Source organism: Hemiscyllium ocellatum, chromosome 31, assembly GCF_020745735.1.
Source record: "Hemiscyllium ocellatum isolate sHemOce1 chromosome 31, sHemOce1.pat.X.cur, whole genome shotgun sequence".
NCBI classification, from domain to species: domain Eukaryota; kingdom Metazoa; phylum Chordata; class Chondrichthyes; order Orectolobiformes; family Hemiscylliidae; genus Hemiscyllium; species Hemiscyllium ocellatum.
Window position 1 is genome coordinate 38,970,067 of NC_083431.1, and position 144,179 is coordinate 39,114,245.

General features: G+C 39.4%; 1 protein-coding gene across 1 annotated transcript; it reads left to right on the forward strand.

The window, feature by feature from the left end:
• Positions 1 to 3,843: 3,843 nt before the first annotated feature.
• baz1b (bromodomain adjacent to zinc finger domain, 1B) lies at positions 3,844 to 101,370 on the forward strand. Its single transcript, XM_060847897.1, has 18 exons — positions 3,844 to 4,201; positions 8,497 to 8,613; positions 14,714 to 14,858; positions 15,512 to 15,716; positions 17,678 to 17,799; positions 21,144 to 21,341; positions 43,351 to 45,293; positions 47,681 to 47,808; positions 52,352 to 52,469; positions 53,470 to 53,568; positions 55,759 to 55,936; positions 59,121 to 59,297; positions 63,456 to 63,603; positions 72,996 to 73,143; positions 74,379 to 74,503; positions 75,349 to 75,503; positions 93,601 to 93,707; positions 96,638 to 101,370. Exons 1-18 carry the CDS (start codon positions 4,086 to 4,088, stop codon positions 97,098 to 97,100), a joined length of 4,692 nt encoding a protein of 1,563 aa, XP_060703880.1. The 5' UTR covers positions 3,844 to 4,085; the 3' UTR covers positions 97,101 to 101,370.
• Positions 101,371 to 144,179: the final 42,809 nt, after the last annotated feature.

A 144,179-nucleotide genomic window follows, 5' to 3' on the forward strand; every position in this document is an offset into this window, starting at 1 on the left:
GAGAGGCTGAATAGGCTGGGGCTATTTTCCCTGGAACTTAGGAGGTTGGGGGGAAACCTTATAAATATTTTTTAAATCATTGAGGGGTCATGGACAGAGTGATTAGACAAGGTGTTTTCCATGGTGTGGGGAGCTCAACACTAGAGGGCATAGATTTAAGGATGTTTTGGATCTGGAATTGAGTGGGTCAGCTGATAGTCTGGGAAGTGTTGCTGATCTGCAGGTGTTTTGAGTGTGGGGTTAAGGATGGGGTCAGTTGAATGGTCACTCGGGAGTTAAGATGATGTAATTTAGTACTTTAACATTGAGTTATTATTTATTAAGTTTCACCAGAGACCTCTGAATTTTAAAATTTAAATGAAGACTTTCAGAGAGTTCCAAGCACAATGTAATTGCCCCTTGAAATCTTCAATTTTCTTGGCAATTCCTCTGACGTCTGCCGGGATCGGAATCTACAGAGCCCATAACACAACTCCCATCTATGTTGACATAACAACTTTCTGGTCATCAGAAAATCAAGGCCATTCTTTTACTTTATATTTGTTCTGTGTGTTTTTGGAGGGTCTGAAGTTTGTTGTTACATGAATTTTTAATGAGGGTTCACTATCTTGGAGTAAAGCTTGAAGTGAACAGCTCAGTCCATTAGGAAAAAGCAGTAGAAGAGATTTTTTAAAAAGTCATTGCCTAGCCCTTCCTGAAGAAGGGCTCATGCCCAAAACGTCAATTCTCCTGCTCCTTGGATGCTGCCTGACCTGCTGTGCTTTTCCAGCAACACATTTTCAGCTCTGATCTCCAGCATCTGCAGTCCTCACTTTCTCCTACCCACTAAGGTCCCAGGAAGTCAAAGCAGGCAGAGGGCAGAAATTCCCTATGAGTGAAAAGGTGCTGCACATTTGGCAGTCTTCAAAAAGTCAGAGCAGGATAAAGAAATTCTGAGTGACTCAAGAGAAAAAAACTATCCAGAAGCATGAAACTGTTCAAAGATTAGTGTATGGAAAACATGTGTTTGCTCTGAAACTATTTGCGAGTCACAAGAAAATTCCAGAAGCCAATTACAGCTGAGCTGACTGAAGAAGAAACCTAAGCGGAAACAAGGTGACCCTTCACTAAGTCTAGTTTAGAGTTGTGCTGGAAAAGCACAGCAGGTCAGGCAGCATCGAAGGAGCAGAAAAATCAGGCAAAATATCTTAATCAGGATTGAGGCAGGGAGCCTCCAGTGTAGAGAGATAAATGGGAGAGGGGTGGGGCTGGGGAGAAGGTATCCAAGAGTACAAAAGGAGGATGGAGGTGGGGATAAGGTGATATGTTGGAGAGGAACAGATGGGTGGGAAGGAAGATTTGCAGATAGGATAGGTCATGAGGATGGTGCTGAGCTGGCAGGTTGGAACTGGAATAAAGGTGCAGGGAGGGGAAATGAGGAAACTGGTGAAGTCCACATTGATGTCGTGGGGTTGAAGTGTTACAAGGCGGAAGATGAGGCATTCTTCCTCCAGGTGTCAGGTGGTGAAGGAGTGGTAGTGGAGGAGGCCCAGGACCTGCATGTCCTCGGCAGAGTGGGAGCGGGAGTTGAAGTGTTCAGCTACAGGGTGGTGGGGTTGATTGGTACGGGTGTCCCGGAGATGTTCCCTAAAGCACTCTGCGAGAAGGAGAAGGACCCTTCACTAAGGTTGAGCATCTGTCAGTTTTTAGTTGAGGGTAAATATGATAGTGTCATAGTGCTGAACAGTATGGAAACTGATCCTTCACTCCATCCATGCTACCCAGATATTGTAAATAAATCTAGTCCCATTTATCAGCATTTGGCCCGTACCCCTCTAAACCTTTTCTATTCATATGCCCATCTAGTTGCTTTTAAAGGTTGTAATTTTATCTATGAGCCTGCACCACTTCCTCTGGCAGCTTTCCATACATGCACCACCCTCTGTGTGAAAACTTTGTCCCTTAGGACTCTTCTGAATTTTTCCCATCTCACCTTAGACCTTTGCTCTCTAGTTTTGAGCTCCCCGCCTTGTGGAAAACACCTTGTCTATTCACTCTGTCCATGACCCCTCAATAATTTAAAAAATATCTATAAGGTTCCCCCCTCACCCTCCAGGGACAATAAGCCCCAGCCTATTCAGCCTCTCTCTATAGCTCAAACCTTCCAACCCTGGCACCATCCTTGTAAATCTCCTCTGAACCTTTTCAGGTTTCACAACATCCTATAGCAGGGACTCCAAAATTGCATGTAGTATTCCAAAAGTCCTGTACAGCTGCAACATGACCTCCCAACTCCTATTCTTAATGCACTGACCAATAAAGACAAACAGACCAAACATCATCTTCATTATCCTGTCCACCTGTGACTCCAGTTTCAAGGCACTATGAACTACACTCCAAAGTCTCTTTGTTCAGCAACTCTCCCTAGGACCTTACCCTTAAGTGTACAAGTTTGCCTTTCCAAAAAGCAGTACCTCACATTTGTCTGAATTACATCTGCCACTCGTGTCAGCTTATTGGCCCACCTGATCTGATATTTGTAATAAAACTGTTAAATAATTCTATTGTGGAAAATAGTGTACTTTTTGTGTGAAACAAAATTTGTGCATTTAATAAAAGTATACTATGAACACACCTGAACTGCAAAAATATCAAAATAAAACAAACATCTGTGAGTTCTGCAAATCTTAAACTGCTAAGTAAAACTCAGCAGGTCTGGCAGCATCTGTGGGGACAACGCAGTTGTGAATGTTTCGGGTTTAGGGTGTCAATGACTAGGCTGCAAAACTGTAAGTCTAGATTAGAGTGATGCTGGAAAAGCACAGCAGGTCAGGCAGCATCCGAGGAGCAGGAAAATCAACACTTCGGGCAAAAGCATCAGGAATAGATCTATTCCTAATGAAGGGCTTTTGCCCGAAACGTTGATTTTCCTGCTCCTCGGAAGCTGCCTGACCTGCTGTGCTTTTCCAGCACCACTCTAATCTAGAACCTGGTTTCCAGCATCTGCAGTCCTTGTTTTAACCCTGCAAAAATGTAATGCTAAGTTTCACTCTGGGAATAATCCACTATCATAATATACATCAAAAACCTGTAACTTTACGTCCAATTACCTTCGATAAGACTTGTATTAACGTGATTTTTATACTGTAATAATTACTCAACAGTTTTTAGGAAGGTGAGAAGCTGTCAATCATTATTATGATCCCCTTCTGACAGAATCCAAAAAAATCACTGGACTCGGAAACGTTAGCTCTGATTTGCCTCCACAGATGCAGCTGGATCTGCTGAGGTTCTACACCGAGTACAGGCCTGGGATTGAGGTGAATGGTGGGCCTACTCCAATCAATGACTGACAGATGCCTTAGAGCCGCACACTCGAGTCATTTACCCGCTTTATCTACCAACCACCCCCACCTCAACCACACTTGCTGGCTGCGCGGGCTCTGATTGACGGCTGACTGCACCAATCACCTTCCAGAACCCGCCATCAATCATCACCAAATCCCGCCCTCTTCTTCTTTCCTCCAATCCGTGAACCAACAAGTTAGATTTTGCCGCTTTACTTTGTGCGTATGTTTTCATTTTTAAAAATAAGACTCGTCCTTTTTCTTAGTGAAACGCCCGATCTTGACACGCGCCGGCACTGCTTCTCCCTCACACTCAACTCGACGGACTTGCTCGGCCGAAGCGGAAAAATATTTTCCTCCATCGCCAGTTTAACCGACGGCCGTAACCTTTCACCTTCGAAATCTCGAACCCGCGCACCGGATGGCGCTGATGGACAGCGGCGCTGAGCCAATCGGAGGGCGGCGGTGCCGTGGTGCCGGCCAATGAGCGTGCCGGAGGGGCGGGTGTTTCCGGCGGGCCGTTCGGGGGTTGCGCGGTGGCGGGAGGTGTCGATCGGCCGCCGGTCGGGAGCCGAGCCGCGGAGCACTCCCGCCATTTTTGAACTCTGCCGCTGGAGCCGGGGCGCGAGGATCGCGCCTCCTCCTTCTCTTTGGGCGATCGGAGCGGCGGAGGAGCGGACAGTGCTTCAGGCGTCCATCAGCACCGGCAGGAGCTCCCTGTGAGAGCCGAGCCGAGCCGGCCGGCCGGCCAGCTGGACCATGGCGCCGCTGCTGGGCAGGAAGCCATTCCCGCTGGTGAAGCCGCTTACAGATCTGTCGGCAGAGGAGACCATCTACGTGATCGAGCACAGCGGGGAAGGGTTCCGGAGCAACGAGTATCCTTTAGAGCCGAGCCAGGGAGCTGAGGCGATCGGAGCCTGTCCTGGGCCGAGAGACAACGTCTCCCAGGGACAGGGGCCTAGGTTGGGGGCAGGAGCCGGTGCTTTTCCTGCTGCCGGGAAGGAGATGTTGTGGGAAGAGAGCGCCCTGCTGTCACTATCTGTCAGCGCTGGCCTGATCTGCGGCAATATCCTCCTGAGTGAATTCACTGAGATCGTATCCAACTCCACAAGTTAGTCATTGTCAGGAAGCCCGATGCTGCCAGGCTGGGCCTACTCTCAGGCAGCTTTACGGTGCAGCCCTGGAGGCGAATGAGTAAAGGGGCCGCACGGGAACAAGCTTCTACCCAGCTCACAAATTAAACATATGGCTGGCCTGTGGTCCCATGTTTAACTACTTTCACGACAGGACTGATTGCAGCTGTCAAAAGACTGACCCAGCGCTTTCCCAGGTTAATGCTGATGCTTCCGCAGCATCAACCGTTTTCATGAGTGAATGACTTATCCTTACAACTTTGTGCAATTTGTGACTCAAATTGCTCGTCACTCTGGATCTGTATTAAATCGATTAGCTTCATGCAGAAATGAAAATTGATTGTGCTGAAGACTTGAACAAATAGTTGAAAATGCTAGAAGCATAAAGCAGGCTAGTCAGCATCTGAAAACCCAGAGGGGTGTGATAACGGATTCTGATCTTGAGTGTTAGCGATCTGTACCCTTTGTAAAATGCTGTTCCCTCCGTGCTTAGTTGTTATCTCGAGCTAAGCATTCTATATATTTCTGATATGGACAGGACAGTCTTCTGTGGAGCTTTGGGAACATTTAAAAAAAAATTGAAGCCTTTTCATATATTAAAATGATTTGAGGAAAGCATGATTCAAGAATACAGTGGAATGATTAAAAAGATGTCAGAGTTTTTTTTAGAAAAGTTTAGATTTTTTTTCTTTGAGTTTGTGAGTATCCTGAACTTATTTTTACTTCTGATCATTCTACAGAAGTGCTGTCTTTTTTTAACATAAGTTCACGTATTTTGTTTGCTGAAGGCACAGTTCATGCATTTCATTCTAAAGCACATTTAAAAATCCTACAAGGTTTTGCATGCAAGTTTTGAGAAATGTAAATGAAAGGAAGTGGAATCCCTGTGAAAGCAGAATGTGTGTAAATTGGAGCAAAAAGCTTCACTGATTTATTATAGTCCCTTAGCTGTAGCTTCCAACTTAGTCTTTCTAATAGCTTATATAGATTTGTGTGGAAGGTTTTTAAATTGCACGTAAGTTATCTATGTAGTCTACATGAGCAAAATAACTTGTGTCACTAGCTCAGTTGTTTAAATGTGTTGGTAAGGATTTTTTGAGAAAGGAAATATTTATTTAAAATAAATGTTAAACTTTTGAGTTATTGCAGTGTGTGTAAAGTTTCCAGTTTTCTTTTATCTTGTTTTGGGATCTGTGAACTTGAGAACACAGTGTGCTTTGATCAATAACATCCTGCTTTCTTTGAGGTCTGTAAGGGCAGTACTGCAGTTCTACTGTCAACTGGATAAAGTTTGCAACTGAGATTTGCCATGCCTTCCTGGTCATTGAGATGTTTTGGGTACAGCGTTTCATGTTGACAAGCCTTTTTTTAAATGAAGAAAGAAACTGGTTGCTTTTTAAAAAAAGGTTTTAAAACATCTACAGGATAGTTATTTTCTTTGGCCAATGCTTGTTTAGAAATGATACTAGGATGTCAGTGTCTCTGAATATATTCTTCAGACTTGCGGTTGTAGGTGACTGGAGTGCAGAAACAAAATCAATGTATGTTCTTGTGGAAGACCATTTTATTGATGATTGACAAGAACTTAGAACACACCTGGAAGAAGAGCTTTGTTTGATTAGTTGTCATTACCTGTCTGCAGATATTTACTTGCAGCTCTATAACACTTCCTGAAGGACATGAAAAGTGAGAAAACTTTAGTTTGTGTTCCTAAAACAGGGCTGAACTTAATGATTATGACTTTTTGCCATTGAAATTTGACACTGTGACTGAAGAAGTTATTTTTTCCTGAACCTGTGTACAGATGAGGTGAGATTTATTATGCCTTTATACAAATATATTTTGTGACATTTTAGAATTAGCCAAGTCACAGGAATAAATCCACATTTTTGAAAGTATTGATCATCTCCCGATATCATGGATAGCTGTGATGCTAGATTAGGTTTTAGGTAGAATTCCCGATTGTTATGCACTACTAACTTTAGTATTGGCAGCAGCCTCTGATCGGCAGGGACAAATAACTTTTCCAATACTAGGTGTGTAAAAAGTGATCTCCAGTGGAAAAGCAAAACTGTATCATGGTGTAACTGGTTGCGGAAATTGGTGTTGATTTGCATTATTACTGACAAGTAATGAATGCAAAATTTCAGAATGATGCTTGTGAGTGATGAAGTTACCTTGATCCTGTCTTTTCAATGATGGTAAAGGCTAAATGCAGGTAACTGTAGTGTTTTGAGGAGATGATTTACTGAGCAGTTTCTGAACAGACACACCCTGTGCAATGTTTGATCTTGATGGATAAGCTGCCAGATAGACGAAAGGGTTTCCATAGATCGTTTAGCTTCATCTGGAGGTTGTGGCAGAATTGGTAATTGTTTTTTAACCATCCCCCATCCAAAAGTTGCAATACGTTTTCATTGTGACTTTCACTGCCATGTTGTTGACAAATGCAAATTGGTCTCTTGCTTGGACACCTTCTGTCTAGGAATAATGCTCGAAGTTTACAAAGATTTCCTCTTTGATAATGATCATCTTGAGGACGGTCTCCTGATGAAGATACAATGTTGCGTTGTCTCAATACTTACATAATATATTAGTACCAGTAAATTATAGCAAGAATTATATGTAAACAAATGTCTTTGAGTTGTCACTACATGAAACTTTGTTTCATTCTCATCAAACTTTCCTTTCTCTCTCTCCCCATTGTTTCTAAAGACAGCAATAATTTGAGCATCATTTGCTCTGTTGCACGGCTGTGACCTGGGGGTAATGCAAGAGCATCTGAACATTGTCCAAATATTTTCATTGGAGTTGTTGCAAAATAATCACAACTGGAAATTGATAATGCAATCAAAAGAATTCTATTTGATGCAGTAATGTGAGATTGCCATCTTAAGAGTAATGATCTTAATTCATCACTTCTGGCTGGTTGCTTTGCTGAACAGTTTCTTGCTGTCATGCATGCTGTCATATTAATGAAGTCACATGGGATAAATAGTTTACTGTACCACATTAGGATACTGTATGTAGTCCTGACATCACTGCATAGAGTTATTGCACAATGTAGATCATCTCCATGTAAAAATAGTTCAGCAATATGAAAGGTTTAATTAATCTTTATTGCAGAGTATGCTCATAGGAATTGCAAGCTTTGAGCTACAAGTGGTCTGGCAAGGTACAACATACTAATGGGAACTTATGGGCAGAGTACATAATTATTTTTCTGTGAAATGTTGTGTTTAGCAGTGATAGGAATCCACAGGGAGTACAGTCACACTATAGTTACTGGGCTTAGACCAGTATTTTCAGTACCTGATTTACTACTGACTGTAAGTTGCACTGACATCAGTGCTAAAGAGATGTGTGTCTGTGCTTGCAAACTTTCACAAGCAGCTCTGACAGGCAATGCAAAGATCTGAGATAAGTTGCGCTCCTAAACTTCTTTTCCCAATATTTTTACAAATTGAAACTGCTGGCTAATTTACCAGAGTACTGATTTGTTGTGATAGTTTGTTTCCTTGGCTTGAATTGTTCCTCCTGTGAAGGGAGTTCATTATCTTCTAATTCTGATGCAATGGTCACAGTAAAATTGCTAATCTGTAACTTCAAATGGACCACCTGTTCAAAGTGCCTGCTTTAAACTCTAGTTTTTATATTTCTCTATGTCATTAGTTTGTGTGGGTGCTGGGCAAGAACATGATCAAGCGCCACTTTGTACTAACACCGTTAAATGTTCTGCAGAAGCATACTTGAATGAAAAGCTAGAAGTATATGGGACTACTGCATTCCATAGCAGCTGGTTTCTTCAGACCAGCACGCATTGGGGAAGATTGAAGAAAAATATGAAACAATAGTTTTCATTTTGATTCAGGCATGAAGTGAATTGGAATGGGGCAAATGGATTCAACGACTTGAGAATAGGGAACAGAAGGTCAAGGGTATGAAAGCGTTTGATGTGACATTGTGATGTTTACGTTTCAAACTTTTTTTGTGCAAGTCTTGAATTTCATTCCTTATTTTCCTGAGCTGATATTCAGAGAATATGAATCCCGATTGTCTAGATATGCAGAGCGAATCTGGACATGTAAAAGCACAGGCAGCAACCAACTCACACACAAAGAGGCCTGGGAAGAGGAGCAAGAAGTAACTGAACTGTAAGTAAATTACATTGTAAATTGCAAAGTACATTTAATAAGTTGGGAGCAATTTATTGCTAGAGAGAATTCCATAAAACTCAAAAAGTAGAGAGTATCTGATGTAACATCATCTCAGGAACTGTGGCTTCAAATTAGCGCTGGGATTGTGGCCCATATTGAGCCAAGCAGGTGCGCTGGTTTCAGCTTAGAATATAGTCCTCAAATATAGATTCTATTTGTTGAATAATGACAGCATTTTCTGAACTATAAAAATGCATGGTTGTGTATGAAGTAAATTTTGTTCCATCTGTTGAGCAATTAAGCAAGCTTTAAGGCAGAAAGACTGGAGAGCTTCAAATGCATCTCCTGACCTATCCATTAGAACCTACAGGATCTAATGAGTCTCATTTGGGGGAGTGATGACAGGGTGGTATATGGAAGCTCATTCTGAGATGCGGCATTAATTAACTTATCTGAGAATAATTGGTTGGAAATGGTGTTAATTGAAATTATACCCTGTGTAATACATTTATTAAAACTATTACTTAAGTGATTAAGGAAAGAGCGAAACAAAGGAAAGTTTGCACATGCACACTTTTTTTGTGGCTGGAAGTATATTCTCCACACTTTGCTTAGCATAATTTTTTACTATAAGTTTGTATATCTTGGACATCTTTGAATGTAGATCATAGTTTATTGAAAACAAGGGATCATGACCTGTTTCCTTCACCATCAATTCTTATTATGACATTTTCTAGCTTGATATTGAGAGTTGAGGGGAAGGAATGCTATGTAAAACATCGCAGTTATCATTTAAGTACATTGTTCACATGAACTGTATCTGTAGGAAATAATATGCCTGTTATTATGAAATCAAATGCCATTTATTAGTCAATCTTATTATGAAATCTGATCTCAAACTAAAAGATCAGGAGGGAATAATACTTGTGTTGATAGCAGGCTTATTTAACACGCTGGTATCAATGCTCTAAAGCAGTGCAGTTTAATTTGTCAGTCTAATATGTGTGGAATATTTTTTAATCCATCATTCAAACTTGCTTTTGTTGTTGGCATGCAGCTAGTAATCAGTACTTCATCCGATTGTATGACTTAAAATACACTTCTCAGATGTATAACCAGTTTAGAAGGGTGATCCCTCTGTAGTTCCTTTTTTTCCTAGTTTGAGTCAACACATTAAGACTTTGAACCTCCTTTCACCATAGCATCCTTACTGGTTTTGACTTACTGAATTGTGCCCTCTCCTCTAGTTTGGTCACCAACCAATCCAACCGCCCCGTGGCTGAACACTTTTTAACTCCCCCTCCCACTCTGCCAAGGACATACAGGTCCTTGGCCTCCTCCATTGCTAGACCATGGCAACACGACACCTGGAGGAAGAGTGCCTCATCTTCCACCTAGGAATCCTCCAACCACAAGGAATGAATGCAGATTTCTCCAGCTTTCTCATTTCCCCTCCCCCACCTTTTCTCAGTCCCAACCCTCAGACTTAGCACCACCTTCTTGACCTGCAATTTTCTCCCCGATCTCTTCGGCCTATCACCCTCACCTTAACCTCCTTCCACCTATTGTATTCCCAACGCCCCTCCCCCAAGTCCCTCCTCCCTACCTTTTATCTTAGCCTGCTTGGCACACCCTCCTCATTCCTGAAGAAGGAAACGTCGATTCTCCTGTTCCTTTTATGCTGCCTGACCTGCTGCACTTTTCCAGCACCACATTTTTAAGCTCTGATCTCCAGCATCTGCAGTCTTCACTTTCTCCTACTTGGAATACTAGCAGATTCTGTTCTTGTCTGTTAAAACTATCTGTCAACCTGAACTACAGAGATATCCTCCAGCTTTTCTTGACTGAAAGCTGTTTTCGACTCCTCTATCCCTGACCCTTCAATCTAACCTTCAGTAGCTCACAGCCTGAACACATCCCAGCCTTGTGCAGTGGCATAGTAGTAATGTCACTGTACCAGTAACCTTGGCTCAGGGCTAATATTCTGGGGATTCGATATAGGCCATGATAGAAAGTGAAATTTGAATTCAGTAGAAACCTGGAATAAAAATCAAGTCTGCTGGTGACTATGTAACCATGGTCAATTGATGTAGAACCTATCTAATTCATTAATATCCTTTAGTGAAGGAAGTGTCTCATCCTTTCTGGTCTGGCCTATATGTGACTTCGGACACACACAATATAGTTGACTCTTAACTGTCCTCTGGCCATTTAGGAATGAACAATAAAAGCAGACTTATTTAGTGATGTTCACACCCCAGGAAAAAATTTAAAAGAAGCCCGCCTAGCCAAATTTAATGCTTCTCTTTGTCCAATCCCTGAAGTTCCATTGTTATCTAATTTCTCTTGACTCATTCCATTTTTTTTTCATGGCATCTTATCTCTTGTTCTCCATACTCTATTTCCACTGTACTAGCTCAATTTTCCTTTCTGAACCCTATGCTAGTTTATATTATAAATGTATCTTTCCTCAAGTGTTGTCCCATACTCCTTTCACCCATTCCTTAAAAATAATCCCTTGAAGCCTTGCGACCTACTGTCCCATTTTTAACATCCTGCTCCTCCAAAATCCGTGTAATGTTTTCCTACTTTTCTTAGAATGCTTGAATTTCGCCCCCCCCCGCCAAATTGGTTTACCACCCATGCCAGTACAACGGAACCTTGATTATCCAAATTTCAGATGATCCGAACAAGATCACAAAGTCCTGATGCTTGGCTAAACAATGTTATCCTGCATTTCATTATCTGGCATTTGATTAACCGAATGAAAAATCCCCCTCCTGTGTCCTTCGGATAATCAAATTTCCTCTGAGCTTTTATAAATAACATCTTGTTTGATTGACAAAGATAAACTTCCCCTCCTTGACGTTGACTGCACCGTCATCTTCCATTGCTGTCCATTATCATTCAGCAAGACAGATCTGTTCTCACCTGTTTCATCCTCATGTAATTGTAGCTATAGAAGCATTTGCCATAGCTTCGCTTCCTATTCCAGCACAACTATTGTAGATGAGCCCAAAAATCAACTCCTGGACCCTTTCAGTTTCTCATTTACCTGTTGCCCTTTTACTACATCATCCAAGTTATGCTAATTTTTGCACAGAAGCTAGAGACTACAAGCTCTGCCTTATAACTACTTGAACCTCAACTCCTCCACTGTTGCCCTCCCCATCACATCCAACAGTGCTCCTGCGCCTGCCCCCAAACCCCATCCAACACTGTCCCCACTGGCCCTCCAACACCGCTCCCCAACCCTGTCCAACACTTCCCACCTGCCCCTCCATAAACATGAGATCATCCAAAATCCTCTTGGCAATGTTTCAGCAAGCAACATGTATCATTTTCTTCTTGTCATTCTACTGACTTGCCAATATTGGATCCTGGTCAAAAATTACAATAATTTTAAACTCGGCTTGCCTTTATTCCTGATGAAGGGCTTTTGCCCGAAACGTCGATTTCGCTGCTCCTTGGATGCTGCCTGAACTGCTGTGCTCTTCCAGCACCACTAATCCAGAATCTGGTTTCCAGTATCTGCAGTCTTTGTATTTATCTTGTTTTAAAACCATCTATTACCTTGTCCTTCTCTATTGCTGTAATTTCCTCTCGCCCCACCACCCTCTTCAGATATTTACATTTGACTCATTCAAGCCTATTGTGTATCCCTAATCATAACTCCACAAATGTTGGCTGGTCTTCAGTTACTCAGGTTACAAGCTCTGGCATTCACGTCTATGCTTATCTAGCTCACTTGACTCCTTTAAGATAGTTTTTAAAACTTTCCTCTTTGACCAATGTTTGATCATCTGACATGATATCCCCTGATGTGGCTATACCTTTAACTTAGTTTTGTAGTGCTCATTTGCAACATATTAAGAACTTTCATTACTTTAAAGGTGCTGTATAAATACAAAGATGTCACTACATGTGTCTTCCTTTTCATCTAACCCATAATTACAACTCTGAGCTGGACTGTCATATATTACCATTGTTAATGGTAGTTAACCAGAATCAGGCAATATTTTTGATGCTGTCAAATTGTGAAAGTGACTTGGTTAGTAAAAAAAAAAGAGGGTATGAGTTAAAACATGGTTTATACATTTGATTTCATAGCAGTTTGAAGTTTTGTTGCAGCTGAGAATAATGCAGGAATCAGATGAAATGTGCAATAATATGATAACTACCAAGGCACCCGGACCCTTGAATTTGTAGAACATTTCAGTCATGGCTACTGCTCATGATTCTTGTTCATGGTCCACATTTGGAGAGTGTGATTATATGATGGATCAGAATTGATGAGTAAGGATCAGATCAGGCTTTGTTTGGATTCCTTTCTTTCATAATCATATATTAGAGTGAAATTGCTTACAAGCAAATAGATTTCCGGGATGCCAGAGGCCTTGGTTGATTGTCAGTAGGCCTGTGTGCTTTAAAGAAAGGAGAGTGGGTGGGCAAACAAGGGCTGGTTAATTTTATAAGCGAGACTTTTATAAAAGATATTTTCATTAAGAGTGTAAAATGATGTACAGGTACTGGAGTTTGCCACCATCTACTGGCTGAGTATTGAATGGACTTCACAGTCACTGAGAAATCTTGCATAAATAACAAAATGTTAAAGTAGATGGGGGAATGTGAGGATGTTGTGTTAGTAAGTTTAGGGAAAAGAGGAATTCTTGTTCTCAAATCTCTTTTGGGAAAAGGAGCTTTACCTTTCCTGTTGCATCCAGATTAAATAGGGCTTTGCTGTGTGAATCCTTAATGTGTTGTCGGTCAGTTGGCTGCTCAGTTTTTATTCAATATTTTTTTCCTCATCCTTTCTTCCTTATGTTGAAATTAAGATACTTTGGTCTACTCATCCCCCAATTCCTTAAAATGGAATTCCTCATCACCATTTTTTCCATAATTGACAGGCTTTTATATTGAAGGCCCAGTTATTACCTAATCATTACTTTCTTTTGATAAGTTTTTGATTCTGTCTAAATTTCTGCTGAGGGTTAATTGTTCAAAAGTAATGTGAAAGAATTTTTGTTTTGAATTAGAAGGGAAAGTGAGGATCTGAAGTGAGGGTCCTAGATCTGAGCAAAGGAAACTGGGAGTGCACAGGTTGTGAGTTGGCTGCAACAGATTGAGTAACTTCATGAAAAAGCATGCTTGTGGATAGGAATTTAAGGAACAGGTGCACGTATTACAATAGTTGTGGAGTTTACCTGCCATACTCCAACCATGTAAAAGAAGTTAAGGATATTATTGATTTAAAGAAAAAAATATGCAATTGCTTGAGATTTAGCAGGCCTGATAAATGGCAGGAATTTAGAATTCAGCAAAGGAGGGCCAAGGTGCAGCAACCAGTTACGAAGAGAAATGTTACATTGGCCTTCACTTCGAGGAAATTTGAATACAGGAGCAAGAATATCCTGCTGCAGGTGTTCAGTACGTTGGTGAAACCACACCTGGAGTATTATAAGAACAGATGCTAGCCAGAGAGGGAAATCTGCAATGGTTCACAGGCTGATTCCTGTCAGATGAAGAGAGACTGGCTCAGCAAGCCTAATATTCACTCCAGCTTAGAAAAATATGAAGGGATTCGATTGAAATGTCGAATTCTGGTGGAGACATTGGAAACAGGAATGGTGTTACCCTTGGCTATAAATGTAGAACAAAGAGTCACAATCTCAGGATGCAGCGCAAACCATTTCGGACTGAGATGGCAGTGGCGTAAACCTGTGCAATTCTCTATCACTTAAGGTTGTGGAAGGCAAGTCACTGGATATATTTAAGAAAGAAATAGATTTCCAGAGACAAAAGGTGTCTGTATGTTGAATTGGAGTTTAATTAGCAGAGATCTGTGAGAGCAAAAGAAATTATCAATACTCCAAATTGAAAATACTGCAGTAGTGTGGCTGAAACTTGTTAAATGTACCCCACAATACCACATGTGGGTATGGGAAGAGAGCAGGAGAATGATGTTAAGATAGATCAGCCAATATCCTATTGAATGATAGAGCAGATTCAGTGGGCCAAATGGCCGAATCCTGTTTTGTATTCTTTTATAATGATATAGTCTTTTTATTGTCTTGTTCTGCTTTGCTGTTCTTTGCAGACTAAAGGAAGAATATCCAGTGTGGTTTGAAAAGCCTGTTTTAGAACTAGTCCATCACAATACATTGTCTTTAGACAAATTAGTTGACAAAACGTGGATGGAGATCATGACCAAGTTTGCTATTGGAGAACACTGCGAACTCCAGGTCAGTGTTGGTAGACCATTTGTATGAACTTAAAAAATACTTCCATGAAGGCTTCGTGTCTAACGATGTTCCCAAATTTCAGCCATAAATTCCGAGTTTAACTATAAGCTTTGATGGTTTAGCTGATTTCCCAGATGTTCCCTGGGCAAATGAAAGAAAAATTGAGCATAATTTAAGGTCCTGATTACTCTCTGCTTTCTCGTTGAAAATGTCACTTTATTGACACCAGAGGTCATCACGATTTTGCTGGGCATGTCAGCATTGACTGGATACATCTGTGAAGAACAGACACATTGATATAGTGAAGGTGCATCTTACCATGAGTCACTACCTCCTTTACTGTGTGCGGAAGAATATCAGAATTGAGCAAATCAAGCCGTGAAATAATGCAAAAATCTTTGGGATAGTAACTAATACTAAATATTTGATAATTTGATGAAAGAAATTATCTGGGTGACAAATGTGTTTTGCTCTTTCATCCCTGAAGCTTGGGTTCAAATGCCATGAGATCATCCTATATCTAAAACAAATTAGTTATATTTGCATTTGACAATGGTTCTGCTGCAATAAAGGAACATTTCCCTTATTGATGTTTGTAAATATTGTAAATTCAAAAGTTATGCCAAATAAATAAAACATTTCTTTCCTATTAGGTTGGGGAAAATAAAATTCTTCCTGTAGTAGTGTTAAAAGTCCATCCTCTGGAGCCAAAGGAAGAATTACCTTCTCAGAAGAAAACTGATGGATCTTGCGATTCACCTTCCAGTGACAAGGAGAATTCCAACCAGGTGGCACAAGAGAGCCTTGGTATAGAAGTCTGCAACAAAGTTGAGGACAGCAAGAGGGAAAACAATACAAGTATGTACTTAGCAATGTCATGTATATATTAGAATAAGACAGACATAGTAGGGGGAGATTTGACAATATTTTTCCGTTAGCTTCCAGAGTGCCAAGAAGTCTAGTTAGCCCTCTTTCCCTAAGCACGCACACCTTTTTTTTAATGTAAGTGATCTCTGGCAATTCATAAACTCTACCTCGTTTTGGAAATTATTCAATTTTAGCTTTGTGAATTTTTGTCAAACTGCAAAACCCTCAATGTATAGTTTTCTGTTAATGCAATGGCTTAATCAGTACAACTCTAAGTTTTCCTCCCATTGTCAATTGGGAAAAAACATGTTCCATTGTTCAAAAATATGGTTACTTCAACTCTGTTGTGAGTCTTTCCTCATTCCTGAAGAAGGGCTCATGCCCGAAACGTCAATTCTCCTGCTCCTTGGATGCTGTCTGACCTGCTGTGCTTTTCCAGCAACACATTTTCAGCTCTGTTGTGAGTCTAATCCTATTGACATTTGGCTACAGTCTCTGTTTAATTTTCAACTACTTTCTTGGCCTTGCTGTCTCTTTTGATCTCTTGCTGAACTCCCACATTTCTATTCAGAAAGCAGCTGTGAAAAAGTTATTTCATGCCAAGCCTCCCATTTTCCTCAACAACCCTGAAGCAAGCAGAGTTTTGAAATTTATCAATTTCCAGAACTTTGGAGGTGTCACAATCTGTGGAATAAGACGTATTTATAAGGAAAGAAATCTCATGTTTTATAACGATCGGTGTGAAGTATTAAAGCAGAGATAGTGCTGGCCTCTTGCAAATTGTTATTATGTAGATAAACTGTTATATCCAGTTTTGATTCCTTTTAGGAAGGATGGAGATGGTGCGAAAGAGATTTGCTGCAATCATACTGAAAAAGAGGAGCCTTTGCTATGAGAACAGACTAGAGAAACTACATCGTTTTAAGTTGATCAAGGAATTTAATTCCAGTTCTAAAACAAACTGGCTTTCATAAAGTAAATCAGGAGAAGTATTATTACGAGCCAAGATTCTGTAAATTGGAAGGCAAAAGTTTGAGATCAAAAGGATTGAAAGAATACTTTATACAGATAGATATTAGGGCTTAAAATATCCTACCAGGATATGTAGTAGTGAGAGTAATCCACAATTGCTTTTAAAAAAGAAGTGGAATAAATGTTTGAAAAGAAATAAAAGGGTGTTGGGAAAGTGCAGAGGATTGGAAAATAGTTTGACAGATCGTTTTGAAACCTAGCAGCGATAGGATTTGCCTTTGGTATTGAAAAATGCAATAAAAGGCATAGATACAGCATTTGGGGGTTGGGCTAGTTGTGGGATCAGTCGGGCAAATACTGAATTTTTTTGTTTTTTTATATATATAAAATTGTTACATTCAGTTGTTTCAGTATAGTAGTCCCTGATCTGAGAACCATTGCGATTTGAATACTGTTTTTCAATGTTGTAGGTTTAAGACCTGCAAATAAGACTGGCTGCCTTAGGGAGATGGAACATTTTCCAATTCTACCAAAGTGTGTGCTAAATTTAAACTTAAGACTCAGCTAACAACTGAAAATTGATCTTTTCCAGATTAAGCTAAAATATAAACCTTTTGAGTTGACTTTTAAAGCTTTAAAATTTTGCTGACCTATACTACTTCCTTGTAACACACTTGCTTTACAAAATCTGGAATGTTCACTTTGTACGTTTAGGCAGCAAGCAATAAATTGATAAAATGCATGTGTAAATGAAAATTATCATTCTTATTCCATTCTAGACACATGATAGTGTCATTTATAGGATTCTGTGTGATGCCTTAAAGCTACTGGACCTGCTCCCCTTTTATTTCAGTTTGGTTTGGCTCGTTACATACAGTAATGCAAGTGGCTGTGTAATGTCCGATATCTCAAATGGTAATGTAACAACTGAATGGACAAGGTTGCACAATAAATAATAGTGGCTATGTTATACTTATTAGGTGACCGAGCTCGTCGATCACCACGGAAGCTGCCTACAAGCCTCAAGAAAGAAGAAAAGAAATGGGTTCATCCAAAATTTTTGCCCTACAAGTATGATGTGAAGCTGCAGGAAGAGGACAAAGTGAGAAATAAAATAGACTTCAGTTTTATTTTCTTGATCACAGATCTTTGGTCAATCTGTTAAAATTTTATCTATATGTAGGCTGCCTGATTCATAACCAACAGTGTCATTATGGGCAGTTTCAGGAGATGAAGTGGCATCTAGCAGGTAGAAAGTTTCCTGATGTGATGCAAAGAGTTTTACAACTGTATGGGATAGGCTAGAAGGACCAGTGGATCTTTTCTTGTCATGATGTTTTCATATCTTATTAAAATCAGTTTATTTTGGTTAATAGCAACTTGTAATCAACATATAGTGACACTCACTTTGAAGGATATCGACATCCATTCTGTAGCTTCTCCAAGTGGCACCGTTTATGTGTTGGTTTAAATTACAGGGTGTTCTAGTATAACACGATGGTTGCATTCCTCTGCATCTTTATGCTGTAGAAAATAGCGCTTATGGAAAATCACACTGTAGAAGGTTGTTATACCCGTTCAGTAGGAAGTTTGCGTTATCCAAACAGTGTCCAAGATTTGTCAATTGCGTTAGAGCCAATTCGTGTTGACAAAACGAGTATTATTATACCAAAACGACATGTACCTATTTTAGAATGAGTGGTCAGAGAAAATGAGGGGTAAGTTATGCTCATCAAGATCTAAGGGGTTTCTTCCACCCTCCCTTCCATTTATCTCTCCATTGCCGAGGCTCCAAGCCTCATTCCTGGTGAAGGGCTTTTACCCGAAACGTCGATTTTCCTGCTCCTTGGATGCTGCCTGACCTGCTCTGCTTTTCTAGCACCACACTCTTGACTTCACTTACATTGCTGGTTACATTCTATAGGGAGTTGGCTGGACAGCCAGTTAGTGATTCAGAGGTTTGCCAACAGCATGGGTTCGGTTCCCACACTGGCTGAGATGACCACAAAGAACTCTGTTTCTCATCTTCTCCCCTCATCTGAGGCATGGTGACGCCCAGATTAAACCATCTGTTGTCTTTTGTAAGAGAGCAGCCTATGGTCCAGTAGGGCTATGGTTATTTTTTACATTCGATGAGAATGTACCCACTGACATTTTCACTGGTCTTAATCTTTCTTTATTGCTGTATCATTAATGAACCGGCTAAATGTGAAATGCAAAACAACCATTTAGACAATGTTATAACTGAGTTGGAGGAGGGTATCATTACTTGAGTCCCACTATTCCATAGATTTCAACGTAAACTAAAAATACTTTGTCCAGTTATCAAACTGACCAGTTCGATAACCTTGTTTATTTCAGCTTTTCAACCATAAGTACCTGTTAACCAAGTTTTTTAATAAACGTAATAGTAGGTTTATTGTCCACAAAAAAAGTACAAAATGAAATGCCATATTTGCTTAACATATACAGCTAATAATATAAAAGCAAAAATGCTCATCTCTAAAGATTCCCAAAGTACACTCAAACACATACTCTTCAGGGATAGAGACAAAAAATGCAGCGATTGATCTTTGAAAAAACAATCATTGATCAGTGGATTCTTGAATGTGCAGGATGTTCTGGAGCCCGTTGCTCTAATGTTCTCGCATCTGTAAAGTTACTAATCAGATATGGCTGTCTCTGAAGTATTGTAGACAAAATTTGCACAGGAAAAAGAAATCTTGAGATGTCTGTCTGTTTTCTCTTTAAAGAAACAAATGCGTTTCACCCTGAACTGATGTAGGAGAGTTTTCTTTTCTTTTGAAAAACAGCTGAGCTGTTTTTTTATAACAGGGTTCCCACCAACCCAGATGGTTCTCAACTGGCTTCTCTCCAACTCCGCTGGATAAAAGAATAAGTCCAAGCCAGTCACTATTCAATAAAAGCCCAGCCGATTCAATGACGGAGCAAGTCATTAACACTAGTAATGTGATCTCTCGAAAGACTTTATTCTAAACTCAATTTAATCGCCTTTTAAAGAAACCACTCCAGGTCTGTTTACAAAACTTGAAATAAACTGAGAAGAAAAATTTTAAAAGGACTGAATGGCAACTTTTTCACACAGGGTGGTTTGTATGTGGACTGAACTGCCAGAGAAAGTAGTTGATGCAGGTACAGTTAGAACATTTAAAAGAAACTTGAACAGGTACATGGACAGGAAAGGTTTGGAGGGATATGAGTGAAACACAGGCAAATGGGACTAGGTTTAGTTTGGGAAATTTGGTTAGCATGGACGGGTTGGAACGAAGGGTCTGTTTCTGTGCTGTATGACTATAAATCAATTTTTCACAAGCCTTCAAATCCCAAGTTCTCCCAGCAATGAGTCTTAGCAACACCACTCATCAGATTGTTTGCTGAAATGAAGCAAAATTTAAATTAACATTATTTTCTCACTGAAAAGCTCAGTGTCATTGTGTGAATTTACACAATGGTCAACAGTCTTCCAAACCTTTTCTACATGACTACTCTGCCAGTACGATCTAGAAATATTAACAGATCATATGCTAACCATGATCTTGATACCAAAACTAACTTGTTTTCTTTTAAATGAGGAGTCAGTGCATTGCTTTCAGCAGTTGGCCCTGGGTAACTGCTTCCTGCACCACCCCTACTCATTACTACCATTACCTATCAAGGGCTCTCGGTGGTGTTGTATTATTCACATTGCTGAATTAACAGATTAGTTTTGGCCTGGCCCCAAACTTAATTCTTCTTCTTTATAATGTAGTATTGATCATTGCACTGATGTTTTTGCCAGCATCTTATGTTTTACGCTACATCTTCGTTAACTGGAAAACATAAAAAAATCTAACTTGCACAAAGTTCAGTTCAGCTCTGCTGCCCTACAGTGGCTCCATGTCAGTAAAGATTCTGTTTTAAACATTCATCCTTACTTGCTAAAACTTTTCAGGAATATAACTGTCCCTATCTCTACTTCAGCCCTCTGGGATCTTTAGGGTTATCTAATTCTGACATATTGTGGATTCCTGATTTTAATTGCTTCACCATAAACTGACAGGATCTTGAATTCTGGAATTCCTGAAACTATTTGGCTTCTCTGCTCCATTCTCCTTTTAAAACACTTCTCAGAATCTTCCATTTTATGTTTTTTTCAGTGCTTTGCCTGGTATCTTCTTGTAAGGAATTATCAAATTTTGCTTGATAAACTCTTGTGAAGTGCCTTAGGTTAGGTTAGCATTAAAGGTACACTGTAAGTGTACTATTGCACAGTTTGGCTGATTTGATTAAGTAACTTGATTTGATTGGTTAGTTCATTTTACTGATTCCAGTATTGTTTTGATGTGTATACTCTGCAAGATCATCTTGGTGTGGGGTTTGAGGAAAATGTGGACCTTAATTAAATTTTAATTTTAGTAAAGGGAGTCCTTTTTCTTGTTACTATAGATAATTAGTAATGTACCAGTCGAAAGTCTCATCCGATCAGAAAGGCCACCAAACAAGGAAATCTTGCGCTATTTCATCAGACACAATTCCATGCGAATGGGGATGGGAGAAAACGCACCCTGGGTGGTGGAAGATGTACTCGTGCAGAAATATGCGCTACCCAGTAAATTCAGTGACTTCCTGCTGTCTCCGTATAAGGTAATTTTATTGTATTTCTTGAAACATTTTCTGCTTGAACTAATGTTATCTTTAGCCTGTGGTACTGAGACTGTGTGTAGTGCCGTACTTTTCATTGTGACTAAAAGGAATTCTGCATAGCCTAGGAATCAAAGAAGAAAGGTTCTGGTTTGTATGATTTTTATTTAATGCTGGTCAAACCATTTGAATAGCATTTAAGTAATAGGTGGGAGTGGACTGAGTGGACAGGCAAGATGAAAGTTTTTTTTTGCTTGGACTGATGTTTTATAATTTTGCAATCAATAATTTCTCAGACTGATCCCAGTAAAGCAGAGGTTGGGATGTTAATGTGAATTTCTTGATAATTAATGCAGCTTCCTAAATGGACTGAAGATGATGAGGTAAGGTGCCTACGTCATCTTGATCTGCATGACTCATTGTGCTATTAGTGATGGCTGTGTGTCTGTTTGGAGTATGGCTGTCCCTTCAAATGTTTACTTGTAATATTTGCTGCTGTCCTGTCATGGGTTTGCAAGAATAAAGATTCTTTAAAGTGTTAATGAAATGTTTCATTGTGAGTTAACATCATTTTTGTGGGGGGGGGGGAGGGGTGAAGATGAGGCATTTTAACAAGCTCGCCCACCAATGTTCTGGACTCAAAGAAAGTCCATATGTGAGCTTAATGAATTAGTGCATTTGCTTATTCTCTATATTTTCCATCCAAGCATTTATCAATTGAGATTTTTTTTCTGAACAATTGAGAATTTTTTTTATATCCTGCACTCTGTTATTTCCATTAATTGAAGGATGGATTCGTCTAGAAATGGAGTTTAATCCAACCTCCAAAAACAGGCAAAACTGAAAGTTCTTTTCGAGGCTAATTAATTAATTTTTCCACAGTTATACAGGGCCTGTAGAGTGCAGAGGCAGTATATTCCTGTTAGGGTGAAAGGAAAGGCCGGTAGGTATAGAGAATGCTAGATGACTAAAGAAATTGAGGGTTTGGTTAAGAAAAAGGAGGAAATATATGTAAGTTATAGACAAGGTAGATCAAGTGAATCCTCAGAAGAATACAAAGGCAGTCGGTGTACACTTAAAAGGGAAATCAGGAGGGCAAAAAGGGGACATGAAGTAGCTTTGGCAAATAGAGTTAAGGAGAATCCAAAGGGTTTTTACAAATACATTAAGGACAAAAGGGTAACTAGGGAGAGAATAGGGCCCCTCAAAGATCGCAAGGTGTCCTTTGTGTGGAGCCCAGGAGATGGGGGAGATACTAAACAAGTATTTGCATCAGTGTTTACTGTGGCGAACAACATGGAAGGTATGGAATGTAGGGAAATAGATGGTGACATCTTGAAAATGTACATATTACAGAGGAGGAAGTGCTGGATGTCTTGAAACACATAAAAGTGGATAAATCCCTAGGACCTGATCAGGTGTACTCTAGAACTCTGTGGGAAGCTAGGGAAGTGATTGTTGGGCCCCTTGCTGAGATGTTTGTAAAATCAATAGTCACAGGTGAGGTGCCAGAAGACTGGAGGATGGCTAATTTGGTGCTACTATTTAAGAAAAGTGGTAAGGACAAGCCAGGCAACTATAGACCAGTGACTTCGGTGGTGGGCATGTTGTTGGAGGAAGTCCTGAGGGACAGGATGTACATGTATTTGGAAAGGCAAGGAGTGATTGAGGATAGTCAACATCTCACAAACTTGATTGCGTTTTTTTGAAGTAACAAAGAAGATTGATGAGGGCAGAGTGGTATACGTGATCTATATGGATTTCAGTAAGGCGATCCCCTTTGGGAGACAGATTAGCTAGGTTGGATCTCCTGGAATATAGGGAGAACTAACCATTTGGATGCAGAACCAGCTCAGAGGTAGAAGACAGAGGGTAGTGTTGGACAATTGTTTTTTGGATTGGAAACCTGTGACCAGTGGAGTGCCACAAGGATCTGTGCTGAGTCCACTACTTTTCATCATTTATATAAATTATTTGTATGTGAGCCTAAGAGGTATAGTTAGTAAGTTTGCAGATGATACCAAAATTGGAGGTGTAGTGGACAGCAAAGAATGTTACCTCAGATTACAAAATTGGATCTTGATCAGATGGGTCAGTGGGCTGAGGAGTGGTAGATGGAATTTAATTTAGATAAATGTGAGGTGCTGCATTTTGGGAAAGCTAATCTTAGCAGGACTTATACACTTAATGGCAAGGTCCTAGGGAGTGTTGCTGAACAAAGTGACCTTAGAGTGCAGGTTCATAGCTTCTTGAAAGTAGAGTTGCAGGTAGATAGGATAGTGAAGGTGACATTTGGTATACTTTATTTTATTGGTCAGAGTATTGAGTATAAGAGTTGGGAGGTCATGTTGCGGCTGTACAGGACATTGGTTAGGTCACTGTTGGAATATTGCATGTAATTCTGATCTCCTATCTGAAAGATGTTGTGAAAGTTGAAAAGGTTCAGAAAATATTAAAAAGGATATTGCCAGTGTTGGAGGATTTGAGCTTTACTGAGAGGTTGAATAGTCTAGGGCTGTTTCCCCTGGAGTGTCGGAGTCTGAGGGGTGACCTTGTGGCGAATTATAAAACCATGAGGGGCATGGATAGGGTAAATATACAAGCTCTTTTCCCTGGGGTGGGGGAGTCCAGAACTAGAGGGCATAGGTTTAGGGTGAGAGGGGAAAGTTATAAAAGAAACCTAAGGGGCAACTTTTTAATGTAGAGAGTGGTGTGTGTGGAATGAGCTGCCAGAAGAAGTGGTGGAGACTAGTACAATTGCGGCATCTGAATGGGTATGTGAATAGGAAGAGTTTAGGGCGATATGGGCCAGGTGCTGGCAGATGGGACTGAATTGGGTTGGGATATCTGGTCAACATGGATGAGTTTGACCGAAGAGTCTGTTTCCGTGCTGTACATCTCTGTGACTCTGGTCATGGGTAAATTTGGTTCCCTCAAATATGCTTTGATCTGGCTATATTTATTTGTTTTTTTCATCCTTGTTCCCTATCCATCATCAAAATAAGGAAATAAACTGACATTCCTTTTTGTTGATGGTTTGATATGTTGGAATTGCTGACCTATTAGCATTGAAATGGTTCAAGGAAAAGGCCCATTGTCTCTTGAGAGACTTGCCAATTTTCATCTGCCCCATTCAACGATTGTAGGTTATAACTGGCACTTCTGGTCACCACATGATGGGGAGGATGTGCTTGCAGTGGATGTGGTGTAGAGGAAATGCAGGATGTATTCTGGCATTGTGCGCTTTACCAGTGAGGACAGGCTGGATAAACTCAGATGGATCTTCGGAGCAGAGAAGGTTGAGGGATGACCTGATAAATTATGAGAGACATTGACAGGGCGCTGCTGTTCCCCTTAGTTGAAGGATCAGTAATACATTTTAAATGTGGAATGTAGGAAGCTTAGAGGGGTTTTGAGGAAGTGCACAGTTTGGGAGAGTAGTTGAGCCGTGTACCTCACAACCTTTGAGAAGTACTGAGATGTAAACTTGAAATGTCATAACGTTCAAGGTTGTGGCCAAATTTCTGGAAAGTGGGATGACTGTAGAGGATCTCTTCGATACTATATGATTCTTCACTTCTCTAAAGCTATTTTCATTCTGTACCAGTCGCTTGAATGTTATGCATACACCTCCTTTTTGATCTGGATGTCTAGATATTTTCAGGCCTTTTTAGTTATGTGCATTGTACTTCAACAATTACAAGCATCCTTTCAGTGTAAGTAGGATACAGACCATCTACCACAGAAACGTAGAGAATAAGAACTCCTTCTAGAAATCCTACAATGTTTTGGCCTCCATTACTTTCTGTGGGAGTGAATTCTACAGGAACACCCTTGTGAAGAAATTTCTCCTCATCTCAGTCTTAAATGATTTACCCCTTATCCTTAAACCATGATCCATGGTTCTGGACTCACTCCATCACTGGAAACTTTCTTCCTTCATCTGCATTGTCTAGACCTATTAGAACTTTATAGGCTTCAGTGCAATCACCCCTCAGGTGAGGCCTAACTGAGTCATCCTCTCCACATACATCAGTCCTTACATTGCAGGAATTAGTCTGGTAAATCTTCCCTGCACTCTCTCTGTACAAAGAATGACCTTCCTCAGATAAGGAGATCAAAACTGAATGCAATATTCTGGGTGTGGACTCACCAGTGTCCCGTATAAGCAAGATGTCCCAACTCTGGTTCTCTAATCTCCTCACTCTGAAGGCCAACATAGCGTTGTTGCCTTGACTGCACTAGTGACTGTATATAAGGACACCCAAGCCTTGTTGCACATTCCCTTCTCTCAATTTATAGCCATTCAGATGATTTCCCTTCCTGTTTTTGCTTTGAGTGGATAACCTCCGATTTATCCATGTTATAATGCATCTGCCTTGCATTTGCCCACTCGCTCAGCATGTCCAAATCACACTGAAGCATCCCTGCATCCTTCTCACAGCTCACCCTCCCATCCAGTTTTGTGTATTTGCAAATTTAAAGATATTATATTTCATTCTTTCATATGAATTATTAATATATATTATGAATAGACTGCCAGTCAGGAAAAAAGTCCTTTATTCTTTATTTTTTATCTACGAACCAATTTTTTTATAGATTTGGTATATTACTCCCAATCCCATGTGCTTTAATTGTACACAATTTAATCTCAGCTTTCTGAAAGTCCAAATAAACCACAGCGTTAGATTCCCCTCATCAACTGTGAATTATATCCTCAATGAACACCAGTCAATTTGTCAAACATGATCTTCTTTCGTAAATCCATGCTGATTCTGACTGCTGCCACTGATTTCCAAATGCTCAGCTTTTAAATCTTCCACAGTGGACTCTAGTATTTTCCCCATTACTGACGTCAGGCTGACTGGTCTATAATTCCCTCTTTTCTCTTTGTTTCCCTTTTAAATAGGGGGATCATTAGCAACCCTCCAATCTGTAGGAACTGTTCCACAATGGCTCGTAGAGGATGACTATTTCAGCAACCACTGTGTCTACAGCCACTTCCGTATATACTTTTGTGATTATCAGACCCTGGGAATTTATCGGCCTTCAATCCCACTAACTTCACTATTCATACTGATTTCCTTCAGTTTCTCCCTCTCACTAAACCCTGTGTTACCCAACATTTCTGATATGTTATTTATATCTTCATTTGTGTATACAGAATAACTTTGGTTATCCAAACATCAATTATACGAATTTCGGGTTATTTGAACAAGATCTCAAGGTCCTGAAGTTTGAGATCGGACTATGTCACTACCTTCAGAAACTTTTTTTCCAAGACACTGTGTCCACCAGTAAACTCAGCATATTCTCTTCCACTCTGCCTCTGTCTTTTATTTATTTTCATTCATTTGTTGTTTCTCATCCAATAAGAATGATAATGAACTATAAAATCATTTGTTGACATGCATTTATTTAACCAAAGTATTTGGTTTAGAAATTACCCACTACCAGAGCCGCTAAGAAATTGTCCTTGATCTGAAAATAATCTGCTGTACCTAGATTTATTGAAAATATAACCATATACTTTCCATTGCGCCGAAAGTGATTTTGCAGTAACGTTTTTACCGAGTGGTTTTCATTTCGTAATGCATTAAAATGCTGATAAACTGTGCAGTGTAAATACCCTCTAGCAGGAAAGGATTTTACAAATGGATTGTAGCTCTGCACACTTGGAATTAGTTCTGCTGGTGAAATATTTTCACTTTTTCTTTTTGGGGACATCTAATTTCCGTTGTCATTGAGCAGTAGCACACTTATTTGTGTTCAAAATGGGAAGCTAATTTCCAACGATTCAATGTAGCATCTCTGTACTGCTTATAAAAATGTAATTAAAACTCTTTCAGAAAGTTTACTGTAACACACATAGAGACCTTATGCTCATGTTGTAGTACCTCAGACTATGCCTTAGTGTTAAAGGGATGGAGCTGCGTTTGTAAATATTCAAAGTTATCTGGAAAACTCCGATTCACTTTAACCTTTCTTTAAAATGGTTCCATTTAACTCATGGAGCAATTCGATCTATTTTAACCATTTTCAAAATTATCTGCCATCATAAATGCCCTTGTTTTGATTTGATCAAGCTGACTGGTGCAACACATGAGTTGGTGCTTCTGGCTGAGACTTTGTGTCACAGGATTCCATTTACACTTGAGAATGCTTCCTTTGTTTACGATCAGATCAGTTATCTGAACAATCAGTTATCAGAACAAAATACTTGCCGCCCATCTCATTCAAATAATCGCGTTGTTCTGTACAGAGCTAAAGTATGTATTTAATCAGGAAGCCATTTCTTTGTTTCCTCATTTCCCCACAAAATCAGCAACTTATGAAAACTCATAAACTGGTTCATAGAGATGTACAGCATGGAAACGGACCCTTTGGTCCAACCCATCCAGGCCGACCAGATATCCCAACCCAATCTAGTCCCACCTGTCAGCACCCGGCCCATGTCCCTCCAAACCCTTCCTATTCATATACCTATCCAAATGTCTCTTAAATGTTGCAATTGTACCAACCTCCACCACTTCCTCTGGCAGCTCATTCCATACACGTACCACCCTCTGCATGAAAAAGTTTCCCCTTAGGTCTCTTTTATGTCTTTCCCTTCTCACCCTAAACCTATGCCCTTGGTTGAAACCATCCATGCTGCAGCTTACCACTTCAAAAACAGAATGTAATCAACCTATATGATCATGCTGTGACTACTCCACAAGAGGTAGGGTTTTAACCTAGACCTTCTGGCCCAGATGAAGGGACATGCCACTGGGTCACGAGACTTTTTACTTACCACTTCATAATCACATGTTCAGTCCACCTACTGTCCGCCCTTCATTTTGGCACCCCAAACAGAGAAACCTTCTTAAGCAAAATGAGTATGCTGTGACATCCTTTGCATCATGACATGAAAAGTATGAGAAAAATTTCTAATAAGTTATTTGTGACAAACCCAGAATGTTAAATGAAAAACTTTGAACTACATGGCAAGCATGATCCTTTGGAAAGAGTTTCAGGAAAATCCAGGGCCTTTACACAGTAAGCCACCCCTCCAATGCTAGGATCTTAGCATGATCCCCTTCTGCACTTGTGCAGAGCTGAACTATGCTGCACATTACCAAGAAACATCCGCTGTACAGGTTAAGTGGCAGACTAATCACATTAAACTCAGTAAATCTGGAGACATTTCCTTGGTTGCAGAGATTTACATGCGCAAAATAAAAAAAAAATCTGATGCACCTCAAGGGGGGTAAATTAAAAGTTCAACTGGGGAACGTCAGGATAAAATATATCAACAAACATAAAACAAAAACAGTTTGGGAAGGATGAATTGCTGATGTTTTAGTGAAATTTATTACTGACAATAATTAACATCTGCTGAGGTTGTTTTCCACCTTCCATTAATTCTCTCTCCCATTCTTTCATTCTTTGCCCTTTGTTCTTTAAGTTCAGACTCTTCTCTTTTCCTCTGTGTGCCTTCCATATACTTTTAAGTTGGACTTGTGCTGTCTTTCTTTCTCCATGCGTTTTCTCATTTCTCCAGGCTCCTTCCAAGATGATTCAGAGCCATATTGCTCGAATAGTTTCCATTACATACCTTGTAGCCACCTCTATTTCTGCCATCCCCTCCCCAGTCAGATTTGAAGTTCTACTCTCAGGCATTGATACAATTCTGTGGCCCTTTTGAAACAATATGACCAACATTTGACCCCCCCCCCCAGTTAGATCCCAAAATGGGTCCCTTGACACCTATTAATCCATCTTTGGGTCATTCACTTCATGTATTATCTTGGTAACTTTCCGTTGTGGAGAGGAGCCAAACTCCAGCATTGAAGGTTCCTTGACTAAAAGTTCTGAAGAAACTTGGACCAAATATGGTAAAAGGTTGCATAACATCTCCAGTAAAGATTAAAAGTCTCAATATGCTGAAGGTGATATAATGCCTCATTTACTCACCACAGTATTTGTCGATGAGAGTGGTTGGAGGCTGGTGTCCAGTGGTGTACCAAATTGATCAGTACTGGGTCCCTTATTGATCACAGTTGATATAGATCAGAAAATGGGGGAATGCTAAAGAAATTTGTGAATAAAACAAACATTGGCCAAGTGGTTAACAGTGAGGAGGAAGTTTTAGGTTACAGGAAAATATAAACAGATTGGTCAGACAGGCAGATCAGCGGTAGGACAGGGAACTTGGTATGCTTGTCCACAGATGCCTGAAGGCTGCAAGATAAGTTAATAGGGAGTTAAGAAGGCGAAGGGCAGCACTTGCCTTCATCAGTTATGGCACAGATTATAAGAGCAGGGAGTTTATATTGGAGCTGTTCAAAACTTTGGTTAGGCCAAGCTGGGGTACTGTGTGCAGTTCTGCTTAGTTTACCATAGGAAAGGTGCGATTGCAATTGGGGGAATTCAGAGAACACAAAACACAGAACATTACAGCGCAGTACAGGCCTTTCAGCTCTCGATATTGCGCCGACCTGTGAAGCTATTTTGAAGCCCATCTAACCTACACTATTCAGTTTTCTTTCATATGTTTATCCAATGACCATGTAAATGCCCTTAAAGTTGGCGAGTCTATGACTGTTGCAGGCATGAATCAGAATGTTGCCTGAAATGAAGCATTTCAGCTATGAAGTGAAGCTGGATTGACTCGGGTTGTTTTCTTTAAAGCGGGGAAAACGAGGGAATACCTGATTGAGGTGGATAAGATAAGGTGGATAAGAGACATTCTCTGGGCTTAGTTTAGAATCAGCAATACAAAAAAGACTTATCCTGTGTGGTAAGCTATGAAAATTCGATAGGACAAGAACTTTACTTTTTAATTGAAAAGGAAGTGGCCACTGATATGATTGATACATTGGTTTTAATTTTCAAATTCCCTTGATTCAGGGATGGTCCTACTAGATTGGAAGATGGCAAATATATTCAAAACGGAAGACAGAAAGCAGGAAACTATGGATAGCTAACTTAACATCTATCAGGAAAAATGTTCAAAGTTATTATTAAAGAAGATATAGCTGAATACTTAGATAAATAGAAGGTAATCAGGTTGAAGTAATGTGGTTTTGTGAAAGGGAAATTATGTTTGAACAATTAGAGTTCTTTGAGGAGGTAACGTGCTATGAATATTCAGCAGTTAGATTTCCAGAATACATTTGATTAGGTGCCAGGTGTAAAAGCAAAAGGTGAAGGGGTAACATATTGGCATGGATAGGAGATTGGCTAGCAATTAAGCAGCAGAGAATAAATTGATCTGTTCCAGGATGGCAAGATCTATAAAGAATGGTATCACAAGAATTGGTTTACAATTGTTAACTGTTTACAATTTGTAAATAACTCAGCTGAAATAATGAAAGGTATGGTTACAGAATTTACTGATGACAGAAAAATTGGTAGAAAATAAGTTGTGAAGAAGACAAGGAGACTACAAAAAGTTATAGATAGATTTTGTCAGTGAGCAATCATGTGGTAAGTGACGTTAAAGACTATAATCTGTCTGTACAGGTTTCTTAAAATATTTAGGAAATGGTTTCAAGCATATTGTATGTTAATAATTGGTTCTAGATGATTGGAGCAGCTGTAATGTGTTTATTGGACCATAAGGCCATAAAACAGGTACAAGAGTAGGTTGTACAGCCCGTTAAGCTCACTCTGCCATTCAGTAGAATCGTAGCTGGTCCAACATTCCTCACCTTTCCTGCCCTTTCATTGTAATGCTTGATTCTTCAACTGATCAAGAATCTATCTATCTCAGCATTAAATATACACACCCTATCCCTTGACTCTCTGTGGAAAAGAGTTCCAAAGACACTCAAGCCTCTGAGAAAAGAAATGTCTCCTCATTTCAGTCTTAAATTGGCATCCCTCTATTGTGAGACTGTCCTTTAGTCCTAGACTTTCCCATTAGGGGAAATGTTCTCTCAGCATTAATGCTGTTAAGCCATTAAGAATCCTATGAGTATTAATGCGATGGATCACCTCTCATTCCTTGAAGCACCAATTGTTATGGACCTGACCAGAACCTTCCAAAAGTACATCAAGAATCTAGCTTAGACCCTAACTTTTATACTTATTTAAAGGCAAGTGTAAGGTGCTGTGTTCCAGATGTGATTCAATTTGTCCACCACTAGGCTTTAGGCAAAACACACTTTATTCTTATGTCACAGTTAAAATACAAAAAAAAGTTGACATAATTTAATTCTATTGAACTCAACAAAATAATGTATTGTTTCAAATTAGACAGCATCCCGTAAACATATCCTTGCCAAGGCAACTTAGTGAAACAGTTAAGGTTCTCATGTGCTGCCCCTCTCCAGTCCAGCAGAATGAAATACTGAAGTAAATAGTCTGCTTCTTTTTCTTTCTAAAAAGAAGCCTCTTGTCCAAGGCTGTAGCATCAGCGAACGCAGGCTGTTAGCTTAGCAGCAATAGAAACGTTCTCACTAACTGAAAGAAAAACTAAATTTTTTTTGGGTCTGTATGAGCCCTGACCTTGGCCACCCATGCTTCTTTTGTCTAAATGAGAAAACAATACCAGGGAGAATTCACACGCTGTTTACCAACTAACTGCCCATCTGAAGCAGACTCCCAATGTTACATTGGCAACACCTCTGTGCAAGAGAATTAGCACAGAACACATCTCGCTTAAAGGCACAGTATTGTCATATCAATGAGTAGAGTCCCAGCCTGTTTAACCTTCGGTCATAGGTAAGTCTCCCCTTCCCCCCTCACACCTCCCCAAACAAAAACTGGAGATCACCTGAATGTACCGTTTCTGAACTGTCTCCAATGAAATACTTTCTTTCCTTAGGTTTGAGCAGTAGAGTGTGTTGACTAGGCTGGGGCTGTTTTCCTTGGAGTGTTGGAGGCTGAGGGGTGACATTAAAGAAGTTTATAAAATCATGAAGGGCATGGATAGGGTAAATAGACATGGTCTTTTCCCTGGGGTGGGGGAGTCCAGAATTAGAGGGCATAGGTTTAGGATGAGAGGGGAAATTTTAAAGGGACCTAAGGGGAAACTTTTTAGCACAGAGGGTCGTGCATGTATGGCATGAGCTACCAGAGGAAGTGGTGGAGGCTGGTTAATTGCAACATTTGAAAGACATCTGAATGAGTAGGTGGATAGGAAGGGTTTAGAGGGGTATGGTCCAAGTGCTAGCAAATGGGACACGATTCATTTAGGATATCTGGTCAATATGGATAAGTTGTACCAAAGGGTCTGTTTCCATGCAGTATATCTCCATGACTCTAAATAAAAGGAGCAAATCTGCTCACAATACTCCAGACATGGTCTCACCACCACCTTGTAAAATTGCAGTAAGACCTGCCTACTCTTATACTCCAACCCCCTTGAAGTAAGGGCCAGTATTTCATTGGCTTTCCTGAGTACCTGCTGCACATGTGTGTATACAATTTGATAGTAATAAAGTAAGTGTAGGCCATTTGGCCCTTTGAGACTACGCCACCATTCATTAAGATCATGGCTGATCTACCCATTGTCTCAGCTCCTACCTGCATTATCCTCATAACCCTTAATTCTCCTACTGTGCAAAATCCAAACCAACTGTGCCTTGAAAATATTAAATGAAGCTGCTTCTGTTGCTTCATTGTGCAGAGAATTCCATTGATTCACTACTTTCTGGGAAAAGCAGTTCCTCCTCATCTCTGTCCTAAATCTACTCCCCCTAAACTTGAGACTGTGTACCCTAGTCCTCATCTCACCCACCAGCAGAAACTTGCCTGCCTTTATCTTATCTATCACCTTCGTAATTTTAAGTTTGTAGAAGATCTCCCCTCATTCTTCTAAATTGTAGCAAGTAAAATCCCAGGCGACTCAACCTCTCCTCATAGGGTAACCTTCTCATCTCTGGAATCAACCTGGTGAAACTCCTGTGCACTGTCTCCAAAGCCAGTATTATTCCTCAAGTAAGGAGGTCATAACTGAGCACATTACTCCAGGTGCGGCCTGACCAACACCTTTAACAATTTCAGCAGAACCTCCCTGCTCCAAATTCAATCCCTGTAACAATGAAAGCCAATATTCCGTTTGCCTACTTGATACCTGTTGCACCCGCAAATTAATGTTTCGCGATTCATATATGAGCACTTCTAAATCCCTCTGCACAATAGTATGCTGCAATCTTTCACCATTTAAATAAATTTCTGACCCACTATTTTTATTTCCAAAGTGGATAACCTCACATATACCAACATTGTACTCCATCTGCCAGACCTTTGCCCACTTAATCTATCTAAATCTCTCTGCATATCCCACATCCTCTGCATCGTTTGCCTTTCCACTCAATTTAGTGTCATCAACAAGCTTGTAAACGTTGCACTTGGTCTCCTCTTCCAAATCATTTATATAAATCATGAATAGCTATGGGCCCAAACCAACCCCTGCAGCATCCTGCTCACCAGTGATCTCAACCAGAGAAACACTCATTTATGCCAACTCCCTGCTTTCTAGTGGTTAACCAGTCCTCTATCCATGCTAGTACATTCCCCATAACTGCATGCATTCTTATCTTATGGATGAGTATTTTATGCAACACCTTATCAAATGTTTTCTGGAAATCCAAATATATAACATCCACCTGTTCTCTCCATCCGCCACACTTGTTACCTCTTCAAAAAAAGTTTGTCAAATACAACCTTCCCTTCCTGAGTCCATGCTGTGTTTGCCCAATGGAATTGTTTCCATCCTGATGTCTCACTATTTCTTCTTTAATGATAGCCTCCAGCATTTTCTTGAATACACATGTTAAGCTAACTAGTTTATGGTTAGCTGCCTTTTGCCTACACCCTTTTTTAAACAGTGGTGTGACATTTGCTGCCTTCCAGTCCGCCAGGACCTGCTCGGAGTCCAGTGAAGTTTCATAAATTGCCACTAATACATCTTCATTAACTTCTGCCATTTCTTTCAGCATGTTGGAATGCATTCCATCAGCACCAGGGACTTATCTACCTTTAGACCCTCAAGCTTGCTTTCTCTGTTTCATGTATAAGTACTCCCAAGTCTTTTTGTATTGCAGCTTTCTGCAGTTTTTTTCTCCATTTAAATAATATTGTGTTTTTTTTTTAGTTTTCCCTTCAAAAATGAACAATAATACTCCATTTGCCAACTCTTTGCCCACTTACTGAACCTATCAGTATCCCTATAAACTTTATATTCCTCTTGCAGCTTGCTTCTCCACCTGTTTTAGTTTACCTGCAAATTTGGAAACGGTACTTGCTTTCTTCCTCCAAGTCATTAATGTGTATTGTAAACAGTTTTGGTCCCAGCATCTGATCCCTGTAGAAACCCTGTCAACCTGAAAAAGAACCGAAAGGTGAAATTGTCCATTTTGATTAGAATTTTTAAAAAATCTAAATGGTGAGAAATTGTGGTTCTTTGAGATACAGAGAGATCTGCATATCATTGTGCATGAATTCAAAGTTTGGGAGAAGATTTGTAGCTTGGGTGCTCATTGTTGTGGTTCTGTTCGCCGAACAGGGAATTTGTGTTGCAGACATTTCATCCCCTGTCTAGGTGACATCCTCAGTGTTTGGGAGCCTCCTGTGAAGCACTTCTGTGATGTTTCCTCCGGCATTTATAGTGATTTGTATCTGCCGCTTCCAGTTGTCAGTTCCAGCTGTCCACTGCAGTGGCCGGTATAGTGGGTCCAGGTCGATGTGCTTATTGATTGAATCTGTGGATGAGTGCCATGCCTCTAGGAATTCCCTGGCTGTTCTCTGTTTGGCTTGTCCTATAATAGTAGTGTTGTCCCAGTCGAACTCATGTTGCTTGATCTGAGTGTGTGGCCACTAAGGATAACTGGTCATGTCGTTTCGTGGCTAGTTGGTGTTCATGGATGCGGACCGTTAGCTGTCTTCCTGTTTGTCCTATGTAGTATTTTGTGCAGTCCTTGCATGGGATTTTGTACACTACAGTGGTTTTGCTCATGCTGGGTATCGGGTCCTTCTTCCTGGTGAGTTGTTGTCTGAGAGTGGCTGTTGGTTTGTGTGCTGTTGAGTCCTAATGCTCACAGTAGTCTGGCTGTCAGTTCAGAAATGTTTTTGATGTATGGTAGTGTGGCTAGTCCTTTGGGTTGTGGCATGTCCTCTTTCCGTTGTCTTTCCTTTAGGCATCTGTTGATGAAATTGTGGGGGTATCCATTTTTGGCGAATACATTGTATAGGTGTTCTTCTTCCTCTTTTTGCAGTTCTGGTGTACTCATCCATGCCAACGAGCTTTCTTAAACTGAACTAGTCCCATCTGTCTACATTTGGTCCAAATCCTTCTGAACCTTTCCTATTCATCTACCTGTCCAAGTGCCTTTTAAATACCTGCCTCTACCTCTTCCTGTAGCAGCTTGTTCCATACACATACCACTCTTTGCATGAAATGTTACCCCTCAGGTCCCTTTTAAATTTTTTTTCCCCTCTCACCTTAAACTTATGCTATTTAGTTTTGGACTCCTCCACCCTGGGGAAAAGAGCTTGGCTATTCACCCTATGATTTTATAAACTTCTATGAGGTCACCCCACAGCCTCCTATGCTCAAGAAAAAAAAAAGTCCCAGCCTATCCAGCCTCTCCTTCTAATTCAAGCCTTCCAGTCTCAGTAAAAAAGCTTGTGAATTTTTTTGCAATCTTTCCTGTAGCAGAGTGACCTGAATTGTATACAGTACTCCAAATGTGGCCTTACTAATGTCTTGTTTGGCTGTAACATGACATAACACCTGCACTCCGTGCTCTGACAAGCATGCAAAGTGCCTTCTTCACCACCCTGCCTGTGACACCATTTTCAACCCCAACTCTCTGTTCAACAGCACTCCCCAAGGCCTTACCATTAGCTATGTAAGTCCTGCCCTGGTTTGTCGTACCAAAATGCAACACCCTGCATTTATCTGCATTAAAGTCCATTTGCCAATCCTTGTCCTAAGCAGTTCAGAGGTTTGTTAAACTAATATATGGTAGGGCAAGATAGATGTTATCTTATAAAAAAAGCTGGACAGATTAGGTTTTTACCTGCTTGAGAGGATCTAGAACTGGGATCACAATTTTTAAAATCAGGGATCATATGTTTAAATCCGAGATGAGGTGAATTTTTTCTCATTAGTCTTTGGAACTCTCTTCCTGAAAAGGTGGAGTAAGCAGTGCCCTTGAGTATTTTTAAAGCTGAGATAAATAGATTCTTGTTAGGTAAGAGTATGAAAAGGTCATCAGGAATAGGTGGGAATGTAGATTTAGGTTATGATCAGATCAACCATGATCTTGTTGAATGGTAGAGCAGACTCGAGGCTGAATTGTCTACTCTTTTTATCCTACTGTGTGTATTTGTATATATGGAAGGCATATAAAATTATATAATATGATAGAATATCAGTGTGAGGGGAAATTATGTACATTTATTTTTCTAAAAAGGCTTACCTTATACATTTGCATTTCTGAAAAAGATTCTGATATTCCAACGTACCCGAAATAGTTCTCTGTGCAAGCAATGACGTTATCAGTCTGTGATGACATCATTATCATCTGATTGTGGCCGGGACTGTATAACGGACTCCCACACACACATCCTTCCTCCAGTTGCTATCCTGTCAACAAATTCATGGAGTATCCTAGCTTTTCTCCTGTAAACCAATTTCTGACTGTCATAAAGAGAGTGGGGGTAAGGATTTTAAATGAGAGATTTTAATGGAGGATGTCAAAATTATAAGACATTGGAGTATATGTGCTTAGCTGAGAACAGTCAAGAGTTAATTGAGGCTGGAGATTCTGCTGCTGAAGAGATGTTTGAGAATGCGTGTTTCTCTACTTAAATGAGGAGAATATTTTGGCCTTGGCTTTGTAGTAGCAATAAAATGTGGCGTCTTTGGTCTGTGGGAGAACTGTGCTTTCTAGTGGCGTATGTTGTAGCTGCTTGTTTTTCATATAAATCCCAATGTCTGAATTTAGATCACTTGGTATTTTAATCTTGTAGAAATGAGTCTTATGAGCAGGGGAGAATATCATGGTTCTGATTTTCTCTGCAGATCAAATGTTCTGTGTGAGAGGACTGCATTTATTTATTGGTTACCTACATCCCACCTACACTTTCTTTTACTCATAGACGGTTGTCATTTTAAGTGAAAATTTATAATTCTTGACTTTTGATTCAACTTTATTCACGAAGCTTTTTTTGGCCAAGCTTTCGTTTGGCCCTCAACAAATTGTCGTCCAGATAGCTGTTCACATGCGACCAGAGGCAGTGGATTTCAGACAGTTACTGTAGCATAAACAACATTTTAGACAAACTTCACATAACTCTATATCAGATCTTGCATGATGTTATTAGGAGTGAGTGGAATTCATTTCAATGAGCAATTGTGAACAATGACCAAAACCATTAACAGTCTTAGACATAACTACATAATAACATAATATAATACATGCAACTTAATCTTGAAATATTTTTAATCAGCCTGTTCTGATATGTTATGACACTCCTCTGTGGCACATGGGACTTCAACCCAGACCTTCTGGCATTGGGGTAGGGACATTACCACTGCAGTACAAAACCACTCCTCTTAATTTGGATGTTCACTGATCTACTGATAAAACTCCAAAATATGATTGATGATCAAATATTCATGTACATATGTTCTGACAGTGTGGATTAATATGTTTATTCATCAGGAGCAACTAATTCTGTGCTTGTGGACCATGTCTGATATTGCTAATGGAACTTTGTTAATCTGAATACAAATGTGTCTTTGGCTGGAAAATTGGCTTTTAAAAGTGACTGAGTCATTGTAGATCAGTTTTCAGGAAGAGGAATGCTCCTTGTATGAATTCCGTGCATGTTGAAGGGAACTCAGAAAGGCAGGAAGTAAACAGCTAAAGTATTTACAAAGCAACAAAATGCAGTTTAAAAGGAAACAAGTAATTAGGAAGGCAAATGGAATGTTGGCATTTGTTTCAAAGACAATGGAGTTCAAAAATAGGGAGGTCTTGCTAAACTATACAAGGTACTTCTCAGACAACATCCTAAAATGCTGTGAACCATTTTGGTTCCATTATCTAAGGAAAATTCTACTGGCCTTGGAGACAGTGCAGAGAAGATTCACTAGGTAGATTCTGGATATGGAGAGACTGTCTTATAAGAGGAGGTTAAGTAGGTTGGGTTTGTATTCACAACAATGAGAAGTGACTTTACTGAAACAAATTATTGGAGGGCGGGGGTTTGACAGAGCAGATGTGAAGAGGTTGCTTTCCCATGTGGGAGAGTCTACTCCAGAGGGCATAATCTCGAAACAAGGGGTTCCCCATTTAAGATAGAGATGAGGGGGATTTTTCTTCCAGTGTAGTGAATCTGTGGAATTCTTTTCCAAAGAGGGTTATCAAGTCTGGATCACTAATTATGTTCAAGGCTGAAGTAGGGAGATTTCTAATCATTAAGGGAATTGGAGTTTATGGAGTTGGGGCTGATCAATGATTTAATAATCCTCAAGTCCAGCAATGGTATCACCGAATGACAGCAGAATTGATGGACTGACCGGGACTTCTGTTTCCGTGTCTTATGGTTTTATAGTGAAAAAAAAATGATGGGGTGGTACTGGATGGAGCAGAAAGCATGAAATTTATTTAGAATCATGTTTAAGAAAAATATTTTTACAGATCATCTGCCTAAATGGCTTTTCGTTGCACCCTTCTTTCTCATTAATAAGCCTCATCTTGATGTTGAACAGTTGTAATGCTAGTGATTTGAAAATGCCAAAAAGATGATTTCTCTTCTTGCACTTACTGGCAGTCTAATAGTTAAATTATCTGTTCGTATTGCTAGACAGTTCAGTCTCCATAGTGACTGCTTAGTCACTGCCAGCATTCTTGTTTACTGAGCCTTGGCCTTAAGTTTCTTTGTTTATTGCTATTTCTTAATAAATTTATTAAGAGTATTTAGCTTTTTTTGAATTGCAAAATTAAGTTGGGGTCAGTGATTTGATTTTAAAGATTTCAACATTGTTCTATAACTCTACAAAAGTATTCCTCTGCAAGCACCTGCCTGTCCCCCTGACATTGGGAAATAATAGCAAAAGATTACATTTTGAGATGCCTTTTAATACAAAAGAAAATGCTTTAAGTGTCTGATAGAGAGGGGGAATGTAGCACTAAGACAAAGGGGCGACAGCAAGTTGGTAGTTTTTAAAGAAGGGACTGCAAGTCTTTCAGGAGGAGAGGGAGGGATGATGGAGCTTGTAGAGAGAAGTATCTGCCATCGGAGAAAGGAATAAGGAAGTTCTATTGGCAATATAGACTTTGCAAAAGAGGAGTGTGAACGTTGAAGTGTTTACTGTTAGGTAACCAATGTTCAAAGTTCATGTTTGAGATCTTGAGGAACTAGGAGACTAATTTACTCTATAAAGATATGGACTGGGTCTATGATTTGAAGCAGAATATGATCTTCCATTTGAGATAATGAGGAGAAATTTCTTCTTAGAGGGTCTTTAATCTGTTATTCTATACCACAGACTTCTGTGAAAGTAAGGTCAATGAATTTTTAAGCCTTTAAGTTCTTGAATGATCAGGTATTAAAGAGTGGACAGGAAAGTGAAATTGAGATCAGTTCAACCATAATCTAACCTAATGGCGCAATGGCAAGGGATGAAATGTTATGTATTTTTCCATGAATTGGAGAGCTTTACATGAGTTGAAGTTTTGAAATTTCATTTATCTGTTATGATTTCAATTGAAGTGGTTCGGTTTAGCCAAATACACCCAATTAAAGGGAATCTGTGGCAAGTCTTGTGCATGTACTTTTTGTGCACAGGTGACACTAACTGAAGACAATTGTGGGTTATACAAAACTAGTTAGGTAAAAGTTTGATTGCTGTTAACCAATCCACTGTCTACATAATGGTGAAATGATAACAGTTGGAATGTAGTCATCTCGCACTTGGTAAAACTGAGCCATATGTCTTTGCATCCTATGGCAACAACACCTATATAGTTCAGGAAGAAGTGGATGAGGCAAGTAGTTATTCACAAAGGTACAATGGCTGAAGAATAGGTGGCTAAGAATATGATCAGTAGATAGTCATTCAGTATGCTTGTAGACCAGACATATTTCACCATGATGGCAAAGTCAACTGTGTCACCGACTGCAGTCAGATCATTAAGGAATACCATTGTGCTCACAGCCTCAAGGATGTCATTTGTGATTGGTTAATGTTATTTTTGATTTTCAAAGGAAAAACTGAAACAGTTGCAGGAAAAGTGGGCATTGACGTGGATATTTTTGGAGTAATGCAACTTTCAAGATTAATGAATATACAATTTTATGATTTATATGTTATGAAAATTTGAATTTAGGAATTAAAATTTTAAAATGCAAGTTTAATAAAAACTGCTGGTTTGAGAAGCTAGTAAATAAATCTGGAGTAATTGTATTCCAAGGGTCTACTTAAGGTGAAGAGTTGGAAATGGGAAAACACTGACTAAAGGATGACTTCTCTCTGAAGGTCTTGGTAACGAAATGTCTGCACTTGCCTCAGACGGAGTTAAATTAATAATATTGCTTTTCCAGACAAAAGCAGAGGTTTGAGAATTGCAGATATCCAACTTAAATATCTATCAGGGACATCCAGCTGTGCCGTGATTTGTGGGGATAGGGTATCTGTAAATTTGTGAGGGTCCTCTTGTGGCATAATGGTAGTGTCCTTATCCCTGAACCGGGTAGGCCTGGGTTCAAGTCCCACCTGCTCCACAGGTTTGTAGTAACGTCTCTGAAAAGGTTGATTAGGAAAATAGATTATTTATTGATTTTGCGGCTTGCTTATGGTGCAGTGGTTATGTCCCTATCTCTGGACCGGGAGGCACATATTCAAGTGCACCTGCTTCAGGAGTGTGTAATAATGCTGAACAGGTTGGTTAGAAAAATATGTTAAATATAAAAACATAGAGGAGGGCTGTTGTTTTTCAGTGGTTGTGTCCTTGCCCCCAAATTCAGAGACTTGGCTTCACATTCCACTTCCTTCAGAGCTGTGTAATAACATCTGAGCAGGTTGATCAGAAAAACATGTTATCTATAGATTCAGTGCCCTTGTGGCACAGTGATGGTTCCCTACCGTTACCCTAGGAGACCTGGATTCAAGTCTCATCTGCTGCGGCAATGTATAATAATGTCTCTGAGTAAGTTGATTTGAACATATCATTATTTTTATATGTCGGGTACTTGTGCGAAGTTGTTCTGTCCCTACCACAAAACCAAGAGGCCCAGGTTCAGGTTCCACCTCTCCAGGCAAATTAAGGGTTTTTTCTGTTTGTTCAGGTTAGGGATGGCCCAAACAACACACAATGATGGAGACTTGCTAGGTCTGACTGCATCTGAGGAGAGAAAAACCACATTAACATTTATAATACAGTATTACTGTTTCATAACTGAAAGGGGTTGGGAAATGTATTTTTGTATACTTTCCCACAGGCGGAGGAAGGGCAAAGGCACTGCTTGTTTACATGTTCACTGCAAAAAAAGTGGTGAAAGAGAAAAAAAGGTGTAAAGTGGGTCAGAATTAAAGTGTGAAAGGAAGAGAATAGATCCTCTACTAAAAGCCAAGTAAAGAAGACAAGGCTATGTGTGTTGGGAGGATGGGAAGGAGAGAGCGAATGTAAGAAAAATGAAAAACAGATATCATGGGGTCAGGCTGTAAAGATGTGGAATTCAATATTTAGTCCTCAAGGCTGTAAAATGTCTAAGCAAATGAGATGTGGTTCAAGCTTATGTGTTGTGCATTATTGGAATATTACAGCAGGCCTACAACACTAATATTAGTATGAGAGCAAAGTGATTTATTGAAATGGCAAGCATCTGAAGATTGTGGTCAGTCCGATGGGCATTGCAGGTGTGTTCTCAAAGTAGTTGTTCAGACTGCAATTGGTCATGCTACTGTAAAGGAAGGTGCATTGTAAGCAGCAATCGCAGTAGAGTAGGTTGAAGGAAGTACTAGTAAATATGCTGCTTCACGTTTGGCACCTTTAGACAGTGAGGAGGTGAATGGGCAAGTGTTACACCTTCAGCGATTGCATGGCAACGAGCCGTGGGGAGTGATGAAGCATAGTGTTTGATAGTGGATAGACCAGGGTGCTACAGAGGAACGGGCCATGCAGAATGCTGCTAGGAGGGGAAAATGCGTTTGTATTGGTGATGGTGCCATTCTAAAAGGTGGATAGACAGTAGACAAAGCCATTTTCAGTTGTAACTAGGCCTAGAACGTGGTAAAGAAGTTGGTGGCTAGCAGCTGAAAGGCATTGGATTTAAATGATTAGCATGGCATGGTCTCTTGGGGAAGAATGCTTTTGGAAAGGGGTTTTGTGTAAGGGGAAATGGGAAAGGAATTAAGATGGAAGGTCGGAGTGGCAAAAGTGCTTGAGAGAAGTTTGGCTAATTTGAAATGCAAACAGTAACAGGCTTCAGTCTTTGTGACAAAGAAGCCCATGACTTCCCATCCTTATAGCGAAAGCAGAGTACTTCAGATGCTAAAGGTCTGAAATGTAAAGAGAAATTATTAGGCAAACTCAGCAGGTTTAGCAGCACCTTTGGTGAGGGTAACAGAGTTAACATTTCAAGCCCAGTGTGATTTTCCAGTTTCATAGAAGTGTCACTCTGGGCTGGAAGTATTTAAGTTGTTTCTCATTCAGAGATGCTGCTAAATCTCTTCTTCAGCCTCTTGTCTTTATTTAGAACTATATCTGTTTATGGATAACTAAATCTGTTGACCACTGTTCTTTTTCCTTAAGCAAGCAGAGATGAGGGTCCTAAAAGCAGTAATCAGGATGAAATAGAGTAAAGGTTATAAGACTATCTTGCCTTTTGGAGCTATTCCATTTCAGAGTTCATTTAAGTGATCATTGCAAATTTGTAATATTCATGATTTCAAGCATTTTTCAATATTTGTTTTAAATGAGCAATTCACGACTTATTGTTTATGCAGTGTACTGTGTAAGGTTGGCCATTGCTGAATAATAAATTATTTTTGCACTTGTTTCAGTACATGATTCATAACCCTGTTGTGAACTTGGGAAAAAGGAAAAGTGCTGTCTCACCAGAAGGTAAAGCCTCAAAAAAAGCAAAAGGTGATGGGGACCCAAATAAAGAGAAAAATAAGAAGCGGAAGAATGGAAACAAAGAGAAGGTTTCTCGGAACCCTCCTTTGAGCCCAACATTATGGGGTCATGTGCAGGTGAAAAAGGCTATGAATGGGAATGGAATGGCATACAATCCCAAAAGGTCTCCAGAACAAGAACTGGAAGAAGTAATGAAGATTGTAACACCAACCAAATTGAACACCAACTTCCACATCCCCAAAAAGGGCTCCAGTGCTGCTCGGAACTTTAAAAAGCTGCAAACTAAGGATAAAGCGAACAACAAAAAAGAGAAATCCAAGAACAAGGCTAAGTTGCTCAATGGGCAGAAGTTAGCAGGGAATAGCAAATCTCCAAAAAAGAGTCTGAAAACTCCAAAGTTGAAGATGAAACAGATGACACTTTTTGAGATGGCAAAATCCAACACACCAAAGACTGGAAAATCTCCGAAGGGTGTTGGAGGAGCCTCAAGATCTATGTCTAAACCTCAGAAATACCTTCCACCTTTAGCTTTACAATTTCTTCGATATTACAAAGAAAATAAGGGGAAGGAGGAGAAAAAAGGTGCGGTGTCTGCATTCATCACCAGGGTGGCCAAAGTGCTTTCCGCTGAAGAACGTGCTCGTCTACCAGAGGAAGTTGGTGATCTTGTTCAGAAACGTTATGAGATTTTGGAGCACAAGAGGAAGTGGGCAATGATGACACTAGAAGAAAGAGCAGATTATCACAAAAAAAAGCGTGAAGAGCTAAAGAAAAAATTAAAGGAAAAGGCCAAAGAACGGCGGGAGAAGGAGATGCAGTTAAAACTGGAAAAACAGAAGAGATTTGAAGATCAGACTCTTACAGGAAAGAGCTTACCTGCACTAAAGCTGGTTGATACTCCTGAAGGGCTCCCAAACACTCTTTTTGGTGATGTTGCTATGGTGGTAGAGTTTCTCAGTTGTTATGCTGGTCTGCTGATGCCAGATGACCAGTATCCAATCACTGCAATCTCCTTGATGGAAGCACTGACCTCTGAAAAGAGAGGTTTCCTCTATTTGAACAGAGTTCTGTTGATCCTCCTTCAAACTTTGCTGCAAGATGAAATTGCAGAAGACTACAGAGAATTGGGGATGAAACTTTCTGAAATTCCTCTCACCTTACACTCTGCTTCAGAGCTTGTCCGACTTTGCATGCGCAAGTCAGATGTGCAAAATGAAAGTGAAGCATCAGAAATGAATGAAGATGGGAAGGATTCTATGGGATTCGAAGACGATGAAGTTGCAGATGAATTCCTAGATAAGTTGGAAACTTCTGAGTTTTTTGAACTGACTCCAGAAGAGAAAGTAAAGATTCTAACAGCACTCTGCCATCGGATTCTAATGACTTACTCAGTTCAGGATCACATGGAGGACTCGCAGCATAAATCTGCAGAGCTATGGAAGGAGAGACTGGCCATGCAAAAAGAAGAAAATGATCGGAAGAAGGCAGAAAAACAAAAGAAAAAAGAAATGGAGGCAAAAAAGAAAGAGCCAGAAAATAACAAATTGGGTGACAAGAAAAAGTCAGAGAAGAAGGAATTTGATAAGAAGCTAGAAGTGGACAAAGGTGGAAATGATTTGTTAACTGATGTCAATGGTAGTGAAGACCTCATTAGTGCAATTAAAAGCAGGCGATTGATGGCATTGCAGGCTAAAAAAGAAAAGGAAGAGAGAGAAAAGCAAGAAAAAGAAAGGATGGAGAAAGAGGTGGAAGTAGAAAAGATTCGTAAGCATAAAGCAGCAGCTGAGAAGGCCTTTCAGGAGGGAATTGCAAAAGCCAAACTTGTCTTGCATCGAACTCCATTGGGCACAGATCGTAACCACAACAGGTATGTGTAGTTTGTCCTTTCAAAAAAATTTGTGTTTTGCCTTTTTCATTTTGGCATCTGTAAAGATCTCACCCAATTCTAAGGTGAAAAATAGTTGGCTTTTTAGATTTCTTTATATATTAAGATAACCACAAGGAGGAACACAACAGAAACCCTTTCTGTTTAACTTTTCATTGAATTCATGAGCAGTCATGAACATAGATTCATACTCCTATTATACTGCCATCTAATGGAAAAAGAATAGCTATTGCACTACTCTACAATTGAAGTTTCTCAATACTCAACTTGACGTGAATTGAACAGATGGTTTCCCAACCATGTGACCCAAAACATAAGAGGAAATTCAGTTCTTCAACCTGAAACATCCTTGCATTGAGCAGCTTGCCTGAACTTGACAGTATGTTGATTTTGATCAATAGGTGGGAGCACAAACTCAAGTTGCAGTAAGCTGTTACTGGTGAATTGAAGGAATGGCCCCAGTTGATTTGGTAAATTGATGCAGTGGGTAGGAAGTCTGGTACAGAGAAGAGTAGCACTCCTGGACACATAAATAAAAAACATTTTCTATATTCTGTTGAACATTTTGAACACTTTCTATATTCTGTTCTTTGTTTCTCTTGCTGCTGTATTGCCCTGAGCAAAATCACAATACCTTCTCTGCTCATGCCCGTGATTAAAATTGCAGTCAGGCCTCGTATAAAGAAAGGTGGCTGTGGTTGTTAATCATCTCAGTCCTGGGATGTGTTTGCAAGGGTTCTTCAAGGTAGTGCTCCAGGTCCAACCAGAATCTGCTGCTTCATCAATAAGGAGACAGTGAGGTCTGTAGATGCTGGAGATCAGAGTTGAGAGTGTGTTGCTGGAAATTCACAGCAGATCAGGCATCAGGATGAAGGACTCTGGCCCAAAACGTCGATTTTCCTGCTCCTCGGATGTTGCCTGACCTGTGCTTTTCCAGCAATACACTCTTGATTACTTCATCAATAATTTTGCCGACACCGTAAGGTCAGAAGTGGGAATGCTTGTTGGTAATTTGCACCATTTTTAATATTGTTTGTGGCTCCTCAGATATTGAAATGGCTCATGTCCACACATAGCGAGACTTGTGCTAAAAAGTGGCAAGTAACATTCATACCACAGCATTGCCAGTCAATAATCATCTTCATTCAGAGAGAATCTGAACATATGCCCAGGGCATTCAATTGCATCACTGTGGATGAATCCTACCCCATCAACATTCTGAGCATTACTATTGATCAGAAACTCAACTGAACCAGCTTTATAAATAAAACAAAGAGCTATGGAAACTGGAGATCTGAAACAGAAATTGTTGGATAAACTCAACAAGTCTGGCAGCAACTGCAACTATTTGTTAACTCTGCTTTCTTCCCACAGATCTGCCAGCTTTGCTGAGTTTCTCCAGCAATTTCTATTCTTGTTTCAGCTTTATAATTGCTGGAGTTGCAAGAGTAGGTCGGAGACTAGGAAATCTGAGGTGAGTAGCTTGCCTCCTTTCTTGCCAATGCTTGTCCAATATCTGCAAGGCCCAAGTCAGGAATGTGATAGAATACTTTGCTTGCCTGGATTAGTGAAGCTTCAACAATATTCTGGAATCTTGACATCATTCTGAGTAAAGCAGCACACTTAGTTGGCACCTAATAACCACTTTCAATATTTTACTACCTTTGCCACTAATACATGATGTTAGCAGTTTGTACTATCTTCAAGTTGCATTGCACTCCTTTGTCAGCACCTTTACAATCAACAGCCTCTACCACATAGAGGGCAGGACAGAAAATGCCTGGGAAGGCCACCATGTACAGTTTCCCTCCATGATCCCCACAACCCTGACTTGGAACTATGTTGCTGTTCCTTCACTATTGCTAGGCTGTAATCCTGGAATTCACTAAAGGTGCTATAGTGTACGTAGACCACATGAACTACAGTAATCAGGAAAACAGCTTATCACTATCTTCTCAAGAGCAGCTTGGGATGGGCAATGTAAGCTGCCCCAGTCAGCGAAGCCCACATACTGGGAACGAAAAATAGACCCCGATGATCTGGTCAGCATCTTTAGTTTTAATTGGAAATGTACTGCGCAGGAGCTTGTCGTCGCTTTGCACTTTGAAATTGGGAGTACCTTTTGTGGAAAGTAACTAAGTTTATCATGAGCTGGATGAAGTTGAGGAGTAAAAGAATGTTGAAATTTTATTATTTAATTGCAAAAGCAAATTATGTCTTTTAGGATGTTGTGAACTTGCTTGAAAAATGTTAATTACTTCAGGCTGATGTTTTGCTATAATGGAAATGTGTTAAAACAAAATGTTGGATTTTGGTCCTGCATGGGCTTGTCTTCATCTAAACAGACTTGTGCCTTACCTTTTCTGTAGATACTGGCTGTTTTCGGATCTGGTGCCTGGTCTGTATGTAGAGAAAGGTTGGGTGCATGACAGCATTGACTACAGCTTTACCATTCCTGAAGAATACACTCAACATGAAGAAGACCAGGATTCCAAAAGTAAAAATTCAATCTTTATTTTTTTTCTTTACCTCTGAACAGAGCTACTTATACTCCTTCTGTATACATAATAATAACTGAGAAAATTTATGGCAAAGAACAATACCCTGTACCCTGAGTTTTCTGTAGTACACCAGTGACTATGTTTTCAAATGTACTTCATTAGCTCTGAAGTGCTTTGTTTTGTTTAATGTTGTGATAAGTGCTGTATGAATGCCAGTCTTTCTTAACTCAAAATCAAGAAACCATTGTTCTTAAAGTGATTTAGAATATCAGTTGTCCTCCTGGTCTATATATTATACTCAGCAATATGGACTAAAAGACCATGCTAAAATTAGCCTCAGCATCAGGCAAGAAACAAAATTATCTACGTTTATCCTGCTCCTGATTACTTTCCTGTGATCTAAGTTTGAAAGTGTTTTTTTTTAGATTAGATTAATTACAGTGTGGAAACAGGCCCTTCGGCCCAACAAGTCCACACCGACCCACCGAAGCGCAACCCACCCAGACCCATTCCCCTACATTTACCCCTTTACCTAACACTATGGGCAATTTAGCATGGCCAATTCACCTAACCTGCACATCTTTGGACCGTGGGAGGAAACCGGAGCACCCGGAGGAAACCCATGCAGACACGGGGAGAATGTGCAAACTCCACACAGTCAGTCGCCCGAGTCGGGAATTGAACTCGGGTCTCAGGCGCTGTGAGACAGCAGTGCTAACCACTGTGCCACCGTGCGGTTTGGGTGTCAGTTGAGCATAGGATTGTACTTTTGCAAATGGAGTTTACAGGCAAGAAACTGGCGATATTGGTATTTGCGGTTCTTTGTCATCTGTCGTCTAGGGGATACAATTACTGGCTCGGTACTGGTAGGCATTTATTTCTATTTAGGTCTGTCTATGATTTTACATCAACTAGGAGAAAGTGAGGACTGCAGATGTTGGAGATCTTAATCAAAAAGTGTACCTTTGGAAAATCGCAGCAGGTTAGGCCTGGTCCTTGGAAGCTGCCTGATCTGCCCTGCATTTACAGAGCCAAGCATTTCAGTATGGTTTTATGTGGTGAAGCCAGTATCAGTAAGAAAATAGACACATTCTGGTCTATCTCCTTCATGTCATAATTTGTTTCCTTGATTTTAAATAACTTCTAAAGAGATTATTTTAAACTCTTAATTTTAAAGATTGATATTTGTGTTATTAGTTTATTACTAATAACTATCCCCGAAATAATTGGCCAGCCAGCGACGCACACATCCATCAAATGAATGAAAAAAATGGATAAGAACTTGTTTAAATATGAAAAAGAGACTGGCCAAAGTGAACATAGACCTCTTAGAGAATGATATTGGGGAAATAATGGGGAACCAGGAAATGGCAGCGATGTTGATTAAGTGTTTTAGACCGTAAGACCATAAGACATAGGAGTGGAAGTAAGGCCATTCGGCCCATCGAGTCCACTCCGCCATTCAATCATGGCTGATTGGCATTTCAACTTTTATGTCTGTCTTTCATTGTTGATGACATTAATACCATTCTGAAAACAATAAATAGTCAGAGGGTTAAAGTGTAAGGTGGAAGAACGAATAAATACACTATCAAAAGACTAAAAGTACTACGGAAACTAATGGGGCTCAAATTATGTTGTATCTGATGTTATTAGAAGAAGTGGCTACAGAGATATTGGATACACTGATAGTAGTCTTCCAATAATCCTTCGGTTAAGGAAAAGTCCCAGAGATAATTGGAAAATAAAGATATAGTGCCTTTATTCAAAAAGGGAGGGAGACAAAAAATATGTAACTATAAGCCAGTTGGGTTAACATCTATTACTGGGAAAATGTTAAAGCTTATCATAAAAGATGTAATGGCAGAGCACTGAAAAATGCATAATCTAATCAAAGAGTCATCATGGCTTTGTAAAGGGAAAATCATGCCTGACAAATGTATTAGAATTCTTTGAGTCGATAATAAGCAGGATAGCTGAAAGAGAATCGGTTGACACAATATATTTGGATTTCCAAAAGGTATTCAATAAGATACTTAATAAAATTGGAGCTCATGATTTTGAGAGTAGTATATTAGCATGGATAGAGGATTGACTAACAAATAGAAGACAGAAATTTGGGATGGGGGATGCATTTTCAAAATCCAGCCTGAAGCTATTGAATGTCATACAGATCAGTGTTGGGGGCCACAATTATTTAGATATATTAATGACTTGAATGAGTGACGTGACTACATAATGGCCAAGATTGAGGATGACACACAAGTAAATTGGAAGTAAAGTAGTAGGGATGACAGTGTCTGTTGAAGGATATGGACAGATTAGGTGAATGGGGAAAACTTAACTGATGGAATATAATGTGCGAACATCTGAGGTCATGCACTTTGGCAGAAAGAATAGAAAGGCTGAATATTATTTAAATGGAGAAAGACTGCAGGAGGCTACAATACAAACCAAAAAGCTAGCATATTCAGGTTTAAAAGGTAATATGGAAGGCAAATTGACTGTTGGCCCTTACTTCAAAGGAAATAGAGTATTAAAATAGAGGTCCTGCTAAAATTGTAAAGGCACTATTCAGACAATACCTGGAATACTGTGAATAATTTTGGGCCCCTCATCTAAAGAAAGATATACTTGTATTTGAAGCGGTCAGAAAAGATTTGCTGGGACAATTTGTGCTGTGGGGAGATTTTCTTAAAAGGAGAGGTTGAATAGGTTGGATTTTTACTCACTGAAGTTTCGAAGATTTAAAACATTATTGAAGCATACAAGATTCAAATAGGTCTTGACAGAGTCGATGCGGAGAGGTTGTTTTCCTTTGTGAGAGAGTCTAGGACCAGAAGACATCAACAGAGTAAGGGGCTGCCCATTTAGGACTCAGATGAGAAATTTGTTTTTGAGGGTAATGAATGTTTGGAATTATTTACAACAGAGTGATATAGTTAATGATAAGTTTATTCAATAAACAGATTTTTATTCAGTAATGGAATCAAGGGACATGGGGATATATATCATGAGAGTGGAGTTGAGGATTATCAGATCAGTCATGATCTTTGAATAGCAGAGCAAATTCAAAGAACCAAATTCCCTACTACTTTTCCAGCTCTTGTACGTCTTAAGACAAAACATCCCTCCCTGAAATATGAAGATGCAAGGATCTGATGAGAGTATCAGTCGTTGTAATATTGCATTATTGGAGAAATTAATAGGACTGACAGTTCCCAAATACCTGGGGCACAATGGCTTTCACATTATGCATCAAAGAAATGGCTCTAGAGATTGTGGAACCATTGGCAATCATCTTTTAAAAAAAATGTTAACTCTATAGCAATGCCTCTACATTGGAAAATTACAAATATAACCCCACTGTTAAAGAAAATAGTATTCATGTCGGGCAAATCTGATCAGAGGTTTTTTGTGAAGATGTTTCTGGTAGTTTAATGTGAGGGAACCTGGATATGGTACACTTGGTGATTCAGAAGGTTGTTGATAAAATCCCAAACAGAAACTCAGTAAACAAATTAAAGCAAATAGGATCAGGTATAATATACTTGTATCCTAGCTGGAGGATTGGTTAACAGGTAGATAGCAGAATTGAGAAATAAATGGGTTATTCTCACATGGACGGACTGTGACCAGTATAGCGCTGCATAGATCAATCTTGGGCCACTTCTTTTCCCCATCAATATCAATGGTTTGGATTTGGGGGTCAGTTGTAACATCTGCAAGTTTGTAGATGATTTAAATCTTGGTTGGAATGTGAGTTGTGAAGTGGTCGCAGAAAGGTTTCAAGGAATTTAGATAGGCTGAGATGGAAAGAGCATGCCAGATGGAATATAATCTGGTTAAGTGTGAGGTTATCCACTTTGGTCAAAGGAATAAAAATGTAGAGTATTTATTAAATGGAGAGAGACTGGAAAATGTTATTGTTCAAAGACACCTGAATGTCTTTGTTCATAATTTGCTGAGAGCCAGTATGCAAGTGCAGCAGACAATTCGTAATATGTTCGTCTTCATCATGAGGATTTGTACATTGGAACAAATATGTCTTCCTTCACTTATACGGAACACTAGTGAGACTACACCTGGAGTACTGTTTGCAATTTTCATCTCTATTCAAATCCCATATAATGGTTGGAGTTAGAAATCCTCTGCTATTTGTATCATGTCAATCTAATTTCTGGTTTGATACTGATTGGTTATCTTGCTTTGAAAGGCCAAAGATGGCTAACTTGTGAAATTAAAATTAGTGTTGATGAGATTGGGAAAGCTTTTCTCTGCATCAGACATGACACAACTGGAATGAGAAACTTCTGTTTTCCTGTGTTGTTGATCCTGATGAGTAACAACAACATGATCAAGGTTTTTGAAAGTTCCCTTGTGAAAAAGAAGCTGTGCCTATCAGTTTATGATTGGCAGAAAGTTGTATGTTTCTGTTTGCTTGTTTAATTGTATTTGGATAATTATGTTAAGAATGCTGATACTTGGTCTCTTCATAACTTGATTTAAACTGATTTTGTTATATCTGGAAATTAATAGGTAATGATGATGACAGCATTGCTGAGAGCAGCTTAAATGACAGTGGCCACCAGGGGTCCTCCCATACTGCAGACATTTGCATTGAAACAACTGTACCAAAACAAGGGCAGAACCTATGGTATGTCCTGCTTTTACATATTACCATGTTTACTCCTAACTAATAGTAAAATACTTCGCTGCAGTGAATAGTTTCAGAAACTAGTCAAAATCTATTGGTTTTAAATACAAATACAAGCGTTTTTTTTCCTAACGACTGGTGTGGTATTACTGCACAAGTAATGCTCTTGCACCAAGTAGAGGGGAGTGTTCTAGGACTCTGAACAGTGCAAGGGCAACAGTTGACCTAGTTAGAATTGGCATTGACCTAGTTACAATTGGCATAAAGATTCAGCTTGAATGTCTTCCAACTCCATATTCCAGTTACATACTCTCACCATGTCGGTTTTTATATCCGCAGAGCATTAACTATCCTAAATTACCAACTTAAGAGCAGAGAAAATTGTAGCCGTAACATATTGGGGGAATGTTTTTACTGCACAAAATTTGAACCACGTTTCAGAACTGTTTCTGGAGTTTAAAACTTCAACTCTTGTTTCAGAATCCCATTTAAAGAAAAGGCCTAAGACATATTTGTGATCAGTAAAGCAAAATAATATTTCTTTATATTATATACCAGAAGGGTTTCAAGGAATATGGGCCAAATGCTGGCAAATAGCACGAGGTCAGATTGAAATGTCTGGTCGGCACATATAAATTGGATCATATGGTCTAATTTCATGCTGTATGACTCAATAAGTCAACTGTCCTATACTGAGTGAAAAGTGTTCATGAAAACATTTTGACTAAATTTGGCCTCAATTTAAGTTTAGAATGTCTTCATTGGCATTTTGTAACTTTTCATACGATTAACATCCTGCACATTATTTGTTTAATTAAACTAGTATTCAAGGATTCTGCAACCCTAATTGGGATGATTTGTTTCACTTTTACAGGCATGTTAGCTTTTTCCTAAAGATTTGAGTATTTTGGTATTTTCTGTTGAGGCATTTGTTCACTGTGAGTTAGTACTTTCTACCTCTGGAAGCATTGATTGGCAGTGTTATTGATTTTATCTGCAGGTTTATTTGTGACACTCAGAAAGAACTAGATGAATTCCTGAACTGTCTTCATGTGCAAGGTGCCAGAGAGAGTGCGCTTAAAGAACGCCTTCAGAAAAAGTAAGTCTTCAAAGTTCCATAGCTTGGTTTATATGTCTCTGAAGAGCAGAATCTGTACATGTTCTTTGTAATTTCAGTATCATCATCAAACTTTGATCATCAAACTGAACTGTCAGTGTTAACTCACTATCAAAGTCTTTTTTTTAAATAGAAATATTCCTAGTGAGCAATACTGTCCACGTTATACTGGCTATATCAGCAGTACTTTTTGCATCCTTGACTGTAGCTATTGAAAGTTTATCCCTCCATATCTTCTCTTGAAGGCACAAACCTCATGCAAGATCATGGTTCCATGATGCCACATACCATCCAGTGCATTATCAGCATAATTGATTTTTGGTTGGTATAGTCTGTTCGTTCACGGAAAGGCATTCATACCAACTGTGCATGTTCTTTTTTTTATATAATTTCTCTACTCTCGAGCAGTTAAGGCCAATTTTAATATTCCAGTAGTCACTCAGGCTGATATTGGTAACTGGGTACAAACTCGGGATGGATTCTGGGACCTTCCTTTTCAGTATGTTACACTCGCTTTACCTACTGAATTGCCTGCATATCATTCACCTGCAAATTTAAGCTTTCAACTATGCTGGTATTGCATTACTGTAACTACTGAATACAAGTCTTTGATTCAATGCATTCTTTGAGTAGATTTACAGGTTTTTGTCTCTGCAAAGCGTGCACTTTTATTTGTTCTCAAGAGATCTTGTTTCCATAATTAGCTTACTTAGTTTTATTATAGGCTGAAGTAAGATAATTATTCAAAGCAAAGCTGAACATGACATAACGTTGATGAAAATATTTCCTGCTCGTACAAAGTGACTCAGTATTTTAAATGTGCAAACTTAATGACCAGAATCTTTAAAGGTGCAGTGCTAAATATAGTGGACTGTTTTTAAGAGAGAGATTTTTTCCATTCTCATTGATTGCGTTTATTCTTTCTCTCCACTAGACTGGTATTTGCTTGTCAGCTGATGTACTCAATTCTTGATGTCGTAATCTTGGTTTAAACATCTAAATTAGGGAAGCTTTAGTTTGTGAAAAGAGAGGTTCTCTTGTGGTTTTCCAGGAACAAATTGTTTAACTCATTTGGAAAAAGAAATGACAGCCATTTACTTTCTTGGCTTGTTGCACAGTGTACTCAAGTTGACTTTCCCTGAAGCTCTTGCCTTCCCACTGGGACCTGGTTGTTGTGCAATGATTTGCAAAGTCATTAGTGACAAAAGACATTGACTTACTAAAATAATACTTTGTTTAAGAACATGAGACAACACTTTGCATCTATCTGCTAAAGGGTGTAAAACAAGGCCACTAACTGGCTGGTTTTAAATCTATTGTAATTTTGAATTGTATGAGAGTCAGTCATTGGTGCTGAGTCGCTTAATCTTGTTTGAGTAATAAGACTGATCTTGAACTCCTGAGGAGTTGAATGGAAAAACAGTTTGGTTCCTGCATCCGATGGATAATCAATGCTCTCTGAAGGAAGTGTATACATACATGGAAATCAGGGGTGTATAGGAATTGGATCGACTGCTCGACAATAGTCATGTGACTTTTTTGTGAGCTATCTGATTGCCTGTGTTTAAATCTGTTTTATTATTTTCTTCATTTCTAAGTTTAATAAATTGCCTGTAATTGGAGTGGAGAAAATGTTTAAGTATTCTATATTTCACGTTTCTCTCCTTTGCACTGTTGGGAATGCTAACTTGTTCTGGGAATAATGTTTCACAAGGTCAGATACTTTGTAGTACCTTCAGTAAATGATTACTCTTGAATCTAGTTATTTAATTACATTGTAGTGACGTGAGTGAAGCTGGGGGCGAGGATGACCAGAACTGACCTGACCTATGTATGCACACTTTACGGAATAAGCCACGGTTGCAAATTGAGAAGGAGCACCATCTGATTTAATTTTGTCAACAATGTTTTGAGTACACCACAGTTCTCCCTGTAATTGAGCACTGACTGCAACTTACAATTGAAGATAAACTAATTTTTCATACTATAGATTAGTCTACTTGTAAATACCATCTGTATGGACCGGTTTTATCAGTTATCATCTTCAACTATCTTGACCATCTTTTATACTGATATAAAAATTATTGAGCTTATTAACTGGAAAATCTATCTTTGTTGCATAATTGGCTTAACATAGGTTGATTTTTTAAAAATAGCTGCTTCTATTTTTAGGTATCAAGATATCCTTCACTCACTACACTTGGCACGGAAACCAAACCTTGGCCTCAAGTCCTGTGATGGCCATCAGGAGCTCCTCAATTACTTGCGAACTGACCTGATTGAAGTGGCAACGCGACTGCAAAAGGGAGGGCTAGGATACATGGATAAATGTGATGAGTTTGAGGAGAGGGTGAGTAATCATACAAACATGCTACTGTTCTTAGCAAAGAGCTAGTTATATGGTGACCAGCTGTGTTACACAGGGGATTTTAGCACAGTGTTTCTTTGTAATAGTTGTTCAGAATCCATGAACTGGTTCCCAGCAAAGGAGAGCTAAAAGAATCAGTGCTTCATTTTCCAGTTTCGTGTCAGAATGAACGTTTGGCTTAGTTCCAATTGTTTACGTTGCTTCCTAAAGTGGGATAGTAAAACTCTGGGGTCCTCGCCCAGCAAAGCATGGTTGTTCCAGACACCTATTCAGATAAATTTAGATTTGGACTCTTCATTAAGAACATATTATTAGGATTTAAAATAACAATTTATTTATATATACACACATATAATATATTAAAAATGTCTTTCTCAACTGAGTTTATAAATTCTTATAGATCACCCTCTCTGTAGAAATACTTTTTCTATCATTTCTTCAAGTATTACATCAAGAACAAAATTTTGTTAACCAGGAATAGTAAGGAAATAGAGGATGGAATTGAAGAAGTTAGTCCAGGAGGCAAAGAGATGTTATATCAGCAGAAAAGAAAATTGTATTAAGCTCTAAAACATTTTATAAGCATTTAACTCAGCAAATGTTTGTGCACATTTCAAAATCTAAAGGAAAGTCTTGATGTAGAGGCATTACAAAAGTCTGAAGTCTTCACAAAGCAAGTGGAGAATGTGAAAATTGTACTGCAAGTGGAGATTGGTGTTGTGGACAGAATAATACTAAGTAAGAAAGACTAACAGTTCTGGAAGTTGGTAAGTCAGCCCGGTCTAGATGAAATGCATTCTAGGTTATTGAACCGAGGAAAGGTAGAAATGAGTAAAATTGATGATCACTTTTCAATCCTTACTGGACATAGCAATAGCACTAGAGGTTGGGTGTTAACTTAATAAAAGTGGTGAGTAAATTATTGAAAACCATTAAACTTTCAATTGGAAAGAGTGGGTTAAGGATGATATGGGCAAAAACATGGCAATTGGAGTTCAGTATAGAGAAGTGTAAAATTATGCAATTTTGAAGGACTGCTGTTGAAAGCCAGTGTAATATAAACAGCATAATTTTGAAAAGGTAGATGATCACAGAGACCTTATGTCCATTTACATTAATCTTTGCAGATGGCACAGCAAGCTGTTAAATTGGTTAAAAAGATCAAACTTTTAATGAAAATTCTCATTCCATAAGTAGACATGAGAGGAATAGAATGCAAAATCAAAATGATCATAGTAAACTTTGCAAATCCCAATTAGGTCTCAGTTGAAGTATTGTGCGCCATATTGAAAATTGTCTTGACTCCTCAGTGAGAACTGTAAGATCTGGGATGGGAAGGTGGCTGTTGGCATCTAAGAATCTGGAATCTGAGCGATTCAGCTCTGACCCCACTTGGGGTCCTGGCCTCCAAGCCTTCTTGTAGGTAATTTTGGACCTCCTATTTTAGAAATGCCTGACAAACTTTACTGTAATGGAACCAGGAATGAGAAATTTCAATGACAAGGAGATGTTGGAAAAGTTAGGACTCAGAAATTTATGATGTGGCTTAAGAATGATTTTTAGTTTGTAGATTTTTGGAGATTAAAGAGCAAAAAAAGTGGTAAATTGGTCAAAAACTAGAAGTCATTGATTTTAAATGATTGACAAAATGTTTAGAGAGATGGGATTTTTTTTTCACTGAGTTCCAAGACCTGCAGTGCTCTTCTTAGAAAGGTGCTCTCTAATTACATTTAAGAGACAGTTCAATAGGCCCTTAAGTTTGAAGAACATTCATCATCAAGGACAAAGCAGATATGTAGGACTAAGCATGAATCAGAGAACCATTCTCAGAGTGAGAAGTTGTCACTAGTTGGTACTGCAAGAATCAGTGTGAACTGCTGTGGCTGTAGCAATCTATACAGTTGACATTGGATGAAGGTGCCAGATGTATGGTTAAGTTTGCTAATGATATAAAGACAGGTAGGAAAGAAAGTTATGAAGAGAATGGAGAGTGCAAAGGGATAAAGTTAGGTTAAGTGGATGAATTGGAAAACATGAACTTGTCTATATGGACAGAAAGCAATAGAAAAGTATCTTACTACTTAAATAGAGAAGGATTGCAGAATACAGATGTCGAGAGGGATTTGGGTGATCCGGTACATGAATCACGAAGTTAGGATGTAGTTGCAGCCAATGGTTAGCAAGACAAATGGAATTTTTTATATTGCAGGGAAGAAAACTTAAAGTCGGCATGTTTTATTACAGACTTGTATGATATTGGTGATATCGCATCTTGAGTACTGTGTTTTACTCTACCTAAGAAGATATAAATGAGTTAGGAATAATTCAGAGGAAGTTCAGTCAACTGGCTGGGAAGTGGATGGTATCTTTTGACGAAAGGTTGGACAGGCAGCTACTGTTTTTATTTGTGTTTAGAAGAATTAAAGTTACCTTATTGAACTTTGCAAGAATATGAGGGAGGAGCCAAACTAAAACAAAGCGAACGCAGTGTAAGAATAAGCGGTCTCCTGTTTAAGACTCAGATTAGGAATCTCATTTTCTGAAGATTATGAGCCTTTGGAACTTTGTTCCCAGAGGATGATGGAGAAACAGGGGCTTTAAATACTTCTAAGACAGTGAAACCTTTTTGACAAATAAGGGAGTCAAGAATTATCCTGGGCCAAATGGCCTATTTCTGCTCATTTGTGTGAAGATACAGGTGGGTGAGAACCACGTAGTCGCTAGTGCATGTATCATTCACTTGCAGAAATAAAAATTCAACATTTGAGGATAAGCGAGGAGGGAGATAAAAGAAAAGTAATTATCTTCCTAGTAATTCAGCATTTTTTTCTGGTAAGGGATGCAGAACTTCTGTTGATGCTTATGTTCATGTTTTCAGTGTCCCAGTGCAAATTGTTGCCAGTAAAGTACTTCTGAGATTTAGCTATTGCTTTCTAGGAAATTGAGAGCAAGTGAGTAGTTCTAGTCAATTTATTTTTTGTAATGCTGATTGAGACTGGGGTCCAAACATTTTCTGCTCTTCTGCCATTGGTGCATAGGATTATATTGTTGAGTCAGATTGGGTAGACTTGGATTTTCCAAAGTCTCTAGTTTCTCAGCCATAATTATTGGACCTGTGCCTGCTGTTAAGTGATTGCTTTCTAATCTTTTACTTTTAATCTACCAGGTACGCTCGTTGGAGAGCCTGAAAGATTTGGGTGAGTGTGTGATCACACTGCAAGAGTGTATAATAAAGAAATTCCTGCAAGGTTTTATGGCACCCAAACAAAAGAAGAAAAAAGCAGGCGAGGAAACAAAAGTAGAGGAAATCGATGAGGAGAAGAAAATGGCTGAAGAAGCTAAGGTATTTTAGAATTTCAGCCTAATGACTTAACAGATTTGTTTCCCTAAAGGACATTGTGAACCAGATGGATTTTGAAACAAACACTGACAGGTTCATTGCGATTAGACTAGCATTTTATTCCAGATTGATATTGAATTCCAAAAGGAGAAAAGGAGGAGGAGAGGAGTCTAAATTGAGGTGTACAAGATAATGAGAGGCATAGATAGAGTCGATAGCCACAGACTATTTCCCACGGCAGAAATGGCTAACATGAGGGGTCGTAGTTTTAAGCTGGTTGGAGGAAAGTATAGAGGGGATGTCAGAGGCTGGTTCTTTACACAGAGAGTTGTGAGAGCATGGAATGCGTTGCCAGCAGCAGTTGTGGAAGCAAGGTCATTGGGGACATTTAAGAGACTGCTGGACATGCATATGGTCACAGAAATTTGAAGTTGCATACATGAGGACCAGTGGTCGGCACAGCATCATGGGCTGAAGGGCCTGTTCTGTGCTGTACTGTTCTATGTTCTAATTCAAATTTTGCAGTGTTGGTATTTGAATCATGTTGTCCGCAGCATTAGTCTGGGATTCTGGATTACTGGACTTGTCTCTCCCTTGTAATTATTTTCTTTAAAGCTCTTCTCTAGGCCCAAGCTTTTGGTCACAACTCTTAATGTCTCCTTTGGCTCAGTGTTGATTTTTTAAAATCTAAATACAGTCCTATGAAGGACAAGAGACATTTTACTGCATTAAAATGCATCATAAAATGCAAGTTCTGTTTTTAATGTAACCCAACTTTCAATGGCAAAATGGAAGTGTGGTTGATTGGAGTGTTTCTACCAGCCTTAACTGTGCCAGTACATTGAAAGAAAAATCATGTTTAAATCAATTTGCTTTAACATTACATAATGAACTCCATTTGCATAAAATTCATCACTTCTGATTTTTCACAGTACCACTATTTTATCCCACTTTGAAAGTGCTGCTTCCAGTTTTGGAAAAAGTGTTGTGCATTTGAAATAAGTGCAATTCAAGTAAGCAAATATGAACGCATTGCATTTCAGTAATTTTTATGCAAAATCAGAGTGAGTACTGTATTGTTGGTATTAAGTCCATCTGTGAAACAGAATAATGGGTGCAGAACTTTATTATGGTCTTATTATGGCTTTTGGTCTTATGTAGCTGAATGCAGTTGTATTACATTGCATGGGTGTGAACAAGAGGGGGCAGTATCAGCAAGTGTAACTGAATGGAATAGTTATTTATTTTATGTATTTCAGGAGAGGGATAACATCAGGAACAGGCAGTAGTTGATTAGTCGTTTTCATGAAGGAGAGTATTGTGCTGCTATTTTTTGCTTAAGACATGTGCCTGCTTCTATTTAGGTGTTGGTGGTGTTCCACAGTAATCAATTATTGCTGAATAAACATTTATTTAATCTAGCCATGTGTGGTGACCATTGACTATCCATTTGTCTAGCCAGTAACAGCAAGAACAGACTGTAAACTGAATCACATTATCAGGAGGGACTCTTGTGTGCTTTGGAGAATAGCAGATGGCAAGGAGTGATTTCGATTTTAATTTGACTGCTGGCTTGTATTTTTTAGTTTTATAGCACAGACATGGCATTGTCATACCATTCATCTCTATTTTATGTAATTGGAAAACTCCCAAACTTTGTGATTGATAAATTGCTCTGATTATCAGAGATAGAAATACAGGTCTATTTAAAGACAAAACAACTTGAGTAGTGAATGTTGTTGATGCTCATCAAATTTTGTAGTTGAGTTCTCAGTGGCTCTAATGATGCCACAGTGGTGTCCCAACTTCTAAACCGGGAGTTTAAGTCCCATCTGCTCCAAAGATACGTCATAATATGCTGAATGAATTGATGTTTAAAAAGATCTACAAGATGAGTTGGACCAGTGTGTGTCTTTGTGGTTTATTTAAAAAGTGCTGAATTCTTTGCATTCTTGCTCATCGGTAATGTCTCTACCTCTGAACCAGAAAGCCTGGGTTCAAGTCCCATCTGCTCCGGAAGTGTGCCATAACATGTCAGAAAATGTTGATTGAAATAGCTAAAAGTTGAAGGAGATTTTTTTTAAAAGAAAGTTTTAAAAGTTTGCAGTCGTTAGCACTGCGGCATCACAGTGCCAGGTTCCTGGCTTTGATTCTAGCCTTGGGTGACTGTCTATGTGGAGTTTGCACATCTTCCCTGTGTCTGTGTGGATTTCCTCCACGAGCACCAGTTGCCTCCCACAGTCCAGTGATGTACAGGTTAGGTTATGGTAAATTGCCCATAGTGTTCAGGGATGTGCAGGCTAGGTGGATTAACCATGGGGAATGAGGGTGACACGGAGATATTGGGGGGGTGGGTTTGGGTGGGATGCTTTTTGGAAGGGTGGTGTAGGCACGTTGAACTAAATGGGCTGTTTCCACACTTTTGGGATTCTGTGGTGATTGAGCGACTTTTGTGGATCAGTTGGTAAACCATTGTCATTGAGCTTGCACATCAGAGGTATGACTTCCAACTGACAATCTGTATACAGTACAGAGGAACCTCGATTATCTGAACGAGTTGGGTGGGCACCATTTCATTTGAATAATTGATTAGTTGGTTAATTGATTCAATGCCTCTCCTCTGGGGCTCGTGAGTTTTCTGAAGTTTTCTTTTTCCTCGCTCTGCCTTCCTTGCTTCCTCTCTGTCTCAGGGTCTGTTTCTGAGCAGAGGTACACTTGTGTGTAAGGGACCTGCAGCATTGTTGTAGCCTCCCGCCCCCATCAGTTCAATGGGATTGACACAGTGCTTGCTAAGTCCACTCCCCGTTCAGGAGACTAGACAGCAGCACACTACGTGTGAGCCCCTATCCACCCCCAACCCTGTCCGTGCTGCGCGAACCCCCACCCCACACACCCTGTGCAGCTGGACTGGACACCAACAATAAGACTGCTGCTGCCTTTAGCAGATGAGTCTCAAAATAGCACACACATGTGCAGCCACGCATGCAACCTTTTGACAGGTTCCACCTTTGCCCTGCGCAGGGCAATGTTGGAGAGATTATCTGGGGAAGGAGAGTTTAAGGTGCACCCCTGTGTAGAACGCCAGGGAAAATGTGAGGAGAGAGATAGGGCGGGTGGTCAGTTATTTGGAGATAGTGCCTGGGCTCGCATCGATGTCTAGGACAGTTCTCGGCAGCATTTCAGTAAGCCGAGTTCATTTTTAATTATTTTAGACGAAAGACGCGAACAGAGCTGGAAATACCTCTTTGATGTAATGTCTCTGTCAGGACCTCAAGATCTCCTTCGGATAATTGATATTCAAATAATCAAGGTTACTCTATACTGTTAATTGACATTACTTAGCATCACTGGGTGTGTTCTGTGATCGTCCTTGGTGCACCTGAGCTAGAGAGGAAACTGTCATTGAGAATTCACATAGATGTGTTGATGTTTGTTAGCAACTGCTTGGTTGTAAGATTATGATTGGAGTTTGAGGCTCCCAGGAAGGTTAAGTTGAAAATTAGTCATTTGTGCTTCGCAGAATGAATTGTAGCAATGAGACTGCTTTGGAGAAATCAGTGAAGGTAGTTTCCAAATAATTTTATTTGCGTCAAGTTAAAAGTTAAGAAAATGTCTAAAGGGAATATTTCAATATAAAGTTCTCCACTTATATTATTGTTAAATATATCAGATTTGAAGCATTTACATTTTTTCTAGCTATATAATAGTATAAGCTTCGAGTATGATGATCTTTGTAATCAGAAAGACTGTCCATGTTTTTCACATGTGCTTCAAAGAGCAACAACATTTCCTAAAATGAGACTGGATATGAACCATTAAATTGCTTCATTTCATACTGATTCAATACACCAGTGTATCAGTCATTGAATCTGCTTACAGAACAGCCTGGTTATCTGTAGTCATACTATATAATGAATATACTATTTCTCCTTATTAATGTGTTGTAATTTAAAGAAAACTTTGTATCTGCTCTTTATTCTTTTGTGTTTAGTCACAGCTTGCCTTTGCAACATTTTGCTTGAAGATTTTACTGACACTGTAACCGCTTCTGGATTTCCCTTCCTAGCTATGGCTCTGTTTATTTACAACCAGTAAGGATCAGACTTTTTCTGTCTCTAAACTTTCTTATTTTATAATTGTCTCTTCACTAACTTGCCACAGGTTGCTTCTGCCCTCGAGCTGTGGAAGTGTGCTATACGAGAGGCTCAGACCTTCTCTCGTATGCATGTACTGCTCGGAATGTTGGATGCCTGTATCAAATGGGATATGTCAACTGAAAATGCCCGATGTAAAGTGTGTCGTAAGAAAGGTAAGCACATGATTCCATATGAACTGACTTTTAAAATTTGTTGTGTTGGAAGCCTGTCAGTAGAAAACATTATTAGATATGTTTCATTGGACATTTTCACAAATATAGATTAAAAAGAAAATACACATCTGGTTAACTATAACCTGAAGCAAACGTCCGAGCTTAAAAATGTGGTTTAAGAGTATTGATGACTAAGATTTTCAACTAGAAATATTTACCTCACTTCCTGTTGTCAGATGCCAGTATACCTCCTTTATGATCTTGGCATTTTTGAGAGTTTTCAGTAAGCCCAAAAACATTCTTTAGTCTTTCATGGGATGTGGGCTTTGTTGACTGGACCACCATTTGTTGCCCATCCCTGAATGCCCTTGAGAAAGTAGTGGTAAGCTGCTTGTGACTACAGTTCATCAAATGAATATGCACCAACAGTGCTGTTGGGAAGGGTGTTCCAGGATTTTGATCCAGTGGCAGTGAAGGAATGTCAATGTAGTTCCAAAATAAGATGAAATGTTGTTCAGTGGGAATTTGCATATTGATGTTCCATGCATTTGCTGTCCTTTCCAAGATGGTAAAGGTTGCGTATTGGTTTTGCAAATGTTGTTAAATCAGCTTTGGTGAGTTGCTGCAGTGCATGTTGCTGCCACAGTACTTAGTGGTGAAGGAAGTGAATAGTTAAAGCCACGGATGATTTACCAATCAAGCAGGTGCATTGAACTGGTCTGTGTTCAGATTGTTGATGGTTGTTGGAGTTGCAATCTTCCAAACGGATGGGAGAGCTTTTCATCACACTGTCACTTCTGTCTTGTAGATGGTGGACAGGCTTTGAGCAGTTGGGAGATATTACTCTCTGCAAGGTCCCAAGCCAATTACATCTAATTTTGTAGCCATTCTATTTATATGGCTGGTCTAGATCAGTTTCTGTTCAATGTTAAATTCAACCCCAGGATGTTTCGAAATATCAAACTGGTAGTGACAATGCCATTGAATACCAAGGTCTTGTTGGATGTGGTCTTTGCCTGCCACTTCAGTGTTAGAATTAGAATTAGGTAAATTGTCATATGTACTCACATGAGTGCAATGAAATGTTTACAAAGTCACCACTTATGGCACCATCTTAGAGATACCTAGCTACAGGATTAAAAATCACACAACACCAGGTTATAGTCCAACAGGTTTAATTGGAAGCACACGAGCTTTTGGAGTGACGCTTCTTCACCAGGTGATTGTGGAGGGCTCGATCGTAACACAGAATTTATAGCAAAAATTTGCAGTGTGATGTAACTGAAATTATACATTGAAAAATTGATTGTCTGCTAAGCCTTTCATCTGTTAGAATACAGTGATAGTTTCACTTCTTTCATGTGTAAATCACAAAGTTGCATTCTCGGGTTAGCTGTGAACAATGGTGATAGCTAGACAATATGTTGAAGGTGTTAGCCCCCTGTGTTTTCTGCCTATGACCTGATGTTTAGATTGATTCTAATCTAAAAAGTGAGATAACAGAGTTTTACATGAATTCATGCAGTTTTTGAGCAAAGTGCAATGTAACTCTGCAAGTACAAATTCACCCCACAAAATATATGTGTGCATGTGGGTCTTTGTCTGTCTGTGTGTGTGTCTATCTGGGGTGGGGGTTGTGAGTGTGAGAAAGTGTGTGTGTGTGTGTGTGTGTGTGGTGAGTGCAGAGTGTGTCTTAAGTCTGTGAGGGGGTGCATGTGAGAGTGTGGGAGTGTGTGTCTATAAGGGTGTGTGTGGGTGTCTGTGTGTACCTGTATCTGTGTGTATGTGAGAGTGTGTGTGTATGTGTAGTGCAATGGTGATCACCTGTAATGTGACATGAACCCAAGATCCCAGTTGAGGACCTCCCTATGGGTACCAAACCTAGCTATCAGCCTCTGCTCGGCCACTTTCCTCTGCTGCCTGTACTGAAGTCCACATTGGAGGATGGTCACCCGAAGGCCCAAGGCTGAATATCCTGGACCACTGAAGTGTTCCCCAACTGGGAGGAAACCCTCCTGTCTGTTGATTGTTGTGAGGTGCCCATTCATCCGTTGTCGTAGCCTTTGCTCGGTTTCCCCAATGTACCATGCCTCCGGACATCCTTGCTTGCAACGTATAAGATAGACAACGTTGGCTGAGTCACATGAGTACCTGCCATGTACAAGGTGGGAGGTGTTCCCACGCGTAATAGTGGTATCTATGTCCACAATCTGACATGTCTTGCAGCGTCGACCGTGACAGGATTGTATGGAGTTGTCCTGAGAGCCGGGCAGTTTGCTACGAACAATGATCTGTTTGAGGTTTGGCGGTTGTTTAAAGGCAAGTAGTGGAGGTGTGGGGAAGGTCTTGGTGAGGTGCTCGTCCTCATTGATAATGTGTTGCAGGTCACGAAGAACATGGTGTAGTTTTTCAGTCCCTGGGAAGTACTGAACAACGAAGGGTACCCTGTCAGTTGCAGCACGTGTCTGTCTCCTGAGGAGGTCATTACGGTTTCTTGCTGTGGCACGTCAGAACTGGCAGTCGATGAGTTGAGCATCGTACCCAGTTCTTGTGAGGGCATCCTTGAGTACTTCCAGGTGTCCGTCACTTTCCTCCTCATATGAGCAGATCCGGTGTATGCGTAGGGCTTGTCCATAGGGAATGGCTGTTTTATTATGTTTTGGGTGGAAGCTGGAGAGGTGTAGCATTGTGAGGTTGTCTGTGGGTTTGCGGTAGAGTGTGATGCTGAGGTGTCCGTCCTTGATGGAGACGCATGTGTCCAAGAATGAGACAGACAGTCGAGAGTAGTCCATGGTGGGTTTAATGGTGGGATGAAACTTGTTGATGTCACTGTGTAGTTTTATCAGTGACTCCTCACCATGGGTCCAGAGGAAGAAAATGTCATCAATGTACCTGGTGTACAATGTTGGTTGGCGATCCTGCATAAAGAAGAAATCTTGTTCAAATCTGTGCATAAAAATGTTGGCATATTGGGGTGCAAATTTGGTCCCCATGGCTGTTCCGTGTGTCTGGATGAAGAATTGGTTGTCAAAGGTGAAGACGTTATGATCGAGGATAAAGCAGGTGAGTTGTAGGATGGTGTTTGGAGACTGGCAGTTGTTGGTATTGAGTACTGAGGCTGTTGCCGCAATGCCATCCTTGTGGGGTTTTGTGATTTACACATGAAAGAAGTGAAACTATCACTGTATTCTAACAGATGAAAGGCTTAACAGACAATCAGTTTTTCAATGTATAATTTCAGTTACATCACACTGCAAATTTTTGCTATAAATTCTGTGTTACGATCGAGCCCTCTACTATCACCTGATGAAGGAGTGTCGCTCCGAAAGCTAGTGTGCTTCCAATTAAACCTGTTGGACGATAACCTGGTGTTATGTGATTTTAACTTTGTACACCCCAATCCAACACCGGCATCTCCAAATCATAGCTACAGAATCTTAAGGATAAATTAGAAAAATAAAAAAAAATAAGAATTTCAGTATTACAGTCCTTCAAGCAGACTGCGTCGGACCTTGACACCAGTCTGCCCCAAGCTTAACCCTACATTGCACAAAGGATGACACCAAGTTCCACCACAGCTGACAGCCCAAATTCCCATGGCCAGGCTCCAGGCCTACCAAAGTCAGAAGTCTTCAATCCCTTCCAGCTTCCCCATGCCATCAGAAAGTGAAAGAGGATAGAAAAGAGAGGGGGAGAGAGAGAGAGAGACAAGAAAGCAGCCGGCTTGGAGCATATGGACCCAGGAACCCTAACCCCTCCCCCTATCATGCTGGCACTGCCATCTCATCTGTTGAGAATGTTATTTGCTACTTATCAGCCTAAGCCAGGATTTATTCACAGCTTGCTGCATGTGGACTATTTCAATATTTGATGAATCATCACCAAGCATCCCCACCTCTGAAGATACGTTGGAGCAAAGATTATGGAAGAGGGGCTGATGATGGTTGAGCTGAGGACATCTTGCAGTGAGGTCCAATGACTAGATGATTGTTCTCCAATAGTCGCAATCATGTTCGTTTGTGTATGACTCCAAACAATGCAAAGTTTTTCTCCTCAGTACATGCTTGCCACCAGTCTGTGCTGGGACCTCGCTTTCAGTCCGTGACAAACTCAACCACAAAGATTTACTAGGGTGCCTTAATGCCATTTCCTGGCTAATGCTGCCACTTACGGGCAGCCACTCACCTCATCTATGAATTTCAGCTACTTTGTCCATTTAATGGATCAATTCTATAATGATCTCAGGAAGTAAATATCCCTGTTGGAGCCCACTCTAAGCTTCAGTAAGCAGGCTACTAACATGCAAGGGCCACTTGATAGCTTTGTTAACGACCATTTGTGTCACTATACTGACGATCGAGAGTACCTTATGGCAGTGCAATGTCCTGGACTACCTGTTCCAAGCAGTGGTATGGGTATTGAAGGGCAATATCTCATACTAAGCTGAGAGATAGTTTGGAGGTCACCTACCCCATTGAAGGTATTCCTTTCCATACAGAAAGGATAGTACTTGGAATGAAAGCCTCAACCTCCAGAATTATATTGCTACTTCATTTTAAATTGCTGTGACAACTGTTTGATTAATGCTGAAGCTTTTGAGATTAAGACTGAATCACTGCTGTGTCAAGGTGCAGAAAGCAGAATAAATATTTTCATTTAATAAATCCTTGGTTTGTGAATTTGCTGAAATGCTGAATTGTTCTGCTCACCTTTTGAGTTATAGCTCTCTCAAACAGTAGTGCTAATGAACATGGGGATATTTCTGCTCCTCTCTCATTCTTGTATACACTTTCACTCTCTTGCACATGTACACACTTATTCAACAATACAGTATGCTATATTGAATGAAATGCAGGTATGTCGCTGTTTCACCTGAAAGGTGTGTTGGAGCCTTGGATAATGTGGATGGAGGTGGTGAATTAGCAATGATTTTGAGATGCCGGTGTTGGACTGGGGTGTACAAAGTTAAAAATCACACCACACCAGGTTATAGTCCAACAGATTTAATTGGAAACACACTAGCTTTCAGAGCGCTGCTCCTTCATCAGGTGATGAAGGAGCGACACTCCGAAAGCTAGTGTGCTTCCATTTAAACCTGTTGGACTATAACCTGGTGTTGTGTGATTTTTAACTTTGTAAATTAGCAAATGTACCTTCTACAAATACTTGAGAAGGTATCATGGAGGTACCATGGTGGTGGTGGAAGTGGAGGAGAATGAGATGAGGATATCATGGAGGGAACAATTCCTGCAAAGTCCTGACAGAGAAATGAAGAGTGTGTGTCTAGTGGTGTAATCCCACTGGAGAGTCTAAAAGTTACGGCTCGTGATCTTTTGGATGAGGAGACTGGTGAGGTGGAAGGTGAGGACAAGGGAAGGGGAAGATGAAGCAGAAGTGTGAGAAATGGGTTGGATGCAGCTGATAGCCCTAACAATTGTGGTGATAGGGAATTCTCAGTTGGGGAACAAGATGGACGTGTCTGAGGATCTCCTGCGGAAGGTGGCATTATCAGAATAGATGCAACAGAGACTCAGGAGCTTGGAGAACAGAATGGAGTCCCTACAGGCAGCAAAGTATGAGGATGTGTAATCAAGGTAACTGAGAGTCCGAGGGTTTATAATGGGTATTGGTCACCAGCTTATCCCCAGCAATTGGGACAGATGTCATCAAGTGGAGGAAGGAGTCAGAAATGGAACAGTTGCAGGTGAGAGTGGGATGAAAATTGACTGCAAAACTGATGCATTTTTCTAATTTTAGATGAGTGAGGAAAGCAACACTGATGATGTCTTTGATATACTGGAGAGAGAATTGTGGGGAGGGATCTGAGTAGGATAAGGACAAGCAATGATCCATGTAACCACAGACAGGCATGACTGGGCTTATGCGGGTACCCATAGCCACATTTTTAGCCTGAGGAAAGTGAGCGAAATTAAAGGAAAGGTTGTTCAGTGAGCATGAGCTCAAGCAGGCAGAGGAGGGTGATGGTGAATGGGGATAGATCATGCCTTGTTTCAAGGAAGAAGCGGAGAGACCTTAGACCATACTGATGGAGGATGGATGTCTCAAGGGATTGCTTACTCTTGAAGTGGAAATTTTGAAACTGACGTAAAGCATAGAAGAATCATGGATGTAAGTGAGAAGAAACTGGACAAGGGGATTAAAAAAAACTTGTATCAAGATAAGTAGAATTGAATTCAATGGGGGAGTACCAGGCTGAAACAGTGGGTTTGCCGAGGCAGCCCTGTTTGTGCGTTCTGGAAAGAAGGTAGAAGTGGGCTGTACAGAGTTGAGGGCCTATGAGGTGGAAAGCTGTGGGATGAGATTCCCAGGTGAGATGAGCTTAATGATGGTCGTGGAATTAATAGTTTGATATTCAATGGTAGAATCAAGGTCCAAGCTGGCACTCAGACTCTGTAAGGTAGAGATCAGTACGTCAGACAATAACACCACCTTTGTCGGCAGGTTTGATTTAAAAATGGAGGTTGAATCTGAAAGTACAGAGTGCGATCAATCCTGGCGGAATTGTATTTTGTATGGTATGATCTGCCTGTTGTTAGGCCACTTCTGGAATACTGTGCAGTTCCGGTCCTGCTGCCACAGGAAGGATGTTGTGAAACTTGAAAGGATTCAGAAAAGATTTACAAGGATGTTGCTGGGGTTGCAAGGTTTGAACTATAGGGAGAGGCTGAACAGGCTGGGGCTGTTTTCCCTGAAGCGATGAAGACTGAGGGGTGACCTTATAGAGGTTTATAAAATCATGAGGGGCATAGATAGAGTAAATAGATGAGGTCTTTTCTATGGGTTGGGAGAGTGCAGAACTAGAGGGCATAGGTTTAAGGTGAGAGGGGAAATATATCAAATGGATTTAAGGAGCAACTTTTTCACACAGAGCGGTGTGTGTAGGGAATGAGCTGCCAGAGAGGTTGGTACAATTACATTTAAAAGGTATTTGAATAGGAAGGGTTTAGAAGGATATGGGCCAAATGTTGGCAAATGAGATTAGATTAATTCTGGACATTTGGTCGGCATGGACGAGTTGGACTGAAGGGTCTGTCTCCATGCTGTACATCTCTGATTCTAGTTTGCTAGGGTTCCTTTTTGTAATACTTGGTCAATAGAGCTGAACTTTAGAGATGAGACAAGATTTAAGGCTGCATTTGACTATGTTTAAATAAGACTGTAATGGGGTCAGAGTGTGGTGGATCCAAACTCAACATCATTCAGCAGGTTATTGATGAGAAAATACTGTTTGGTTGCAATGTCAACAACTTTTCCATCACTTTAATAATCGCAAGTAGACTGAAAGTGGGTCATTAGCCTCATTTGATCTAGCGTACTTTTGCCCTTGGGCAGGACATGCCTGAGCAATTTTCTACACTGTTGGATAGATTCCAATGTAGCTGTACTGGAAGAGCTTGGCTAGTGGTGTGACTAGTTCTGATGTTCAAGTCTTCAATGTTATCGCTATAATGTTGTCAGGGCTCATAGTCTTTGCAGTATGCAGTGTCTTCAGCCATTTCTTTGTGGCATGGAATGCCTCTGATGCTGGAAACTACAGTAGGAGACCAAGATGTGTCATCCACTCAGCACTTCTGACTAAGAATGGACCCAATGCTTTAACCATGCCTTTATGCACTGATCTGTTGGAACTCCCACTTTTGAGGCTGGGATATTTGTGAAGCTGCTGCCTCCTGTTGTTTAAATCACGAATTGTGGGCAATAAATATGACAGGACTGTGGAGCTGGACTTTAGTCCATTACTTTGGGATTGCTTAGCTCTGTCTGTCATATAGGTAAAAACAATGACTGCAGATGCTGGAAACCAGATTCTGGATCAGTGGTGCTGGAAGAGCACAGCAGTTCAGGACCATCCAATGAGCAGTGAAATCGACAAAAGCCCTTGTATTCCTGATGAAGGGCTTTTGCCCGAAACGTTGATTTTGCTGCTCGTTGGATGCTGCCTGAACTGCTGTGCTCTTCCAGCACCACTGATCCAGAATCTGCCTGTCATATGCTGATTTTGCTGTTTGAATGGCCAGCAATCCTATTGGTGGGTTTACCAAGTTGATCCTGTCTTGAACAATTTCTGAAACCGCTATAAGTGAAGTATCATTGATAAACTCAGTTTAGTTCAGTAAAGTGTGATTCAGAAAGCAATGCACCATTACTATTTACTTATTCATCACATATTTGGAAATCTTGGTAAGGTTGATGAAGTAGTAGTATTGCTCATGCACTCCTCGGTAAAATTAAAATACAAAATGTGACTTGATTTCATCAGCTTTTTCCGTAATGAGAGGCTCAACTCTGAAAGTTAGTTTGGAACTGAAGAAAATAATTTTGTTCCTAGTGATTTTCTTTGAATATGGCATATACTGGCCTGGCCAAGATCAACGACTCATACTTTTTAATTCATGTTGTGATGTATGCCTATAGCTTACAGCAACAACATCTGTACTGCAATGTTTTTAACCTTTAAAAATAAACTGACCTAACTGTTAAGATCTGTATACAGAGGAACCTCGATTATCCAAACTTGATGGGCGGGCACTATTTTGTTCAGATAATTGATTACTCAGTTAATCAATTCAATGCCTTTCCTCCAGGGCTTGGAGTTTTCTGTTAAGTCTGCTCCCTGTTCAACACACCGCATGGGAGCCCCCCAAACCCGGTCTGCCCCTCCCTGCCCACCCTCCAATTCCCTCCAACCCCGCCTCCAACACAGTTTAACACTGCCCACCCCAACCCTATCCAACACCGCCTCCCACCATTCCCCCCTCCCCACCACCCGCCCCTAATCCCATCCAGTACTCCCCTGCCCTCCCCAATCCCGTCTAACACCACCCCCGCCCACCCCCAGTCCTGTCCAAACACACCCCTGCCCTCCCAACCCTATCCCAACACTGCCCACCCCGTTGTCCCCCTCCCCCTCTGGGGCAGCTGGACTGGACACCAACATAAGATTGCTGCTGCCTTTGTGGGATGAGTCTCCAAATACCTACCACACACACACTACTTTTTACTGCAATATTTTGAAACTTCCACCTTTGCCCTGTACAAGACAATATTAGAGAATGGGGCTTTAGGGTTCACTCCTATGTAAAACTCCAGGGAAAGTGTGGGGAGAGGACGGGAGGTCAGTCATTTGGAGATGGCACCTGGGCTCCCATCAATGTCTAGGACTGTTCTCAGCAGCATTTCGGTGAGCCAAGATTGTTTTTAATTATTGTAAACAAAAGACACAATCAGGGTTGAAACAGCTCTTTGATGTAATGTTTCTATCAAGATCTCATTCAGATAATCTGATATTCGGATAATCACGGTTCCTCTGTATACTTTTCGTCGCTTGCAAGCCAGATGTGTTTGGCTGACTTTGTTTTCTTGCTGTCCAGGTGAAGATGACAAGCTGATCCTGTGTGATGAATGTAATAAGGCGTTCCACTTGTTCTGTTTGAGACCAGCCCTCTATGTGATACCAGATGGAGAATGGCTCTGTCCAGCGTGTCAGCCAGCCACAGCCCGACGTGGCACACGTGATAGGTAATCCTTCAACCAGCTTACCACTTCAGCGCCAGTTGAGTTCTTTTTGCAACACAGTTATGCTACTGCTGAAATGGATTCCAACCAACCTAACTGTCCAGAACTTTAAAAATAACTCTTACTTATGCATTCCATTAACGTTTCAAGTTGTATTAGACTAGCTCCTCTTTTTTTTTAATTATTGAGTTATTTTGTATACAACTTCCCAGACAGCACTCCTGACCAATAATTTCCTTCATTTATAAGCAGACCTATTTTAAAGCAGCTCAGTATTTGTAAATTAAGGTTGCTTGTTTATTTATTTATTTACCTTATGTCCTCAGTCTTAAGTCCACCTCTGAGAGGCCCAGAGACCCATAATAGACTAAGAGTTATGGTTTGGATCTTTTTGAGAACACAGTGATCGTTGGATAGTCCAGCCAGCAAGTCTGCTGTTCAGTCAGCATGGTAACTAGTGAGAACATGCTAACAATGATTGTGTAAAATGATTCAGTATGTGGTTGGTGCCTACTCCTCACGGCACTTTAAAATTAGGTTTTATTGTTAACATCATTTCATGATTAGTGTGAAGACTTTTTTTTTGTAATAATTCAGGACGTGCTGTTTTATTTGGGAGTAGGGAATTGCATTTTTCTTTTGCAGAAATTGAGTTGTTGCTTTCCATTCTTCCTTAATGGATAGGAACAGAGGGAAATTGGAAAGTTTTTTTTAAGAATTGGCAGCACAGAATTATAAGATGCAGTATGTTTTAAAGCAAAATATGGCACCAAGGCAAGCCACACAAAAAAAAATTGAGCCAGATAACCAAAAGCCTGGTCAAAAAAAGACATTTGAAGGAGTGTCTGAATACAAATGCTGAGAGGGTATTTCCAGAGTATGGAAGGTGCAGCCACCAGTGGGAAGCTGCTAAAAGCTGGAGTTGAGACCAGAATTAGAACAGCACAGATATCTCAGAGTTGCAAGACTGGAGAAAATTACAGCATTTGGGAGGGATGGGGACATAGAAAATTTGAAAACAAAGGTAAGAATTTTAAAATCAAGATGTTGTTTGACTGGGAACTAGTGTAGATCAGTAAACACAGTGAGCATAGGTGACTGGGACTTGTTACATAAGTCTGTTTATCCATTCAAAACTACATTCACCAATTGAAATGTCTACTAGTTAGGAATGTTTGCATATATGTAAAATCATGTTTTGAAGTAAAACATCTTCACTGTTTTCACCACCTTCTTAGAAATTATGCTGAGGAGGAAGATGAAGGTAATGAGGATGAGGAGGATGAAGAAGAGGAAGTGGAGGAGGAGGACGAGGAAGAGGAGGACGAGGACTACGAGGAGCGTGGAGGTCCCAGACTCCGATGTAAGTTTTGGAACTTAACCATCTGTTGCTGGAAAATAATTTTAATCTAAGAATTTAACATTTGGAATGACCATCTATGTTTTATTTGGATCTGCTTCCCTCTTTGAGAGTTCTATCTCTTCACTGCCTCCCTTAAATTACTACTGTTTAAGCTGCTTAGTGGGTACTGTCTAAGTGAGTTGCAAAACATTGCCTTGCCCGTGCCCTGTGCTAAGTTCAATATTAAAATGCTAATTTAGTTCTCTTGCTCGTGCTACCATGTTGTCATAATGAATAGAATGATATAAGTAGTGTGGAGTTAACCGGGAAATGCATTAAATTAATTTGGTAATACATGTACAGCTCAAGAATGTTCCATACCTTAGTCAGCTTTGCTAATCTGAAATGTCGACAATGGAGCTACAAATTGCCTGTGCTGTTTTGCCCTAAGGAAGTGAAAGATCAACCAAACTTCCAAGTCTTAATTATTGTCCAATGACTGTGGATTTTAATTCATATAGTCTCATGTAATGCTGTTTATTTGTTCAGGGATAGGTACTATGTGGTTGGGAAGAGCCTGTGAGATTATTTGAGCATGAATCTGCATCTTTGTAGGGAAAAAATTGTTGCAGAGTTTTATGAAAAAGCTTATACTTTCCACTTTCATAAAATGAATTTCATCGAATCCTGTAATCTAAATTTCAGCATTGTGATGAGAAATTTGGTGCTGTAAAAGAGTTGTTAGTATCCAGCTTTAACTTTGAACAAAAGTTTTGTCTTTGGATTGGAATGCCACTTGAGTCGTAAAGCATGAAAGAATATATATTGTTAGTAGAGTGATTGCATATAATTCTTGCTCTTTAAAGTGAGGCCCAGGAAAGCTGCCAAAGGAAAACCAGGCTCTCAGGGCCGTCCTCCTAGGCAGGCCAAACAGCCGGGGAGGAAAAAGGCCCTACACAGTCACAGCAGGAACACTCGACACAAGACATCACCTGTCAACGGTGTGGACATTGATGAGCTGGTAAGTACAGAGTGTCAAAATTTCAGGACTGGCAACAAGAGAGTTGCAAAATGAACAGGTGTTTGTCTGCAAGCTCCTCAACCTTGTATTGTGTACTGCAATCTGGACTCAAGGTAACAAATATTCAGCTCCATGGAGACAGTCTGATCTAGTTTACAGCTTCTTGACCAATGTCTCAAGGAAAACATCAACTAATTTCTATTTTGAAAAAGTATGTATCTTCTACTTTATCAGACAAATGAAAGTTCAGTTAGTGCTGTTATTCAGAATTGTGTTCTAGCTAAATCATGCTTATGTAAGTTTCAGTTACATGTTAGCCATGAAGTGGCATCATTTGAGAAAGGAGAAGAGAAAAGGATTGTAGATTCTAGCCCCAAAATCTGATTATTTAAGTCAGCACTTGCAGTAGAAGGGGTGATTATACACTAAAATACCCGATATTGGGAATATAATTTTTCAAGACTAATATTTTTAGGTCAGTGGAACAGTACAAAACGTGTGCAGCATTTCATACTCAAGTATTTGTGCCCCTTTTCACCAACTGCTCTTTGCAATCCTACATGACTTGAGTTACTGATCTAAACAAGCCTGGTAAATCTCCAACTCTGCTGATTTTGTTGGCATTGGTGGATATCACTTCAGTCAGCCTGAATTAGATAGGTGAGAATTGCCTTTGATTAACACCTTGGAGTAGCAATATCGTTGGCAAGTGTGTTCTCATAATCTGGGCACTAGGTAAATAACAATGAGTTCTGTGGGAAGAGGTTTACATGTTCAAAAAGGCAACCCAAATTGTGAATGAGTTCTTTCTGGAGTCCATTCACAAGTTGCAGCACAATGCAGGACATTAGAAAGCAGCTGCATTGTGTACAGGAAATGTACATCTGTTGGATCTTCAGATTTTAAAACCATGTGTGGGATAGTGTTCGTGAGTCAGATGTTCGTAAATTGGGGACCCGCAACTGTCGGGAAACCTTTACCAGACACAAATCAACCTCTTCAAAAGGGTTCAGGTAGGTAAAATGACTAAGGGAGAAAATGAATAAAGCCACGTGCGTGAATTTGAATTTCATCAGATAAATATTATTTACTGTGGAGAATGCATTGATTTACTTCACCAATTTTATACAATAGAAATTAATCCAACTTAAGTTGTATGTGGATAGACTGTGCTTCCAAATAACAATGATACCCAAGGTGAATCAATTTCAGTTTGTGTTATGATTTGTAGATTTTTGCAGAAACTGTGTTTCACTGGGTTTTGGATCTTTAGGATAGAGTAATCATGACCAATCTATATTTGCTAGGCCTAGGAGTACATTACACACGCTTTAAGACAGCAAATTGGATGAAGATAGTTGAGAGAACTATTGAACATATCCAAATCGGTAATGTCCAGCAAATTGTAGGAATTATGTACACCTCAGTGGCGTATTATTGATAGGAGAAGGATGGAAAGTGGTTCAGGCTTCCAGAACCTAATTCAAGTTCCATGGTGGAATCCTCATTGTCATCACAACCATAAAATTGTCTTCCAATTGCAGATAACACCAGCTTAAATTTTCATATGAAATATGTTTTTAACAAAAATGATATATTTCCCAGTCATTCAGAGACAGCATTGTTATTACCTTACCAGAAATTGGATGTGGGAATATGGCAGTATATTCTCAGACACTGGTTTCCCTTATTCTCTTGAGGTGCTTTAAAATTGTTAACAACTTAAAACTCCGAAAAATAGGAAGATCGGTCATTTCGAATGATGTGATGTGATGAAGGCAGGTGTTCTAAAAAAAATCTAATGTGTTTGCCTTCGAGAGCAAAGAGAGTACAGTCTGAAACCTGAAATGCAAGCTCTCATTTGGAGTGAAATCGTTAAGTGACAAATTATTGTAGATTTCCTCCTCTTTCCCTAAAAGTAATAATCAAGCTGTGTTATTATGGGAAGTTTATTTTTATTTCAGTTATGCATGTTGATGCATTGTTTCTCACTCTCTTCGATTTTGTTTTGTTAAAAAATATTTCCAAGAGTTCGTTGTTGGTATTACACCCCTTAACAAGTGTAGCAATATTTTTTCTACACACTGGTGAGGGCTATAAAACTATGACAAGCTGAATTTACTGCCTTCCTGGTCAGTGACTTTTTAAAATAACAATATTTCCAGCATTAACAAGCTAGTAACCAGCCCAGTGTGTTTAGCATAAGCATCCGTTGTGCTCATGTCCAGCAAATAAAATCAGACAAATCGCTCTTTCCAAGTAATTAATTTAAAAAGAGAAAACTTTGCAGAAAATGCAGTTTAAAAAATATCTGTATTGTATTCATGATCATAGCAGAGAGTGTTTTACAGCCAGTATTTCTGTACTAAGTCACTGTAGAGATATGGCAGTCTGTTTGTGCAGAGCTAACGCCTACAAACAGGAATATAATGACCAAATATCTGTTGTTGTGATATCGATTGAAGGATAAATAATGACCTGGACTCTGGGAATGTTTTCTTTGCTATTGGTGAAAATAGTGCCACAAAATCTTTTCTACAGCCAAAGAAGCAAGCAGAGCCCAGATTGAAGATCTCACCTGAAAGATGGTACTCCTGACAGTGCAGCATTTCTTCAGTACTGCACAGGATTGTCAGCTGTGATGTTGGTGCTGAAGAACTGGAGTGGCTAGCTGATAATACTACCTTTTGAGCTGGAACTGACTTTGTGGACAGACTATTTTTTCATTCATGAGATGTGGATGTTGCTGGCTAGTCCATCATTTTCTGCCCACCTCACTTGCTCTTGAGAAAGTGGTAATGAACTCCCTTCACAAATTTTGATGGACTTCATTTTGATGTATCTCAATGCCTTTTGGGAGCGAATTCAATAATGGTGTTATTGATCCATTAACACCAAAGGGACAATAATATAGCTCCAAGTCCGGGTAATGAATGGCTTGAAGATAAACTTGCAGGTGGTGGTGTTCCCATTTGTCTGCTGCCCGTGACCTTTGAGAGTGTGGTTGTAAGTTTGGAAGATGCTGTTGAAGGAGCCTTGCTGAATTTCTACAGTAGAGTGGATTCTGGGTAATCTAAGATGAAGAACAGTTTAAAAAAATTGTTGCTGTAAGATCTACTCCTTTTTTTTAGGTATTTCAGATGTTGGAGGTGATTTCCTCTAATTCCAGGAGCAGTAATTACTGTTTTATATGCTCTTGCATTGTTTTGAAACTTTGGGCAGAAAAGGAACAAACAACAGCACTTTAGAAGTCAGGAAGAGAGACAGAGATCTCACAGTCAAAGAAAGAAACCTACAGACAGCAGTAAATCTGCACAGTTACTGCCTGTGCTGTTTGAGTTCAAATATCTCTGGACATCGGAGTGCGTCTAAGAAAAATTAACCAACAATGAAATTCATAAGCTAACCTTGGAGCAACATGTGTGGGAGAGCTCACAGCACAGGAGGTTAAGTGCATAGTCTTTCAGTGTAACCTTGCTATAAATTTACAATAGTGAGTAGAGTGGGTTCTTTTTTGATTATATGTTTTATTGAGATCTGTCTCTTGATAAACTTTAAAAATATAAAACATAGGTCAAAGTTATTTTTAGAGCAATAAGACTGCTATTTTCCACGTCTGCAGGTTGTGAAGGAGCAAAGATGGCCTTTAGGACAAGTGATGTGCTCTTCCAGTCAGTTGTGAGAGATGAGGGAGAGTTTCCATGTACTGATGATAATGTCTACAGGAAGTGTCTTTGGTTGTGAATCCTAGCAGATCGCATGGATCGGTTGGAGTGGCAGTTAGAAGCAATGAGAGGTTTACAGGAACTAGGGGGTGTGTTGGATGGAATTTATAGGAAGGGGACAAACCACAGATACAGTCAGGTAGATGGGTACCTCCAGGAAGGGTAGGCACATAGTGCAAGAGTCTCCAGTTGCTATCTCCATCTCAAACAAGTATGCTGTTTTGCAAAATGTAGACGGTGATGGACTCTCCAGTGAACGTAGCACAAACAACCAAGTTTCTGGTAGCAAGACTGGCTCTCATATTATGAGGGATATGTCCGGTTCCAGGCTCTCAATTGTGTTAGGGAAGTGTCTAGTCAGAGGCACAGACAGACGTTTCTGCTGCCAGCAGTGAGAATTCAGAATGGTGAATTGCCTCCTTGGTGCAAGGCTCAAGGTTATCTTGGAGAGAGTGCAGAATATTCTCAAAGGAGAGAGGGGCCAGCAAGAGGTAGTTCTGCACATTGAAATTAATGACATAGGAAGAGGAAAGAATGAAATTCTGAAGGGAGAATATCGAGAGTTAGGCAGGAATATAAAAAGAAGGTCCTCACGAATAGTAATATTTGGATTGCTGCCAGTTACTACAAGCTAGTGAAAGTAGGAATAAAAGGATAGAGCAGATGAATGCATGGCTGAAGAGCTGGTGCAGGGGGAGGGGTTCACATTTTTAGATAATTGGAATCTCTTCTGGAGTACAAGAAGGATAGATTGCACCTGAATTGGAAGGGAACTAATATATTGGCAGGGAGATTTGCTAGAACTGCTTCGGAGGATTTAAATTAGTGGGATGGAGGGTGGAGGCATGGCGTGGGGCAGGGGAGGGGCATTGGGGGCGTGGGGAGTGAGACTCAGAGATAATGAGGAAAGAGATCAGGACAGTTGATAAAAGGAGCAAGTCAAGCAGGAACAAAGCAGAGAACAAGGTAGGACTGACAAATTAAACAGCATTTATTTCAATGCAAGAAGCTTAGCAGGGAAGGTAGGTGAACTCAGGGCATGGTTAGGAACATGGGACTGAGATATCATAGCAATTACAGAAACATGGCTCAGGGATGTACAGGACTGGCAGCTTAATGTTCCAGGATATACATGCTGTAGGAAGGATGGAAAAGGGGGCAAGAGAGGAGGGGGAGTGGCGTTTTTGATAAGGAATAACATGATAGAAAGCATTTGGTGTTCGGGACAATATTCCTGGAAATACGTCCAGGGAAGTTATTTGGGTGGGAGAACTAGCCATTTGGATACAGAACTGATTTGATGGTAGAAGACAGAAGCTGGTGGTGAAGGGTTGCCTTTCAGACTGGAGGCCTGTGACCAGAAGTGTGCCACATTGGTCGATGCTAGGTTTACTGCTTTTCATCATTTATATAAATGATTTGGATATGGACATAAGAGGTATAGTTAGTAAGTTTGCTGATGACACCAAATTTGGAGGTGTAGTGGACAGCGAAGAAGGTTACCTCAGAGTACAGCAGGATCTTGATCAGATGGGCCAGCAGGCAGAGGGGTGGCAGATGGAGTTTAATTTAGATCAATGTGAGGTTCTGCATTTTGGAAAGGGAAATCTAGGGCAAGACTTACACATTTAATGGCAAGGTCCTGGGGAGTGCAGGTTCATATTCCTTGAATGTAGAGTTACAAGTAGATATGATCGTGAAGAAGGCATTTGATGTGCTTTGCTTTATTGGTCAGAGCATTGGGGAAAAGTAGTTGCGAGGTCATGTTGTGGTTTTACAAGACATTGGATAGGCCAGTTTTGGTATACAGTGTGTAATTCTCATCTCCCTCCTACCAAAGGGTGTTGTGAAACATGAAAAGGTTCAGAAACGATTTACAAGGATGTTGCCAGGATTGGAAGATTTGAGCCAAAGGGAGAGGCTGAATAGGCTGGGGCTGTTTTCCCTGGAGCTTCAGAGCTGAGGGCTAACCTTGAAGAGGTTTATAAAATCATGAGGCACATGGATAGGGTGAATAGACAAAGTATTTTCCCTGGATTGGGGGAGTCAAGGACTAGAGAACTTAGATTTAGGGTGAGAGGAGAAAAATTTAAAAGAGACCTATAAGGCAACTTTTTCACCCAGGGTGGTGCGTGTATGGAATGAGCTGCCAGTGGAAGTGGTGGAAGCTGGACCAATTCAACATTTAAAAGGCATCTGGATAGGTATATGAACAGGAAGGGTTTCGAGGGATATGGTCCAAGAGCATGTTCCGTGTTCCCAGAAACATGTAGAGTAAGAGCTATTGCTTGAAGGTGGGAAACTGGATTGCTTTTCCAGGCAATCTTAAAAGCCACCCTGCCTTAATTCAGCTGTCACCATAAAATGTTACTTAATAGGAGCAAATTACTGTTGATGTTGGAATCTGTACTGAAAATAACAAATGCTGGCTATCACAGGCAGCATCTGTGGAGAGAAAGCAAGCTAACTTTTTGAGTCTAGATGACTCTTCGTACTTCTTCCACAATGATGGTACAGTTGCAAAGGACTTTGTTAACCAAAGTTATAGAAGTAGAAAGTAACTCTGCCTTGCTAAATTTTGAAAAATCAGTTTTTGCTTCTCTAGTGCTGATGGACCTTCCACTGAACCTCCGGTTTGAGAATCCTCTTCGATCCTTAATTAGATGTCAAGTTCGCCTCTTCCCAATGGCCAATTTGCAAAGAAATCACAGCTGGTTATCTATTCCCTGTACATTGTAGGAATTTGAGCCTGGTAATGGTAGTGTGAAGCCTGTGGGGAAAATCCTGCAGTCTGTGTGGTCAATGTAAAGTGGCTCTGTTAGTTTCTGTAATCTTATCTACAGACTTAACCTGAGTACATCTATAGAGAAACTTTGTAGCTAGTTCTTTTAAGATTCTTATGAGGCAGCTGTAAACTTGTGAGTTTTCTTCCTGTTTAGATGGGCTAATTGATCTCAATAGCTGCTTACATTTGTGTTTATCTGTACGTCTGTTCCTTCGCACAGGCCTTCTACAAGTTTTGCCTTTCCCACTTGCTCTTTATATATATTTCTTAATGCTTCACATTTTGTGTCTGTCTCGAGCTCTCCGTACGGTATTATGGAGGCCAAAAGTATGTTTCCAAGCTTTATGGTTCTTCACTTGGGTGAGAAAAAGTCTCCTGAACCTTTTCCTGAAAAGTATAATAACCACTGCAATATGTATTAAGTTATGGGCATGCCAATCATCAGGAGTCCTAATTTTTATTTTTGTTAAGTCGTGAGCTTTGCTACGAGTGGTGTGGGGTAATTCAACTGATAATCATTCTATCTCTGTTCTGCATCCCATACCTGCGCTGTATCCTCCTTAAACAAGCTTATACAACTAAACGATTCAAATGTGTACTGTAATTATGGAGTGTCAGTCATTGACTGCAGAATACACAGGCAAAAGAAAAACTGACAGAATCTGGTCTTCCATGGACTTGGAAATGGTCAGGCTTTAAAGCATGGGGAAAAGGAGCCAACAAGCAGAATACTAGGCATCTGGCAAGGTTGTACATGTTGTACCTGAACCCTACCAGCCATGTGCTTGGCAGCAACCAATAAAAAGTACCAGTGATCAGATTGGTAGATATCTATTATCCACAAATCATTCAGATCCCAGAGAATGGATATTCAGTTGTGGATGATTTAGCAGCATTGAGGATTATTGTTCTCTGTACTCTTCCCCTACCCGGCCTCCTAAAAATGTGCCTTCTGACCCAGGGTCATGAAATTCTTGCCTTTGAGAAATTGACATTGGCATTTCAGCTATGCTGGTGGATCTTTTCTTCTTCTCCGACTTGGAGTTGATCAAGCAAGAGACGTCAGGAAATTATTCTGGGCTGGACAAAGGGAGCAAGAAATCAGCAGATGATTTGTGACATATCTCAACAGAGATGTTCTTGACCCTTACGCTTTGTGAATTATTGAGAAATGATTCATGGGTTGTTAAAAGGGTTTAAAATAGGACTCAATATCTGTAGGCTGGGAGGTCCAATTAGTATCAGAATCCCAATAATGTAGCTGCAGGCTCAGACTGTTTGTACTGTTGACAGTTGTTGGTGGCCTGCTGGGGTTGGTGAGAGTCGCAGCACTCAGACAGCTGTCCTGTTGTACTTCAGCCAAACAGAAGTGGGGTTGTCTTTCATGGGCAGCAATTATCAGGAGACCAAATAAACAGTATCTACAGACCCAACCCGATAATCCAACCTCATTTATCACAGTCAGATTCTGGAGGATAAATCAGTGCAGAGTGCATTGGAGATGTATGTGTTTCTGTACTGACATCTCTCGTGCAGTTGTGATTAAAGAGTCTGTGTAAGATAAAGCATGCTATTCCTGTTACTAGAATTGTAGTAAGATGTAATGGACCTGTCAGGTTCTATCTGTATTTAAACTGTGGAAGGTCAAGCTGTGTCTTATATATTTATAAACATTTGAAGCTGGTCTGTTAATTTCAGCTCATCTCCGGTCATAGTCCTGGTAAAGTACTGAAAGCAACATCACACAGGTTTGTTGCACCTAACCAGGCTGGTGAGCTGTAAATCAAGCACTGCTATTCCTAGTATCAGCACATAAGTTAAAAGTTTTAAAAATAGCTAGAATTCCCCAACTTATCTATCTTTTAGATCCAGGTTGACAGAAAACATGGACTAGTTTTCTGTACTTAACAAGAGTTACTATTTATTATAAATGAATAGATTCTAACTATAGATAATCAATATGAGCACTCAACATACAACTCTACTAGTTAAAACTCTTAAGCACCTAAAAACTCCTCTACACACAGATATAGCCCTAAAAAAAATGGTGCTATGGATAAAAAGAATGACTGGGAAGGCAATTCAGCAATCTCGTCCACAGGGATTCTCAGCCCCCTTGGCCCACAAGCCTCATTCCTGATAAATGGCTTATGCCCAAATCGTCGATTCTCCTGTTCCTCGGGATGCAGCCTAACCGGTTGTGCTTTTCCAGCACCACACTCTCGGCACTACCAATAAAGGCAACTGTACCAAGCACTGCCTTCATTATCTTGTCTACCTGTGTCTCCACTTTTAAGGAATTATGAACCTGCACCCCAAAATCTCTAAGTTAGGCAACACTCCACAGGACCTTACCATTCAGTGTATAGGTCCTGCCCTGATTTGTCCTACCAAAATATTGTACCTCCCATTTGTATAGATTAAACTCCATCTGCCCATCTGATCAAGATCCTGTTGTAATCTTCTTCGCTGTCCACTACACCACCAATTTTGGTGTCACCTGCAAACTTACTAGCTATACCTCCTTTACTCACATTCAAATTCCAACTAAATAGTATATTTCCTTGACTCCAGGACAGCTTCATCCTCCAGCTCTGTAATATTCTACTGAAACAAGACTATTCTTTCCCTATTTTTCCAGAACACTGTATCAGGAACGTAAATAACTATTTCTGCCTTTCTCTTAAGCCACATTCATTTATCACCACATCAAATGTCCAGATGTCTGTTTGCTTCATTCTGACCATAAATTCGGCACAAATCCTAATATATATGCACCTGCAAACCTGAATTAAGTCTTATTGTATTCCTTTTGCTCTGATCTTCTGCAGTGCTTTACCATTCCTTACCCTTATGCTATCTGTCTGCCCAAATGCATTCTATTCCTTTGTTTCTTCTTTCTAAAACCACATCCCTTTTGCAAATTAATTTAACTTCTCGTCCACAATATCTGACCATTTCCTCTTTTGTGTATCATCTTTCTCTGAGGTTATTTACTGCCTTGAAGTTCTGTCCCTTTTCAAAAGCCAATTCATATCACTTTTTAGTCAAACATTTTAACCCCACCCAAGATTAACATAAGAGCTAGGAGCAGGAGTAGGCCACCTGGCCCATCGAGCCTGCTCCGCCATTCAGTAAGATCATGGCTTATCTTTTCATGCATTCAGATCCACTTATGTGCCCCCTCACTATAACCCTTAATTCCTTGACTGTTCAAAAAATTATCTATCTTAGCTATAAAAACATTTACTGAGGAAGCCTCAACTAATTCACAGGGCAGGGAATTCCATAGATTCACAACTCTCTGGGTGAAGAAGTTTCTTCTCAATTCAGTCCTAAATCTGCTCCCCCTAATTTTGAGGCTATGCCCACTTGTCCTAGTTTCACCTGCCAGTGGAAACATCCTCTCTACTTCTATCTTAACTGTTCTCTTCATATTTTTATATGTTACAAAATGATCACACACCCACACACACCACACAGCACCCCCCAATTCTTCTAAATTCCACTGAATATAATCCCAGTCTACTCAGTCTCTCCTCATAAGCCAACCCACTCAACTCTGGAATCAACCTAGTGAACCCTCTTTGCACCCCCTCTAGTACCAGTACATCCTTTCCCAAGTAAGGGGACCATAACTGCATGCAGTACTCCAGGTGTGACCTCACCAGCACCCTGTACAGCTGCAACATAACCTCTCTGCTTTTAAACTCAATCCCTTTAGCACTGAAGGACAAAATTCTATTTGCTTTTCTAATCACCGGCTGCACTTGCAGACCAACTCTCTGTGATTCATGCACGGGTACCTCCAAGTCCCTCTGCACAGCAGCATGCTGCAATGTTTAACCATTCCAGTAATAGAGTAAAAAGTGAGGTCTGTAGATGCTGGAGATCAGAGCTGAAAATGTGTTGCTGGTTAAAGCACAGCAGGTCAGGCAGCATCCAAGGAACAGGAAATTCGACGTTTCGGGCCAGAGCCCTTTATCAGGAATGAGGAGAGGGTGCCAGGCAGGCTAAGATAAAAGGTAGGGAGGAAGGACTTGGGAAGGGGCGATGGAGGTGGGATAGGTGGAAGGAGGTCAAGGTGAGGGTGATAGGCCGGAGTGGGGTGGGGGCGGAGAAGTCAGGAAGAACATTGCAGGTTAGGAGGGCGGTGCTGAGTTCAAGGGAATCGACTGAGACAAGGTGGGGGGAGGGGAAATGAGGAAACTGGAGAAATCTGAGTTCATCCCTTGTGGTTGGAGGGTTCCCAGGCGGAAGATGAGGCGCTCTTCCTCCAACCGTCGTGTTGTTATGTTTTGGCAATGGAGGAGTCCAAGGACCTGCATGTCTTCGGTGGAGTGGGAGGGAGAGTTAAAGTGTTGAGCCATGGGGTGGTTGGGTTGGTTGGTCTGGGCGTCCCAGAGGTGTTCCCTGAAGTGTTCCGCAAGTAGGCGGCCCATCTCCCCAATATAGAGGAGGCCAAATCGGGTGCAGCGGATGCAATAGATGATGTGTGTGGAGGTGCAGGTGAATTTGTGGCGGATATGGAAGGATCCCTTGGGGCCTTGGAGAGAAGTAAGGGAGGAGGTGTGGGCGCAAGTTTTGCATTTCCTGCGGTTGCAGGGGAAGGTGCCGGGAGTGGAGGTTGGGTTTGTGGGGGTGTGGACCTGACGAGGGAGTCACGAAGGGAGTGGTCTTTGCGGAACGCTGATAGGGGAGGAGAGGGAAATATATCCCTGGTGGTGGGGTCCGTTTGGAGTTGGCGGAAATGACGGCGAATGATACGCTGTATACGGAGGTTGGTGGGGTGGTAGGTGAGAACCAGTGGGGTTCTGTCTAGGTGGCGGTTGGAGGGGCGGGGCTCAAGGGCGGAGGGGTGGGAAGTGGAGGAGATGCGGTGGAGGGCATCGTCGATCACGTCTGGGGGGAATCTGCGGTCCTTGAAGAAGGAGGCCATCTGGGCTGTACGGTGTTGGAACTGGTCCTCCTGGGAGCAGATGCGGTGGAGACGAAGGAATTGGGAATATGGGATGGAGTTTTTACAGGGGGCAGGGTGGGAGGAGGTGTAGTCCAGGTATCTGTGGGAGTCAGTCGGTTTATAGTAGATGTCTGTGTTGAGTCGGTCGCCTGAGATAGAAATGGGCGCCTTTTGTCATCCCTAAACTTTGACACAATACACGTGATCCCCAACACCAAATCATCTATGTAAATTGTGAATAATTGCGATCCCAATACTGATCTCTGAGGCACACCACAACTCTCTGATTGCCAACCAGAAAAGCACTCATTCATCCACACTGTTTGCTTCCTGTTGGTTAACCAATCCTCTAAACATGTCAGTACATGCCTGTAGTGCCTTTCATCTTTATCTTATGCGGCAGCCATTTAAGTGGCACCTTGTTGAATGCCTTTTTGGAAATCCAGTTACCTCACATCTACTGGGTCCCTGTGTCCACTGTGCTCATATTGTCTTCATAGAATTCCAGTAGATGAATTAAACATGACCTGCCCTTTATGAGCCCATGCTGTCTCTGCCTAACAGGACAATTTCTATTTAGATGTTTTGCTATTTCTTACTTGATAATAGGTTCAAGCATTTTGCCCACTACAGAGGTTAAGGCAACCGGTCTGTAATTCCCTATCTTTTGTCGACCTCCCTTTTTAAAGACTGGTGTCATAGGTGTTGTTTTCCAATCTGCTGGAACCGCCACAGAGTTCAATGAATTTTGGAAAATTACTACAAGTACATTTGCTATTTCTCCCGCCATCTGTTTTAGCACCCTGGGATGCATTCCATCAGCGCCAGGAAACTTCTCTACCTTTAGCTCCATTAGCTTGCCCAACGCTATCTCTTTTGTGATAATGATTGTTTCCAGGCCCACACCTACTTTTGTTTCATTGTTGATTGCTGGTATGCTATTTGTGTCCTCCACTGTGAAGACCAACACAAAATACCTGTTCATTGCCTCATCCGTTTTCTCAATATCCCATCATTAATTCCTCCTCCTTATTCTCTAAAGGTCCATAGAGTCAAAGAGATGTACAGCATGGAAACAGACCCTTCGGTCCAACTCATCCATGCTGACCAGATATCCAAAATTAATCTAGGACAATTTGCCAGCACTTGGCCCATATCCCTCTAAACCCTTTCTATTCAGTAATTATCCATCTGCCTTTTAAATATTATAATTGTACGAGCCTCCGCTGCTTCCTGTGGCAGTTCATTCCACAATGTTTACTTTAGCCACTCTTTTCGTTTTATATATTTATACAAACGTTTGCTATCGGTCCTTATATTCTGAGCTAGTTTATTCTCATAATCTATCTTACTTTTCTTTATCGCTTTTTTGTGGCTTTCCATTGACCTTCGAAATTTTCCTAATCTTCTAGTTTCCTGCTGATCTTGGCCACTTGTATGCCTTCTCTTTCAATTTGATAGCCTCCCTTATTTCCTTAGGCACATGGCAGATTACCTCCTTTCAGACTGTTCTTCCTTTTCACTGGTATATACTTTTGCTGAGCACTCCAAAAAATTACTTTGGAAGCCCTCCACTTCATCAGCGATCCCACCATAAAGTTTTTGCTACCAGTCTAGCTAACCCATTCCTCATCCTATTGTTGTCTCTGATAATAGACAGGTGTTAATCCACCAGCCTGACTTGGTAATGATTCCTGCTTTATTCACGCCACAGAGAGATGTACAGTACGGAAACAGACACTTCAGTCCAACTCGTACCAATCAGATATCCCAACTCAATCTAGTCCCACCTGCCAGCACCCGGCCCATGTCCCTCCAAACCCTTACTATTAATATACCCATCCAGATGCCTTTTAAATGTTGCAATTGTACCAGCCTCCACCACTTCCTCTGGCAGCTCATTCCATACACGCACCACCGTCTGCGTGAAAAAGTTGCCTCTTAGGTCTCTTTTATATTTTTCCTCTCTCATCCTAACCCTATGCCCTCAAGTTCTGGGCATAAAGTAGTGGAGCCAGGCCTCCAGTCTGAAAAGCAACCCTCCACCATCACTCTCTGTCTTCTACCTTTGAGCTAGTTCTGTATCCAAAAGGCTAGTTCTCCCGGTATTCCATTAGATCTAACTTCGCTAACCAGTCTCCAATGGGGAACATTGTCAAACGCCTTATTGAAGTACATATAGATCAGATTTATCACTCTGCTCTTATCAATCCTCTTTGTTACTTCAGAAAACTCAATCCAGTTTGAGAGAAATGATTTACCATAAGCAAAGCCATGTTAACTATCCCTAATCATTCCTTGCCTTTCCAAATACATGTACATCCTGTCCCTCCGGATTCCCTCCAACACGTCTGGCTCACTGGTCTATATTTCCCTGGCTTGTCCTTACCACCTTTCCTAAATAGTGGCACCACGTTAGCCAACCTCCTGTCTTCCGACACCTCATCTGTGACTATCGATGATACAAATATCTCAGCAAGGGGTCCAGCAATCACTTCCCAAGCTTCCCACAGAGTTTTAGGGTACACCTGATCAAGTCCTGGGGATTTATACACTTTATGCGTTTCAATACATCAAGCACTTCCTCCTCTGTAATTTCGACATTTTTCAAGATGTCACCATCTATTTCCCTACAGTCTATATCTTCGATGTCCTTTTCCACAGTAAACAATGATGCAACATACTAATTTCGCATCTCCCCATTGCCTGTGGCTCCACACAACGGCTGCCTTGCTGATCTTTGAGGGGCCCTATTCTCTCCCTAGATACCCTTTGTCCTTAATGTATTTGTGAAAACCCTTTGGATTCTCCTTAACCCTATTTGCCAAAGTTATCTCATGTCCCCTTTTGCCCTCCTGATTTCTCGCTTAAGTATACTCCTACTGCCTTTGTACTCTGCTAAGGATTCACTCGATCTATCCTGTCTATACCTGACATATGTTTCCTTCTTTTCTTAACCAAATCCTCAATTTCTTGAGTCATCCAGCATTCCCGACACATACCAGCCTTTTCTTTCACCCTAACAGAATATACTGTCTCTGGGCTCTCTTTATCTCATTTTTGAAGGCTTTTCATTTTCCAGCCATTCCTTTACCTGCGAACATCTGCCCCCAATCAGCTTTTGTTAGTTCTTTCCTAATTCCGTCAAAATTGACCTTTCACCAATTTAGAACTTCAACTTTTAGATTAGATCTATCTTTTTCCATCACTAATTTTAAACTAATAGAATTATGGTCGCTGGCCCCAAAGTGCTCCCCCACTGAAACCTCAGTCACCTGCTCTGCCTTATTTCCCAAGAGTAGGTCAAGTTTTGCACCTTCTCTTTAAGGTACATCCACATACTGAATCAGAACGTTTCCTTGTACACACTGAACAAGTACCACTCCATCTAAACTCAACAGTATGGCAGTCTATGTTTGGAAAGTTAAAATCCTCTACCATAACCACTCTATTATTCTTACAGATAACTGAGGTCTCCTTACAAATTTGTTTCTCAATTTATAGCTGACTATTAGGAAGTCTATAATACAATCCCAATAAGGTGATCATCCCTTTATTATTTCTCAGTTCCATCCAAATAACTTACCTGGATGTATTTCTGGGAATGTCCTCCCTCAGTATGGCTGTAATGCTATCCCTTATCAAAAACGCCATTTGCCTTCTTCTCTTGCCTCCCTTTCTGTCCTTCCAATAGTATTTGTATCCTGGAACATTAAGCTGCTAATTCTGTCCATCCATCAGCCATGTTTTCTGTAATTGTTATGATATCCCAGTCCCATGTTCCTAACCACGCCCTGAGTTCATCTGTCTTCTCTGTTAGGTCTCTTGCATTGAAATAAATGCAGTTTAATTTATCAGTCCTACCTTGTTCTCTGCTTTGTACCTGCCTACCCTGACTGTTTGACTCACTTCTTTTCTCAACAGTACTAGTCTGAGATTGATGTCTTTCCTCACTATCTCCCCCCCCCCCCCCCGCACAAACTTTACTAAGTTAAATCGTCCCAAACAGCTTTAGCACATTCTCCCTGCCAATATTAATCTCCTTCCAATTCAGATGCAATCTGTCCTCATTGTTCAGGTCACTTCTACCCCTGAAGGGATTCCAGTGATCCAAAAATGTGAATCCTTCTTTCATACACCAGCTCCTCAGCCATTCATTCATCTACTCCATCCTCCTACTCCTACTCTCAGTAGCTCATAGCACTGGGAGTAATCCAGATATTACAACTCTCGAGGACCTCCTTTTTAAATTCCTGCCTAACTCTATATTCTCCCTTCAGAATCTCATTCTTTTCCCTTCCTATGTTGTTGGTTCCAATGTGTACAATGACCTCCTGCTGAGCCTTCTCTCCTTTGAGGACATTCTGCACCCTCTCTGAGACATCCTTGATCCTGGCACCAGGAAGGCAACACACAATTCTGATTTCTTGCTACTAGCCACAGAAACATCTATCTGTGCCTCAGACTAGAGAGTCCCCTAACACAATCGATCTCTTGGAACCCAACGTACCCCTCATTGCATTAGAGCCCGTGTCGATACCGGAAACATTGTTGTTCGTGCTACGTTCCCCTGAGAACCCATCACTCCGACATTTTCCAAAACAGCATACTTGTTTGAAATGAAGACAGCCACAGACGACTCATGTACCACCTACCTACCTCTCTTACCTTTCCTGGAGTTAACCCATCTATGTGACTGTACTGCGACTTTTTCCCTTCCTGTAACTACCATCCATCGCACCCCTTTGCTCTTGTAGATTCCTCATTGCATCTTACTGTCGCTCCAACCGATCCATTCAATCTGATAAGATTCTCAACGAATGGCATTTATTGAAGATATAATCCTCAATAACACGTAAACTCTCCCTAAACTCTCTCATCTGGCAAGTAGAACATACTAAGGGCTATTTTGGCTTCTTCCAATTACAGACCCATAAAATAGAACTGTCTTATTCCTCTACATAACACTGCTACAAGCTAACTTATTACTTAAAAATATAAACCATAAGTTTAATCAAGAGACATATCTCAGTAAAACATACAATCAAGAAAGAACCCACTCTATTCACTACTGCAGATTTATAGTAAAGCCACACTTAAAACGAATCACTTATCTGTTTCAGTAGAGTTGATATAGTAGTGAATGTGAACAACTACTAGGATATCAATATTGTCCCCACATTGTTTCATGCACCATTTGAAGATTAATGAATATTTGTCTCGCTATTTTTTGGTTTTGATTCCTTGAGAGTAGATGTAGCTCAATATTGCCTTCATTGTCAGAAACTTTGCAGTCTGAGAACAATAGTGCAAATTTGTATTTCATGACAGTCAGTACATGGAGCAAAAAAAGTTAGTTATTTCTGCAGACTGTGTATAGTCTCACCTTTCATGGTCTCTGATTAATCCATTGATCTCTAGAGGAAGCATTTGAATAATCCCTGTATCCAAGGTTAATAGAGGTCTCAACTGTATTTACCTGTTTCCACATGCCGCATTCCTTCATTTTGCCTGTATTGAATACATTTTGTATAAAATGTGACTCTATCCTGGCTTCCAGCAACAAAGGAATCTTTATTTTAATTTGTCTTGGAGTGTGGCACTGCTATTTAGACCAACATTCACAGTCCATCCCTAATTGCACCGATGGTAGTTAAGAGTCAACCATATTGCTATCTAGTCTGGAGTCACTTGTAAATCAGATCGTATAAAGATGGCTGATTCCCTTCCTTAAAGGACATTAATCAGCCTGATGTGCTGTTAAGGTATTGACAGTTGGTTGTCATTGGGCCAGCTTTTAACTCAAGATTTAAAAAAAAATTCAAACCTCACCATCCACATTGGTGTTTGAACCATGTTTCTCAGGCACCTGCCAGGAATTCTGGATTACTGATCCAGTGATATCACTACCACCACCAACTTGCTTTAATGTGGATGGTCACAATCTCATTTTTATGCTTGCACTTTCAGGCATGTTATAAAGTGTACTTATAATTTTCAGACTAATGTATAACAGCCCTAATTTATGGCCTCTGAATACAAGGCTTTATTGTCTGAAAATCTGAGTTTTACAGCATATTCCATAGTTGGGTAAATATTGTCATGTAAAAGTGTGAAATACACCCATTGCAAAGTACTCAGTTTAAAACCAATAATTAAACTTTAGTGAGCTGTCATACGATCTGTAATGTTAAAGATTGTGATCTCTATCTGTAACATCTGTCCTCTCATATTTTTCAGTGAGTTCCAATGGTGAGTAGCTAAATCAGTGATCACGGTGCAGTTCTCATTGTGTCCTGAGATAACTGATCTTGGTTCAGGCAGTGGAAGTGAATTTATCATTGGCCTCAATAATCTTGGGCTAATGAGAAAATGAAGCATTAGTTTCAGTCAGTGTAGTCTAGCTGTGACAACCTGCTGGAAGAGAGTTTACAGGCAGGAGTACGAACAGGATCTGATTGAAATGCTTGCTATCAAAGTTTATAAATAAATAATGAGTTTTTGTTTGAGGCATTTTGACGAATAATACAATGTTAAAATCAGCTATTTTAATTAATTTTACATTTTTTTCCTTTTTAATAGTGAAATGCAGTTGAGTTCATAATCACTGGTTTCCTTTGCCTGTAGGTACAACAAAGAACAAAATATCGGTCACGGAGACTAAATCTGGAGCTTGCAAAGTGTGAAGAAATCCTGAACAAATTAATCAGATCAAGATATAGTTGGCCCTTCAGGTAAGTACAATAAAAGTTGCCACTTTAAAAAATGATGCCTGGGTCCGTGTAGAGGCCATTCTTTTTTGTATAGAGCGTTTAAGTAAAATTGGTTATAGTAATTCAGATGTTAAGTTGAAGCAATGCCATTATGGTTGCTTTCTAGGGTACTATGTCAAAGAACCAACTAGAGAAAGGGCTGATTTAAATCTGATTTTTGTCCAATAGTTAATAGTAATTAACATTACTATGTTAAATGTTTATAGTGTTGCCAAAAATTAATAGTAAGCCTAAGAGTTGCAAGAAATTGAAAAAAAAATCAGAGGATGACCAAGAAAGCGATATGATGGGAGAAAATGGAATGATACTAAATAAGCAGGAAACATAAAATCAGATTGTTCACATTTCAAACAAGAGTCAAATAGAACGAGAGTAATGAAAGTAGCCATGGGTCCCCTAGAGCAATGATAAGAGAAATTATAATGGAGTAATGAGATTATTGTAGGATGATTGTAAATATTCTTGAATAATAACTAGGATTAAAAAAAATATATTGTTTTCACAGTAGAAGACTTAAAAAGAATGATATTTCAGATGGTAAGGCAGCAGTGCCTATTGACAGTGAGGAAATCCAAAGAAAGTAATTTAAAGGAAGGAAATAGCTGGGGGAATTAATAGGATATCATGCCTACATACTAGAGTTTAAAAGAGGAGTTAACTACAAGGTTAGTGAATGCAGTAGTTTTGATCTTCGAGCATTCACTAAACTTTAGAACTGGCTAAGTGGATTCCAAGGTAGAAAATGTAACCCTGTTATTTAACAAAGGAGGGAGAGAGAAAGTTGGAAATTAATTCTAGCCAGCCTTGCTACTGGTAGGAAAATTCTAGAATCTATTATTTGGAATGTAGTAAAAAGGCACTTAAAGATTCATATGGTTATGCAAAATCACCGCAGTTTTCTGAAAGGAAAATTCTTCCTGATAAATGTCCTTTTTTTGATGGGGTAACTATCAAAACCATTGAATGTAACATCTCTGGATTCTTGAAACTGAAAAGAGCAACCTGCTGCACTGGAGATTACATATAGGGTTACATATACGAGTTTGTATAGATGTCGTGGCTTAGACTAAGGATTAGTTCATGGACAGAGAGCCATCAAGACTTAACTGTTTTTGCGATGGTACAGTTAAGTTACAGTTCAGTGGAACAGTTAGAAGGGACACAACAAAGGTTAGTTTGATTCCCTAACATGTCCTACGAAGGCAAATGAGTGATGATATCATTGAAATATAAAAGTTGGCTGGACAGGATAGATATTGAGAGGAGATTTCTTTGGTTGGAGAGTTTAAAATTGGAGAAACTAGTCCCAGGATAAGAGTTCCAGCATTGACCTGATATTTCATTGACACATTGCAAAGGGTGTATTGGAATTCGAGCCCCACTATTCCATGAGCAGTCACAAATGTATAATCTGACCAGTTTAATCAATAGGATAGTTAATTTCAGACTGTGACCACTATTTTGATATTAGAATTTTTTTCTTCTCTAAAAGGAAGTATGGGGTGGGGATGGGGGGAAGCAGCCAAAGCGGGAGAGAGAGCGCTTGCTCACAGGCGTTTAGAGATCTCCGTCCAACTTCTGTTTCTCCTCAAAATTTTCTGACAGACTGCTACTTGGAGACAAACCAAGCTGTTGTTAAGCAGTTTCTTTTTTTATCCATCCCAAAAGTACCTGGTCTCAGTTACTGTCACAAAAATATTGCATACAGGTTTGTAAAATAAAAATATGCCCTTGTGTAACTAATTAAGTTGACTGTACAGTTCCACTTTTTCCTCCACATTGTAACTGGTTCATTGTCCGCAAGATAGCAGTCCATACTTTCATTTTCCAGTCTATATTTCAAATAAAGTGAATGTGGTTCTTACATAAGACTTGCGTGAGAATTTTCCACTTAAAGGGCTGCAAATCTTGGCAAATCTTTGTCCCAATGAAATATGGATGTTCAATTATATATAAAATTGAGGATTGATAGCCTTTTGTCTGTTTGTTGGAGGGATGAGGGGCAAATGGTTGGGTGCTGAAAGGGTATGAGAGATGAGATAGAAAAGTGGATTTGAACTGGAAGATTGGCCAGGATTGTCTTGATGACAGCAAGCTTTCGGAGACATGTGGTTTGCTCCTATTTGTTTTGGTTAAGAATACTCTTGGGCTGAACCATTGATATGATAGCTGGGTGTTACAGTTGGACTCTGCACCTTTGTGCTAGGAGGTGTTATGTTCCCTATTTTTGATTATAATTCTTGCCAATGAGTGATCAAGCAGGATAAGATCCATCTTGACTATGCTGTCATAAGTAATTAAGCAAGAGCTACTTGGAATGAGCACTAAAGGATTGTATGTGCCTGTGGAATTGTGTTCAGGCAAGAGTCATAGAGCTGTATAGCATGAAAAAAGCAGACCCTTTGGTCCAACTCATCCATGCCGACCAGATATCCTATACTAACCTAGTCCTATTTGCCAGCACTTGGCCCATATCCCTCTAAACCCTTCCTCTTCATATACCCATCCAGATGCCAGCCTCCATCACTTCCTGTGGCAGCTCATTCCATACGCACCACCCTCTGGATTGAAAGGTTGTCCCTTGGCTCCCTTAAAATTTTTAGGAAGTACTTTGTTACATTTACTCTCAAAACCAGCAAACTGCAATATTTGTTTTCCAGTCACACACTTGTCATTAATTAGGTGACCAAGATGCATTGTGCCAGAACCAGCAATTACAGTGATAGAAATGTGATTGGAGCTGAGTGCAAGAGGAAGCAGAACAGAGATATCAATTCCAGATTTAAACTGAAATACAATTTAAACTGGACCTAAATGAAGTTGGTATAACTTGTGGTTATCTTTTTTCTGTATAGATGTGAGTTTTACAAATTGCTTTTCCTCTTTTCTAGAGAGCCTGTGACAACGGATGAAGCAGAAGATTATTTTGAAATAATCTCTAAACCTATGGACTTGCAGACCATGCAAAGCAAGTGTTTATGCGGCACCTACAAGACTGTTGAAGAATTTCTTGAGGACATTAAACTGGTGTTTAACAATGCAGAACAGTACAATCAGGAGGGTAGCCAGGTTCTTACTTGTGTGGAGAAAACAGAACGATGTTTCATTGACATGTTGGGAAAACATCTTCCCAACTATAACTACAAACGGGGCAAACCACGAAAAAGCATCCAGAAACGGAAAAGGCTGGTGCAAGTAGAACTCGAGGAGGAGGAGGAGGAGGAGGATGAGGAGGAGGAAGAGGAGGTAGAGGAGGTGGAGGAGGAGGAAGAAGAAGAAGTAGACGATGATTATGATGACAGTGACACAGAATCAAGTGAACATTCCATCCCACCACGTAAGCGCCGGAAGTGAATCGAAAATAGCTGAGCTTTCTGAATAATGGATGTAGTAATTATTTTGGAACTGCAGACTTGTTTGTACTTTAAATGTTTACGTTGACTGATTTGACATACTGGATCAAATACAAAACTTCAACCAAACCTGGATATTTTCATAGGAATACAAAAATGTTGAAGTCTAAACCTCTTACAGATTTTTTAATACTCTTGTTGAGTTGGGAGATCCTGAGGGCTGAAAGTTCCTTGTTTTGTTGAAAGTAGTTGTGAAATTAAGATCACAGACAAGGAGCTCTGTTGTTCTGATTTTATGACCATAGAGGGGACCTTTCTCAATAATTTGTGTCCCTTGGTATCAGCTTTCAGCAAAAGCTTTCTGATTTGTTCATCTTAACCGTGGAAGTGGTCAATTCAGGGAATAAGACAACCCCTCAATTGTTGGTCCTTGGTCCTTCTAAATAACACTGCCTCGCTGGAGAGAGTGTACAATTAATGGAAGTTCAGCTGATTGCAGGCCAAGGTGTTTCCCAGTGCCAGATGACTTACATTGCATCACCAGCATCTGTTTTATCCAGCTGGGTTTTAGGTTTGACCATATGATTGAATATGTGCAAAATTGTCTCACATTGATCGCAACAGTATTGTAAATGTACAGCTGTTCTTTATAATAAGGAGAAGTATCCTGCCCTCGAATGTTTTGCCATCTGAAACAGTAAAATGAGCATTTCATATGAACCACCAGCCATCGTGTAACTTATGTCACCTGTTTGATTGACTGTAGTCTTGAAGGAATCAGTTACCTGATGAACGTGTGCAGGATGTTTAGTTCAGAGTCAGCTTGGTTTCAAAATTGAACTGTGGTCAGTTCTGCATGTAATGAGCAAAGGTAACTGGTTTATATGCTTAGGTCGTCTACCCTGATTTGGCTGAGGGTCCAACCAAATGGATGTTAATGAATAATATATTGGGTGTCTCTAGTTTCTTGAAAAATTCTAATTTGCCCTATACACTAATTGGTGTGGGGTAACAGCACTCTGACTTAGTAAAGATTTACTACCACGTCTCATGCTTGTTGGCTGACAGCAATTCTATGTTTGACATGGAAGATTCCCTTTTGATCTGCCTAACCATTCTGGCTGACCAAATAGTTCTCATGCAACACCATCGGATTTTTAAACTGAAGAATTGTAAAATACTCCTTTTTGTGTGGAGATTTGTACAGTGCATACAGATATGTAGATCTAACCAGATTAAGATCCTTGTGTTTCAAGTTGTCAGAAAAATTGTGGCGCAACTTGAATTTGTTTTCACCTTTGTTACTGTAGTTTGTATAAATAATACATATTATTTTGAGTATTTGTGAGCAACAAATCCTTCAAAGCCCTATTCACATCTGCAGTTCTTTTCCTTGGAGTGAGGGGGAAGGAAAGCACTGATCTAAAATTTTCTGTTTCTTTTTGAGAGTTTCCCCCTCTTTCCACTTGGCGTTTTATCACCGTTCCCAGTCACTCTCAGTTGTGTAGGCAAGTGATGTAGAATAAAACAGTGGAATTTTGACATTGTATATTTTCCCAAATGTCTGTGGTAGTTGTTTGGGGAGGGCTATGCTTGTATTAAAAACATTTTTGGACTTTTAAATAAAAGCAATTACATCTAAAACTTCGCAAAAAAAAAGTAAGGGTTATGTGTGCCCTGTAACTTAAGTGTTTTTAAAACATGTTCAATGAGTTGCTGCTTGGAGACTAACTGTTTTCACTGGCTGGCAGGCTTGGATATTGTCTGGCTTTTCTAGTGTGATTCCATCTCTCCTGAGTTGACCTCGTTTATCTGTGACTACATCTCTGTCTTTGAGTATTTCTTCTGTTGTCTTCTCCATGTTTCCTTACTGACTATGCTGGGCTCACTTTTCTGTTGCATGCCCCATGCTGTCTTATCTGTGGCACGCTCTCTACTGCTGTTCCCTCTCTTGCTTTCTCCCATCCCCCTGTGTCATGTGCTTTTGCATATGCATGCGTGTAATCTTTTGATTTCCATGTTTTTTTTTGAATTGGGATGTGATACGTTTCCCTGCCATTGTGTGCATCTGTCCGCCTCTGTCAGTTGTGTGTATGAGTGTGCCTTTGTCGTTAAGGGACAATACATTTCACAATCCATTTGTCTACATATACCTATTTCTGTGTCAGCATTCAGACTGCCATACGCATTCAGTTTGTAATATGAGATTGCTCCAAAGAGGACCACCTGCCCTCTTTCCTCTTTCTCCTTCTTCACCCTGTTGAATATGGCACCTGTGATTAGACTCTTATGTAGTTGACTTAGTCTACATAGCAACAGTGGGGACTCTTCAGAAGTACCTCACTAGTGTGAATGCTGATGTAATAGTACCCTTTTTTAAAAAAAAACTTTCTTCAAGTTAAAAAGCACTTTTAAGCTTAATTCTTTACAGGCACTGCTCAAATAAGAGCGTATCTCTAGCCTTAGATGTAAAAATCTAAATGTGCTATTTCATGAGTAATTATAGAATGTCATATGTTTTGGAGCAAGTCCAAAAGCCTAATCTACCTGGATTTTGTGTTCCCAATGCACTTTTGTACTGGGAGAGAATGTTGACGTGTAACTGAAATAGTCTTGCATATTGGCAGACACATGCGTTGAAAATGCATGAATTTTAGCCTTCTCATTATTTTGGAGATCAGGATGTCCAAGCATTATGCTTGTGCACTGCATTGGTTTATACAAAGCAATCTAAGAAAGTAAGAATAGGGAAACAATACAAAAGAAATTTAAGAAAGGGAGTATTAATAACCTAATCAAACTTGAAATGAACCCTATTCTGCATTAATTACATCAGTGCATATTAAAGTCAAAGAAGAGGCACTTTCACGTGTACATGAAAACTCACTACGAAAGGGAATAATTCCGGAAGACTATCAGCATTTCAGGTGGGAAAGATAAGAAAATCCTTATTTAAAAGATGCCATAAAAATGAACTTGAAGTTGGAACTCTGAGTAGTTAGAGTGAATTTTAAATCTGAAGGCAATGTTTGACCAACGTTTTTGCACTTAAAGCGTTATACAGCATGGAAATAGACCCTTTGGTCCATATCCCTCACCTCTTCCTATTTATGTACCCATCCAGATGCCTTTTAAATGTTGTAAATATACCCACACCTGCTTTGAAGAGGTAACAGTGGATATACAGATTTAATATTTTTAGGCTTTCAAAAGAAGCATAATGAGGTGTCTCAATGATTCAGTTGTGGGACCAAAGGACAGTAGCAAAGTAAATAGCAAGCTATTTACAAAACAGACATGATAAGAGTAATCCTCCACTTTTGCTGCTGCCTCCAGCTTGAAGTCACTATCAAATATGTCTTCCCCTCTTTCAGCATTCTGAAGGGACTGTTTTCTCTACAGCACCTTGGTCCACTTCTCAAACAATACCCAATTTGTTTTATTAGGCATATTGTGCCTTTTCATGCAATTACGATATGATGTCAGTCCTTTGACCTTCTCACTATCAAAATATCCAAACACATCTTCCAGATGAAACAAAAATTTTGTTTCTTTACGCTGTATTTGCTATTTTCAATGTAGTCTGTTCTACTTTGGTGACAGCAAGGACAGATTGGGTAACTTCAAACAACTTTTCAGTTGAGAAAATAGACCCCAGGTTTTTGATCACCTGTCATTTAGTTTTCCAGTTTGGTCTCATGCTGACCCATCTTCTAAGCCTTCAGTGTTCCAGTCCAAGCATAAACAGCAGCATCTTTTGATTTGGCACTTTCAGACTCTGGACGCATTATTGAGTATAACATTTTCAGGCAGTAACTTCTTCTCAAACGTTTTCTTCTGTTTTGATGGGTTTACTCTTTTTCTCTTCAGGCAGTAACTTTTCATTATTCTGTATTCATCTACATTTCCATTTCCCTTAGTCCCTTTGGCCTCAGACCACCAGCTGGTATTTAATCTCTCCACCTATCGCAAACACTTGTCTCTTATCCCCAAGCCCCACTTTTTTCATCCTTTCATTTCAAGTCAGTTATATCTTTCTTCCTTCACGGCTGTGCCCTGACCTCTTGAGTATTTCCAGCATTCTCTATCTTTATTTCAGATTTCCAGCATCTATAATACGTTGCTTAGATATTTCACTGAACTTGGTACTGAGAAAGCTGGCTAATGTCAATTAATTCTTCGTTGATCGGACAGAGTCTTCAATAATTTTGATATTTTTGCTAAAAGAGTTGGTAGCCCACTGGTGTTGAGCAGATTGTTCTGTCATAAACTCTGGAAATAAAGTATTGAATTTAGCACTTTGTGCATCTTTGATTCGTCAGTTGTTGTCTGATTATGTCTATCATCTTTCTTGAGTGGAAACATCATAGGCCACAACCATTTCTGTCAGTCAAGACATTTCCAGACTCTGAATTTCTTTTGGAATATTGACTCTTTCATGCGACGTGAATGAATTTTTTCCAATTTTGCATAACTTTATTACAAAGTACTCTTTCTTTCTCGAGATAGCAGTTTCATTAAAGTGCATCAGCATAGAATCATAAACTGTAGCCACTTTTCACAAAGTGCAGCAAACACCTGGAATTTGTCACACTTGATTTGATAACATAACAAGTGTTACTGCTGTGGTGAGAGTGTTGAAGTCCTGGCTCAAAGTCATACACTGCATGTGTTTTCTATATAATACAGCGAGATGCAGTGGGATTTTTTTTTCACAACATCTGAAAGCTTTCTGATCATTGCAAATGTTTTCCAAGTAAAAATCGAAAGAACTGTAGATGCTGTAAATTAGAAACAAAATCAGAAATTGCTCAATGTTCAGCAGGTCTGGCAGCATCTGTGGAGAGAAATCAGAGTTAATGTTTAGGTTCAAGTGACCTATTCAGAGTTCTGAGGGAAAGTCACTCGACTGCAAAAGTAATTCTTGTTTCTCTCCACAGATGCTGCCAGATCTATGAGATTTTCCAGCAATTTCTGTTTCGGTGCAGACTTTTTTCCTAGTTGATTTCTGCTACAGTCAAAAGATCTTATAATATGACTTATTGTTTTTGAGCTCTTTGCAAGTTAATGTATATTTCCTTACTCCCCACCAAATTGCCCAAAGGTAAGAAAATTTAAAATTTTAGAAATATCTGGATGCTGCAGCCTGAATATGGAGAGACTTGGTGATGAAATATGTGTTCTGTGCCTGCAGATGGCAGTAGAGGGAGCACCTCACAATTTTGCCAGAGATGTCTTTCTATTTCACCAGCTTTAGGCTTGTTGCCCAACTAAAGGCCGTGAGTTTCAAATGATGCCAACTTAATCATGGGGCTGGTAGCTCTACAACCGCGATAGCCAGTGCTGAGGCAGATTGGGCCCACAAGGGTGCCGCAATTTGAAAGGCATGTTGAACAAAAGATTAGAAGTCAAGAGACCAATCTGGTAAACCCGTTTTGAATGGCTGATTAGGCTGCTGAGGTTAGTCTACCCACAATATACCCTGGTGCACTCAACCTCTTGCTTTCCTAATGCAGGGAGACCACTTCCATAAAGCTGGCAGCCTCCTTGTGTGCCAGAGGGGCTTTCTGCTGATAGGTCTGTGAAGAATTGACCCTAAATATGATCCTTAACTATTTGAGAGGAAGAAGTGAAGTGAGAAAACCCCTGAGCAAAGCAGTCAGCATCAGCAAAAAGAGCAGTCAAGAAAAGGACACCATGGCAGAGTTAGATTGATAGGAGCTGATTGGAATTGGTTCTTGCTGTACTCCAAAGAAAGGTTTGGTAATTCTGTGGTAAATTGTTATAGTCTTTTGAGGGGTATATGTTGTTCAAGAAAAAAATAGGCTTGCTGGAGATTTAATACTTAATCAAGGAGTGTGTTTGTGCAACAGTCAAAGGTGACCTTGCATCAGGAGATCAGGATGCAGAGGCTGGAGGAACAAATTACTGCAGATGCTGGTCATGCTGGAGATACAGATTCTCACGTTCCAATCACTTTATTTGAACTAACAATTTCTTTTTTTCCATCAGCACTCTACACCCACTATCCCCACATGTGCACACACCCCCAGACTGTAGTTGGTTCTGATATAATGCAATCGTCCAATCTTGTGTTATAAGAAAGTTGCACAATAGTCATGCCAGTTAAACTAATGGGGCCGGAATTGCATTATAATCAATACAGGTAAGGAAAGTTTTGTGTTCTACAAACAACAGTCTAAATTCTTCAATCGTGTTAAAGCCAATTCATGGTGAAGAAACATGCATTATAGCAGAACCGACTGTATAACATAAATGCTGTACCCTCCACCTTTCACTCAGCTCTAATGAAGAGTCATCTAGATTCAAAACATTAACTTGCTCTCTCTCCATGGATGCTGCCTCATCCATTTGTGATCTCCAGCATTTGTTGTTTTTAGGCTACAGTAGCTGTTTGAGTGAAGATGAGGAATAGAAGTGGAACTAAGTTACTTGTGGAAGTGGGCTACATGCTCGTAACAGTTACAGATGGTTCTCCTATAATGCATGTTTTGTTAACATGAATTTGCTACAATGTTTTTTGATGAATTGGAGATACTTTTTCTAAAGCATGAATTTTTAAGCATGTTGGCTGTAACAACACTATGTCACCAATACTTTAAATGCTGTTTCTAAAGTGTGATTTTTCTATAATGCAAGATTGCACAAGAACACAGCCATCACGTTATAGAACTGCCTGTTCTGTGGCATAGGACAAAGCATTCAAGAAAACACATATTTTAAACATGCATAGGGCAATTATGAAAGCATGAAAGTTGAGCAAACTGACATGGTTTGCATTCTAAGGGGAAGAGATCAATAGAAACATCATAGCAAACATGGTTCAGAAACTTCAATAGCTATATTCCTCCTACAAGAAAAAATCTAAAGTGAGGACTTGTGTGGATAACTAAAGAAGTTTTGAAAAGCATCAAACTTAAAGCATGCAATTGCATATAAGTGTGTGGTAGGTAAAAGTATAAAGAATGGCCAAACGATTCATCAGGAGGAAGAAATTAGAATTAGAGGTAGCTAGTAGGAACGCAAAAACAGCCAGCCAGAGTTTCAACAGCTACTTAAAAAGGAAAAGAGTAAGTAAAATGAGTATTAGCTTTTTGGACAATGGGAATGGGATTTAATAGTAAATAATAAGAAAATGGTAAAGGAAACGCATGAAATTTTATTTCAGCCCTCACTTAGAGGATATGAAGAAAGCATTCCTGTAATACCTGTAAATAAGGAGTTGGAAGAAACAGGCGAAATTAATGAAATTACAGTCACTGACTAAGTGGTAGTGAGCAAACTTAGAAAATCGCAAGTTGACAGGTTTACAGGCCCAGATGTGACATCACTCTAGGGTCTTAAAAGAGGTTGCAAAGGAGGTAGTAGGTGGTCTGGGGTTAATTTTCTAAGATTTCCTTGATTCAGGGCAAGTTCCATTGGACTGGAGTGTAGGAAATGTATCGCCTCTATCCAGGAAGGGAGGGAAGCTGAAAACAGGAAACCGTATCCATTTAGTATAATGTCACAGTGTTCGAATCAATCATTAAAGAGCATATAGTTGCGCACTTAGAAAAATACAAGGTATTTGGGAAGTGTCATCATGGTTTTATCAAAGGGAAATCATGTTTAGAGTTCTGTGTAAGAATAACATACTTTGTAACTAATGGGGAGACTGCATTCAAACAGTCTTGGATATCCAGAGGGCAATTAACAAGGTGTCATATCAAGGGTCATTGAAAATAAAAACTTGTGGTTGTAGAGGGTTATGATATTAGTTTGGAGATGAGCTTGGCTGGCAGAAAACAAAGTATGCAGATATGGGTCTTTGATTGGCAGGATGTGATGAGTGGAGTCCAAGTGCAGCCTCAAGATTTTAGGATTTACATCAATGACATAGATGAGGGGGGTGAAGGCATGGCAATTAAATTCACAAATGATACACAGGCAGGTATGTTGTGAAGAAGACAATAAAGTTGTAGATGGGTAGAAATAGGTTGAATGCAAGGATGTGAAATTGGCAGATGGAGTGTAATGAGAGAAAATGAAGTTTTTCACTTTTAGCACATAGAACAGTACAGCACAGAACAGGCCCTTCAGCCCACAATGTTGTGCCAACCACTGATCCTCATGTATACACCCTCAAATTTCTGTGACCATATGCATGTCCAGTAGTCTCTTAAATGTCCCCAATGACCTTGTTTCCACAACTGCTGCTGGCAACGTATTCCATGCTCTCTCAACTCTCTGTGTAAAGAACCCACCTCTCACATCCCCTCTATACTTTCCTCCAACCAGCTTAAAACTATGACCCCTCCTGTTAGTCATTTCTGCCCTGGGAAATAGTCTCTGGCTATCGACTCTATCAATGCCTCTCATTATCTTTTATACCTCACTAAGGTCCCCTCTCCTCCCCCTTTTCTCCAATGAAAAAAGTCTGAGCTTAGTCAACCTCTCTTCATAAGAAAAGCCCTCCAGTCCTGGTAAACCTCCTCTGAACCCTCTCCAAAGCATCCACATCTTTTCTATAATAGGGCAACCAGAACTGGACGCAGTATTCCAAGTGCGGTCTAACCAAAGTTTATAGAGTTGCAACAAGATCTCACGACTCTTAAACTCAATCCCCCTGTTAATGAAAGCCAAAACACCATGTGCTTTCTTAAGCACACTGTCCACTTGGGTGGCCATTTTAAGGGATCTATGTACCTGCACACCAAGATCCCTCTGTTCCTCTACACTGCCAAGAATCCTATCCTTAATCCTGTACTCAGCTTTCAAATTCGACCTTCCAAAATGCATCACCTCGCATTTATCCAGGTTGAACTCCATCTGCCACCTCTCAGCCCATCTCTGCATCATGTCAATGTCATGTTGCAGCCTACAACAGCCCTCTATACTGTCAACGACACCTCTACCCTTTGTGTCATCTGCAAACTTGCTGACCCATCCTTCAATCCCCTCATCCAAGTCATTAATAAAAATTACCAACAGTAGAGGCCCAAGGACAGAGCCCTGCAGAACACCACTCACCACAGACTTCCAGGCAGAATATTTTCCTTCTACTACCACTCGCTGTCTTCTTTTGGCCAACCAATTCTGTATCCAGACAGCTAAGTTCCCCTGTATCCCATTTCTCCTGACCTGAATGAGCCTATCATGGGGAACCTTATCAAATGCCTTGCTGAAGTTCATATACACCACATCTACAGCTCAACCCCCATCAACTTTTCTAGTCACATTCTCAAAGAACTCGATAAGCTTTGTGAGGCATGACCTGCCCCTCACAAAGATATGCTCACTGCATTTAATCAAGCCATGCTCTTCCAGATGGTCATAAATCCTATTCCTCAGAATCCTTTGGCAGGATGAATTTTAAAAAGCAGAGTGTTAGCAAGAAATTGCAAAAGTTTGAAGTGCAGAAGGATTCAGATATTATGGCACAGGAGTTACAAAATGTTAGAATATAGGTACAGCATATATTTTAAGAAGACTAACGAGATTTTCTCCTTTATTATAAGAGGTATTGAGCATAAACATAAGGATTTATATTTTAGTCCCAGCAATGCCCTGTAAAACTATGTCTTGAATACTGACCACAGTTTTGGTCTCCAAAGGACGTAAAGGCACTGAAGGTGGCTCAGAGGAGGTTTACCAGATTTGTACTTGGAATGAGCATCTTGTCTTACAAGGATAGGTTTGGCAATCTCAGCATGTTTCCACTGGAGTTCAGAACACTGAGGGGTGACTTGCTTTTATGTTTCCTTTTATGTGTGAGTCCTGAAAGAGGGAGACTGTTTTAATATTTGGGAGTCATAGTTTAAGACAGAGACCAGAATATTTTTTTCTCTGTCAATCTATTGTGCAACTTTGAAAATATGTCACAGAAAGTGGTGGATTGGGGGAGGGGAGAGTGGACGTTGAATATTTTTTAAAACATGTGGATAGATTTTTGTTATGCTGTGGGATTGAGAATTATTGGGGGAAGATGAGAATGTAGAATTCTAAACACAAAAAAGATCCACAAAAAGATCAGCCATGATCTTATTGTATGGCAAAGTAGGTTTAAGGAGCTGAATGGTCTATTTTTTCTGATTTCATCAATTTGTGTATATATATGTGTGTATTTAAACTTGGCTCCCACCGCACGCATGCACACCTGCTCCAAATAGAGTCCCACCATTGAAAATGCTTGTTATTTCATACCTATCCACGTATGTGCTAACTTTCTCAATAACTATCATCTCTGAATGCTCATCCACTATCAGCATTAAACTGACTGGTCTGATTCAGTTCCATGACTAATATGGATCAAATCAGTGCTAATAGCGTAGGGTTCAATCCCATTCCAGTGGGTAAGATTTTGAGACTAGCTCCTTCACTTCCCTGCGGTGGAAGTTGTGATGCTCTGGGTCAGAATGGCCTTTGGTCAGACACCTCAAGATGTAGAAGTATTTCATAAATGGTGAGCAACTAGGAATTTGGAACACAACACTAGAATCTGCAATGTAAAGTGAAGGAAGTTATGCTTCAGTTGTGACACAGCTTTGATCAGACCACAGTTAGCATGCTGTGCTGTTGTTTGAGAATCAGACCTTGGAAAATTACATTAGATCAGAGGTGGCCAATTGTATGGGGGCTTGAAGACAGGTCACATATATATCTATTCCATTGAGTTCAGAAGATGGAATTGTGATTCTGATAGAATATTTATAATAATTAACGAGTTATCATGCAAGTGCAGAAAACATGGGAAAATCACTAATGAAATGATGTAATCTTAACATTATCGGTAGACATTTCAGTGGTGAATTTAAGAAACACACTTTCATGTAAGTGTAGTATAAGATTAAACTCTGGCCCAAATAGCATGCTGGCTCAATTGAAATTTTCACTGTTATGGTCAATAGGCTTTTGTCAGGGAAGGATATGAAAGGGTTAGGAACAAAGATGAAAAAACGGAGCTGAGGTACAGAACAAACACGATCCAAAATGTCCATATTCCTGAACCAAGACACTGAATTTTAAAACTGGTCAGATATAATATATTGTGATTTAGCACTTTAATGACATTGAAGGAATTCATGTTTAAAGTGAATCACTACATTAATTTTTAAGGTATTGATTAAGATTCTACCTTTCTCTTGGCTGGTTTAGGGTTTCTAAGCATGGACTAATTCATTCCCAGCACCAAACATAAATCTGCTGCCAGTAATTATTAGCATAGTTCTAAAAATTGTGTCTTTTCCAAAAAAAATGCAAACAAAACTTGAGAGTGTCTATTCTCTGATGCTAGCTTCTAAAGAGATTGTGCATAAAACAGCTCTTTAAACATGTGTTTCTGCTTACATTTGAGTCCAACTAACTGCTAGGTGTTCCTTTGATATCTGAGCCAAAGTGATGTTTGCCTGGAGCTGTCAGCTCTATAATGATAATGTTTTAGCAAGAAACCCTCCATTGTTCACTAATTGAGATGGCCACTGTACAATTGGAACAAGCATGCATTCTCCACAGTATAACCTGTGTGGATGAAGTCTAATATTCTTTCATAACGCATTAAGTTTCAGCATTGAGTGGTAAAACTGCATTTTACTGACTACCACATAGGTAAAATCTTGGCACTAGGGCTTCATGATAAATGGGAAAGTTTTAGCAGAAGCAATCCAGATACTAAACTCTGCTGAGCAGTTCCATCACAAAGTTTCAAACATTTAATGCCTAAACAAGGGCACATGATGAGCACTACAGTTCTGAGCATTAGAGGTTCTTGTGGTCTGTGCCAATGTACTTATCTACCTGTGGGCTAAAAGTTAAACGCTCAAGTTCCACCTGCCCCGCAGGTATGTCATAACACACTTGAAAACTTGCATTAAAAATAATTCTAAATATATAGGCATTTGCATCCTCCTGGGTCAGCCAGGGCTATTATAGTGCTGCCATGCTCACCAGTATTGATATAGATGTGGCATCAGCCCTAGGACTGTCCTGTCCTATAGAGCTCAATTTCCCCATTGGACCACATTTGGTACTGAGCTATAGGAAATCTACAGAATTCACAAGTTGAACATCCTGTGGTTCCAATTAATGATGCATAACTAGTCAGGGGAAAAAGTAGAGAGTGATTGAAGATGTCTTTCAATTTTAGAAAAACCTTCAGCATTCCAGAGGAGTCCAAAACTAGAGGGCATAAGTTTAAGAGAGAAGGAGAGGGAATGATTTCAAAGGAACCAGAGGGGCAGCGTTTCACACAGAGGGTGGTGCCTGTATGGAAGGAGCTGCCAGAGAAGGTGGTAGAGGGGTCAAATGCCAGCAACTAGAACAAGATCATTTAGGATATCTGGTCAGTGTAGATGAGTTGGACTGAAGGGTATGACTCCATGTTGCATAAGTTTCTAACACTGGGGGTAGGTTGGAAGTCAAGAAAAATGCAATGCACTTAGTAACAATTAAGAACAAAAGAACAACCTGACAGTGAAAATTGTGATTTGCCTGAATAAGTTAAAATTCCTACCACATGCTGGAACTAAAGTTTTATTTTTCAGATTTGATGGAGGCATTACATCTTAAATTACGTCACTTAAAGCACAAATTTACAGTAGTGATTTCTTTACTTTGTTGGAACTTATTGTGTAAGGTAATGGTTGTGAAAGAATTAATGTTGATATTACATTGATCTCCACTGTTGATGTCAGGCTGTGAGTGGAAGCAGTGAGATCTGTACCAGCAGTCAAAGGAAGCAGAAATGCTCTAGAAATAGAAGGCTTTAAGGATTCAGAGAGCGAGAAAAAACATCTTACAAGACTGTTGAATATATGAACTTCAGGAAAGCAGGCCTATAATACAAGAGCAAAGATGTGCTGCTGAGGTTGTATAAGGCTCTGGTCAGACTGCATTTGGAATATTATGAGCAGTTTAGTGTCCCGTATCTGAGCAAGGATGTGCTGGCATTGGGAGGGAGTTCCAGAGGAGCTACCCAAGAATGATCTAGGGATGAAGGGCTTGGCACATGAGGAGTGGTTGAGGACTTTTGGTCTGTACTCAGTGGAGTTTAGAAGGATGAGGGGAATCTTACTGAAAACTACAGAATACTCAGAGGCCTGGATAGAGTGGATGTGAAGCGTTTTCCACTGGAAAAAGAGAATAGGACCTGAGGGCACAGCCTCAGAATGAAGGGACAGTCCTTTAGAACTGAGATGAGGAGTTTCTTCAGCTAGAGGGTGGTGAATCTGTAGAACTCATTTCAAGGCAAAGATAGATAAGTTCTTGTTTGATGAGGAGATCATGGGTTATGGGGAGAAGGCAGGAGAATAGGGTTGAGTAACATATCAGCCACGATTGAATGGTAGAGCAGACTTGATGAGCCAAATGGCCTAATTCTACTCCTATACCTTATGTCAAGATTAGAGTGGTGCTGGAAAAGCACAGTAGGTCAGGCAGCATTCGAGGTGCAGGAAAATCGATGTTTCGACCAAAAGCCCAATTATCATTCCGGATGAAGGGCTTTTGCCCAAAACATCGATTTTCCTGCTCCTCGGATGCTGCCTGACCTACTGTGCTTTTCCAGCACCACTCTAATCTTGACTCTGATCTCCAACATCTGCAGTACTTACTCTCACTCCTATACAGCTAGTTTAAGTGGTAAGAGAGCAAGATTAGCTGGTTATTCAAGTGTCTCATGAAGGGATATTAACTAAAGAAGGTAGCATTGAGTGAATGCCAGAATTAAACTAAGTACTGTCATGTCTAAGAACAGGTGTTTTATAATTAAAATTTGGTGACCCTTCATTGAGGTCTGAGTTAGGTTATCATGGAGGGAAAAAATCTTAAATCTTTATTTCTAATAAGATGATTTCAAATAGTTCTTATATAAAACAGTTGATGTGCTTTTCTCTTTTTTCCACACAAGCTTTGATGTTTCAACTCTAAAATCTAGTTTGTCGAGTGTTACTATTAGGAGAAAGTGAGGACTGCAGGTGTTGGCGATCAGAGCTGAAAATATGTTGCTGGAAAAGCGCAGCAGGTCAGGCAGCATCCAAGGAGCAGGAGAATCGATGTTTCAGGCATAAGCCCTTCTTCAGGAATTCAGGATTCCTGAAGAAGGGTTTATGCCCGAAACGTCGAGTGTTATTATTAGCTGGGATCATAAACTAAACATTTAAAAGAACAGCGAAAAGTATTTAAACTGTGATTTTGGCTGGAAGATTTGTAAGGGCTGCGGCATGACAGGGTTATTTTTTTTAAAAAAGAAAGAAGGTGCACAGTGTTTTAGATTGAAAGATGGGGAGAACATTTACTTTGCCTAGAGGTGGTGCAGGAAAACATTTGCTGTGTAGTCAGAAAACCCCAGAAAAGACAGGCAACTACCATTTTGATCATTAAGGATGTTAGAAAGCCCTGAAAAAGACAGGAAAACACAGATATGGAATTACAAAAAAATTAAATTTTAAAAGTCGAAAGCAGGAAGTCACTACAGACTGGCTAGTTAGTAGAATTCAAAGCATTATCGAAGAATTTAGCAACATTTCTACAATGCAGAATTGCATAAGACTGACAAAGAAGATACTGTACAAAGTATAGTAAATTTTGAGGAATTGAGTTCAAAACAGTGCTAGTGGATGGGAGAAAAAATTTAAGGAACAGCAGATAATAAACAAGATAGTGAGATTATAACATTTAAAATGGTTTCATATCAATAAGAATTCAGAAAGTGTTATGATGTTTATTTCAATTTAAGAATTTAATAAAATCTTCAAGAAGGTTTAACAGAAGTGTTCAGCTTCTAGGACATTCTGTGGAACATTTCATTAATGACCTCCACAGATTGGTAGAAAACTGAGTTTGCATCTTTAAAATCAAAATTTGTGAGAGAATCAGTGCTGAGATTTTTGATGAAACTTTGTCAAATATATTTTTAGAAGATTTTAACTTTGGAGAAAGCTATTCAAATCAAAATGATTACAGAAGCTAAAAAGGCTCATACGGAATTGGTCTAGTCATCAGATGGGATCAAAATCCATAGTGCAGGTGTAATTACATAAACTGAGTGAGTGAACTGGAGGGGATGTAGTATAATGGACTAGCACTATATCAATAATGATGGTGACAACACCAGAGAGTCTAGAGAGAATGTAATGGAGCACTCATCTAGATAAAGGGGAAACTAGGGATGCCAGAGTTTAAAGATAATGGCAGCTGAGTAAACAGAGTCGCCTCAAGGAGTGTGCATGTAGACACTCAATGCTGGAGAATGTAGAATCCATGAAAGGACCAACAAGCCAAAGCATGTTAGAAACAGGGTTATCTGCATCTACCAGCAATATTCTCAACACAATTGCTAAGTGAGATTGAGTCTCTGCAGAAAGAAAAGCACTAACTTGCATGAACAGCATTGTTTTAAGGGCTATGACTGTATTGTTGCCATTGGCTTTGTGGTGTATTGCTGGGTTAATCTTGAGCGCTGGACTTTTACTAGAAGGTGGTGAAGGACTTGAGGTAGCATTCTGGCAATAAGCTGGAAAGAGCATTCTCAAACTAAGTACCTGTTCAGGGAAGATCCATTATTGACTTGATCATGAGGCAGAGAGTGTCTGGGCTTTTGGTCCACTATTAAGTGTAACAGAGCCACAACAGATTTATGCAGGGTACATCATATTGGACAATTTTAATTGAATATTTGGATTTTCAAAACCTCTTGATAAGGTTCAATAAACAAAATTATGAGACCACTGATAATTGGAGGAAACCTGGGATTGACCATTAATTGTTGGAACACCGAGAGTACAGGTGAAGCAAGTATATGCTGATTGGTGGGATCAGTAAGTGGTGTTCCATTAGGATCTGTACTGGGGCGTTAGTTTATCACCTGAGAATATAAAGTTTGACATCAAAATCTGCTGTATACAAAGAGGCACAATACATCGTGTTATTAGGTTCACAACCTGACAAAGGAACTTGTACAATCTAATTGAATGGTCAGAACTGTGACAGACAAATTTTATGATGGGGAATCTGAGAATGACAAGCTAGAAACTTTCCAAATGGTGAGAGTTGTGAAGAGAAAACAGAACTGGAGGCCCACTGAAGATGAAGCATCTGGAAATGAACTTTCCAGTTCAGCGAGCAAACCTACATCCAGAACCTCAACCTGAGCTACAAATCTTCTCCAAACTCACTAGAAAACAGAACAGTCCACGTACAGTTCGCAAATCATCAAAAGCAAATACACAGACACAAACATCATTGCCTGAGGAAGTATGGCCTTTAATAGCTGCTGACACTGAGTGTCCGGCTGAAGTCTAAGCTGAGTTCCTGATGGACTGTGCAGCTTCTGCTATGGGTCTGTAAGTCTGAGCCAAATCTACCTGGTACTCTCCACTCAACCTCAATTACTCACTGTTATGTTGCAACTCATCTATGAGCCTTCCCTACCAGAAAAAAATGTTGCGTTGTCCTTCAGATAGCTGATTATAGTTAGATCATCATGAAGAGACTTAGACTTAGGATGGTTTGTGTTTCTGGAATAGCTCACTCTACTTGTTGGTATTTAAATGGATATTGCATGTGACAATGGCTGGTGTTACATCAAACCTGGGGCGATCCCACTCAGCTTTACTATTCGACCTGAAATTGTGTCTTCATAAGTAGCTTGAGGTCTCTCTGAATGGATAACTGAGAGAAGCTGAACAAATTTCCAACAATTCCTCTTCATTGAATAAACATGTCCCGCTTCACTAACAGTCATATTTCTGAGCTAAGTACAGTCTCAGGAGACGATAACCATTTGCATTTTAATAACTTTAATTCACAAATAAAATACTTACTGCATGGGCTTGACATTAGAATTTCCAAGATAAACAAGCCAGTGGAATTTCTGACTTAATTGAAATGTAGCCGTCATTTCCCGTCCCCATTCCAAGTCTTCCAGTTTTTATATTCACTCACAGTGATAGACATCTCTGGGAAGTCCAGCATTCATTGCTCACCTGAATGTCCTTTAAATGCTGTTGGTGAGTTAACGTATTGAGGATAATCAAGTGGCTTGCAAGACCATTTCAAAGAGCAGATAAGAATCAACCACATTACCATTAGGCTAGAAAGTGACTGAGGATGGCAGATGTTTCTCTCTGAAGGATGTGAATGAAACAAATGAGCTCTTATGACAATCTGGTATGTTCATGGTCTTGATTAATGACACCAGGTATTACTTTGGTTCCAGGCGTTATTAAAATTGAACTCCCCAGCTTTAATGACCTGATGGGTTGCAGCTCATTGATCTTGGCCATTGAGTGACTTGGTTAGTAACATGACCACTATGCTGCTTTACCTTCACAATAACCTATCTTTGAAGAGCTGATCTGTGGAGAACACTATTCTGTGGCGATCACTCTGGGGTCCAGTGTAATCCCACATCTGCACTGCAGCCAACATATTGGAAAACCAAACCAAAATTCCACTTTGACAGATTTCAGTGCACTTGTTCCTATGGCCACCTTTGGCAGGTTTCCCAGTCTCCATGGTAACAAAAATATGTTTAAACTGGAAAGATTTTCCTGACTGACATTTCCTAGGTTCTGCTGTAGTATAGTTCTGGGTTTTTGCTTCGAGCTGAAACCCTTTGGACTATGTTCCAGTCGACGTGGTACTGGACACCTGCAGGGTTTTTCACAGCCCTGAATAAATTTGATACCGAACAAAGACTATACCTCGGGGGAATAGGACAAAAACAAACAGAAGCTTCATTTTACTGGCATAACAAGTGTCCTGCTGTTGTGAGCAGTAGTTTGGATTCCGTTCAAAGAGTATCAAAGTGACCTGACCTCATTCCAACTGTCATATAAACCAAGACAAATGGGATGCTATCTTTTTGAAAGGCTTAGGCTTATCCAGGCCCTAGGATTGAAATGTGGCCTTTACCAGTTGTGATTGTAAAGTTACCCGCTGAACAATATGTGCAGCCTTCTTGCATTGTTGAAAATCACACAACACCAGGTTTATTTTGAAGTACCAGCTTTCAGAGCACTGATCCTCCATCAGGTCACTAGTAGTACCTGACAAAGAAGCAGAGCTCCTAAAGCTTATACTTTGAAATAAACCTGCTGGACTATAACCTTGTTGTGTGTGATTTTTAACTTTGTCCACCCTAGTCCAACACCAGCATCTCCACATCATAGACCTCCTACAGTGACACCCGCACAAAAGAGATTCCAAGGTGAAGAACTGACATTGTGACCAGGCCCCAGCAGGTGAGCGCTTCTCTTTATGGCCTTACTTTCAAGGAGCCTGTTCCAACTGCTAATTGGAGCAGGCAGACAGCTTCCCAATAAAACAGGAGGATTCTGTGCGGTTGTAGTTAGCCGATAGCTGAAACACTACCACCTCACATCGATAGGAAACAGCTTTGCCTGTAACTCCCAGGTGGATTAAAGTCTTGTGAAAACTTAGGGATGCTTCTTAAAGTGAGGTAGACTCACCAATCCATTAGTCTCAACATAGGGCTGTGCTTTAAAAAGGGTTTATCTCTGGATTCGCTTGCTGTTAGGATCACAGAATCAGGAAACAAATTCCTCTCTGACCTCTGTGTGCAGACTGTCCAGTTGACAGCTTTTAAACTCCTGAACAATGCTGAGCCTGGAAGCCCGGCCAATCAGTATTACATAGGAACACTGTACACATACACAGAGGCTTCTTTGCTGCTCGGTTCAGTGATAGGCACAGCTGCCATTGTGACTCAGCTGTGTATCACTCCAAGTGCTTGTATCTGCAGAATAATGCCATCCTCAAACTGACAATCTCACAAGAATGACTTTAGCATAAATAACATGAAATTCAATTGGAGTCCTCAGGACATGTTCATCATGGCTCAATGGTGCAGTTGTCCCTAAGTCAGACCTTATAGGATCATCACAGGATTACAGAATTGTGACAGTGCAGAAAGGAGCCATTTGGCTCATCATGCCAGCACTGGCTCTTCAAACAAGCATCATTGCCTGGTGCCAATCTCCTGCCTTTTCCCCAAACCCTTGCACTCTATTTCTATCCAAATAACCAGCCAATGCCCAGGTGAATGTCTCAGCAGAACCTGCTCCCACACATTCTCAGGGAGTGCATTCCAAACCCCAACTACTTGTTGTGTGAAAAAGCTTTTTCTCACACCATGCTTGCCTCATTTGCATTTGTATTTCTACGCCCTCTCATTCTTCTTCCATGTTGGTGCGGGGACAGCCTCTCCCTCCCTACGGTGTCCAGCCTGCTCATGAATTTGAAAACCTCTACCAAATTTCCTCGTAGCCCTCTTCTCTCCATGAAGAACAGTCTTATTCCAAAATTCTATTCTCATAATGGAGGTTTCTCATTCCTGGAGCCATTCTTGTAGGCCAATTTTGCATCCTCTCCAATGCATTCACATCTTTCCTAAAACGTGGCACCCACAACTGTACCCAATACTCCAGCTGAGATTGAATAAGTGTCTTATAGTTCAAGTTACTTCTTTATTCTTCTACTCTATGCTCCTATTGATAAAACCAAGGACATTATATGCTTTATTAATTGCTTTGTTCTTGTGTCATATATTTTCAATGATTTGTGCACACATGCCCCCAGCTCCCTGTGCTCCTGCACCCCCTTTAGAATTACACTCACTATTTAATTTTGTCTTGTGTTATTTCAATCAAAGTACATTACTCACACTTTTTCACATTGAATCTCATCTGCCACCGACCCATCCATTCCACTAATGTGTCAATGCCCTTTTGGAGTTCCACACTGTCTTCCTCATTGTTTTCAATTCTTCCAAGCTCCATGTCATCTGTATGCTTTCACATTGTCCCAAAACACTGAGATCCTGGTCATTCATATATACCATGGAAAGCAAGTGTCTCACATCTGACTCCTGGGAAAACTCCACGATAAACCTTTTCCAATCCAAAAAATATCCATTGGCCAATACACTCTATTTCCTGTCACTCCGCCAATATTGTATCAATGTTACTATTGTCCCTTTTATCTGGTGGTCTGTAACTTTGTCACAATCTATTGTGTGGCTCTATCTCAAACACCTTCTGGAAATCCATGTACACCACATCAACAGTGTTACCCTCATCAAGTGTTTCTGAGAGCTCTTCAAATTATTCCAGCAGGTTAGTGAAATATGACTTCCCTTTAGAAATCCTTGTTAGATCTTTTTGATCAAGCTACCATTATCTGTGCTTCACCATGGAAGAGTAATTGGCAGGTCTGTAGTTGCCGACATTGCCCTTACAAGCTTTCTTGAACAAGGTTGTAATGATTGCAATTCTCCAATCTTCGGGCACCTCGCTGGAGTCCAGGGAAGATTGGAAATATTGTGGCCCAGTGTCTCCACAATTTCATCCCTCACTTCCCTCAAAATCCTTGAATGCATGTTATCCAGTCCAGGTGCTTTGTCAAGGTTGAAGTGCCAACAATCTATCCATGATTTCTTCCTTATTCATTTCGCACCTTCCGAGTGCCAGAGTTCCCTCCTCTGTCACCATGACCTGGGCAGCATTCTTCTCTTTGTAAAGCCAGGTGTAAAGTATTCATTTAGCACCTCAGCCATACTCCTGGCTCCATGTGTAAATCCCCTTTATGGTCTCTAATGAGTCCAACTCCTCCTTTAACTACTCTTTTACCAGTGTGATGCCTATCTATGCCATCCCCTTTTAGGTTGACCGTTTGTCTTTTCCCATTTGGTTAGCTCAGTTGGCAGTATGTCTGGGTTAAAATACAGTGTGATGCCAACAGTACAGGTTCAATTCCAATATTAACTGAGGTCAGCAAGGCGATCCCATCTTCTCAGTCTCTCCTCCCCCATGTGACCCTGAGGTTAAACTCACCACCAGTTGTCTCTCTCTAAGAAGACAGCAGCCCTGTGATCCTCTACGACTATGGTGACTTCACTTACCAGTCTTTTCCCATAACTCCTCTCTGCTTCTTTTATTTGCTTTGTCACCTCCCCTATAAACCTTTGGTTATCCTCTTGGATCTGAACTGTATTAAATACTTTACACCTGTCATAAGCACATCTTTTCTTTCTAATGTTAATTTCTACCTCCTGTATCATCCAAGGGTACTCTGAATCTGTTTGTTCCAGTGAACTGTGAACAAGGTTACCTCAGAGTACGAGATCTTCATTAGCTGGGCCCATGGCCTGAGAAGAGGCAGATGGAGTTTAATTTAGATAAATGTGAGGTGTTGCATTTTGGTAAAGCAAACTAGGGCAGGACTTACAGTCAATGGCACGACCCTAGGGACTGTTGTTGAACAGAAGGACCTATGGGTGCAGGTTCATAGTTCTTCAAGAATGGTGTCACATGTAGACAGGTGAAGTAGGTGTTTGGTATGCCTACCTTCATTGGTTGGAACACTGAGTACAGGAGGTGGGACATCATGTTACAGAACTACAAGACATTGATGAGGCCAATTTTACAATATTGCATTCAGTTCTGGTCTCCTTGCTATAGGAAGGATGTTGCTAACTAGAAAGGGTACAGAAAAATGTACAAAGACATTGCCAGGAATGGAGGGTTTGAGTTATAAGCAGAGATTGGATAGGCTGGGCCTTTTTCCCTTGGAACATTTGAGGCTGAGGGGTCACTTTATAGAAGTTTATACAATCATGAGGGACATGGATAGGGTGAATGGTCAAGGTCTCTTCTGCAGGATGAATGGAGTCTAAAACTATAGGACATAGGTTTAAGGTGAGAGGGGAAAGATTTAAAAAGGACCTGAACGGCAACATTTGTATGCAGAGGGTGGTGCATGTATGGAATGAGGTGCCAGAGAAAGCGGTAGAAGTGGATACAATTCTAACATTTAAAAGACATGGGGATGGATACATGAATAGGAAAGGTTTACAGGGATATGGGCTGTATGACTATCACTCGATCAGAGAATATACCTTGCCTGTATCTGAACCATCTAGTAGCCCATTATAAACTGTCTGTTCTTCCTGCCAACCTCTTGATTAAGTTAATCTTGTCCAACTCTGTTCTTGTCCCACTGAAGACATCTCTCTGCCACTTGATATTTATTCTTCTGGATGGCTGCATGTTACTCTCTACTACTAACCTCCACTTTATGATGCAACGATCACTGTCCTCTAAATGTTGCCCACACTGATCCATTGGTTCACCTTATCTCCGGGATCCAAGTGCAACAATGGAGCATGCAATCTAGACAGACAACCCAGTGCTATGCTGAGGGAGTGTGGCACTGTTAGAGGATCGATTTTTTGGATAAGTTGTTAAATTGACCTCCTACCTGCCCAGGAGAAAGTGAGGACTGCAGATGCTGGAGACCAGAGTTGAAAAGTGTGGTGCTAGAAAAGTGCAGCAGGCTCATTTCCCCTCCCCCCACCCTTTCTCAGTCTCAACCCCTTGATTCAGCACCGCCCTCTTGACCTGCAATCTTCTTCCCGACCTCTCCGCCCCCACCCCCTCTCCGGCCTATCACCCTCACCCTCACCTCCTTCCACTTATCGGATTCCCAGTGCCCCTCCCCCAAATCCACCGCCCCCCCCCCCCACCACCTTTTATCTCAGCCCGCTTGGCACACCAGCCTCATTCCTGAGGAAGGGCTTGTGCCCGAAACATCGATTCTCCTGCTCCTTGGATGCTGCCTGGCCTGCTGCACTTTTCCAGCACCACACTTTCCAACTCCTACCTGCCTATCAAGTAATTGTAAAATATTACACAGAATGTATTTAAAGAAGACCAAGGCATGAGTTTTCCCCAATCTACTGCTCCAAATTCATCCTCAGTCAACATCAACACTACAGATTATCTGGTCATGATCACACTACTGGGTATGGGATTGTGTTTTGCAGATTAGCTGCTGTCTTTCCTACATCACAACAGTGTTTACAATTCTAAAGGATTGCTTTGTCTGTAAAGTGGTTTGGGATGTCCAGAAACCATGAGAACCACTACAAAAGCATTACTTCATATGCAGGGTGTTATATTGGAAAATAGAGAAATTAGAACAAAAATGTCCTTGATGTTAATTAGATCCCACCATGCATTGTTCAGATTACCACATTATAGATTGGAAATGAAAGGTATGGAAATGATGGAACATAGATTCATTATAGAAACCATCAGCTTCAAAAATCTGGAGCTGTCCCCATTGGAATAAAGAAAGGCTAAGAGGATCAACTACAATATTTGAAGATTTTCAAGGGTTTCAGAGTGTAATTAGTGAAATATTCCTTACAAATTGATAAACCAATAATAAAGGGCTGCAAATTTGAGATTAACACTGGAATCTGTAAAAGGAGCTTGGGAGAAATTGGTTTACAAATGGTTTACAAGCTAAAAGATAAATTACGGTGAGTAACGATTGAAGTCGGTCATGACATTTAAAAGGGAATTAGGTAAACACTTGAAAGAAAAAATATATGAAATGATACAGGGAAATGGGATTAGCATGACAAGCTTTGATGATCAGCTCTCTAAATGGCCTCCTAGTGTGTTGAAATTTCAGTGATTCTGTGCCAGTTTCCATCTGAAGTAGTCCAGCATTATGTGAACTTTCTGTAAACTGATTGTGCTTTCCGGCATTTTACCAGTTTGAATGCAGGTTTGTGCATTCTGAGCAATGCCCTTCAGTTGTTGGCAGCAGTTGACTACCATTTTAGAGAGTCTGTTACCAGGATAGTGACTGCACCAGCCATTGTATTCCCACAGCTGGACTCTTCCTGGTTCTCGATGAGAGGGTGGTCTGCAAGGGTTTTGTACTGCTGCTTAAAAACAGGGCCATCCTGAAATAATAGTTCAATTCTGTTTGATACCTCCTGGGCCACCTGCCAAACAGCTGTAAAGTTTTTGTCAAGCACCTTACACTGGTAATTCATTTTCATGATAGCTGTTTAAAATTCTAAGCCCTGTTTTTCAGATCCCTCCAGCCTCAGCCTTTCCTTTCTCTGTAACCTCCTCCAGCCTCACAACTCTTTGCCAGCCTGGGCCTTCCCTATTTTGCGCACATTCCCTATTTCCTTTGGCCTGTCATTGGCAGATGTCTTCACCTCTCCTCAGTGCTGTCCTGAAACCTCCCTGCGTCGCTGTGTTTCTCTCCCACTTCACGCCATTCTTGAAACCGATCTCTGCAGTCAACCTTTTCCTTACCTGCTCGAATGTCTCCGAATGCAGCTGAGTGTCAACCTCTGTCTGGGCGTCACTACTGCATTAACTCCCCACTTGCCTCGTTAGGTGCAGCTCCAACAATTCTAGTTAGCAGGCTAAAGCAGCTCAATTGATTGGCACCCCACTCATTGCGTTCTGAGGAAAGGGTCATTCAACCCCAAAACACCAATTCTGATTTCTCTCCTCAGAGGCTGCCAGACCTGCTGAGCTTTTCCAGAAATTTCTGTTTTTTTGTTTTTGATTCACAGCATCCACAGTTCCTTGGGTTTTACACCACTCAGCATTCTCAGCTCTCATTTCCTTCACCACCTCCAGTGCGCGCCGGTATCAGCAACAACTCACCAAGGCTCTGTAGAAAGCACCTTCCAAACCTACAACCTGTACCATCTAGAAGAACGAGGGCAGCAGAACATCACGCTCTGCAGGTTCCCCTCCCAGCCACACGCCATCCTGATTTGGAAATATTTCGCCATTGAGAATCAACCCCATTGCTGCAAGCCTGGAGTTACAAAAGGATGGCAGATTGCTTCCCCTCTTGGACATTGGTGATCCAGACGAGGCTTTTAAACAGATATCATGGCACCATGACAAGACTTGCTTATAATTCGAGACTTGCAAACCTTCACCTACAATTCCATGAATGTGCTCGTTTTGAACAATAACCTATTGATTGTACAGCTTTACAGAAGTTGGACATGTTGGCCTTCTCTCTGAGTCTGTCTCTCATGTGACCTCTCACATCCTCACAGAAGTGTTACACAATGTCACAGGTTGTAGATTTGGAAGATGCTTTCTATGGAGCCTTGGTGTTGTTGTTGTTGTACATCTTGTAAATGACACCCACTGGTACCAGTGCGCACGGGGTGGTGAAGGAAATGAGAGCTGACAATGCCGAGTGGTGTGACGGAGCTACCCTGCATACTCATTGCTCAAATGGAACAAGTAAGGTCCGTGAGGCGATTGCAACTCTTCAAGTTGCAAGTTGGCCTCTGGTAGCTTAGTTTGGAGGTCCCTCAACTGTTCCAAGCCACAGTAATGTCTGTGTGGTTTCAGTGTGGAGGGGGTGAATGATGTAGCCAGTTAACTGCTGGGACCTGATTTCAAATCCAATCTCCATTCCTGAATGAAATGCATTTGAACAATCTCAATGATTTCCCTCACTCAAAAAAAGCCTTTAGGACGCTGTTCTGGCACAGAGTTGCTAGGCTCAGCTGGAGAGAATATAGGAAGTAGAAAGGTACCTCCACTCAAGGGCTTTTATCAAAGTCTAGGGCAGGAGACCAGCGATTTGACTCAGAAATCAGCGCTGGAAGGGGGGCGATTTTGTCTCCTGTCACTCTGATTCACACTTAATTTACATTTAAAAAGCAATAGATGCATTTACACAGCTGTGTTGTGTAACTCAGCTATTGCATACTGTAATCAGACCGAGAATGACACAACTAATTTTGTTTGCTTTCATAAAACTGTCATTTTCAGCTGCTGTGTTTATATGTTAACTTTGTCAAATTTCATAATCCCAAACTACTTAATAGTCACTGAACAACTTCTGAAGCCTGTTCACTGTTGCTTTGGATGTGATGCAGCAGTCAACTCACGCACGGCAAGCCCCTACTTCAGCTTGTTCTTCTGCAAAGTAGTGTGCTCTTTTACAGTCACTTGAAGGATCCGACAGGGTCTTCACTTAACGTCCCACCTGAAAGAACACAGGTCTGACAGTTTAATACACTCTCACTACTGCAATGGCACTCACACTACTGCAATGGTGGGGGGGTTGGTGGTGGCGGTAAGCTGAGATTTCTATGATTAGGTCAATGGAGTGAAAACAGAACCAACCCAAAATGTTCCGGATTCTGTTTTTCTTACTGGGTCAGGAAGTCAGTCAAAATTGAAAAGTAGGGATTTCACCAGCCTCCAGCCCCGCAGATTAATATTTTTTCCATCCCACTGAAAATTTACAGTATTGAGTCCAATTATCAAAAAGAGTTTAATAATTATATCATAAACAAAAATCAAAATTGCTGGTGAGACTCTGTTTTGTTTTCTCAGTAATTATATCCCTTTGCACTTTAACCCTCACACCCGGGCCTGTCCGTGCATTTCTTTGAAGCCTGTTAAAGTTCTAACTTTATCCAGATATGATGAAAGGTTTCTTTCTAGTTTTGCAAATACAGCTTCACCTGTGAGCCTTTGCTTTTGCTTTTTTTTTGGTTTACATTTCAGATTTCCAAATCTGCAATATTTTACTTTGGTATTTAATAATTCCAATTTGGACCTTCACGTTGGGGAATGCTGTAGTCAGGATGTTTAGGTCCTAAGTTTGAGTGAAAGATTGTTACCTGGTTACTAGTCAGGATGTACTACAGCAGATTAAAGGCTGTTACCTCAGTTAATTTTCGTTATATACTATGATAGAATGAAAAACTGTTAGCTGCGTTACAAGTCAGAAACTATTAGGATGGGATGAGATACTGTTAACGCTGTTAGTGGTCTTAATAAGTTGTTATGTGTGAAGACTGCATTTTTAATTTTTCTGTTATTTTTGATTGTGGACTAAATGAGAAAACAACAGTTTTAAGAAGCAAAGATTGCTGAAGCATTGCATACTTGCAAAAGCAAGTAACCCAACAGTGATTGTAGCGGTTTAGACAGATTATTGTTTACACTGATTGCAGGGAATATTTACGCTGATTGTAGGTAGTGTTTAACCCAATTATAGGAACAATTTACACCGATTATAGGTACTGTTCACACTGATTGTAAGTACTGTTTACACTGATTGTAGATACTGTTTACTGATTGTAGGTTCTGTTTAATCTGATTGTAGGTAGTGTTTACACGGATTGTAGATATTGTTTACACTGATTGTAGGTACTGTTTATACTGATTGTAGATACTGCTTACACTGATTGTAGGTACTGTTTACTGATTGTAGGTACTGTTTACACTGATTGTACATACTGTGTATAGTGGTTGTAGGTCCTGTGTACTGATTGTAGATACTTTTCAGACTGAGTGTAGGTACGTTTTACACTGATTGTAGATACTGTTTACACAGATAGTAGGTACTGTTTACACTTATTGTAGATACCATTTTCTGATTGTAGGTACTGTTTAATCTGATCGTAGGTGCTTTTAAAACTGATTGTAGATACTGTTTACACTGATTGTAGGTGCTAGTTACACTATTGTAGGGACTGTTTATACTGATTGTAGGTGCTTTTTAAACTGATTGTTGATACTGTTTACACTGATTGTCGGTTCTGTTGAAACTGATTTAGGTACTGTTTACTGATAGTAGATACTGTTTACTGATTGTAGGTACTGTTTACACTGGTTGCATGTACTGAGTATAGTGATTGTAGGTACTGTTTACTGATCTAGATACTGTTTAAACTGAGTGTAGGTTCTGTTAACACTGATTGTAGATGCTGTTTACACTGATTGTAGTTACTGTTTACACTGATTGTAGATACTGTTTACTGATTGTAGGTACTGTTTATACTGATTGTAGGTGCTGTTTATACTGATTGTTGATACTGTTTACACTGATTGTAGGTACTGTTTACTGATTGTAGATACAGTTTACTGATTGTAGGTACTGTTTACACTGATTTTGATTCTGTGTACACTGATTGTAGGTACTGTTTACTGATTGTAGGTACTGTTTACATGACTTGTAGATACTGTTTACTGATTTTAGGTACTGTTTATACTGATATGGGTACTGTTTATACCGATTGTAGGTACTGTTTACACTGATTGTCGGTGCTGTTTATACTGATTGTAGGTACTGTTTACACTGATTATAGATATTCGTTACACTGATTGTTTATACTGATTGTAGATACTGTTTACACTGATTGTAGCTACTAGTTACACTGATTGTAGGTACGGTTTGAACTGATTATAGCTACTGTTTGTACTGATTGGAGATACTGTTCACTAATTGACGGTACTGTTAACACTGATTATAGGTGCTGTTTGTGCTGATTGTAAATACTGTTTACACTGATTGTAGTTACTAGTTACACTGATTGTAGGTACTGTTTATATTGATTGTGGGTACTGTTTACACTGATTGTCGGTACCGTTTACACTGATTGTAGGTATTGTTTACTGATTATAGGTACTGTTTATACTGACAGGAGGTAGTGTTTATACTGATTGTAGGTACGGTATACACTGATTGTAGGTCTTGTTTATACTGATTGTAGGTACTCTGTACACTTATTGTAGGCACTATTTATACTGGTTGTAGATACAGTTTACACTGATTGTAGGTACGGTTTGAACAGATTATAGGTACTGTTTGTAGATACTGTTTACTGATTGTTGGTACTGTTAACACTGATTATCGGTACTGTTTGTACTGATTGTAGATACTGTTTACTGATCATCGGTACTGTCAACTCTGATTATAGGTACTGTATGTACTGATTGTACATAATGTATACTGATTGTTGGTACTGTTAACACAGATTATAGGTACTGTTGTACTGATTGTAGATACTGTTTACACAGATTGTAGTTACTAGTTACACTGATTGTAGGTACTGTTTATATTGATTGTAGGTCCTGTTTACACTGATTGTCGGTACCGTTTACACTGATTGTAGGTATTGTTTACTGATTATAGGTACTGTTTATAATGACGGGAGGTACTGTTTAAAGTGATTGTAGGTACGGTTTACACTTATTGTCGGCACAGTTTATAATGGTTGTAGATACTGTTTACACTGATTGTAGGTACTAGTTACACTGATTGTAGGTACGGTTTAAACTGATTATAGGTACTGTTTGTACTGATTGTAGATACTGTTTACTGATTGTTGGTACTGTTAACACTGATTATCGGTACTGTCTGTACTGATTATAGATACTGTTTACTGATTGTCAGTACTGTCAACACTGATTATAGGTACTGTTTGTACTGATTGTAGATACTGTTTACTGATTGTAGATTCTGTTTAATCTGATTGTAGGTGCGGTTTACACTGATTGTAGGTACTGTTTACATGGATTGTAGGAACTAGGTATACTGATTGTGGGTACTGTTTATACTGATTTTAGGTACTGTTTACTGATTGTAGGTACTGTTTACACTGATTGTGCATACTGTGTATAGTGGTTGTAAGTACTGTGTACTGATTGTAGATACTTTTCAGATTGAGTGTAGGTACATTTTACACTGATTGTAGGTACTGTTTACACTGATTGTAGGTACTGTTTACACTGATTGTAGGTACTGTTTTCTGATTGTAGGTACTGTTTAATTTGATTGTAGGTGCTTTTTCTACTGATTGTAGATACTGTTTACACTGATTGTAGGTACCAGTTACACTGATTGTAGGTACTGTTTACTGATGGTAGGTACTGTTTACTGATTGTATGTACTGTTTACACTGATTGTCGATACTGTTTACCCTGATAGTACGTAGTGTTTACTGATTGTAGGTACTGTTTACTGATTGTTGATACTGTTTACACTGATTGTAGGTACTGTTTATACTAATTGTAGGTAGTGTTTATACTGATTGTATTTACTGTTTACGCTGATTGTAGGTACTGTTTACTGATTGTAGATACTGTTTACACTGATTGCAGATACTTTTTACACTAATTGTAGGTCCTGTTTACACTGATTGTAGATACTGTTTACTGATTGTTGGTACTGTTAACACTGATTATAGGTACTGTTTGTACTGATTGTAGATACTGTTTACTGAATGTAGGTACTGTTTAATCTAATTGTGGGTACTGTTTGTAGATACTGTTTACTGATTGTAGGTAATGTTTATGCAGATTGTAGATACTGTTTACTGAATGTACGTACAGGTTATACTGATTGCAGATACCTTTTACACTAATTGTAGGTCCTGTTTACACTGATTGTAGATACTGTTTACTGATTGTAGGTACTGTTTATACTGATGTGGGTACAGTTTATACTGATTGTAGATACTGTTTACACTGATTATAGATGCTGTTTATACTGATTGTAGGTACTGTTTACACTGATTCGAGGTATTTGTTACGCTGATTGTAGGCACTGTTTATACTGATTATAGATACTGTTTACACTGTTTGTAACTACTAGTTACACTGATTGTATGTACGGTTTAAACTGACTATAGGTACTGTTTGTACTGATTGTAGATACTGTTTACTGATTGCAGGTACTGTTTAATCTGATTGTGGGTACTGTTTGTAGATACTGTTTACTGATTGTAGGTAATGTTTATATAGATTGTAGATACTGTTTACTGAATGTACGTACAGGTTATACTGATTGTAGGTACTGTTTACAGTGATTGTAAGTACTTGTTACACTGATTGTAGGCACTGTTTATACTGATTGTAGATGCTATTTACACTGATTGTAGGCACGGTTTAAACTGATTATAGGTTGTGTTTGTACTGATTGTAGATACAGTTTACTGATTGTAGCTGCTGTTTATACCGATTGTAGATACTGTTTACTGAATGTACGTACAGTTTATACTGATTGTAGGTACTGTTTACAGTGATTGTAGGTACTCGTTACACTGTTTGTAGGCACTGTTTATACTGATTGTAGATACTGTTTACACTGATTGTAGGTACGGTTTAAACTGATTATCGGTACTGTTTGTACTGATTGTAGATACTGTTTACTGATTCTCGGTACTGTCAACACTGATTATAGGTACTGTTTGTACTGATTGTAGATACTGTTTACTGATTTTAGGTACAATTTAATCTGTTTGTAGATGCTGTTTGTACTGATTGTAGATACTGTTTACTGATTGTTGGTACTGTTAACACTGATTATAGTTACTGTTTGTACTGATTGTAGATACTGTTTACACTGATTGTAGGTACTGTTTAATCTGATTGTAGGTGCTTTTCATACTGATTGTAGATACTGTTTACACTGCTTGTAGGTACTAGTTACACTGATTGTCGGTTCTGTTTATACTGATTTTAGGTACTGTTTACTGATAGTAGGTCCTTTTTACTGTTTGTAGGTACTGTTTACACTGGTTGTACATACTGTGTATAGTGATTGTAGGTACTGTTTACTGATCTAGATACTGTTTAAACTGAGTGTAGGTACTGTTTTACACAGATTGTAGATGCTGTTTACACTGATTGTAGGTACTGTTTACTGATTGTAGATACTGTTTACACTGATTATAGGTATTCGTTACACTGATTGTAGGCACTGTTTATACTGATTGTAGATACTGTTTACACAGATTGTAGCTACTAGTTACACTGATTGTAGGTACGGTTTAAACTGATTGTAGGTACTGTTTGTACTGATTGTACATCCTGTTTACTGATTATAGGTACTGCTTTTTTCTGATTGTAGATACTGTTTACACTGATTGTATGTACTAGTTACACTGATTGTAGGTACTGTTTATACTGATTTTTAGGTACTGTTTACTGATTGTCGGAACTGTTTACACTGGTTGTACATACTGTGTATAGTGATTGTAGGTACTGTTTACTGATTGTGGATACTTTTCATACTGAGTGTAGGTACTGTTTACACTGATTGTAGGTACTGTTTACTAATTGTAGATACAGTTTACTGAGTGTAGGTGCTGTTTATACTGATTGTAGATACTGTTTATACTGATTGTAGGTACTAGTTACACTGATTGTGTGTACTGTTTATACTGATTTTAGGTACTGTTTACTGATAGTAGGTTCTGTTTACACAGATTGCACATAATGAGTATACTGATTGTCGGTACTGTTTAGTGATTGTAGGTACTAGTTACACAGATTGTAGTTACTGTTTACACTGATTGCAGGTACTGTTTACACGACTTGTAGATACTGTTTACACTGATTGTTGGTACTAGTTACACTGATTGTAGGTACGGTTTAAACTGATTATAGGTACTGTTTGTACTGTTTGTAGATACTGTTTACTGATTGTAGGTGCTGTTTATACAGATTGAAGATGCTGTTCACAGAATGTACTTACAGTTTATACTGATTGTAGGTACTGTTTATACTGATTGTAGATACTGTTTACACTGATTGTAAGTCCAGTTTAAACTGATTATAGGTACTGATTGTACTGATTGTAGATACTGTTTACTGATTGTTGGTACTAGTTACACTGATTGTAGGTACTGTTTATACTGTTTGTAGATACTGTTTACTGATTGTAGGTACTGTTTATACAGAATGTAGATACTGTTTACTGAATGTATGTACAGTTTATACTGATTGCAGGTACTGTTTACCGTGATTGTATATACTCATTACACTGATTGTAGGCACTGTTTATACTGATTGTAGATACTGTTTACACTGATTGTAGGTACTAGTTACATTGATTGTAGGTACGGTTTAAACTGATTGTAGATACTGTTTAATCTGGTTGTAAATGCTGTTTATACTGATTGTAGATAGTGTTTACACTGATTGTAGGTACTAGTTACACTGATTGTAGGGACTGCTTATACTGATTTTAGGTACTGTTTACTGCTAGTTGGTACTGTTTACTGATTGTAGGTACTGTTTACACTGGTTGTACATACTGTGTATAGTGGTTGTAGGTACTGTTTACTAATTGTAGATACTGTTTATAATGAGTGTAGGTACTGTTTACACTGATTGTAGGTACTGTTTACTGATTGTGGATCCTGTTTAACCTGATTGTAGATACTGTTTACTCATTGTAGGTAATGTTTACACTGATTGTAGGTACTGTTTATACTAACTGTAGGTACTGTTTATTCTGATTGTTGATACTGTTTACACTGATTGTAGGTACTGTTTACACTGATTGTAGATACTTTTTACACTGATTGTAGGTACTATTTAAACTGATTGTAGGTACTGTTTACTGATAGTAGGTACTGTTTACTGATTGTAGGTACTGTTTAAACAGATTGTACATAATGAGTATACTGATTGTCAGTACTGTTTAGTGATTGTAGGTGCTAGTTACACTGATTGTAGTTACTGTTTACACTGATTGCAGGTACTGTTTACACGACCTGTAGATACTGTTTACACTGATTGTAGGTACTCGTTACACTGATTGTAGGCACTGTTTATACTGATTGTATGTACTGTTTATTCTGATTGTAGGTACTGTTTAATCTGATTGTAGGTGCTGTTTATACTGATTGTAGATCCTGTTTACACTGATTGTAGGTACTAGTTACACTGATTGTAGGTATGGTTTAAACCGATTATAGGAACTGTTTGTACTGTTTGTAGATACTGTTTACTGATTGTAGGTACTGTTTATACAGATTGAAGATGCTGTTCACTGAATGTACTTACAGTTTATACTGATTGTAGGTACTCTTTATACTGATTGTAGGTTCTAGTTACACTGATTGTAGGTTCCGTTTTAACTGATTATAGGTACTGTTTGTTCTGATTGTAGATACTGTTTACTGATTGTAGGGACTATTTAATCTGATTGTAGGTGCTGTTTATACTAATCGTAGATCGTGTTTTTACTGATTGTAGGTACTTGTTACACTGATTGTAGGTACTGTTTATACTGTTTGTAGTTACTGTTTACTGATTGCAGGTACTGTTTATACAGAATGTAGATACTGTTTACTGACTGTACGTACAGTTTATACTGATTGCAGGTACTGTTTATACTGTTTGTAGTTACTGTTTACTGATTGCAGGTACTGTTTATACAGAATGTAGATACTGTTTACTGACTGTACGTACAGTTTATACTGATTGCAGGTACTGTTTACAGTGATTGTACATACTCGTTACACTGATTGTGGATACTTTTCATACTGAGTGTAGGTACTGTTTACACTGATTGTAGGTACTGTTTCCTGATTGTAGATACAGTTTACTGAGTGTAGGTGCTGTTATACTGATTGTAGATACTGTTTACACTGATTGTAGGTACTAGTTACACTGATTGTGGGTACTGTTTATACTGATTTTAGGTACTGTTTACTGATAGTAGGTACTGTTTACTGATTGTAGGTACTGTTTACACTGGTTGTACATACTGTGTATAGTGGTTGTTGGTCCTGTGTCCTGATTGTAGATACTTTTCTGACTGAGTGTAGGTACATTTTACACTGATTGTAGATACTGTTTACACAGATCGTAGGTACTGTTTTCACTGATTGTAGTTACTGTTTTCTGATTGTAGGTACTGTTTAATCTGATTGTAGGTGCTTTTTATACTGATTGTAGATACTGTTTACAGTGATTTTAGGTACCAGTTACACTGATTGTAGGTACTGTTTATACTGATTGTAGGTACTGTTTACTGATAGTAGGTACTGTTTACAGATTGTAGGTATTGTTTGCACTGACTGTACATACTGTTTATACTGATTGTAGATACTCTTTACTGAATGTACGTACAGTTTATATTGGTCATAGGTACTGTTTACAGTGATTGTAGGTACGATTTAAACTGATTAAAGGTACTGTTTGTACTGATTGTAGATACTCGTTACTCTGATTGTAGGCACTGTTTATACTGATTGTAGATACTGTTTACACTGATTGTAGGTATGGTTTAAACTGATTATAGGTACTGTTTGTACTGATTGTAGATAATGTTTACTGATTGTAGATAGTGTTTACACTGATTGTAGGCACTGTTTATACTGATTGTAGATACTGTTTACACTGATTGTAGGTACTAGTTGCACTGATTGTAGGTTCCGTTTAAACAGATTATAGGTACTGTTTGTACTGATTGTAGATACTGTTTACACTGATTGTAGGTACTGTTTATAATGATTGCAGGTACTGTTTACTGATTGTAAGTTCTGTTTACACAGATTGCACATAATGAGTATACTGATTGTCGGTACTGTTTAGTGATTGTAGGTACTAGTTACACTGATTGTAGTTACTGTTTACACTGATTGCAGGTACTGTTTACACGACTTGTAGATACTGTTTACACTGATTGTAGGTACTGTTTACACTGATTGTAGATACCTTTTACACTGATTATAGGTACTATTTACACTGATTGTAGGTACTGTTTACTGATAGTAGGTACTGTTTACTGATTGTAGGTACTGTTTAAACAGATTGTACATAATGAGTATACTGATTGTCAGTACTGTTTAGTGATTGTAGGTACTAGTTACACTGATTGTAGTTACTGTTTACACTGATTGCAGGTACTGTTTACACGACTTGTAGATACTGTTTACACTGATTGTAGGTACTCGTTACACTGATTGTAGGCACTGTTTATACTGATTGTATGTACTGTTTATACTGATTGTAGGTACTGTTTATACTGATTGTAGGTACTGTTTAATCTGATTGTAGGTGCTGTTTATACTGATTGTAGATCCTGTTTACACTGATTGTAGGTACTAGTTACACTGATTGTAGGTACGGTTTAAACTGATTATAGAAACTGTTTGTACTGTTTGTAGATACTGTTTACTGATTGTTACGTACTGTTTATACAGATTGAAGATGCTGTTCACAGAATGTACTTACAGTTTATACTGATTGTAGGTACTGTTTATACTGATTGTAGATACTGTTTACAGTGATTGTAGGTACTGTTTATACTGACAGTAGGTACTGTTTATTCTGATTGTAGGTACTGTTTACACGGATTGTAGATACTGTTTACACTGATTGTAGGTACTATTTATACTGATTGTAGGTACTGTTTAAACAGATTGTACATAATGAGTATACTGATTGTCAGTACTGTTTCGTGATTGTAGGTACTAGTTACACTGATTGTAGTTACTGTTTACACTGCTTGCAGGTACTGTTTACACGACCTGTAGATACTGTTTACACTGATTGTAGGTACTCGTTACACTGATTGTAGGCACTGTTTATACTGATTGTATGTACTGTTTATACTGATTATAGGTACTGTTTATACTGATTGTAGGCACTGTTTATAATGATTGTAGATACTGTTTACACTCATTGTCGGTACCGTTTACACTGATTGTAGGTATTGTTTACTGATTGTCGGTACTGTTTATACTGATTGTAGGTGCTGTTTATGCTGATTGTAGGTACTGTTTATACTGATTGTAGGTCTTGTTTATACTGATTGTTGGTACTGTTTATACTGATTGTAGGTACTGTTTATACTGATTGTAGGCACTGGTTACACTGCTTGTAGGTGCTGTTTACTGATTGTAGGTCTTGTTTATACTGATTGTAGGTACTGTTTACTGATTGTAGATACTGTTTATAATGATTGAAGATGCTGTTCACTGAATGTACTTACAGTTTATACTGATTGTTTCCACTGATTTTAGGCACTGTTTATACTGATTGTAGATACTTTTTACACTGATTGTAGGTACTAGTTACATTGATTGAAGGTACGGTTTAAACTGATTGTAGATACTGTTTAATCTGGTTGTAAATGCTGTTTATAATGATTGTAGATAGTGTTTACACTGATTGTAGGTACTAATTACACTGATTGTAGGGACTGCTTATACTGATTTTAGGTACTGTTTACTGCTAGTTGGTACTGTTTACTGATTGTAGGTACTGTTTACACTGGTTGTACATACTGTGTATAGTGGTTGTAGGTACTGTTTACTGATTGTAGATGCTGTTTATAATGAGTGTAGGTACTGTTTACACTGATTGTAGGTACTGTTTACTGATTGTGGATCCTGTTTAACCTGATTGTAGATACTGTTTACTCATTGTAGGTAATGTTTACACTGATTGTAGGTACTGTTTATACTAACTGTAGGTACTGTTTATTCTGATTGTTGATACTGTTTACACTGATTGTAGGTACTGTTTATACTAACTGTATGTACTGTTTATTCTGATTGTAGGTACTGTTTACACTGATTGTAGATACTATTTAAACTGATTGTAGGTACTGTTTAAACAGATTGTACATAATGAGTATACTGATTGTCAGTACTGTTTCGTGATTGTAGGTACTAGTTACACTGATTGTAGTTACTGTTTACACTGCTTGCAGGTACTGTTTACATGACCTGTAGATACTGTTTACACTGATTGTAGGTACTCGTTACACTGATTGTAGGCACTGTTTATACTGATTGTATGTACTGTTTATACTGATTGTAGGTACTGTTAATACTGATTGTAGGCACTGTTTATAATGATTGTAGATACTGTTTACACTCATTGTCGGTACCGTTTACACTGATTGTAGGTATTGTTTACTGATTGTCGGTACTGTTTATACTGATTGTAGGTGCTGATTATGCTGATTGTAGGTACTGTTTATACTGATTGTAGGTCTTGTTTATACTGATTGCAGGTACTGTTTATACTGATTGTAGGCACTGGTTACACTGCTTGTAGGTGCTGTTTACTGATTGTTTCCACTGATTTTAGGCACTGTTTATACTGATTCTAGATACAGTTTACACTGATTGTAGGTACTAGTTACACTGATTGTTGGTACGGTTTAAACTGATTATCGGTACTGTTTGTACTGATCGTAGATACTGTTTACTGATTGTTGGTACTCTTTACTGATTGTAGGTACTGTTTACCCTAATTGTAGGTACTGTTTACACTGATTGTAGGTCCTGTTTACTGATTGTAGGTAGTGTTTAAACTGATTGTAGGTACTGTGTTCACTGATTGTAGGTACTGTTTATACTGATTGTAGGTACTGGTTACACTGCTTGTAGGTGCTGTTTACTGATTGTAGGTAGTGTTTAAACTGATTGTAGGTACTGGTTACACTGCTTGTAGGTGCTGTTTATACTGATTGTAGGTACTGGTTACACTGCTTGTAGGTGCTGTTTACTGATTGTAGGTATTGTTTACACTGATTGTAGGTACCATTTACACTGATTGAAGGTACTGTTTACTGATTGTAGGTAGTGTTTAAACTGATTGTAGGTACTGTGTTCACTGATTGCAGGTACTGTTTATACTGATTGTAGGTACTGGTTACTCTGATTGCAGATACTGTTTCCACTGATTTTAGGCACTGTTTATACTGATTCTAGATACAGTTTACACTGATTGTAGGTACTAGTTACACTGATTGTAGGTACGGTTTGAACTGATTATAGGTACTGTTTGTAGATACTGTTTACACTGATTGTAGGTACTCATTACACTGATTGTAGGCACTGATTATACTGATCGCAGGTACAGTTTACTGATTGTAGGTATTGTTTGCATTGATTGTAGGTCCTGTTTACACTGATTGTAGGTACAGTTTGTACTGATTGTAGATACTGTTTACTGCTTGTAGGTACTGTTTACACTGATTGTATATAGTGTTTACTGATACAGTTTACACTTATTGTAGGTGCTGTTTACTGTTTGTAGGTACTGTTTACTGATTGTAGGTACTGTTTACACTAATTGTAGGTGTTGTTTACACTGATTGTAGGTACTGTTTACACTGATTGTAGGTACTGTTTGTACTGATTGTAGATACTGTTTACTGCTTGTAGGTACTGTTTATATTGATTGTCGGTACCGTTTACTCTGATTGTAGGTATTGTTTACTGATTGTAGGTGCTGTTTATACTGATTGTAGGTACTGTTTACACTGATTGTAGATACTGTTTATACTGATTGTAGGTACTGTTTACACTGCTTGTAGGTGCTGTTTACTGATAGTAGGCATTGTTTACACTGTTTAGGTACTGTTTACTGATTGTAGATACTGTTTACTGATTGTAGGTACTGTTTAGATTGATTGTAGGTACCATTTACACTGATTGTAGGTACTGTTTACTGTATGTACGTACAATTTATACTGATTGTAGGTACTGTTTACAGTGATTGTAGGTACTCGTTACACTGATTGTAGGCACTGTTTACTGTATGTACGTACAATTTATATTGATTGTAGGTACTGTTTACAGTGATTGTAGGTACTCGTTACACTGATTGTAGGTACTGTTTACTGATTGTAGGTAGTGTTTATACTGATTGTAGGTACTGTGTTCACTGATTGTAGATACTGTTTACTGATTGTAGGTACTGTTTAGATTGATTGTAGGTACCATTTACACTGATTGTATGTACTGTTTACTGATTGTAGGTAGTGTTTATACTGATTGTAGGTTCTGTGTTGACTGATTGTAGATACTGTTTACTGATTGTAGGGATTATTTAATCTGATTGTAGGTGCTGTTTATACTAATTGTAGATCGTGTTTTTACTGATTGTAGGTACTAGTTACACTGATTGTAGGTACTGTTTATACAGAATGTAGATACTGTTTACTGACTGTACGTACAGTTTAAACTGATCGCAGGTACTGTTTACTGATTGTAGGTATTGTTTGCATTGATTGTAGGTCCTGTTTACACTGATAGTAGGTACAATTTGTACTGATCGAAGATACTGTTTACTGATTGTCGGTATACATTTATACTGATTGTAGGTCCTGTTTATACTGATTATTGGTACTGTTCACAATTATTGTAGGTGCTGTTTACTGTTTGTAGGCACTGTTTATATTGATTGTCTGTACCGTTTACTCTGATTGTAGGTACTGTTTACTGATTGTAGGTACTGTTTATACCGATTGTATGTAGTGTTTACTGAGACAGTTTACACTTATTGTAGGTGCTGTTTACTGATTGTAGATACTGTTTACACTGTTTGTAGGTACTGTTTACTGATTGTAGGTACTGTTTACACTAATTGTAGGTGTTGTTTACACTGATTGTAGGTACTGTTTACACTGATTGTAGGTACTGTTTGTACTGATTGTAGATACTGTTTACTGCTTGTAGGTACTGTTTATATTGATTGTCGGTACCGTTTACTCTGATTGTAGGTATTGTTTACTGATTGTAGGTGCTGTTTATACTGATTGTAGGTACTGTTTACACTGATTGTAGATACTGTTTATACTGATTGTAGGTACTGTTTACACTGCTTGTAGGTGCTGTTTACTGATAGTAGGCATTGTTTACACTGATTGTAGGTACTGTTTACTGATTGTAGGTACTGTTTAGATTGATTGTAGGTACCATTTACACTGATTGTAGGTACTGTTTACTGTATTACGTACAAATTATACTGATTGTAGGTCCTGTTTACAATGATTGTAGGTACTCGTTACAATGATTGTAGGCACTGTTTACACTGATTGTAGGTACTGTTTACTGATTGTAGATAGTGTTTATACTGATTGTAGGTACTGTGTTCACTGATTGTAGATACTGTTTACTGATTGTAGATACTGTTTACTGATTGTAGGTACTGTTTAGATTGATTGTAGGTACCATTTACACTGATTGTATGTACTGTTTACTGATTGTAGGTAGTGTTTATACTGATTGTAGGTTCTGTGTTGACTGATTGTAGATACTGTTTATGATTATAGATACTGTTTACACTGAATGTAGGTACTGTTTATAATGATTGTAGGTATTGTTTACACTGATTGTAGGTATTGTTTACTGATTGTCGGTACTGTTTATACTGATTGTAGGTGCTGTTTATACTGATTGTAGGTACTGTTTACAGTGATTGTAGGTACTCGTTACACTGATTGTAGGCACTGTTTACACTGATTGTAGGTACTGTTTACACAACTTGTAGAAACAGTTTACTGATTTCAGGTACTGTTTATACTGATATGGGTACTGTTTATTCTGATTATAGGTACTGTTTACACTGATTGTAGATACTGTTTAAACTGATTATAGGTGCTGTTTATACTGATTGTAGATACTGTTTACATTGATTGTAGGTACTCGTTACACTGATTGTAGGCACTGTTTATACTGATTGTAGGCACTGTTCATACTGAGTATAGGTTCTGTTTGTACTGATTGTAGATACTGTTTACTGATTGTAGGTACTGTTTATACTGATTGTAGATACTGTTTACACAGATTGTAGGTACTAGTTACACTGATTGTTGGTATGGTTTAAACCGATTATAGGCACTGTTTGTACTGATTGTAGGTATTGTTTACTGATTGTCGGTGCTGTTTACTGATTGTAGGTACTGTTTATACTGATTGTAGGTACTGTTTATAATGATTGAAGATGCTGTTCACTGAATGTACTTACAGTGTTTACTGATTGTTGGTACGGTTTAAACTGATTATAGGTACTGTTTGTACTGTTTGTAGATACTGTTTACTGATTGTAGGTACTGTTTATACAGATTGAAGATGCTGTTCACTGAATGTACTTACAGTTTATACTGATTGTAGGTACTCTTTATACTGATTGTATGTACTAGTTACACTGATTGTAGGTTCCGTTTAAACTGATTGTAGGTACTGTTTGTTCTGATTGTAGATACTGTTTACTGATTGTAGGGATTATTTAATCTGATTGTAGGTGCTGTTTATACTAATTGTAGATCTTGTCTTTACTGATTGTAGGTACTAGTTACACTGATTGTAGGGACTGTTTATACAGAATGTAGATAATGTTTACTGACTATACGTACAGTTTATACTGATTGCAGGTACTGTTTACAGTGATTGTATATACTCGTTACACTGATTGTAGGCACTGTTTATACTGATTGTAGATACTGTTTACACTGATTGTAGGTGCTAGTTACATTGATTGTAGGTACGGTTTAATCTGATTGTAGATACTGTTTAATCTGGTTGTAAATGCTGTTTATACTGACTGTAGATAGTGTTTACACTGATTGTAGGTACTCATTACACTGATTGTAGGCACTGTTTATACTGATCGCAGGTACTGTTTACTGATTGTAGGTATTGTTTGCATTGATTGTAGGTCCTGTTTACACTGATAGTAGGTACAATTTGTACTGATCGTAGATACTGTTTACTGATTGTCGGTACACATTTATACTGATTGTAGGTCCTGTTTATACTGATTATTGGTACTGTTCACACTTATTGTAGGTGCTGTTTACTGTTTGTAGGCACTGTTTATATTGATTGTCTGTACCGTTTACTCTGATTGTAGGTACTGTTTTTTCTGATTGTAGATACTGTTTACTGATTGTAGGGATTATTTAATCTGATTGTAGATGCTGTTTATACTAATTGCAGATCGTGTTTTTACTGATTGTAGGTACTAGTTACACTGATTGTAGGTACTGTTTATACAGAATGTAGATACTGTTTACTGACTGTACGTACAGTTTATACTGATTGCAGGTACTGTTTACAGTGATTGTATATACTCGTTACACTGATTGTAGGCACTGTTTATACTGATTGTAGATACTGTTTACACTGATTGTAGGTGCTAGTTACATTGATTGTAGGTACGGTTTAAACTGATTGTAGATACTGTTTAATCTGTTTGTAAATGCTGTTTATACTGACTGTAGATAGTGTTTACACTGATTGTAGGTACTCATTACACTGATTGTAGGCACTGTTTATACTGATCGCAGGTACTGTTTACTGATTGTAGGTATTGTTTGCATTGATTGTAGGTCCTGTTTACACTGATAGTAGGTACAATTTGTACTGATAGTAGATACTGTTTACTGATTGTCGGTACACATTTATACTGATTGTAGGTCCTGTTTATACTGATTATTGGTACTGTTCACACTTATTGTAGGTGCTGTTTACTGTTTGTAGGTACTGTTTACACTAATTGTAGGTGTTGTTTACACTGATTGTAGGTACTGTTTACACTGATTGTAGGTACTGTTTGTACTGATTGTAGATACTGTTTACTGCTTGTAGGTACTGTTTATATTGATTGTCGGTACCGTTTACTCTGATTGTAGGTATTGTTTACTGATTGTAGGTGCTGTTTATACTGATTGTAGGTACTGTTTACACTGATTGTAGATACTGTTTATACTGATTGTAGGTACTGTTTACACTGCTTGTAGGTGCTGTTTACTGATAGTAGGCATTGTTTACACTGATTGTAGGTACTGTTTACTGATTGTAGGTACTGTTTAGATTGATTGTAGGTACCATTTACACTGATTGTAGGTACTGTTTAGTGTATGTACGTACAATTTATACTGATTGTAGGTCCTGTTTACAGTGATTGTAGGTACTCGTTACAATGATTGTAGGCACTGTTTACACTGATTGTAGGTACTGTTTACTGATTGTAGATAGTGTTTATACTGATTGTAGGTACTGTGTTCACTGATTGTAGATACTGTTTACTGATTGTAGATACTGTTTACTGATTGTAGGTACTGTTTAGATTGATTGTAGGTACCATTTACACTGATTGTAGGTACTGTTTACTGATTGTAGGTAGTGTTTATACTGATTGTAGGTACTGTGTTCACTGATTGTAGATACTGTTTACTGATTGTAGGTACTGTTTTGATTGATTGTAGGTACCATTTACACTGATTGTATGTACTGTTTACTGATTGTAGGTAGTGTTTATACTGATTGTAGGTTCTGTGTTGACTGATTGTAGATACTGTTTACTGATTATAGATACTGTTTACACTGAATGTAGGTACTGTTTATAATGATTGTAGGTATTGTTTACACTGATTGTAGGTATTGTTTACTGATTGTCGGTACTGTTTATACTGATTGTAGGTACTGTTTATACTGATTGTAGGTACTGTTTACTGTATGTACGTACAATTTATACTGATTGTAGGTACTGTTTGCAGTGATTGTAGGTACTCGTTACACTGATTGTAGGCACTGTTTACACTGATTGTAGGTACTGTTTACACGACTTGTAGAAACAGTTTACTGATTTCAGGTACTGTTTATACTGATATGGGTACTGTTTATTCTGATTATAGGTACTGTTTACACTGATTGTAGATACTGTTTAAACTGATTATAGGTGCTGTTTATACTGATTGTAGATACTGTTTACATTGATTGTAGGTACTCGTTACACTGATTGTAGGCACTGTTTATACTGATTGTAGGCACTGTTCATACTGAGTATAGGTTCTGTTTGTACTGATTGTAGATACTGTTTACTGATTGTAGGTACTGTTTATACTGATTGTAGATACTGTTTACACAGATTGTAGGTACTAGTTACACTGATTGTTGGTATGGTTTAAACCGATTATAGGTATGTTTGTACTGATTGTAGATACTGTTTACACTGATTGTAGGTACTGTTTATAATGATTGTAGGTACTGTTTACACTGATTGTCGGTACCGTTTACACTGATTGTAGGTATTGCTTACTGATTGTAGGTGCTGTTTATACTGATTGTAGGTGCTGTTTATGCTGATTGTAGGTACTGTTTATACTGATAGTAGGCACTGGTTACACTGCTTGTAGGTGCTGTTTACTGATTGTAGGTATTGTTTACACTGACTGTAGATACTGTTTACTGATTGTAGATACTGTTTACTGATTGTAGGTACTGTTTAGATTGATTGTAGGTACCATTTACACTGATTGTAGGTACTGTTTACTGATTGTAGGTACTGTGTTCACTGATTGTAGATACTGTTTACTGATTGTAGGTACTGTTTTGATTGAACGTAGGTACCATTTACACTGATTGTATGTACTGTTTACTGATTGTAGGTAGTGTTTATACTGATTGTAGGTTCTGTGTTGACTGATTGTAGATACTGTTTGCACTGATTGTAGGTACTGTTTTTACTGATTGTAGATACTGTTTACATTGATTGTAGGTACTCGTTACACTGATTGTAGGCACTGTTTATACTGATTGTAGGCACTGTTTATACTGATTATAGGTTCTGTTTGTACTGATTGTAGATACTGTTTACTGATTGTAGGTACTATTTAGATTGATTGTAGGTACCATTTACACTGATTGTAGGTACTGTTTACTGATTGTAGGTAGTGTTTATACTGATTGTAGGTACTGTGTTCACTGATTGTAGATACTGTTTACCGATTGTTGGTACTGTTTTGATTGATTGTAGGTACCATTTACACTGATTGTATGTACTGTTTACTGATTGTAGGTACTGTTTATACTGATTGTAGGTACTGTTTATAATGATTGAAGATGCTGTTCACTGAATGTACTTACAGTGTTTACTGATTGTAGGTACGGTTTAAACTGATTATAGGTACTGTTTGTACTGTTTGTAGATACTGTTTACTGATTGTAGGTACTGTTTATACAGATTGAAGATGCTGTTCACTGAATGTACTTACAGTTTATACTGATTGTAGGTACTCTTTATACTGATTGTAGGTACTAGTTACACTGATTGTAGGTACTGTTTACACTGCTTGTAGGTGCTGTTTACTGATAGTAGGCATTGTTTACACTGATTGTAGGTACTGTTTATTGATTGTAGGTACTGTTTAGATTGATTGTAGGTACCATTTACACTGATTGTAGGTACTGTTTACTGTATGTACGTACAATTTATACTGATTGTAGGTCCTGTTTACAGTGATTGTAGGTACTCGTTACAATGATTGTAGGCACTGTTTACACTGATTGTAGGTACTGTTTACTGATTGTAGATAGTGTTTATACTGATTGTAGGTACTGTGTTCACTGATTGTAGATACTGTTTACTGATTGTAGATACTGTTTACTGATTGTAGGTACTGTTTAGATTGATTGTAGGTACCATTTACACTGATTGTAGGTACTGTTTACTGATTGTAGGTAGTGTTTATACTGATTGTAGGTACTGTGTTCACTGATTGTAGATACTGTTTACTGATTGTAGGTACTGTTTTGATTGATTGTAGGTACCATTTACACTGATTGTATGTACTGTTTACTGATTGTAGGTAGTGTTTATACTGATTGTAGGTTCTGTGTTGACTGATTGTAGATACTGTTTACTGATTATAGATACTGTTTACACTGAATGTAGGTACTGTTTATAATGATTGTAGGTGCTGTTTATGCTGATTGTAGGTACTGTTTATACTGATAGTAGGCACTGGTTACACTGCTTGTAGGTGCTGTTTACTGATTGTAGGTATTGTTTACACTGACTGTAGATACTGTTTACTGATTGTAGATACTGTTTACTGATTGTAGGTACTGTTTAGATTGATTGTAGGTACCATTTACACTGATTGTAGGTACTGTTTACTGATTGTAGGTACTGTGTTCACTGATTGTAGATACTGTTTACTGATTGTAGGTACTGTTTTGATTGAACGTAGGTACCATTTACACTGATTGTATGTACTGTTTACTGATTGTTGGTAGTGTTTATACTGATTGTAGGTTCTGTGTTGACTGATTGTAGATACTGTTTGCACTGATTGTAGGTACTGTTTTTACTGATTGTGGATACTGTTTACATTGATTGTAGGTACTCGTTACACTGATTGTAGGCACTGTTTATACTGATTGTAGGCACTGTTTATACTGATTATAGGTTCTGTTTGTACTGATTGTAGATACTGTTTACTGATTGTAGGTACTATTTAGATTGATTGTAGGTACCATTTACACTGATTGTAGGTACTGTTTACTGATTGTAGGTAGTGTTTATACTGATTGTAGGTACTGTGTTCACTGATTGTAGATACTGTTTCCTGTTTGTTGGTACTGTTTTGATGATTGTAGGTACCATTTACACTGATTGTATGTACTGTTTACTGATTGTAGGTACTGTTTATACTGATTGTAGGTACTGTTTATAATGATTGAAGATGCTGTTCACTGAATGTACTTACAGTGTTTACTGATTGTAGGTACGGTTTAAACTGATTATAGGTACTGTTTGTACTGTTTGTAGATACTGTTTACTGATTGTAGGTACTGTTTATACAGATTGAAGATGCTGTTCACTGAATGTACTTACAGTTTATACTGATTGTAGGTACTCTTTATACTGATTGTAGGTACTAGTTACACTGATTGTAGGTACTGTTTACACTGCTTGTAGGTGCTGTTTACTGATAGTAGGCATTGTTTACACTGATTGTAGGTACTGTTTATTGATTGTAGGTACTGTTTAGATTGATTGTAGGTACCATTTACACTGATTGTAGGTACTGTTTACTGATTGTAGGTAGTGTTTATACTGATTGTTGGTACTGTGTTCACTGATTGTAGATA

Coding starts and splice junctions, on each gene's coding strand:
- baz1b (XM_060847897.1), top strand. CDS start 4,086: ATGGCGCCGCTGCTGGGCAGGAAGCCATTCCCGCTGGTGAAGCCGCTT. Junction 17,800..21,143: donor AGCTGCAGGAAGAGGACAAA/GTGAGAAATAAA, acceptor TTGTTACTATAG/ATAATTAGTAATGTACCAGT. Junction 74,504..75,348: donor TGGAGGTCCCAGACTCCGAT/GTAAGTTTTGGA, acceptor TGCTCTTTAAAG/TGAGGCCCAGGAAAGCTGCC.